This window comes from Manis javanica, chromosome 4 (genome assembly GCF_040802235.1).
Source record: "Manis javanica isolate MJ-LG chromosome 4, MJ_LKY, whole genome shotgun sequence".
NCBI classification, from domain to species: Eukaryota; Metazoa; Chordata; class Mammalia; order Pholidota; family Manidae; genus Manis; species Manis javanica.
In genome coordinates, this window is record NC_133159.1 from 16,283,029 (window position 1) to 16,425,747 (window position 142,719).

General features: G+C 51.2%; 2 long non-coding RNA genes across 2 annotated transcripts; one reads left to right on the forward strand and one right to left on the reverse strand.

Moving 5' to 3' along the window:
* Positions 1-1,170: 1,170 nt before the first annotated feature.
* LOC140848839 (uncharacterized) lies at positions 1,171-108,619 on the forward strand. Its single transcript, XR_012130047.1, has 5 exons — positions 1,171-2,888; positions 4,011-4,066; positions 14,820-14,877; positions 107,279-107,372; positions 107,925-108,619. It is a non-coding gene; the product is annotated as an uncharacterized lncRNA (long non-coding RNA).
* Positions 108,620-109,715: 1,096 nt separating this feature from the next.
* On the reverse strand, positions 109,716-111,100 carry LOC140848650 (uncharacterized). Its single transcript, XR_012129745.1, has 3 exons — positions 110,439-111,100; positions 110,279-110,353; positions 109,716-110,096 (listed from the first exon to the last, which is right to left on the reverse strand). It is a non-coding gene; the product is annotated as an uncharacterized lncRNA (long non-coding RNA).
* Between the last annotated feature and the right edge of the window lie 31,619 nt (positions 111,101-142,719).

Here is a 142,719-nt window from a genome sequence, read left to right on the forward strand (position 1 = left end):
GGACCTCAGGACTTTTGCTGGAATTTGCAAAGATGCTTCTCAGATGCCTTACTGGGTATGAATGAGGTGATCTTTGTCTTAGGAACTGCTGGCAGGTGTCTTGGGACTATAGGGAGAGTGGTCTTGAAAAAAGGCAAGTTGAAAGAGAGAAAGAGACTGGGTCCTTACTGGCACTGTTAAGCTGCTGGATCAAGCCTTTCCTGAAGTACTTTAAAAAAAAACAGTAAGCCAATAAATCGCCTTTCTTATTTATGGCTGGTTTGAATTGGGTTTTCTGTTCCTAGTAACCAAAATCATCTGTACAGATACAACCTATACATTTCTCCATCTTGTGTAGCTGTCACTTCCTTTCCGTGGGTGGGGTGACATCGGCTCAGGCCACATTTCCTCCATGAGCACATGGACTCTGTGAGAACCAGCTGACGTTGCTGCCTGTCGGAAACCAGACCACCCAGGAGCTGAAAGATTATGGAAACATAAAGAAAACCAGAGCAGGGAAAAATCCAAGTGAATGCTTCCAGAATAACCAAAAAAAAAAAAAAAAAAGTGTGGCAACTCTAATAGGAAAATAATTGACCACCACACTCCTGACTGAGGAGCGTGTGTCCCATCTAAACCACCTGGAAGGTGTGTCATCCCTGTAGAGGATGTATGGTGCTTCTGGCTGCCTGCATCTGCTTCCCTGCAGAACAGCACTCTGGTTTTCTTCCCTGGAATTATCTCAGGGGTCCCATCTTCTCAAGTTAAATGTGAGTTAAACAGAAGCTCCCTTACTGGAATTGAATCTTCAGCTGAAGAGGCTGACCCATCCATCCCTAAGTCAGGATCCTTACTGTGCTCTTCTGGTTATGAACCCAATTTTGCTAACTGACCTCTGCAGCACCCTTGGTTCCCAAGCTGGGTTCTCCAGCCCCCTAGAGATCCTGTGAGCTCTCAGTAGCCTTCTGACATATTTGGGAAAAAATGCTGGCAAGGTTCATTTCTGTTGCTTGCAACCAAAAAGTCCTCTGTGATGCAGCTGCTGAAGGGGCTGTGACAGGGTGCGAGAGGGGTCTGTGATGCATGAGCAGCCTTATTAAACGCAGGCTGGGTTCTCTCCCACACAGCTGTGGCTATGTGAACGATGGGTCTGTTCCTGGGAAGGCAGACTGGGGTAATTGGGAAGGGTCCTCAGAGCCATAGTACACTGCCAGGTATCAGGTGCTGCCTGCAGGCTGGATACATACATGTGCATTGATGCTGAAGTGATGAATGAATCAGTTTCAAGGAATTCCTGAATTCACGTTTTAAAAAAGGTAGTTTATCATCCAACCAACACCAGATGTAAAATTTGGGAAAATGTTTACATTGAAAAGGGATGCTCCTCTTTTCACCCCTTTTCGGACATTCTGAAAATGCCAGAATCACAGCCAAGGGGGTGTGATGAGCAGAAGGTGTGCCCTGCAGGACCACAGCGGTCATCTTTCCTTCCCTCCCAGCACCCACTTTCCCTCTCTCCTGGACTGCACCCTGATAGAGAACTTTCAGGTCCTGGCTCCGCCCACTGGCTCCAGATGTGGTATGTGCATCAGATCTGACCAATCAGAACACTGGATTCCGCTGGTCACAGTGATTGGTTCAAGGATGGGGAAAAGAGCCAATCAGAGCCAAAGAGATGTCAAGAGAGTTTTGCTGGAGCTGCTGGGGAGGAGCCACCCACCATGGCTTAGAGGATTTAAATGTGAAGAGGTGCCCAGGTCTGGAGCAGATTAAGGTGACACTCTGGTGGGGAACTTGTCAGTGAATGGAGCCAGCACAGAGGAGAGGACAGCTGAGGTGGAGAGAGACGAGCTGGGTCCTGGTAACACGGATGGGCTCTCAGACCTCGTGTGAACCAGCCCCCCTTGGACTCCTCATTGCAGGGCCCAAAGGACCCCCTTTTCCTTAAGGCACTCCAGGCTCCAACTTGGGAGAGGTGGTGCTGGAATTCTGACTCCTTCAGACAGTCATCCGGTTGCCATTACTCCAGAGAGACTTGCTTCTCAGTAGAGGCATATTCAGTGTGATTCAACCATGTGTATCAGGGAGCTGGTTTTCTGTAGGCTGTGAATTCCACTGGCACCCGCCTCACGGAGGGGATTCATTTTAGAGTTGCCAGGTTTAACAAATAAAAATACAAGGCATCTCACTGAACTTGAATTGCAGATAAACACTGAGTGATTTTTTTTAGTATAAGTACATCACATGCAGTATTTGGGATACACTTATATTAAATAATGATTCATTGTATATTTGAACTTCAAATTTAACTGAGCATTCTGTGTTTTATCTGGCAACCCGGAGAGCCTCTAAAGTCCATGGACAGGTTTGTTTGCAAGAGGAGGAGGAGGAAGGGGGGAAGCAGGCATGGGGCACGTGAGCAGATGGAGTGGGAGCCTGGAGGGGTTAGAGGCTCAGGGGAGTTGCTGAGGAAAGAGAGAGAAGAGAGCAGAGAGGAGTGGGGTCATTGAGGGTGTCCACAAGTGGGGACCCCGAGGCCCAGCAGGGGAAGTGTACCGGGTGTGGTGATCACTGTGCTTGCAGTTGCCACAACCCCCTTGGAGAGGAAGCTTCCCAGCCTCATCCCTGCTTGAGGAGTCCATGCTTGCCCCTCAGGACCTCCCAGCAATGGCTGATTGGACAAGGATGAGTCCCTGACGTAAGGGCAAGAATCCAGGGCCAGGCTTTCACCATGACTCAGTGAGAAGAGCTGAAGTGGCCTGATCAGATCCCATGCCTGAGCTTAGAGATGAGGAGAGGCCGAGCAGCCAGCTATAGGAACGGGCTGGCTAGAGACACGGAGAGAGGCTGGGAGGCCAGCAAAGGAGCGTCATAAGGGAGAGAAGCTGAGTGAACACAGAGGCTGTGAGGTAAGGAGGCTGGTCCTAAACCAGGTCTTGGGGCTCCAGGTAGGACCTTGCTTTTGAGAAATTCCCAGTCCAATGGGGAACCACCCCTAAGGAATGAATACTGGGTCTCAGTGTTCAGATAGGAGGCGAAAATGTGCCCCTGGGACATATAGAAGGAAGACTTCAACCCTGCCTGACAAATTGAGGAGGGCTTTCTGAAGGAGGTGGTCCTCAGAAGGACCGTGAAGAGAATGGGAGTTTGCTGGGAAGAGGGCAGGGAAGACATTGGAGTGAAGGCACTGAGAAGCAGGGGTTCCTGATGTGTTCAGAAAGACAGGAGATTGGATTACAGATGAAGATCTGGAAGTTGCTTGTCTTGAGGTGACATGTGGATAAAGCTGGCCCAAGAGAGGGCAGAGACCAGGGTCATGAGCTGCTGTTTTGGGGGTCAGGCAGGCACATGAATGAGCTAAGTTGGCCAGGTGTGTGAGAAATCCCATGGCCTTCTGGGTCTACTTCTATTTCCCACGTGTAAAAGGTCAGAGATCCAATTATTCTCTAATTAAAATAAACTACAAATACAGAGCAAAAGTCATCATGGCCAACTGGAAAGTCCACAGTCTGCCTAAAGCAGGGGTCCTCACCCCTGGCTACCTAAGAATCACAGGGGGAATTTTACAACATGAAGTTCCTGGGCCCCAGCCCTGGAGAACTTAATTGGTTCAGGGTGGGGCCCAGGCAGCAAAATATTTCAGTAGCTGTGCAGGTGATTCTATTTTGATTTTAAAGTACAGCTGGGCTGAGAATAGCTGTGCAAAAAGGCCAGTTGGTACCTTGCAGGAATGTGTCTTCCCAAATCTTTTGATTTTTTTCAGGAAAGCCAGAAATTACTCTGTGAGCTCTTATTTTTAAATATTGGCTCAACTTTGAAAAAAAGGCAAAATTGGGGTGTACTTATTATGGGCCGTTTGAAGCTCCTCATCCTCACAGCTCTGGGAGGTATTTATCTCTATTTTGCAGGTGAGAAAACAGAGGCTTGGGGAGGCTTTGTAACCCGCTAGACCAAGGGCATGTAGCCAGAAAGTGGCACACCAAGGTGCACAGCAGGCAGTCTGGCTCCAGAGCCCATGCTTTTATCCACAGAGCCCATCTGCAGCCTGGATCTGGCCCCTGGCCCAGCAGTTTGTGACCTCTGTCGGGTGAGTAAGAGAACAGGAGCCTGGGGCAGGTCCTGGCCATGATGAGAAAGGTGGAAGGGGGGGCAGAGGGTGGGTGAGCTACCAGACCACTGCCATCAGACACTTCAAAAAATGGAAGAACAGAGCCCTTTGCCATCTGCAGTGGCCTCCAGCCTCTCTGAAGCCCCACGTGGCCCAGGGGCTAGCGCCCAGCAGTCCTGCTTCCTAGGAGGCCTGGCAGGTTCCGACTTGGGTCCTTCATCAAGGGCCCTGCCAGCCTGGCGGTGCTAGTGGCACTGGCTCAGCTGAGATGCTGCAGATAAATGGGCTCACCCGGTGAGCCTCCGCGGGGCGTGGGTGGGGGTGGGAAGCTGCCGTGTCTGCTGCTCTGACTTAAGGCAGGTCATCATCACCTGGCGCAGCCATCACCGCCTGCCGTGGGCTCCAGGTCCTGGAGGTGTCTCCACCTGGGGCTGCTGGGACCCACCTGGTGAGCCTTCTCTGGTTTACCTTGTAAGGGGATGTTACCTTCCGGCAGACTTTGAGGAGGGCATTCTGGGTAAGGATTCAATCAACCGGTGGGACTGATTAAGGAGAGGAAAGTGGCCATTTTCTGTCAGCCTATGATGTGTACTAACGCCCCATACTAGGTGCTTTGTATCCAATTTCTTAATTTTCACAACGATTCCAAGGGGGTCAGTGTTGTTATCTCCATTTTACAGATGAAGAAGTCAAGGTTCAGAGAGGTGAAGTCACTTGGCCAAGGTTTCATGGTTTGTAAATGGAGCTGTGATTTGAGTCTGGGTTGTTCCCTGGCCGTTTACCTTCTCTAGCTCTGTCCTGAGGCCCCTGCTCGAGGCCCGCCCAAATCCCACTCACTCTGGACCCCAAGGCCTTACCGCTCTGTCCTAACAGGTCAGGGCTGTGTATCTCTTAGTAGCATATTCACAGTTCACAGCTTAGACAGACCTGACCAGGAGTTGACAAGTCTACAGAGATAGGTGAGTGTTTATCCTAATCAATTGCAGAGACATTTGTTAGCGCTCAAATCATACAATGAATCTGTGGCTACCAGGCTAAGAATTATTGTAGTTGAGCTGAAAATAAGAACAGTTATATGTTTTTATCTAGCTAAAAAACAGTGACTGTTTTGTTTTCCAGCTCATTTTAAGCTTCATAAAGCTAGTTAAAAAATCCACACTTGTCTTTTCATCTCTGCTAAGAACTCTCCTTCCTGCTCTGCAGACAGGCTGCCCAGGTGGCACGTGGGCCGGAGTCTTTGTTAATCGGCTCTCTCGGCTTGTCTCTTTGGCCTTGCTGGGGATGGACCTAGGCTGTGTCCTGATGAAGGCCCCACCAAGTGTGAGGTGTGAACCTGGCTGTGGGGAGTTTCCTGGAAGAGCCCCCTGGGGCATTTCCCAGGAGGGTCCTATTTTGTGAGGTGGGCTGGGTGCTAAGTGGCTGCTTGGTCTTGATTGAGAGGCCATCTTTTCAGCCCAGTGTTGCAGACCCTTGGCAGTCAGGCCCTGCCTGGTCTAACCCTCCAGCCTCCTTCCCTGCACTGCCTCCCTTGTCTGCAGACCTGAGCCTGAGCCTACTCGTTAGGTCACACTCCATGCCTTTGCAAGGGCTGCTCACTCTGCTAGGATATCCTTTCCTTGCAGGATAATCTGTGTGAAAGGGCCCAGCACTGGGTCACACACGTAATCAGTGCTTAAAAAGCACACCTTCCTTCCTCCCCCGCTGTCTCCCTCTCTGTCCGTGGCCCTCCCTGCTCTATGGGGACTCTTGTATGTTGCAAGAGGCACAGTGCCAAGCCAGAGACACCTCCAGGCTACATGCATGGGAGAAACAGAGTCTGAGGCCCATTGCGGAGCCAGCTGGTTGGGCTTTGATTCAGCACCCAGGACCCCTGGGGGCCCTGCCCTGCCCACTTTTAGTCCACTATGTGGCATGAAGTTCCTCCTGCTTGGAGGTGGAACATGGCACTTGCCTAGGCGAACCTGGTCATTCTTTCCACCCAGCGAAAGGATTGGTTTGGTCAGAGCTACTGGGACAGCTGACATGTTGCTGGGCTGCTGAGAGGCTCAAACCCTCCTTCTTCTGGGCCTGACGCTGGACCTGGTCCTCTAGCCTGCCCTCCATTCTGTGGGCTCTCTGCAGCCTCCCAGTGAATGCCTCTCAATCCTAAGGAAGCCTGTTGCTGGCAATCAAGGAGCTCTAGGGTGGCAAAGACCCACACATGTCCCCGCCTACCTCCTGGGTGAGTTCCCCATTGCCTCTTGAGTTGCAGTTGAGTGGAGCTGAGAGCCAGGGCCCCAGTGGGGGAGGTAGGGGAGGAGAGAGCTGTGGTGCAGGTGCCAGGAGAATGGCCCCCCTTGGCCCTGGATGGGACCCCAGGGGTCAGCTGGTTCAGCCCGTGAGTGAACTCCCAGTGAGGAGCTCCCTGCACCTGGAGCCAGAGCTTTTCCCAGAGGGGCTTTGTAGCCCCAGACCTAATCTTTTCTGTTGAGACCTGGGAATGGGAATGACAGGGCACAGGGGAGAGGAAGGAGGGACCGCTCCTAGGCTGGCACCATGATCAGAATCATATTCCAGGTGCCCGGAGGCTAATCTACAAATGGGGAAAAAGTGAGATCCTAAAGGTGGTGGGAGGTAGAGGAGAGAGGCAGGTAGAGGCTTGGTAGCCACACCTGTCCTCCCCCAGCAGAAGCGGTGGGAAGGCTCTTGGGGGAAGGGAGTGGGAAGATCATTGGCCTGGAGACAGATGGATTTAGGTTTGAATCATCTCTCCGAGGCTCAGTTTCCTTGTCTGTAAAATAAGAATAATCCTACATGCTTCCTAGGATTACTGTGAAGATTAAAGAAGTGGAATCATGTAAAATGTTCATACTGCTGCCTGGCACATGCAGAGCCCACCAGTGTTTACTTTTATTGTTGTGAAGAATAAGAACCCTCAGCTGGGTAAATTCCTTAAAGAGCTGGCCTTGGTTGTAATTCCAGTTCTCAGCTGACAGACCTTGGGCCACTGACTGTGGGCTTCCTTCGTAGGTGTCGCTTTGCTTATCTGTACAATGGAATAATAGCAGTTCCTATTTCAGGAGGAGACATGAGGATTAAATGACATAATGCACAGGAAGTGCTTAGCACCACACCTGGCACATAGTAGGTGCTCAGTAGATATCAGCTCCTTCCTGACTGCCTCTCCCCTTTGCACTGGATATGGAAGAGCAGGTGGAGGGGGGAGTAGAGAGCCCCAGAGCTGGTGTCAGAGAACTAGGTTCTGCCCAGGCGTGGCACTATATTGCTGGGTTTTCTTTGGGGGGATCCTGATCTCTGCGTCTGAGGGGACCTCTCATCTATTAAATGACCTTGGACTTGATGGGTCCACCTGACACTAAAATTCCATTCTGTGAAAACAAAAACACTGCTACTTAAATACAGAACAGGAGGTAGCTGTTCCCTGCTTGAGAAAGGGCTGGGATGGGAGGCGCCTGTACCCTTGCCTTGGAAAACCACCTGAGAGGCCCTTCTTGTCTATGAAAGTGCAGGGTCTCCCCACCTCCCCTCACCAGGCCTGTTCTGGAAGGACAAGGTCATCCCAAAGTGAAGGACGGGGCTCTGAATAATGAGGAGCAGGAGTTTGGGAGTTACCTCTCGGCCGCTGGAGAGAGATTCTGGGAAAGTCCAGGACTCACAGCCCAGCAGAGCAGAGCAGGGGTTCCTTGGTACAGAGGGGCGTGGGAACATGGGGGCAGGCTGGCAGGGAGGGCCCGGAATGTTCTGAACAGCAGGTGAAACATTGACTTGCTGGTGCTGCTGGCTAGGTCCCGAAATCTCTTCCCTTTGCCTGAGCCTGCAGTAAGGTCTCTTGCATACCTGGCCTGGTGTCTGTGCGGGTTTGGGGATGAGGCAGGCAGGGGAAAGGTTGCACACAGGAGCAGAGAGGGGCTGGCAGACAGCAGGGTGCAGCAGACACATGGCACGGGCCAAGAACAGAACTAGGAGAAAAAGGAGTAGGAACCACAAACCCCCTTAGGAAGTCTCAGAAATATCTAGAAGGGCACTGAACTTCCTGCAGTTTGGGGCATGGGGTTTGAATGATTTTATTTGAAATGAAGGCCACAGTGAACTTCAAGGCCATGGAGACACTGGGGCCATGGTTTTATGTTTGTATGATTTGGATCAGCAGAGAGGGAAGGGCAGGCCCACTGGGGATGGCATGACCCAGGCCTGGACTTGCAGATGGTGTCACTGCAGAGGGCACTGGGTTTGGGTCACAAGGGGCCTGTGCTGCTAGGCAAGAAATTGGTCTTAAAATTAAAAAAATTTTTTTTACATTACATCTCCTTGACTTAATTTATTTTATAACTGGAAGTTTGTACCTTTTGACTCCCTTCACCTTTACCCATTTCACCCACCCACCACCCTCTGCCTCTGACAACCACCAATCTATTCTCTGTATCTATAAGCATATTTTTTTGTGTGTGTAACATTCCACATGTAAGTGAAATCATATCTTTCTCTATCTTATTTCACTAATCATAATGCCTTCAAGTTCCATCCAGGTTGTTGCAAATGGAAATATTTTGTTCTTTTTTATGTCTGAGTAATATTCCATTGTGCATATATGTACCACTTCTTTTTATTCATTCATCCTTCTTGTACACTTAGGTTGTTTTCCATGTCTTGGTTATTTTAAATTATGCTGCAGTGAACATGGGGGTGCACATACCTTTTTGAGTTAATGTTTTTGTTTTCTTTGGATACATACCCAGAAGTGGAATTGCTAGGTCATATGGTAGTTCTATTTTTACTTTTTTGAAGAACCTCCATACTGTTTTCCATAGTGGCTACACTAGTTTACATTCTCACCAACAATGCACGAGGGTTCTCTTCACATCCTCGGCCAACTTTTTCCTTTTTTTAAGACATTTTAACAGGTGTGAGGTGGTAGCTCATTGTGGTTTTGATTTGTGTTTCCCTGTTGAATAGTGATGCCGAGCATCTTTTCATGCGCCTGTTGGCCATCTGTATGTCTTCTTTGGAAACATGTCTATTCAGATACTCTTCACATTTTAAAATTGGATTGTTAGGTTTTTTTTTTTTGCTATTGAGTTGTATGATTTCTTTGTGTATTTTGGAGGTTAACCCCTTTTCAGATACATGATTTGAAAATATTTCCTCTCATTCAATAGGTTACCTTCAAGAACTTGACTTTTTCTATAGGCAATAGGGAGCCACAGAAGACTTCAGAGCAGGAGAGGGAGAAGGAGCAGGCTGGCTGTGGGAAGAGGGCTTCAGTGGGGTTGTAGTGCATGGGCTGGAGAGGGGTGGAGTCAGCAGGAGGTGGGGACTGAGTATTTGGTGTTGAGGACAAATCACTCTAGAGGGTGTGTTGGGCGAAATCAACATGGTGGGTTACCAAGGCTGGGTGTGCAAGGTGATGCAGCCTCTTGTGAACAAAGGCGCTCGTGCTATGGTCCTAGAGGCAGCCCCATCTCACCTGCATCCAGCACCAGTTTCCTCCCACTGTTCCTGTGACTCAGCCCTTCTGAGGGCCCAGCAGAGTTGGGGAACTTTTTAAAGTTCTACCATGTTGGTGGTGACTCAGTTAAAAGGGCAGGGCCAGGGGAAGGGGAGCTCTCACCTCAAGAACTCTTGTGAGGTCCCCGATCTTCATGGGTCATGGCTAAGGCCCAGCCCCACACTTGCTGCTCTCACTCTGTGGGTAGGGAAATTGACATCTAGAGGGGGGAAGGGACCCGTGGAGGCTTAGAGTGGCTGGGTGAAGTTCAAGTTCAGTCCCCTGGGTGGCCCTGGGTGAGTCTCTTCTCTCTGTACCTCTGTTTTCTCATCTGTAAAATGGGATAACCAGGCCATAACAGCTCAGTTTTCTCTCACTCTCTCACTTGCTTGCCTTCTTTTTTACCCACCCTAGATACCGTCCTTGCCCAGGCCTTTGGTCCCACTTAGAGGCTCTGGATGTCTGCACAGCTCCGGGCTGCTCCACCACCTCATCTGCCTGACACCAGCTTGGCGACCTTCCTAGGACCCTGTTTCCCTGGGGGACGCCCTTTCCTAGCCCCACCATGCTCTGCCAGGCTGGTGTCCCCCCCACTGCTGTCTCCCACTGGCCTCCCTGCCATCCTTTCCTCCACCCGGACCCACCGTGGTCCAGCGCAACCTTATTGACCTTGTGGATTACCTGCTTAGCATCCTGGAACTTTCTATCTCCACTGATGCTATTCCCTTCAATTGCCCAGCCACCCTGGGCCTGGTCATCCCCCAGGACTGCCCTTCCAACGCCCTGACTCCAAGCCCTACTCTGGGGCAGTGACCACCTCTGCCCTCCCACACCCTCTACGCCTGCATTGGGACCTCTGGGCAGCTTTCCTGAGCACCCCTGTTCCCTCCCCAGGGCTCCACCTATCCCCCCAGCCCCCAGCCCTGATCATCCCACCTTCCTCTCGCTGCTGCTGCCTCATTGGAGTGTCACTGAAGAAAATCACTGCCCAGTGGGTCATGGTCACTACATACCATGGCTTCCAGTGTCAGCCAGGCCCTCCACACCTCCTTTCAGGCCCTTGTCACATGGCCTGGCCTTCACCCCCGCCCCCCCACCTCGGGACCCCTGGATGGGAAAAGGTGACCTCGTCTGCTGCCTCATCAGGACCCCCAGGCCTTGGTGGGAATATCCTTGGGTTCCCACCTGCACCCCCCGTCCCCTGCCATGCCACCTCCTTCTGTCCTCTTGTCCTCCGTCAAGGCCTCCTGCACGGTGCACAGCTGCTCCCTCCAGTCTCTCTGGACCTCATTCTCTCCCCTCTCCCCTAGGGCCTAGCACCTTCAGTAATCCCCATATTCTCTCCAATTCTGGCTCAGCCCTTGCAGCCTATTTTGTCTGAGTCCTCAAAGCTCAAAATAAAGGACCCCAAATCTCCTCAATCCAGCTTCTAAGAGCCAAGCTTGTCCCTTGGTGGGGACCCCAGTGTGCTCAGCTAACATGCCTTCATTTCCCCCCTTCATGCGTCCAACCGCTGGGGTCCCCCATCATCCTGCAGAAGGATGCCAGTGATGCAAATGACCTACCTCAGTGTCAAGTCCAATGGTTAACCATTCATACCTTAGCTAATGCATCCTACCATTTTTTTTTCTTCTGGAAAGTTCTTCTCCCTTCTGTGTTAGAGCTTGCCAGTGGCCTCCTCTCTGGTCATTCTCTCCTGGTTCCATACTGACAGAACCCAGATTTTCAGGGAAGCATGTACTCTGCTAAAAGGCCATTTTCCCAATATCCCTTGCACCTGAGGGTGGCTAATGAGGTATAAATCAAAGCCATGGGGAAAGGTGGAAACGAGCTTCCAGAAAAGCTCTCTAAAAGTATCTGGGCAGCCTCAGTGAGGAGGCAAAACTGCTTTTGCTGCTTCCTTCTTCTTGCTGCTGGAACATGAGTGTGATGGCTAGAGTTGTAGCAGCAGTCTTGTGACCATGAAGTGAACTTGAATGTGGAAATCAGGGCTATGAATAACCGAGTCTCTGGTGATGATGGACTGCCTCTCTCCTTACTTTCTTTACATAGAAGGAAACAGAAACTTTGTATAGGTTAAGCCACTGATTTGGGTTTTTGGTTGCTTACGGCAGAATCCAGTCTTAGGCTGTGCAGCTTCAGGACGGCTTTCTGGCTTTCCTCCTGTCTCTCAGGCTGCTTCTCCTCTATTTCCATTTGTGGGCACCTTCACTGTCTTTTTCCTAAAATGTGGGGACCCCCTGGGCTCCCCTTTTTCTCTGCACCCCATGCATCCTGTGTAATCTTATTATTTCTTGTGGCTTCACGTCCCATGCTTGTGACTTCCGATCTGCAGCACAGACTCTCCCAGACCCACAGACTCCGATGTTCCATTAGGGTGTCCCACAGAACCCTCTAGCTCAGTGGCCCGACAAGTTTCTCCTCAAGCTCGTTTCCGATCCCAGAGCCCCAGCTCAGTGGGGGAATCTTCAGGCACTTAGTTGGCCAAGCTGCAAACCCAAGAGTCATTCCCCTCTTTATCCTTACTCTGCTACCCCCTCTACTCATAGGCCATCATTCATCAAGATCTAGCAGTTTACCACTTCATACCCATTAGGATGACTGTCACCAAAAACCAGAAATAATGAGTGTTGTCAAGGATGTGGAGAAATGGTGCAGCCTCTGTGGAAAACAGTAGGGCAATTCCTCAAAAAGTTAAATAGAATTACCATGGGATCCAGCGATTCTGCTTCTGAGTATATTCCCCAAATAATTGAAAGCGGGGTCTCCAGGAGATATTGTGCACCCGTGTTCATAGTCGCATTATTCGCCTTAGCCAAGGAGTGGAAGCAACCCAAACATCCACTGTCAGGCGAATGGATGAACGAAATGTGCCGCATCCACTTAAAGGAATACTATTCAGCCTTAAGAAGGAAGGAAATTCTGACACAGGCTACAGCATGGATGAACCTTGAGGCATTATGCTGAGTGAAGTAAGCCAGTCACCAAAGGACAAGTGGAATTGTAGGAATAGTCAAATTCATAGAGACAGAAAGTAGAATGGTGGCTCCCGGGGATTGGGAGGGTGGGGGAATAGGGAGTTAGCATTTAATAGGACAGAGTTTCAGTTGTGGGAGAAGAAAAAGTTCCGGAGACGGAGGGTGGTGATGGCTGCACAACACTATGAATGTACTTAATGCCACTGAACTACACACTTAAAATGGGTAAAAGCTAAATTTTATGTTATGTGTATTCTACCAACATAAATAAAAAAAAGACCTAGCAATTTTATTCCCTGAATTGTCTCAAATCCATTCCTTGTCTCCTTCATAGCTTTTGTTTCTTGGTGGGACCACTACAGGACCGTCTCTCTGGACCCCCTGCCTCCAGATCCACTCGCAGCCCAACCCCTCTTGGAGTGTTTCTCCCAAACCTCAAATCTGTTCATGGCAGTTTCTTCCATAGAACCCTGCATGGCTCCCCATGACTTATGGGAGTGACTCTAAACCTCTTAGCCTGGCCTTCAGGGCCCTGCCTGAGCTGCCCCATCTATCTTCCCAGCCAACACCTTTCTTTTTGCCCAGTAATGCCTCAGGTGCTCTGGGCTGTCTCATGCCTCAGTGCCTTGGCACGTGCTGGCCCATCTGCCCAACGACACCTCTCCCTTCTCTCCTCTGCATTCGTCCTTCGAATGCTGCTCCAGAGTCCCCTTGTCTGAGATGTGGTTGCTACGCTGTCTCTTCTGGCCTCCGTGTTACCCCTTTGCCTCCCTGTCTGTTGCCATGCACATCATACTGCCCTGTGATTATTTGCTTGCATGTCTATCTTCAGGCGATCCTTCAGCTTCCCTCCCCTTCCTCCAGGAAGTCTTTCCTGACTTGCAGCCCACAGTGGCATCCACCTTCTTGGAGCTCTTAACCTCTCAGCAGTGCTGTTTCAGCATTTGATTGACACTATCTTGTTTTCAGTTTTCTCATGAAGATTAGTCTGGCCTCAGATAATCTCTTCACTTGCAGGGACTGTGGCCTCAGTTCTCCTGTTACCTCGCCCCCAGTACGGGGCTGGCTGCTTGGAGGGAAGGCAGGAGTTGATATTTGGTGAGCAGTTTTGTGCCAGGCCCTCTCGAGCCTGCTATGTCATTTCATCCTCTGGAGGACTTTGAAATGGACTTTATCATTCCCATTTTACAGATGAGGAGGCTGCAGCTCTGAAGGTCAAGGGGCTAGGATCACGCAGTGTGACAGTGGGGAGTCAGGATTTAAACCCAGGCTAGTCATACTCCTAAACCTGTGTTCTGCCCCTGACCAAAACCTGGGCTGCAGGAGACTCACTGGACTGGACCGGCCTGAATGGGCAGGTTCCCAGAATTGTCTCCTGCACACGTGGTTGTATTTGATTTTTTCTAGCAAACTTGAGTACATGCAAGTTGGAGGCACAATGGGAGAGAAACAACTTAGGTTGGTCCTGGCTCCAGGTCTGGGGAAGTGTCCAGGGCTGTGGAGGCTGGTGGGAAGTGTACAGCATTGGGGGACAGGAGGCAGGTTTCCCTGGTTGCCCCAGGAAGCCCAGTGATGTGTGTGCTGCCCCAAGGACATGGACCTCTGCAGTAACAACTTCTTTTCCCTCCTAAGATCTGGGGTAGCTCCTGTCACCTCTCTGGCTCTCATTTTCATCATCTAGAAAAATGGAAATTTAAATAGTTGTCTCTTGGGGTTTTGGGGACAGGTCTTTTGCAAGGTTGGCTGTGACAGTGCCTTGATGATGAAAAAGTTCTGTGGCCTTTGAGAGGCTTTGCATCTTCTCTGGGGGCCACCAGCAGAGGTGAGGAAAGGATCATTAGTTTCAGTTTACAGAGAAGAAAGATGGGCGCCTCTGGCCATGGATGGATTTGCTGCCTTCCCACGGCTTGTGAGAGGGTCGCTGGGTCCTGTACTAAGGTTTGAACTAAATCCAGCAGCCTCCCATTTACCCAAAAGATGGAAGCCCACAGATAAGAGGCTAAAAAATTGGAATTTAGGGATAACTGATGGAGAGTTTAACAGTGATGGAGTGCACATTAGAGAAAGAGCATCACATTATTAGCTAGGGGACCAGAGAGGGGAAGTCAGTTGCCCAAGGTCACAGAGCAGGTTGGTGACAGAGCTGAATTAGGAAATTAGCTACAATGACAGGGCAATGATGAGAGAGAGAGAGAGAGAGAGAGAGAGAGAGAGAGAGAGAGAGAGAGAGAAAAGAAACTCCAACTAACACTATTATTGCATCTATTAGGTAATGGGCATGCTGTATGTGCTGACAGTGTGAATTCTCCCAGCAGCAGCCTGAAGGGGTAAGTACCTCTATGATCATTTTCAGATGTAGAACTAGAAGCTCAGGGAGGTAGCCCCTCTTGTCCAGAGTTCAGGCTTGGTTAGTGGGAAGCCAACATTTGAACTCAGGTCCGACACCAAAGCTGGTGTTCCCAGCCACACTGTCTCTCCTCCACACTTGCCCATGTGTGAGTGTGTACATGTAGCGTACAGACCAGGGGCTCTGGAGTCTCAGAGACCCAGGGCAGGGCAGATGGCCAGGCTGGTTGCTGGGTGCCAGCTGTTAGGCCCCCAGTCTGTCGGCAGACAAGTGTGCAGAGACCCCATCAGGAGGCGTCGTGGGTGTGGGGAGCATGCCTGCTGGAAGGGGAGTTGTCAGGAGGTGTACACTCACCACCCAGACTTTGGTTTCCCTACCACAAAATGTAGATGTTAACCAATCCCTAAGGTGCTTCTCAAACCCACATTCCTGGCCTCCCCGATCAAGGGGATTCTGGGTTGAGGTTTGGTTGAGGGGAGCCAGCTGGGCCCCTCCCCCTCCCCTTCCCCCAAGGTGTGAGCCACCCGGGAACATGGGGCGGCTGTCATGGCAACTCTCTGTTGCGAAATGACGTAATTGGAGTTCCAAATGTGTGAAATCAAATACAACATCCGCAAACACAGCCTGGGGGTCGGCATGGCAACCGTGGGCACCAGGATGGGCAGGCACTGCATGGTCATGGCAGCCAGCCTGGCTTGGCCACCTGGGCAGGCACAGAAGGCACACTACCGCCTTTCCACACAGGCCCAGCGTTCTGCCTCTTCTGGGGCCTCTGCAAGACCCTCTGCTGCCCCATCCTCTTCTCTTCTTTCCGCCTTCTTCTTGCTTCTCTGGGTGGCAGTGTTTCCAGGTGGTTAGGAAGTCAGCTCTAGCATCCGACAGATTTGGGTTCCCGTCCTGACCCTAAGCAGCTGGGAGGACTCAGTTTACCCCTTGGACCTGAATTGCCGTAGATGTGAGCAAGCTCCGGTGCTTTCTCTTCCTTCTTCCCCTCCATTGCCCCTTTCCCTGCCTTCCACTCTGCCCTCCTGGGCATCTGCAGGCACCAGGAGCGACAGTGGCCTGGAGCCTGGACATGCGGGTTGTCAGTCAGCCCTGTATGGCTTTTTCTGTGATTCCATTCTTAGGTCTTCCCTCCCTTTGGACCTGTCTTCTCTATAAAAAAAGGGCACGGCCCATCCGATTCTTTCAAAATGTGGCCCACGGGCTGGCTGTCTGCATCCGCATCGCCCGGGTGCCAGGTTAGCAGTGCAAATTCCTAGGCTCTTCCCTTTGATATTTGGATTCAGGAGGCCTGCGGTGGGGTCCAGAAATGTGAGTTCTAACAGGCTGTCCATGTGAACCCGAGGGACACCCCACTGTGAGAAACCCTGCACTGGAGGGACCCCGTGGCAACTATGCCTGCACCGCTTGGCTACCTCCCGGGGTCCCTCTTTATTTGACAGCACTGCTGACACCAGGAGGGGAGCCTTCCTCTGCTTTCTGTCCCGGGCTCTCCCATTCATTCAGTCAACAGATGTTTCTCATGTCGGGCTCTGGGCCAGAGACTTACCTTTCCCACGCCAGTGAGGAATGGGCACTGCCCTGTGCGTTTCCGGGGCAGGACTGGGAAAGCAGAGACTGACAAGCTACTTATCTCTGTGACTCAGTTTTGTTGTGTGTAAACATGCAAAATGATTTGATAATGAGTGTCCTGCCGCTCCTGAGCTGGTGTCGGGCTCAGGCGAGAAGATCACAAAGACGCCTTCTCTGGGGACCGCCTGGCCTTATGCTGGCTGCTTTGCACGGTTCATTCATCTGATGCTCCCAATAACAAGGTCGGGGCTATTTCCTTCCATTTTATAATTGAGGAAACTGAGGCTCCGAGAGGTGACGTGACTCACCTGGGATCACTCAGCAAGTGCCCAATTTGGGATTCAGACCCTCCCTAGGCTCCATACTTCCCTGCAGCTGCTGCTGTCCTCTCCTCCTCCGCACCCCCTCCTTTAGTGCCCCTCCACTCCCTCTCCCCTTCCTTGTCTAGTTTCCATCAAAAGGTCTAGAAAGGGTTTTCTATACTCCTTGTCTCCATCCTCACCTGCCCGTCACCCTTCACCCTCACCCCCCATCCTGCCAAGCTCACCAAGGGCCTTCCTGGGACGGAGCCCCATGGTCTTGATCTTGCAGAGCACCGAGTCTGGAGGGTGTTCTCTCCTCCTGGTGGCCCGTTCTGCCCCACCTCTCCTAGGTTTCCTTAGTCTCTTTATTTGAAGGATTTTAAAAACCCCAAACATTTGTTGAGCATCTGCCACATGTCTGCCCTGTGCCAAACAGAGGAGATACATGGGAACAGACCTTTGAGGTCCTTGTGTTCCAGAGCAGGGAGCCCCGGCCCCACCTGCCCCCTCTCTTCCTGCTCTTGGCCAGGGCATGCCGGTGCTCTCCCACCTCACTCTTTTGATGGCTGCTGCTCTCTGCACCCTCTTTCTTGACAATTTTGTCATCTCCTATGGTCCTGGCCCTTGCTGCAGCCTTTGGAGTCCTCAGCCCCGAGTCCAGAACATTCTGTAATGAGCTCCAGCCCAGGAGGCCACCTGGACCCCAGCACATGTCCCTAACTGTTCTCTGGACTCTAAGCATCCCTTCAGTCCTTCCTCTACAGAGCTGTCGCAGTGTTTTCTCTAAACCAAATGTGACTGCTCAGTTCCTCAAGGTGGAATCCTTGCTCTTTCACCTGTGCAACTCCTACGTGTCCCGTAAGACTCAGCCCAGGCATCATGTCCCCCAGGAAGCCCTCCAGGATTGATCGACTGACTGCTCTGTGTACTCCCAGCACAGGGGCTATCCTGCAGCATTGTAAGACCTTGAGCCAGAGCCTGGCACAGTGAATGAGCTTCAAATAGAGGCTAGGTGGCTGTAATTGTGCATAAGCACCTTATCTGAACCCCTTGTTTTGACAATGGGGATACAGAGATCCAAAGTCTCAAACAGAACTAGCAGCAGAGCTAGAACCCAGCTTCAAGTTCCTGGATCTCATTTCAAAGTCTGTCACCTCATAGCACAAGGCCAGGATGGTGAGGGGCCACTGATGGGACAGAGCTTGGGCATGCTGAATTATCCTGTGACCCCCACGTATTCGTGCCTCATTTCCCTCTGGGTGGGATCAGTTAGTTCTTTGCACTTGTCAGTGAAGTGTTCTGCATAGGAAACATGAGTATTCACAAAGTGCCTGCTGTCCATCAAGCGCCTAGCCTGGCGCTTTCATGCACATTATTTCACTTCTGTTGTCTTGGAGGAGGAGCCAGAAGGATGCAGAGGGCAGAGGATTTCCTCAAGGTGGGATCGTGCACACAGCACCCTGGCCTCCTTTCTGAGTGCTGGGTGCACACCAGGTGTTGGTGAGGTTTGCACACTGCATAGAGAACATGCTGGCTGGAGCCCAGGGTGCAGAGCTGAGCCTGGCTAGAGGGTAACAGCCCCACGAGGGTACAGAGCTGAGTGATTGGGGCACCCAGAGTGCCTGACCCCAGATTACAGCTTCCTTCATTGCCAGGCCGGCTGGACGGGTGGCCCCAACTTCCCCAAAGGCTCAGGGGACTGGGTTGTCCTCCTTAGTCCCACCTAGGTGTGTGCCTCAAGAATGGGGTCTGATGTGGCAAAGTACTCCAGTGCCCAGCACAGGCCCTGGTGCCCAGGAGTCCCTTGGACATAGATATTGAGTGGCTTCAACTTCCTGTGTGGCCTTGGAGGCAGCCATGTCACTCTGGCCTCAGTTTCCTAGTGGCAAAATTGGGGTCCTTGCTCTTTCCAGTGGGCATGGCTCAAAGACTTTAAGGGTGAGCACTTATTGAGCACTTACTGTGTGCCAGCCTCTGTTCTAACACTTCACCTGGGCAAACTCATTTGGTGCTTACAGCTACCCTTGAGGTTGGTATTATTTCAAGCCCCATTTTACAGATGAGGCAGTTGAGGCCCAGAGGTGTTGTGTAGCTCACCCAAGGTCCTGCAGCTGGTGATTCGAAGAGGCAGGATTTCAGCCTGGGCCATGTGGCTCTAGAGCCCGTGTGCCTAACCACTAGGCAGTGTGGCCTTTTTGATGAGCTTCCCTCTGCCGTGAGATAAAGCCCAGCCTCCTTACTGTGGCCCATGCAGTGCTGTGCAGTCTGGCCCATCTGTACCGGGTCTACCAGGGCTGCTCCCTACAAGCCTTGCTACCAGATGCTGTTGGTTGGATGAGTTAATTGTGTGCAAATGATTTGAAGAAATTAGTTTCAAAAATCATTTAGGATTTATCCCACACCTATGTCTTAAAGTTTCTGGGGTTTCTTGCCAAACAGGTAAGGATGAAAGTGGGCAAAGATAAAAATGCAAAACAACAGCCTGAAGTCACCGAGGCCAATACGTCAACCTGTCGCACAGGCTTCTCGGCAGTCAGAGGCGGCACGGACAGAGATCACGGCAGGGAAGTGAGAGTTTTCAAAGGCATTATGGTTCACACTCGTGTGTCTCAGGTTCCTCATCTGTAAAATGGGGATGTAATGCTTGCCTTAGCTACTTGTTCAGAGGATTAACTGAATTATTATATATTAGGGCTTAGAACAGTGCCTGGCACGGAGCTGATGCCATATAATAGGAAGCCATAGTTATTATCATCACTGCTAAGGGCAAACCCACATGTACGGTTGGAGCTAGAACCTCATTTCTTGGACTTGATTCAAGGAGGAATGTCGAAAGGGGGCATGGGGAATATCTTAGTCTGACCAAGGATTTGCAAAGGGCAAATGTGTTTAAGACACGAATCTAATCTAACCGTGATATTTGTTTCTGTTTTATGCTTTGATTGGCAATGGGCTCAACAACTTCTCCACTCTTCTATGGCAGTGGTGGGAACTAGCCTACTGCCCAGGGCAGCCAGGACCCGCCCTCCCAGGGGGACTGGCCATTGCTCGGAGTGAGGAGTCGGAGTCCCTCATCTGCCCGGTGAGGGCTCATTGCAGCCCCTCCGCCACCTTGGCAGCTGGCCCTGGGAAGGTGGGGGCAGGAGCACTGGTGTGGGAAATGGTCCAGGCTGATCCACAGGGACTGCTCCTGACAGCCTCCTTCTGCTTGTTTGAGCAGGAGACATGATGGGCATCTGGCAGGAGATGATGGGCATCTCCATTCCTAGAATGTAGCCAATGCATCTAATGCAATGGCTTGGTGCTCTGCAAGCTGGCCTTGCCTGAAGCCAGGATGTGCCCTTTCTCATCTGGCAGAGTTTACTGTAGGGCTCTCCTAGTGTCTGGGAGGTGCTAAGTCCTGGGCCAGAGCAAGACCAGTGTGGCTGGCCAGGGGTTGGGAGAGGGGAGGTTGGGATCAGTGAGGCAGGGAGAGGTTGGCCCGGCCAAAGCTGTGGACTTGAGAGTGGGGTTCTCATCGTGCTTCTGGCACTGACCTTGAGAAAGTCACTTCCCTGCCCAGAGCTCGGTTTCTTTAAGATGGAGATCATAATTCTGTCCTTGCAGGATCCTTGTGAGGATCAAACAGGATGTTTGTAGGATGGGGTGGCTGTCCAGACCTTATGAAACCTGGAGTAAATGGTGGCTGCTGTATAATTCATACACGGGGCTCTTAGCAACTGATCCAACATGCTGGGTCCATAGCCCCAAGAAAAGGACACATGACTAGGCCTGGCCAATCAGAGCATTCCATCCCTTGGGCCACAAAGATTGGTTCAGGGATAGACATGGAACCCAAGCCTGTCCATTGAAACTAAGTTCTGGGACTTTTGTTGGACTCATTGGGAAAGAGAGGCTGTGTTTGAGCTGGGCTTGCTGAGAGGGTAGGCCAGCCGTTGGCTGCTGGTGGCCATCATGCCTCCATGAGGGGACAGACTGTCCTGAGGACCAGGGTGTCCGGGAGGGGAGAGAGGGAGAGCGAGTCTAATGCAATGGCTTGGGCTCTGCAGGCCAGCCTTGCCTGAAGCCAAAGCAGAACTCCTGTGTGAGTCAGTAGTCTTTCCTTTCGAATACTTGTTTCTGTTGCTTGTGATCAAAATGGTTCTGAGTAATGAAGCTCAATTCAAGGCCATCACAAGTTTGGTAGATTTTGTTCTGAAATGTCTGGTTTGTGGGGAGTGAAGCAGATACAGTCAGCAGATGATTAAAAAAAAAAAATGCTTCCTAGAATGTAGTTTAGCAAAAGGGGAGGCTTGCCAAACGAATGAGGGTCATATGACAGAGGAGCTGGTAATAACTCTGGACATAGCTATGTAGTTCATCCATTCATCCATTTGACCATTCTAAAGTCCTTTTGAGCACCTACTGTGGGCCAAACAGTGGGCACCACATGGTCCCATCCTCACGGAATTTAGTGGGAAAATGCATGAACATCAAGTGGTAACAAGTGTCCTGGGTGGCTCTGGGGAAGGGCAGGGAGCTGTGGGTGGCTGGAATAGGGGTTGAGGAAGGCTTTTTTGATGAAATGATATTTAAACTGAATCTGATGGAGGGGCAGAGTTGTTTGGTGGGGCCGGGGGAGAAGGGTGTGCTAAACGGAGGGCTGAAGTGTTTGAGGACCTGGAAGAAAGGAAATGCCTCTCTCTGTCTGCGTTGGGGAGAGTGGGTGGAAGGGAGGAAGACAGAGGGGGCTGGGACACCATTGGGAGGCTTTAAAGACCATTCGTGGCGAAGATGGAGGAGAGCAGTGGGTCGGTGTGAGCTGGGAAGTTCAGGGAAGATGGAGGGAAGGAAGGAGAGGAGTGGAGGGAGCAGGAGGGGTGAGGTGAAGGCACTGCTGAGTGTCAGAGGGGTGTCTGAGGTGGTCCTCAACAGGAGAAAGTTATTTAAGTTCCTCAGTGTGGAGTCTGGAGGCTGGGGTTGGAATGTTCCAGAAGGAGAGTCTTCCCAGGGAGAGGGTTCTGGCTCAGGGGTGGGAAGGAGCATGGGGAAGAAGACCAGGAAAGAGTGAGCATTCTCTCCTGAACATCCTCCTTGAACCCAGGTCAAAGACATGACTGGCACCCCAGAAGCCTCCTGGACCCCATTCCATTCTCTAGGCATCCCTTGAAGGAAATCCCCCTCCTGACTTCTGTCAGCACAGATTAGTCCTGCCTATTTTTGTCTTTTTTATAAATGTAATCTCAAGGTGCACATTCCTGTGTCTGGCTTCTTTTTCTCAACCTCATGTCCATGACAGTCATCCGTATTGTAATGAACATTTGTAGATCGCCCATTCTCATTGCTGAGTAGAGTTCATTGTGTGACTACCCCACAGGTTATTTATCTATTGTACTATTAACAGACGTTTGCATTCTTTCTAGTTTTTGGCTGTTAGTGCTGCTAAGAACATCCTTGTATATATGCCTTTTGGGGCGCATGGTCACTCATTTCTGTTGGATTTATTCCTATAGCTCAGATAACTGGGTCATGGATGATGTATATTTTTGCCATAGTAGACTTTGCCAAACAGTTTAATGGAGTGGGGATATACTTTTACACCCCGCCAGCAGTGACTGAGAGTTTCAGTTGCTCCATATCCTTGCCAGTACTGTAGGTCAGTCTTTTCACTTGAGCTATTCTTATAGGCATGAAAATATCCTATTGTGATATCCATATGGCCATTGGAAAGCCTCTGTGGTGAAGGATTTGTCTGTTTCTTCTGCCCATTTTTATGTTGGGTTGTTCTTTATGTATCAATTTGTAGAATTCTTTATATACTTTGGATTTAAGTCTTTTGTCAGATTACACGTATTGCAGAAATTTTCACCACTCTTTAGTGTGTCTTTCCACTCTGTTAGTGGTAGCTTTTAAGCTAGAAGTTCTTAATCTTACTGTACCCAGATTTTTGGGGTATCAATAATTTTACTTTATGGTTAGTGCTCTCTGAGTCCTGTTTAAGAAATTTTTGTCAGCTCAAAGGTCTTGAAGGTACTCTTTTATATTCAGAAGCTTTGTTCTCTTTTTCACATTTAGATCTATACTTTATCTGGAATAATTTTGTTTAGTATGTCAAGATTTTTTCCTCATAGAAATACCCAGTTGATCCATTTATTGAAAAGACCTTCCTTTCCGCATGGCCCTGCACTTCACCTATGTTGTACAAGTGCCACATGTGTGGGTCTGTTTCTGGGCTCTTTAGTCTATTCTGTTGGTTTGTCTCTGCTGGTATCCTGGTAGCAATACCACCCTGTCTTAATTGCCATTGCTTTAGAATAGTCTTGCTCTATTGTGGTGTCAGTCCTTTCAGGCTGATCAAGATCAAGATGTTGGCTGGTTTGCTGGCTGGTGAGAGCCCGCTTTCTGGTGCACAGATGGGCATGTTCTCACTGTGTCCTCACCTGGTGGGAGGGTTGAGGGAGGTCTCTGGGGTCTCTTTTGTAAGGTGCTAATCCCAATCATAAGGGCTCCGCTGTCATGACCTAAGTGTCCCCCTAAGGTCCCTTCTCCTAATACCATCACACTGAAGTTTAGAATTTCAGCCTATGAATTTTGGGGGGCATAGCCATGCAGTCTGCAGTAAGTAGTCTAAGTCCTCTGGCTTGTTCTTCACATTTGATTTGGCTATTCTTGGTTCTTTGCATTTCCAAACAGATTTTATAATCAGGTCGTCACCTTTTGTTTCTATATAGACACACAAAATACCTGCTGATATTTTTATTGTGATTTCTTTGAATTTCCACATCAATTTGAGGAGAATTGACATCTCTTTGACATTGAAACTTCAATATCCATTCAAATATAATTGATCCATTATATTTTATTTTAAAAATAAAGTTGATTGTTGGGGAAGGCAGTATAGCACAGAGAAGACAAGTAGTGACTCTACAGCATCTTACTACACTGATGGACAGGGACTGCAATGGGGTGTGTGGGGGGGGACTTGATAATATGGGTGAATGTTTTAACCACAATGTTGCTCATGTGAAACCTTCCTAAGATTGTATATCAGTGATACCTTAAAAAAAATAAAATAAAATAAAGTTGATTTTATATTTTCCTTTATGAAAGCTATAAGGTAGAAAAGTTGGAAATGTAGACAGAAGTCTTTTTCTTTTGTATTTATTTAATGCCCATGCCTATCCGTGCTGACCTCATGGTGTGGCTCTTTCTGGTCTTCTTTTCTACACATTTTATTGCACATGGTTGAGATTATACTTAGTGGAGAATTATGTATTCCATTTTATACTTAACATTAGAGTAAGTTTTCATGTTACTTCAAAATCTTTATAGACATAAATTTTAGTTACTAAGAAAGTCATTTATGAGTTGATATTCCATAATCTATCTAATCCATAGTTCAGAAATGGAATTATAGGGTCAAAGGCATGAACATTTTATGGCTCTTGATGCTTATAATGGAGCCAGCCAGAGGCAGAGCTGGGACCCTAAGCCACAGCCCTGACCCCATGCAGTCCTTTCCTTCAAATGCCAAGTCCACTGACCTTAGGGCCTCTAGGCCTGTGAGGAGACACAACCTCCTTCCTTCTGGTATGGGGTCATTCTCAGTGGCCCCACCCCAGGATTGCCTGGGCTGTTTTGCTGAAGGTAAGGTTGACCCAGGGTGGTGGATGGAGCTGCCTTTCCTCACCGATTGGGGTCACGGTGGGAAACGATAGCCCTTTGCTGGGCCCCTGTGGGAGTGGGGTTGAAGGACAACAGTCCTTTTGGTAAAACTATGCCAAGGTTTCCTGTACACTTTCTATGTGCTGGGCAGTGTGGGGGTAGTGGAAGAAGTGGGGTGTGGGGTCAGAAGGTCTGAGGAGGGATTTTGGTCATCAGCTCCTGTGTGACTGTGAGCATGAGGTGATTTCAGTTCTCTGAGCCTCAGTTACCTCATCTGTCGAATGGGGACAAAGACACCCACCTCCCAGCACTGTTGGGAACTTAAACAAGGTTATGTGGAAGGAAGACCTTTGTAAATGGCTCAGTCCAGGAGCTCGAATGCAGGTATTCGGGGTGAAAAACCCTCTTACAGCCAAAGAGAGTGTTTTACCACGTTCTCATTCTTCCCTGTTTCTCCCTCCCAGCCAGAAGGCCTCCTGGGCTAGCCCGGGGCTCTGTGGCCATGGTGCTTCCTGCTTCCAGGCTGCCCTGGGGTCCCTGACCAGGCGTCTGGTAGATGTGTTTCCCCCATCTCTGATGGCTCTCAGACTTTTGGCAAGAATCTTGAAGCCCCTCTTAGTTGGTTCAGGCTGCTGTCACAAAAACACCATCAACCAGGTGGTTTAAACTACAGAAACTGATTTCTGCAGTCCTGGGGGATGGGAAATCTGAGATCAGGTGGTTAGGTTCTGGTGAAGGCCCTCTAAAGCGTCCTCATGTGGAGGAGAGAGATCATCTCTTGTGGCGCTTCTTCTAAGCGCGCTAATCCCGTTTGTGAGGTTCCGCCCTCGTGACCTAACTGTCTCCCAAAGGCTCCACCTCCAAATGCCATACACTGGGAGCAAGGCTTCGACGTGAATTCTGGGGGGACACAGGCATCCAGTCCCTAGCAGGAGCCCAGGTCTGCAGCCCAGTGGGGTTTGCCAGTTGTCTGGGGCATTTGCCACTTCTCTGAGGTTAGTTGCACCGTCAGCACTCAGGACAGCTGCCACCTGCTCCATCCCTGATTCCTGTCCAAGGGTAGTCTTGGCAGTTCTCATGGCAGGTATCGCCTCTCCATGAACTGGGGCCCCTTCAGTCCTGGTCTTGATGAGAGTTGATCATTGGACCTGATGCCATTGGAGGGCCCATTCAGTAGGGACTTCCCATGCTGGAGGAAGTGGTGGAGGCAGGAGAAGCTCATGCTAACACCTTGTATTTCTAGTCTTTTTGGTGCCTTGGCAACTGGGGCAAAGGTCAAATCTCCACTCTAAGTTATCTTTCTGTTCTGCACATCAACTCACCTCTTGGTGCTGGGCCAACCCAACAGGGAAAGACTTACACAGACACCCCCTGGATGAGGGATGGTGAGCAGGGAGAGCCCAGTAATACAAGTGCACACATAGCAGCCTCCGTGTGTGGGCTGCAGTCTGAGCTCTGATCCTCTGGAAAGGCCATGGTGCAGGGACTCAAATGTCTGTGCGTCTGTTCCAAGTCTTGGTAGGTTCTGGACACTACACCCTGAGGGTTTTCTGGCCACCAGTTCACTAATCAAAGCTTGACCTTGCCCCTTTCCACCTGTGTGACTGCGAAGGATGCATGCAACTTCCTTAGGCTTTCATGTCCTCTTCTGCAAAGGAGGCTAAATAACATATCCCTCCTTAAATAAGGGTGATAATAATCTCTATAAAATAGGAGTAATAATAACCTAACCATAAATGGCTTTTCTTTTTAATTAATAAACTTAATTTTTTTTAGAACGGTTTTAGGTTACCGAAAAATTGAACAATAGTAGAGAGAGTTCCCATACATGATTCCCAAAGCGCGCGCGCGCACACACACACACACACACACACACACACACACACACACACACTCTCTCTCTCTCTCTCTCTCTCTCTCTCTCTCTCTCTCTCTCTCTCTCTCTCTCTCTCTCCCCGAGTTCCCTCTTTATTATCATCTTGCTTTAGGGTGGTACTTTTGTTGCAATTGGTGAGCCAATATTGATACATTATTGTTAACTAAGATGTATAGTTTACATTACGGGACACTCTGTGTTGACAGTTCTATAGGTTTTGACAAAGGCATATCATGTGTCTGCCATTAGAGAATCACACAGAAGTGTCAGCTCCCTAAAAACCCTCCATGCTCCACCTCTTCCCCCCCTCCTCCCCTCCTACCACCATAAGAACTCCTTGAAACCGTGGATGTTTTGCTGTCTCTGTAACGTTGCCTTTTTCCAGAATGTCGTATAGTTGGAATCATAGAATATGTAGCTTTTTTGGCCTGGTTCCTTTCACTTAACAATATGAATTTAGACTCCTTCTTGTATCTTCATGGCTTAATGCTCATTTCTTTTTATTGCTGAATGACATTCCCTGATGTGGAGGTACCTCAGTTTGTTCATCCATCCACCTTTTGAGGACCTTCTTGGTTACTTCCAGTTTTTGGCAATTATGAATAAAGCTGCTATAAATATTCATGTACAGGTTTTTGTGTGGATGAAAGTTTTCAGCTGGTTTGGGTAAATGCCTAGGAGCGTGCTTGCTAGATCATATGACAGACCAAGTTTAGCTTTGTAAGAAACGGCCGGACTGTGTCCAAAGTGGCTGTACCATTTTACATCGCCACCAGCATCGAATGAGCATTCCGGAGGCTCCACATCCTCACCAGAATCTAGTGGTGTCAGGTTTTTGGATTTCAGCCATTCTGGTGGGTGTCTAGTGGCACCTCATTGTTATTTTAATTTGCACTTCCCTAGTGACATATGATGTTGAGCATCCTTTCATTTGTATATGGTCTTTGGTGACGTGTGTGTTCAGAGCCTTTGCTCACGTTCTAAACTGGATTTTTTGTTCTCTTATTATTGAGCTTAAGAGTTCTTTGTATGGTTTGGATACAAGTCCATTGTCAGATAAGTGTTTGCAAATACTTTCTCCCAGTCTGTGGCTTATCTTTTCATTCTCTTACTGTCTTTCACAGAGCAGAAGTTTTTAATTTTAATGAAGTCCAACTTCTCAAATTTTTCATTCAGGGATTGTGTTTTTGGTGTTGTATCTAAAAACTCATCGCCAAACCCAAGGTCACCTAGATTTTCTCCTGTGTTATTTTCTAGAAGCATTTTAGTTTTGTATTTTATGGTTAGGTCTATAATCCATTTTGAGTTAGTCTTTTTAGGGTTAGGTTTGTGTCTAGGTCTTTTTTTTTGGGTGTGTGGATGTCTAGTTTTCCAGCACCATTTGTTGAAAAGACTATCCTTTCTCCATTGAATTACCTTTGCTCCTTTGTCAGAGACTGGTCAGCTACATTTCTGTGGGTTCATTGTTTCTTTGGCTCTCCTTTCTGTCCCGTTGACCTATTTTCTTATTATTTTGCCAGTATCACACTGTTTTGAGTGCTGTAGCTTTATGATAAGCCTTGAAGTCAGGTAGTGTCAGGCCTCTGACTTTATTCTTCTCTTCAGTATGGTGTCAGCTCTTCTGGCTGTCTCACCTTCATATAAATTTTAGCATCATTTTGTTGACATCCACAAGTGACTTGTCTGGATTTTAACTGGATTGTATCGAATCTATAAATGAAGCTGGAAAAAAACCACAATATTAGTATTTCTATTCATGCATATGGACTATCTGTCCATTTATTTAGATCTTCTTTGATTTCCTTCATCAGGATCTTATAGTTTTCCTCATACAGGTAGTGTGTATTTTTTGTTAGAGTTATACCAAATTCTTCATTTTTGGCACTAATTAAATGGTATTGTTTTAAATTTCAAATTCCAATCATTCATTGCTGGTGTATAGGAGAGGAATGGACTTTTGTGTATTAGCCTTGAATCCTGAAGCCTTGCTGTAATCCTTGATATAATAGCTCCAGGAGTATTTTTGTTGATTCTTTGAATGGGATTTTCAACATAGACAACATAGACATACCACCTATGACCTAAGACAGGTTTATTTCCTCCTTCCCAATCTCAGTACCTTTTATTTCCTTCTCTCATCTTGTTATATTAGCTAGGATTTCCAGTATGATGTTGAAAAGGAGTGGTGAGAAAGAACATCCTTGCCTTATTCCCCCCGTTGAGGGGAAAGCATATAATTTCTCACTATTAAGTATGAGGTGAATTGTAGGTTTTTTTCTGGAAGTTCTTGATCAAATTGAGGAAGTTTCCCTCTTTTCCTAGTTTGCTGAGAGTTTTTTTTTTTTTAACCATGATTGGTGCTGGGTTTCACCAAATGCTTTTTCTGCCCAAGTAGGGTTGTGAGAAGGGTAAATGAGCACTGCATCTGGAGCACCCAGTACAGGGGCTAACATATGACAAATGCTCAACATCTGTTATAGTTGAAGGGTAATATTGTGCATGAAACACACAGACTCCAGAACCAAATTGCGTGGGTTCAAGTCCTGAGTGCACCACTTATTAGCTGTGTGGCCTTCAATAAGTTACTTAACCTCTTTGTGCCTCAGTTTCCTCATCTGTCAGATGGGGGTGATAATAGCATCTCCTTCATAGAGTTGTTTAAAGATTAGATTAGTGAGTATATATAAAATGCTTATTATAAAAGTGCCTGGCATATAGTAAGTTCTATGCAAGTATCAAATCTTATCAATGGCACTATTACTATTCTTAATGATATTAATCACCATGGTCCTCTCCTTTTTATTGAAGCCAGATTTCTACACATCAGGGAAGCAGTTGTGAACAGATGGTCAGACAGTCTGGATTTGAGTCTCAGCTTTGTCACTTGATGGCTGTATGACATTGGATAAATGCATAAACTCCTTATGCTTCGGATTTTTCATTTGTAAAGTAATAATAGGGCCCACTTCATGCAGTTACTGTGGATTAAATGTGCGATATACATAAAGTGCTTAGAAAAATATCTGGCCACAATCTGTTAGTGATTGCTGTTCTTTCCAGAGGCCGGCTTCCCAAGGCCTGGTCTCTAGCTGGGTTGCTCAGACTGTGTGAATGAGGCCCTTAGACTCAGGTTGCACAGTCTAGGGAGGTAGACTGCAGCTGGGGGATCATGTCACTGTTAGGGTTGCCTTAAGGGCTGCCCTGGAGGTAGGGAGCTCTCCATCACTGGAGGTGCTTGAGAAGGATCTGGACCTTTAGCTAGATGACCTGGAAGCTTCTGTCTAGTAGAGAGTATGGGAAGTCTGGTGGAGAGAGGGTGGAGCTCAAGGTTCTGAGAAGGTGCCTCAAGACATTGGTTGGGGTTGGCTCTGACACCCATCCCCAGCTTTAATTAGAGCCATTCTGCTTAAATCTGTTTTATACTTTGACACTCCAGAGACAATTTCTTTTTGTGTGTGTGTGTGGTGGGGTGGTGCAGGGAATGAGGGTCCTGTCACTAAGAACTGTTTGAAAAGCTTATATCTGAAGCCCTCTATGCCCCATTTTTTTTTTAAAGCAGGAGGAAACTGAGGCCCTGAGAGAGGACATTATTTACCAGTCATACAGTGAGTCAGAGGGAAGAACTGGTCCCAGAGTCTGGGAATCCTGACTCCTGGTCCACCACTTGCTCTGTCCACCCTGCTGACTCTTGTTACTACCTCTCCCAGCCTCTGATGGATGCCCTGCCTTGGCTCCCATGGCTGATGACATTGTCCTGACTGTGCCTGAGCTCAGCTCCCTGCACAGGCTGCGCTCTCAGGCCAGGCTTTGAACTAAGCCTCCCCCTGAATCTGGCTTGCCTGAGCTCTGGGTTGCTGTGTCCCCATGCTGATGAGAATAGCCTCCCCAACCCATTAATGTTGTATTCATTCATTTATTCATCCAATAGAACCAACAGTTATTGAGTTCATAGTGCTAAATTCTGGGAATATGATGTTATATAAGGTAATCAGGTTTCTGCCTTCATGCATCTTATAGTCTTAATGGGGAAGGAAGTAAAAAAAACCCGTTAATTCCATTAGTTTAGTGAGGGTAGGCCAGTTGTTGTAACAACCCTAAAATGTCAGTGGCTTAATACAACATGGAATTTCTTCAGCTGTTCCCATCCAAGCAGTGACTCAGGGACCCAGGCTCCTTTCATCTTGTGGCTCTTGAAGGTCCTCACCCTCCTCTCCTGGAAGATGGAGAAAGAGTGAGTGAGCAGGATCATGTGGGAGGATCAAGGCCAGGCCTCCTTCCGTCTCTCCATTGGCCAGAACTCAGTCACGTGGCTCACTTAACTCCCAAGGAGGCTGGGAAATGTGGTAGCTGTGTGCCCAGGAAAAAAGAGAAATGGGTTTTGTTGAACCCATGTTAGTCTATGCCACAAAAGTGATCACTTCTATGTTAGGGGTAAGGTGGAGCACCTCAGGAAAGCTGCTCAGGGTAGATGATATCTGACCTGAGACCTGGAGGATAAACAAGAGTTGGCCAGGGAAGAGGAGGGAGAAAAGTTGTCCTTGCGTAGGGAAACCTGAGCATGGTGTGTTTGGAGGACTAAAGGATAGTCAGTCTGGCTAGAGCTGAGAACTGGAGTTGAGGAAGGCAGTGAGCGATTAGGCTGGACGTCAGGGCCCAGGGCATGAATGATGCAGTCAGATTGGCTATTTAGATATATCTCTCTTGCTTCTGAGTAAAAGATGCCCTGAAGGGGCAGGAGGCTGCAGATGGGCAGCTGTTGGAGTGTCTAGGTGGTGGGTGATGGGGCTGGGCCAGGGCAAGAGCTGAGGTGTGGGAAGGAGGGGAGGCTAAATACTTAGAAGGAGGAATCAATAGGTCACGTCATGTGAAGCCCAGATGAGGAAGAATCAAGGATGCTGCTGGGGTAACTTAGTAACTATTTGGCTAATTCAACCAGAGGGGGGTTCCCAAATCTGGTCAGTTACTTGTTTTATAAATACGTTTTATTGGAACACAGTTCTGCCGATTCATTTATATATGTGGCTGGTTTTACACTATAATAGCAGTTGAGTAGTTATGACAGAAGAAACTCTATGGCACTCAAAGCCTAAAATGTTTATTATCCAGCCCTTTCTTAATAGTTGTTTGCTGACCCCTGAGCCAAACAGTTGCTCAGTTCAACAAACAGACAAAAATCAATGAAAATAGTATTATGACTTAGGCCATTGTTGCTTTTGACCATCCATCCATTTATTCATTCAGCTTCTATTCCCTGGCCCCTCCTTAATGGTGCTGCCTGACTGTGTCCAAATAATCAGTTTGCAAGGTTGATCTGGTGGCTGTTGGCAACAGCGTCAGAGCAGATGCCTGCTTCCGCGCGTCAGCACATGAAGACCATGGTGGAATCCTTAGCACATCTGGAGGGTGCCTCTGCTGGGCCAGATGTGGCGCCTGCCTGAGCCCAGCTGGCCCCTGGGGCAGGGCTGCTCAGGCTGATGGGTCTCCCAGGGGTAATCACATTTACATGAAACTTTTCTCAGACACGATGTCATTTACCTCAAATGACAGTCCCTTGAGCTCCACGTTACTATACCTCCAATGTATAGATCAAGAAACTAAGACCTAGAGGAGTGATTAGCTCAAGGTCAAGGGGAGAAGCAGGCGGACCTCTTGGGCAGAGCTGAAGATCCCGTAGGGTGACTCATGATGTCAGTTCCCTGTCCCCTGAAGACCTCGGGTCAGGGCAGGAGTGTCCACCAGGTCAGTGCCCCCAGACCTCCCAGCCATCTGGCACCTCCTCTGCTTTGGTCTCAACCAGGGGTTGCAGATGTGAGCTGGACAGTGTGGGAATGCAGCTTGCAGCAGTAATTAGTTTATTCCTGAGGTCAGCAGTATAAATAGTAGAAAAATGTATTTCCTGTTCCAAGCCAAATAAGCAAGTGGCAGCCAGTTGGCTAGATGCCACTGATGGGATTTCAGCCATGCGTGTGCCATGCCTTTAGCCACGAGTTTGGGCGGGAGAGCAGAGGAGGAATGTTCCTCCGCAGGCCCAGTCCTGCCCTTGACTGGTGACTTACTGGGAAGGCTCCGATAGCCCAGCTTCCACCCAGGTAGTTCCAGGCTCCTGCTGGGATCATGGAGACCAGCAAAGGTGGGTGGACAGATCAAGGGTGCGACACCGAGCCTGGCTTTTACCCTTGGTGATCATTCCATGTGCCCGGCATGGGGTAGATAATCAGGAGCTGTTGTTGAATAGGCAGATGAATGGATGGTGCCCAGCTTTTGAATGGGAAGAAATTGGATGTGGGAGCAGAGATGTCATCAGTAGATGAGGAGACAGAAACATTATCTTCTTCCTGGGGTTTGTTGAAGAAACCAGAGGGCAGAGTCCTGGGCCATTCCATTTGGTGCTAAGATAGCCAGATGGTTGACTCCACCTTATGGAAGGTGCTCACTGTCCATGTGGATTTATTTTAGATATTTGGGTGCTTTTTCTGTAATATGTATGTCTATATCCCCTCCACTTTTTATTCACTTACTTGTTTCATATAAGTGAATATATGAATAATTCATATATTCATTCATTCATTTTTGCAGAGATAGTGCCTGGTGGTGGTTAAGAAGTGCGAGAGGAAGGAGGAAGATGCCCCCCTTTTGTTTTTGCAAATGTCAGGCCCCACCTTGATGCCTCTGGCCACCTCACTTTGCTTGGCCGCCTCATCCTCATCCTTCGAGCTGCTGCCTAGAGGTCCCTTCCACCGCAAGGCTCCTTGACCCGCTCCCTGTCCTGTACCTCCCAGCCTCCTGTGTGACCTCTGGCGGAGCCTCCGTGACCCTGATAGGCTTCTGTTTATGTGTCTGGATCCTTGAGAGAAGGGTCTGTTTCTGGTTTTCCACTGTGTCCCTGGAATGGGGTCAGACTTAAGGTAGGAGCTCAATAAATAGCTGTTACATGAATGAATGAATGGATGGATGGCAGACTTCACGCTCCCAATCCTCAGCTTCCATCTCTTCTTAAAACCTTTGCTAATGAAATAAGTGCCACCGTTTTGTCATTCCAGGGGGTAGACTGCTCTCTTCATCCTGAATGCGGCGTACCAAGCTTTTTTCTAAAGGGCATTCACCTTCTTTAGAGCAGGAGGACCCTTCTTTATTCTCCTTCTCCTTCACATTTATCATGCAGCGAGCTAAGAGCGCAGAGTGTGAGCAGCTCACCTCGGGCCCCACAGCCAGACTGGAGTGCGGCTGGAAGTTGGGTGGAGCCTGGGGGTCATTCTAGATGCGAGAGCCTGCAGAGCCCTGCAGAGGAGTGGGAGGCACTCTGAATGCTGCCTCAGGGGGACTTGTGCCTCCAGGGACTTGTGCATGTGATGACACCATCCCTCTCCTGCCTGGGCACATGCTGCCACTAGCTCCCTGGGGCCCCACCTCCTGCTTGCGAGCAGAGCTGGACACTCACAGCATGACCCAAGGATGTGGAGGTTGTGATTCAGGACCTGCAAAGATGTTATTAAAAGGCTGTGGGCCCCAGTGGCCCACGGGTGCAGAGTCCTTCCTCTGCCTTGCTTGTCAACCACGTGGGCAGGGTGTGGCTCTCCCTGTAGGAGGGAGGCTGCCTCCCTTTCCCAGCCCCTTCCAGAATCGCATCTGGAAACCATGGTGAAGTCCCACAGTGTACACCGGGGCACTCAGACAGCGTTCCCTTCTAGAAACGTCCCTGGCTTCCAGCCAGTGTTCTGACCTGGGCCTGAGAACCCACAGAAGTTTACCCCACCATCTGTGGGCTCATTGCGCTGGTTGGGAGAAGGCTTGCTTCAGTTCCCGTGTGTGGGGTCCCCATCAAGCTTTCTCCCGTGACCATTAAAATGAGGGTGAACACCAGTTTGCTTCTTCCATGTCTTTTATACACAAGACATCCAGTTCTCTTTGCTCCTGAGTTGCTGGGTGGTGGCTGAAATTCAGAGTAATTGAAACTACCCTCGATTTTGTCTCCCTTCTGTCTCCTTCCCATCTTGGTCTGGTTTGGGGTCATGTGATGCTGGGGAATTGGGGCCTGGGTGGAGGCAGAGCCAGTGGGGCCCGCAGGGAGTGCTGAAGCCCCTGGCCCCAGGCCGGTGCAGGCGGGGATGAGGGCTTTGCTAGGGAAGCAGCTGTCCGGAGCCAGCCTTGGGGGTGCACTCCTGACTTCTGCCTTCCCACCTCCCTCTCCTGAGCGGTGACGGCAGCAGCAAGGAGCCCACGGTGTGTGGCTCTGAGCCAGGTGTGGGGCCTGGCCAGGTATGCTGTCTGCTGGCTCCGGGCGCCCTGGAGGCAGTACTTTCACTGTGCCCATCTTAATCTCCCATCAGCAGCAGGAATAGACATGTCTGCCCCAGTCCTTGGACCCCTCCCCATGCCAGGGTGCCCCTCATTTTCAGACCGTGGGGAAGTGCTGAGCTGAGCCCATGGCTGAGGGAGGCACAGACAGGGTCCCTGTGGCCTGGCATCTCCTGACCCAGGAGGAATTTGCCTCGAGAACCGGGCTTGGGCAGCTGGTGTGGTGTGTTCTTAGCTGTAACTGAGACGCAGCTGGTTGGCACAGGCTGGGGCCTTCCAATTGGGCCGCTGTGCTTGGAAGCTCCAAATCCTCGGATCTCCTTGAACAACAAGGAATCCAGGACTCTGATCCCACAGAGGATGAAAAGGCCATGGTCTCCCAGACACCCCCACCCCGGGGGTTTGGCTGGAACCCTCATCAGACCTGGAGGCCCAGTGGCTGGGGGCAGGTGGGGAGGCGGGCGGGGGGCAGATCTCCAGCCTGTTCAGCCAGCGCTACCTGGGGCAGATTTAGGAGAGAGGCTGAGACAGGAGGGGGTAATAGTTACAGAGTACCAACCATGGGCCAGGCAGTATTTACTGGATATTATTCCTTCATAATCTCATATAATCTCTAGAGCTTCCTTTTGAAGTAGGTCTTATTAACTTTCTTTCTGTTGAGGAAACTGAGGCCAGGAGGGGCTGAGGCTTGCCTTAAGGCCCTAGAGTGGAGGGAACTGTCTAGGGTCCAGGCCAGTCTTTCTGCAGAGATTTCCTTTAACATAACACAGATCCGATATAAATCCCACACTACCCCTCCCCACCTCCCCAGGATCTCCGAGGATTGTGACAAATTGAAAATCCTATTAGTGTTAAATTAATGGGCTTTTCTTGTGGGGCAGTGGGCCGGAACGGCGGCAGAGGGCTGCAAGCATTCACTGGCCGAGGGTGTGGGCAGACAGCAGTGGTGGCCTGCCTGTCCAGAGGCCCCCTCCCCTCCTTTATTAACCAGCTCATCTCTCCGGCTGAGTGGCCTTTTATCTGGGAAGGGGCAAAGGCTCTTTGAACCTTGGAATTAAATTCTGTTGGGGCCTGGGACAAAGGACGGAGCCCAGAGACCACCCCCACCCCCTCCTCCACTGCCCTGACCTGGAACCATCTGAGGGCTCGGGGGCCAGGGGGTGGTCGTCTTAGGTCCATGATCCCAAGGGCAGGGGGGCATGTGCCCGGCAGGGATGGAGGACTGCTCTGTGCTTTTGCAGGCAGTGAGATGCTCAGCAGGTGTCTCAGGGCAGCAGGGCTGCTGGGAGCTGGCATCCAGGGGATTCTGGAGATTTCTCTCCCCCTCCTCCCCACCATTCACTGCTTCTCCTAGTCCTCATTCATGTACTGAGTGCTGCCTGTCAGTGGGCACTGTGTAGGGTCTTGGGGTACAGCTGAAGCAAACAGACAGACCCCAGCCTGTCTCACAGAGTTGGCATTCTCGGGAGGGGGATGGGAGGTTGACGAATCACGCATAACATACCTGGTTTTGAGAAGTGCTGTGAAGATAAATGAAGCAAGTTAAGGAGAAAGGGCAATGAGGGTGTCCAGGAAAGGCCCCTCTGAGGAGGTAAAATCTGCCAGAGGGAGAGAGCCATGCAGATACGGTAGGCAGGCAGGAGTAGATTCCCGGCAGAGGGGGCAGCGCGGGCAAGAGGGCAAGAGCCTCCAGCTTGGGGCGCTAGGGAGCTGGAGGAAGATCAAGGAGGTCGGTGTGGCCAGAGGGAGGGGCAAGGGGCCGGCCTTCCCTTCAAACCTTAGGGGGCCGGGCAGGAAGGAAGCTTTCCCTGAACTCCCGGTTTCATAGGAAACCGTGCCAGGGTGAGGAAGGGCATTGCTCAGGACCACAGAGCCAGTGGTGGCGAGACAGGGACCAGAGATGGGTGTCTTAGCATTCAGCCGAGTTCTCTTGCTATTACTCCACAGCTGAAAGGGAATACTAATAATTAGAACTGGGCTAAGTATGATGTATTGAACATGAACTCCACACCTGGCTCTTTGCTAAGCCACTTTTATGTACATTGGCTTCTGTATTGTATAGTTTACATTTATAACCTCAAGGGAACTCTGACACACCCATTATACAGATGCTGAAGCTGAGGACCAGAGAATGGGGCAACTTGCCAAGGCCAGCTTGGTGGACGGAGCCCAGCCCGCCTGATCCCAGAGCACCTGCCGTATCAATCCGGGCTCCTGTGGTCCCCATGTGAGATGGCACTTCAGAGCTTGGGGTGAGCATTAGCTCAGCCCTGATGCAGACAGGCCACCCAGTTTCCTTTGGGTGACTTTATCTGCCCATCTGCCCCAACTAGGCAGTGAACTCCTGGAGGGCAGGGAGCAAGTTGCTTTCCTTTCTTACCCTTGTTCCTAGTGCCAAGCCCTTTGCTGGATGCTGGCATGAAGTGGTGGGGCTCAGATATGATCTCCACCTCTCAGAGCCCAGTGGGCACCCTCCCACCTCTCTGATTTCTCTTCTAATGCTGCTCTGGCTCATGCTGCCCCACCTTGTCTGCTGGTGCATGGGCTGCTGGGAAAGATGAGAGGACTGGAGCTGCATTCCCATTTCCATTTCTGTGGCCCCCAGGGCCAAGCCTGGGACCTGGCACAGACTCAGTGCCCAGTGTTGGTTTGAATGAACAGATTGTGGGTTGTATGAGTTCCAGGGAGGGATTAGGAACAGAGTGAGAAAGGGGAGGTGGGGAGAGATATACGCAGAGAAGCCGAGAAGATCAGAGAGAGGGAGGGATCCAGGCTGAAGCGGAGGCTCATTGAGGTGGAGGGAAGGCAGAGGACAGCCCAGACGCTGATGGAGGCAGGAAGAGACGGTGGACACAGGGAGGCAGATGCGAGGCTGTTGTGGGCTGGGGGCTGGGCTTCGGCAGTGGGGGGTCTGCGAGACTTGGGAGAGGATAGGACATGGGCCGGGATGGGCTGGTTGGGGAGAATACTGAGGAAGCTGGGAGTGGGGCTATTTGTGGTGGAGGCGTGTGTGTCGGGTGGGGAGACAGTAGGCCGTGGGCTGGGAAGGCCAGAGGTCTCTAGTCTCAATGCTTCATTTGTGAGGGCCTCTGGGTGGGGAGTGTGGCCCTGGGTCCCCAGGCTCCCCAAAGATCTAGCACCAGGCTGAACAGAGGGTGGCAGTGACAGGGAACAGGGGCACAAATGGCCTGGGGACCATTCTGCTTTCTTGTCTGGCCATGTGTCCCAGTGGACAGCATGGCGCCTAGAGACAGAGGGATCGTGGTACTCCTGCCTGGTGTCCTGCTTTGCCTCCCTTCTCTGTCCCTGTGGTCACGGCTCAGCTTCCAAACTCTGCATTTCTCACCTGGGCCCTGACAAGTGTCCCCAGCTACTCCCTGCCTCTAGCAGCTTCCCCCAATCCAGTCTCTACCCTGTAGCCAGAAGGATCTTCCTAAAGGACAATCTGACCATGTTAGCTTCTTGCTTAAAACTGTCAAGTGACTCCCTAGTACCCACAAATCCTATGTGGCTTGTCCCTGTCCGCCTCTGGCTTCAACCAAATCCCTCCCCATCTCAAACCTGTGCTCCAGCCACACTGAATTGCAGTTCAACTTTGTCTTAGCACATCCTTCCTCCTGCAGAATGGCCTTTCCTTACGTTGTCCACGGGGGACCTTTACGGCGGGGTTCCAAATCTCTCCTTCTGGGAAGGCCTCTCCCACAACCCCCATTCCTGAGGCTGGCCTGGGGACCCCCTCTGCCCTGCAGCCACCTATCCTCCCCAGTGTGGCATTTAGCAGTCTGTATAGTAATCACTGGGGTACCTGTCCCCTTCCTTTATAGATGCTGAACCCCAGAGAGGGCAGGGCCATGGGTTATTTACTTGTACAATATGCAAAGCCTGGTAGAACTGCACTCTTAGGAGATGTTCTAATGAATGTGGACTGGTGGGCCAGGGAGTCAGGCAGAGATTTCTGGGCCTGCCTGGGGGACGCACGGGTCCCAGGCTCCCAGGCTGGGCACTGACTGGGCTGGGGCAGAATAGGAACTCAGCTTTCTCCTAGGGAGGTTATTTTGGTCGTGGCAAATAAACCCCTTTGGAAAATGTGAAGAGCTTTTGATCCTTGTGTCTTCACTCCTGACACCTTCCTTTCAGCGTGTAACGAAGGCAGCCTCCGTTAATAAAGAATAATTATGGGCTGGATTAGAGAGATTATCAGGAACAGGTGGAGCCCCTCCCCCCACTCGTTGTGCCGGCGGGACATCAAGATGAGCTCACTCTTTCTCCCTGTTGTCGGCGGTTGTGCCGCCGGGTCCAGCCCGGGCTGCTAATCCTTTGGAGAGGGGAGCGAGTTCCCTGCCGGGCAGTCCCAGGTGAGATTCCAGGGGATCAGTGGGAAAGGGTCTCTCCAACACAGCAGGAGACCCCACGCTACCTTTCCAGCCCCTAATCAGGAAAGCAGGACGGCAGAGAGTGAGAGCAGGTTGGAGGGGAAAGCCCCTGCCAGGGCGGCAGACCGTGTGGGCTCTTGTGCTGGCCCCGTCCCTGGCACAGGCCTGGGGGACCGGGGCCACTGCTCCTATGTGGGCCTCGGCTTCCCCATCTGTGAGGCAGTCGGACTCAGCAGCCTTTCCCAAGCTGGGGTCTGTAGGAACCAGCCCTAGTTTGAGAACTCAGGGTGTGAGAGCCCGTGATCTCTTGGTGAGCATGAATGTGGGAAGAAAGCGTATGGCAAAGGTGTGTGGACCGAGGGGAAGTGAGTCATTTGTCTCTAGAACCAAGGTGAGGGTCGTGACTACGGAATAGAACGAAGCTTGTAGAAACAAATGAGATTGTGTAGAAATCATATAACTGACAAATATTGGAAGGGAAAGGGGCAAAGAAGGTGCAGAGTCATGTAAATACCCAGATTTCCTCATCTCTCAGAGATTGGGCAAAAGACATGGTTTAAATATGGAAAACAAAGTGGTAGAGACAACCATATTACAGATATGAAGGTAAACATTAAGAAATATAAAATAATAAGTTTGGGTCATGGAGGGGAGAAGGAAAGAAGAAAAAAACCCCAAATTTTACCATTGCCTCTAATAATGGTCACTGTTCACAATTCACAACAACAAAGTAACAATGATAAATTTTACCATTCTCTCTTGAACATCTCTTGTATAAAAAGGAAATCAAAATAGATGGTAGAAATCCAGGAAACTAAGCTAATAATAGCAGCCCATGTCAGAACCATAAAATATTGCTGAAGCAGAGCTCAAAGGGAAGTTCATAGCTCTAAATACTTTTATTAATGAATAATAAAGATTAAGAGTTCATAAATTAAGAATCCAATCTAAGAAGTTAGAAACATGGCAATAAAATAAACCTTAAGAAATCACAAGGAAAAATTTATAAAGGTAAAAGTAGATATTAATGAATTAGAAGTCAGAAAAATTCTAGAACTAATAAAGATTATTTCTAAAAAGCCAAGTCAAATAGATAAGATGTTATGTAAACTAATCCAGAAAAAACAGAAAAAGCACAAATTCATAAGAAACTGTTATAGGAAAGTAACCCTAGTTTCAAAAGAAATCAAAGGAGTATGCAAATATTCTTGATAATTTAGATGACATGGATATTCTTAAAGAAAATATAACTCACAAAAAATGTATCTAGCTGTACATCTAGGTATTAAATTTGAACAGAACAATAATCATAGAAGTAGAAATAGTCACCCCTAAAAAAAAAATCACTAGGCCAGATGATTTCATGACAGCCAACATTTAAGGAATTATTCACATGATTTAAGTTGTTTAAATTGGTCAAGGGCTAATTTCCTTCATACATAAAGAGTTCTTGTGAATCTATAATAAGGGCTGGCAACTTAATAGAAAATAGGCAAAGTACATGAGCCAACCATTGACAGAGAAGCGAAATAATAGCTCTTAGAGAAGACTATGAGAAGGTGATCAACCCCACTCCATATAAGAAAACTGCATATCACAACTACAGTGTAATGTCATTGTTTTACTTATCAGATAAAAATGAAACTGGATAAATCACTTGGTTAGTGAATATATAGGGAGACAGGAATGCTTATAAAATGCTAGTAGAAATGCAAATTGTTACAACCTCCATGGAAAGCAACTTGATGATATCTTTACCTTTGACCCAATAATCTTACTTCTAGGAGTTTTTCTCAGAAATAAACTCATATGTGTGTGAAATGACATTTCGGTGACATACTGTTTGTGATGGTGAGAGAAATAGTCTAAGAGTCCAGCAGGAGGAGGGGGGTTATTTATTTCTGCTCCAGTGGAATATTGACAGCCATTTGCAAGAAAGGAGACAACTCTACCGATACAGACAAATGCCAAGATACATTGTTAGCTGAAAAAATGCAGGTATGATATGCTATTATTTGCATAAAGAAGGACATGTATGCATATTTGCTAGTATTTGCTTAGAATAAATCTTGGTGCGTACAGCAAAAGCTATTAAGAATGGTTTTCTTTGGAGTGGTGAACGGGATGGCTGGGGGCAGTGGCTGGAGGGGAGCTGAACTTCCAGTGTCTGCCTATTTATGCCTTTGAATTTGGCTCCATGTGTCCGTGGTACCTTTTTAAAGCTTGAAAAGTTAAGAAATTTAAAGATGAGTACGAATTAGCTGGCTAAGAAGGAAATTGGGGAATAAACATATGCAAAGCTGCTCCAATTTACCAGAAACAAAAATAAAAGTATTTTTTCTTGTTTTGGCAAAAGAGAAAATGATTCTTAATCTTCAGAGCAGAGTTTAGACTTTACTGCAAGAACAACAGGAACCTGGGTGGGCTGAGAGCAGGGGAGTGGTGGTTGGGTTGTAGGCGGCTGGGGCCGGAGGGGCCATGCCAGGAGGCTGTATGGTCACCATGCGAGATGCAGGCTCTGGACTGCAGGCAGGGGCAGTGACGAGGAGGTGGAATTGCCACCCATGGAGCTGAGCAGATGAGGGGAGTCAGGGAGGGGGAGCTGATGGGTGCCCTGGTGTAGGCTGAGGCCGGCCAGCAGGCCTGAGGCTGAGTGCTTACTCAGGGGATGGGCCACCCCCTCTCCGACTGGGGACAGCTCTTCTAACCCACCAGGTGGCTTTGCACTCTCCATTTGTTCAGCCAAGTTGCCCTTGTGATGAAGGTGGTGCTGACGCTGGTATCCTGTAGTTCACATGAGCAAACTGAGGCTCAGAGCAGGTAAATAACGTGCTAGAGTCCCCTGAGCAGATCTTGCCCAGACTGTTCCAGGGTGCCTCTCAGCCTGCTTTATAACTCATTTTTGTCGCCTCTGTCCATGACAACTTTGGACTGGAGATTAGACCAGGTGTTCCCACATCCCAAAGAAGATGTGTGTGTCACTGTGAGTGACCAGGGCCTCTCAGAGTCTCCCCGATGTCAGAGCTGGCAAAATCCTACTTGTGGACCGACCTGAGGTTGAGACGGGCTCAGCTGGCTTCTCTGCTCAAGTCTTGTAAGGATGACATCAAGGGTGTCAGCTGGACTGGGCTTCTATCTACATGCTCTTGAGAAATCCACTTCCGTGCTCATTTAGGTTGTGGGCTGAATTCAGTGCCTTGCAGCTGTAGGTCTGAGATCCCCATCTTCCTGCTGGTTGTTGGCAGGGGTAAATCTTAGCACCCACCCGCGGCCCCCTCCATCTGAGCAGTGGAGAGGCTTGCTCCTTGCTGTCAATCCCTCTTCCACCTCAGGTTGCTCTGACTTCTGTCCAGCATCTGGAGAAAACTGCTTTTAAAGGCTCATGTGATTAGATTTGGCCATCTGGATAATCTTTTGCCATATGATAGAACACGATCACAGGCGCGATACCTTATCATATTCACAGGCTCTACCCACATGCAAAGCAGGGTTTATTATACAAGGATTGCAGGGCTTTGTTCTTAGAATTCTGTCTACCTCTTGCTGAATACACTGATCCACATGTAATAGGAATAAGAATGTATGCTTATTAAACACACACTGGGTTCCAGACACTTCTATATGAATAGCATTGCTTGATCCCTACAAGTATACAGAGTAGTTACTACCACAATTATTATCCTCACTTTATACACAGAAGCTCATAGAGGTTAACTAACTTGCTTAGGGTGACCCAGCTGGAAGGAGGTGGGGCCTGAACTTGAACCCTGTGTATGTCAATACACCTGTACACATGCATTTGTGCACACTCAGAAGCTCCATGCACAGATACACAGGCACCCCTCCACCCTGTCCTCCCCTGTCTGGCTCCCTGGGCCCCAGAGTTAATGAAGATGCACGGAGAGCCCACGCAGAATAGCCACGGGCAGAGATGAAAGGCAGGGTGTGCCTGATGACTCTCCAGGGATCTGGTTACCCATGGCTGTGGCTTCTCAACCGGGTGATTAATTGCCCGGCACTGCCTCCACCCAGGCAGCTCCCAAGGCCTCCTGCCCTCTTATTAAAAACCTCCCTTGATGTCATCCCACCAGGGAGATCAATGGCAGCTGAGGGGGGATAGGGCTGCCAGGGTACGAGGGTCTCAGTGGCCCTTCCCCTGAGCCACCTGACTCCCTTGGTGCTCAGCCCCCTGGGAGCTGGTGGGGGCTGATATTCTCAAAGAGGCCTGGGTCTGGCCCGGCCGTGGGTCACGGTCGGTGTGACTGGGCAGCTGGGCTTGTAGCTGAGGTCAGAGGAGGCCAGAAGGCTTGGGCTTATGGTTTGGAACTTTGAGAAGCTAACAGGAAGGGTCTGGAGTCCTCCTCCTTGCCCCGGCCCTCTTCTGGGTGTCCTGGCATCAGACTTGGGCTTGAATCCGGACTAGCTGTGTGGCACTGCCTTCTGGCAGTCTCTGGGTCCTCTAGTGTAAAATGGGGGGAAAGGACCTTTCTTGCAGGTCTTAAAGGTCATTGGCTTCTTAAAACTTTTTCTCCTCTTGGCTTGGCTGGCCCAAGCTCCCTTTCCCTCCTTTCTCTCTAGCCATGTCTTCTGTGTGTTCTTTACTGACTTCTAGCCAGCATAGTTATGAACGGGGCCTCTGGAGCCAGACCACTGGGGTTCAGGACCCAGAGCCACCCTTTACAACCAAGTGGCCCTGTCAGTTTGGTTTGAGAGTGCTCAGTATTGACAGATGATCGTGGTAATTTTCATGTTTGGGAGTTAAAGTGTTTTTCTTTGACAGTTGTTTTTAGTTTTGGAGAATTTTACAAATCGTCCTTGGGATAGGGGTCCATCTGCTAGAGTGTTGCAAAGCATATGTCTTTCAAGCTTCCCCAATCCACCTCTTTCTCCCTCTTCTCAGAATCTGTTTGCTAATCTTGTGTGCTGACCCCATACAACTTAGGAGCCACTTTGGGGTACATAGGAGCACCCCCCACAAAATGCTCATTCATGTACAAGAATATCAGCATACCTGAGCTTGGGCTTCTGTTAGCTTGGGGATGGACTGTTTTTTTTAGTGGTGTACTGGTAAGTGTTTAACAATAGGCTATCATGATAAAGAAAGGCCTGCTTTGACATTTGCCAATTTCCATGGTGTAAATATTTCCACCATGGTCAATTTCAAGCTACCAACATGAAGTTGCTGAATGTGGAGTTGGGAAGAGATGTACAGTCAGCCCTGTGGATGGGTTCAAACGGGCTCCAGGGCACCACACCCTTATTCACTGCTGTCTCCCCATTTCCTGACACAGTGGCTAGTGCCCAAGTTATGTCTGTCAAAATGCATTGTGTGCATCTGTGAATGGCATCAACTCCTGACCTGGTCACTACTTTACCCATGCTTGTGCACACTCACTGAGTCAGATGTGCCCAGCTCATGTTGACTGATGTGCTCCAGTAAACACACTCTTGCATGCGTCTTGTTCACGACAGTGTGTGCCCACAGAAATCACGCATACACCTAAAGTGTGGCACACACAATTCTACTCACGGACATAATTGCCTTTTTCCTGTCCATGTGTTCCTTAGTGGTATATATACACCCATGCTCACCCTTGACTCATGCTCATGCACATACAGGTGCACACTTTCAATTGCAAGTGCACGCTCCCGCACAGGTATCTCAGTCACTGGTGAGCATGTCCTGGTGCATACGTACATGGGTGCTGTTCTGTGAGCAAGCAGACATGGGGGTGTGAAGGTAGCTGCTCTCTCATAGAATAGCAATGGCTGAAACTTAGCCTCTTACCTTCATGCGTACACACCTTGGCACACCCATGGCTCACTCGCTACCCCACCCTTCCTATGTCCCCCCATGTTCCCTGAAGGCATCTCACCCACCCTGCCATAACCAGGGAAGCTGACTGGGCTGGGTTGGTGGGTGTGGTGTTTGGGAGTTAGAGAGGAATTCCAGGCGGGCCCCTTCTGCTCTCCTGGCCAACGTTAAGTGCCTTCAGACTGAAAAGAACCGTCCAGAGAGGCTTTTCCGGCTAGAGATTAATGTCACTGAAAAATGTGGGTCCTGGGCGATTAATGCAGCCTTCTTTGCCACACATTATGTGAGTGCACTAAAGCGAGAGGGGGCTCATTTTTGGCATGTTTTTAACCTGGTTGGTTCAGAGTGAAAGAAGAAAAGGAGAAGAGACTGGAGCCTGAGAACCCGAGGGGGTAAATGGGGCAAAGAGAGCCCCAGAGGCCAGCTAGGGTAAGGCTGTGTCAACCAGGTCAGGGCCTTGGGGTCCCAGCCGAGTCACCACAGGACTCGGACAGGAGGTAGTAATGGCCTCATGCTCAGTCTCCAAGCTCCAGGCAGTGTGGCCGTGGAGACGGGTGAAGGTTCCTGCTGTGCGTTATCAGTACATGGGGAATGGTCCTCGCAAGCAGTCTCCCAGCACAATCAGAAGGATCTGACCCAGTCACTGGCTCTGCTGAATGACCTTGGACACATGACCCCACCTCTCGGGGGTCTCATTTTCTCCATCTGCAAATAGCAGTGATGCAGGATCTCCTTATGGGTTGCATTAAGGCTTCCGTGAGGTCGGGCACACAGTAAGCGTTTGATGAAACAGCGGCCTCCTGAAGTGCTGGTGGCAGTGATGTATGTGGCTGTGTGAATGAGCACACGTGTGTGTGTCTGTGACAGATGGGTGAACCTGGGCTTGAGTCCTATTATATGACCTGGAGCAAATGACTGGTCTCCCTGAGTCTTGGTTTCTTCGCCAGGAAGATGGAGTTAAATAGCACCTCTGTCTCCAGGTTATTGTGAGGACTAAAGGTGATCAGATATATACATGCGAAGTGCCTGGCACAGTGCCCGGCACTGACTAGGGGCCCTCACACATGACAGCAATACTGAGTGGGCCAGGAATGGGCCAGGGTGAGAATTCTCTTTAGTTACGACCTCCCTCCAGTGCCTGGTGGATGGGCTTGGAGTCAAACTGGCTGACAGTCACATTCTGTCCCCTCACTGTCAGTCCCTGAGAGTTGGGTGGAGAGGATACAGCAGGAGCAATAGGTAGGTGGTGAAGAAGGGCACAGGAGCCTCCTTGCCAAGGATCTGACGGGGTGGGAGAAGGGTGGCCCATTCTGATGCTCTGGGAGCCTCTAAGGATGGGCCGGGGGGCCACTGCTGGGCCCTGCATTCGGGCCTCAAGCATCATGGCATGTATACACAGCATCCCGCCCTCATCAGTTACACCCAAGAACCCTTCAGGCCTGCTCTTATCTACTGGGGAAACTGAGGCACAGAGCAGGTAAGCAGTCTGGCTTGGTCACACAGCCAGGAAATGGGCACGAAACAGGCTCCTTTGCAGCAGATGGCTCCCTGACTCGGCAGGGATGGCCAGGATTCTGAGGGTGATCAGGAACACACTGAAGAATGTGTTCCTCACGTATTTAAAAACACAAAATGGGTCATGTTACTTCTTGACTCAAAGCTCATCAGCAGCCTCTGCTGCTCTCAGGATAGGGCCTGAGCGCCAGACCTGACAGCTGTGGGGCTCAGGACCTGCCACCCCTCCAGCTCCAGGGGGCACTGCAATGACTCTTTAGTCTCCATTCCAACTGCGAGCCTGCTTCTCGGTGCCAGGTTCCCTGTCTGCCTGGACTTCACCCCTCAGAGCCCAGCTTCAGGGAGACTTCCCCCTCCCTTTGCCCTCCTCTTTCCCTCTTGGCAAGAGCAGGTGCCCAGGTTTAAGCTCTCACTGCCCTTGCAGCAATTTTCACAACACGAAGTGCTAACTGAGTTGTTCACGGTTTGTCTTCTCAGTCAACAGGTAAGCGGTGAGGATGGAAGCTCTTTGGTGCTTTTGTTCCACGTCACCAGCATCGGCAATGCCGGGCGTGGATGGGTGAGTGGATGGGTGGTGGATGGCCAGGATGGCGTCTGGGAATGAACAGGGTCCCAAGGGAGTTTGGGTCCCACATACCCGGGGTCTCAGCTCCACAGCAGGCAAGTTGACAGGAAGCACAGTGACGGGGGGTTGTGTCTCAGCGTGCACGCCTACTGCTGGGCAGAAGAGAAGATGATGGGTTTTCTCTGCCTGGCTTACTCTGAACTTTCTATAAGTCTTTGGCTCGATTTCACACCATAATTATAAGTGCCACAAGGGATGGGAATTCAGGGATAAGGGACTTGTGTGGATGGAATTCAGTTCTCAGAACAGCCCTGAAGTGGGCACTATTGTTATCCCTATTTTTCACAGGAGGAAATTGTTTGGGCTCAGAGAGGCTGAGTCCGAACCCCGAATCTGACTGTGTCTGCTCAGTGCTGGCAGGGCAGGGAGAGTGGGCAGACAGTAGGGAGGGGGTACGTTGGTCTCATTACCTGGGACCAAGGAGACTGAACTTGATGCAAAAAGGAATTGTTGCTAGATGTGGCAACTTTAAGGTACATACATAAGTTCTTTGACATTTCTCCTTTCAAGAGATGGTTTAATTCTCCTCTCTTTGAATATGGACATAGTGACTCGCTTCTAATGAGTCCAGGATGACAGAAGCGTGTGACTTCCAAGATGGGGTCATAGAAGGCATTGCAGCTTCCTCCTCCCTGTCCTACATCACTCACTGTGGAGGAAGCCAGCTGCCATGCTGTGAGGCTGTCCAAGCCTTCCTGTGGGGACTGAAGCCTAGCACCTGTCAAGGAACTGAGGTCTCCTGCCAACAGCCAGGTGAGTGAGCCATTTTGGAAGCAGGTCTCCCAGCCCCAGTCAAGTCTTCAAATGACAGCAGCCCTGCTTGACGTCTCAACTATGACCTCATGAGACTCTAAACCCAAGTCACTCAGCTAAGCTGCTTTCAAATTCCTGACCCACAGGGATTATGAGATGATCATGTGTTTATTGTTATTTTGAGCTGCTGAGTTTTGGGATGATTTGTTGTGTAACAGTAGATAATTAATACACTCGTGGTGGTGGAAACAGGTCCAGTGCCCACAAGCAGTAGATTATGGCATGTTCACGTGACAGAATACTACAGAGCAATGAGAAGGCAGGAACTATCCCTACAGACAACAGTGTGGGTGAATCTCACAGACGTGGTGAGTAGAAGAAGCCAGAGCCAGAGACGCCTCCTGTGTGACCCTGTTCATACAAAGTTCGAAAACAGGCAAAATTCATCTACAGTGCTAGAAGTCAGGATCCTGATTGTTCTTGGGCCGGGCTGGGTGGAGTGACCAGGAAGAGGTCTCAGGGGGGTTTCTTGGATGCTGCTTAGATTTCTCCATCTGGTTGCTGCTTACAGGGGTGTGTTCCATTTTTGAAACCTCATTGAACTGTGTACCTTTATGACTTGTACATATTTTTGTATATTAGACCTCAATAAAAAGAAGAAAAAAATCCTGCCTATTTGGACTGGGACATGTGCAGGGTGAACTGGGCATGTCACGAATCACATCTGGCTGTAGGATATACACTGGTTGGGGGCTATAGGCCCAGAAACCTCTGAGCTTGCCAGAGCAGAGAGGGTCAGCATTTGGGTCATTGGGTGGGGGTGAAAGAAGTTGGGGTGGCTGCATTAGAACCCCCCATTCCTAGGGCTTCAGCCTATGGTCTCCCTCCCACAGCCCCTTGAGCTGATGGACAGGAAGGGACAAAGGCTCAGCCCCCGACTGGGATGGGGTCAGTGGAGGGGGCTTTCTGGGGCAGCGGCGAGGGCAGAGGGAGCCCAGCCTGGCTTCGTGCCTGGGGGATTTGCCGTAACTCCAGCCTTCCCCTCTAGCCCGCTTAATCCTCACCCGTAGGGCTGAGCCTTTTCAAGATCTGACTTTGGCCTGAGAGACTCCAAGGGGGCCTGTGTTCCTGCCTACAACACCCCTTTCCTAGGACCAAGCTCAGGGCCTTCACCTCCACAGACGGTGCTCCTCACCCTTGGAAAAAAAGACTTGACAGTTTTCATAGGTTTGGGCGAAGTTAAAATGGCCATGAGAAGGCAGGAACTGGGAATCTATAGTGTCTGGCCTGCTTCCCTGGAAGGAGTCTGAGGTCTCTTCCCATTGGGCCATGTTGCACCGCCACATTATGGGTGAAGGGATGCTGGAAAGAATGGAGACCTGCCTGGGGGTTTAATGGCCTCCACCGCCCCATGTGAACTTCTTCATTAATGCTGCTCACTCACCACACTCTGCCACCTGGGCCTTTCCGCTCTTTAAAGCTCAGCAAGCTGATCTCTGCCTCAGGGCCTTTGTACATACTTTCCCACTGCTTGGAAAGGTTTCTCCCTGATTGTGCATGGCCGCTCTTGCTTGTAATTCAGATTTCAGCTCGAATGTCACCTCCCCCAAGAGACCTTCCCAGAGGCCCCGTGGTCACACTCCCTTGTGTCACCCTGTGTCTTGGTCTTGTTTGTTGACTTTCCTTGGTCTGTCTCCTCCCACTGGAATGTGAGACCCTTGAGAGTAGGGGCCTGGTCTGTTGTATCACTGGCCATACCCCACCTCCTAGAATAACGCCTAGGGTATAGTGGGTTCTCAGTGCATGCATGCATGTGTGCTGAGTCAGGGAATGAATGAATGCGAAAGGGCAGGGTTATTGAGGAAGAGCTACAAAAAAAACCGGGAGAGGGAGGATCCCAAGTGATTTGAGTATCATATGTATCTCCCTTAACACTTAAAGCTATGCCATGAAGTCAGTACCATCACCCCATTTTTATAGATAAGGAGATTAGGGGTTATAGAGGTTTAATACCTTGACCAAGGCCCCCGCAGCCAGTGAGAGGTAAAGTACCCCAGCAGGTCACGATGGCTTCTGTGACCCAGGCTGGGCATGCAGGAAGAGAATCCTTGCTGGACTTCACTGTTAGTCATGCACTGAAATTCTTAGTGCCTGAAATTTCACTCTTAGAAATGCATTCCTTTTGGAACTCCTCTCGAAAGACCTTTGCTCTTAGGAGTAAGAGAATTTTGCATGAATGATTGTCATAGATGCAAAGCATGGTGGCAGTGGAAGGAATGTCAGAGGCTGTGTTTTAACCTGCCCATTTTTTAAGTGGAGATACTGAGGCCCAGAAAGCAGGAGTAACTTCCTCAAAGTTGTCCTATCCGTACTCACCAAGTGCTTATTGATCGAATCAACACATATATTCTGGACAGAGGGAACGTGGCTTATTTGCTGAATCCCAGACAATACTGCTTTGACTGCCAACATGCACACACCTCATGGCATCTGAAAGCATGTTCATATACATGATTGCCAACAGGTACTTTTATTATTCCCATTTTACAAGTGGGGAAAGTGAGGCCAGGACAGGTGAAGTGTCTTGTCGAATGTCACACACGGCAAGTTAAGAGGCAGTGTTGGGATTTGAACTGAGCTCTTATATAACCTCTGGGCTTTTTCTGGAACTCTGGCCATGGATTTGACAGCTTCTGCTCTGCTCCTCTGCTGTGGCCCCTGGGCTGGTCCATGGGGACACTGGTCCCAGGCTGTCCCTGGGCTTGTTCAGCCAGGGTGTGTGTGCACACGCATGGGGGAGAAGGCAGCGGCCTCGCCCCTGCTGCTCTGGAGAAGGTTTCTGGCAGCTGCAACTGGTGATTTGTGTGGGGCACAGGCTGCCCGAGGTGCATCTGGGATCCCCACCCGCCCAGCTGCCACCTGCCTCCCCTCCCTGTCCAGGCAGATCCTGTGCTGGGACTTGCCAGAGTGTTCGCATCAGGCGCGGCTGCAGGTATTTCTCCTTGGAATCCTCCTGCGGCAGCTGGGAGGGGGGCCAGGCACTGACTAATTCTATACAAATTGGCTAATATTCCAAAGAATGCCATTCTGTAGGAAAGCAAATATTTAAATACTAAGGGCTGGGCCCTCTCCGCCCCCACACTCCAGCCCTGCCACCTGCCAGATGCTGGCAGAGCCTCTAGAAGATGTCTTGGGACTGCACATCTGGTGGGACCTCACAGAGCTCTGCGTCCCTCCAGACGGGGGTAGGGGGCCTCCTGAAGCTGGACTCCAGAGGGGCTGTGCTGATGCCCCTCCAGGCAGATGTTGCCCAGAAGGAGAGGGGAAGCTTGGTGAGCACAGGCCTGGGAATTAGGAACCCTAGTCTGGGCACTTGGCTTGTCACCTTGAGCCCCAGGTGTCAGCAAATTGGGTCTCAGTCTCTCCATATATAATAAAAGGTGTGCAATGGACCAAGTAAGTGGTTCCCCAACCTGGCTGTGTTCCACCTCAGACCTATTAAAGCAGAGTATGAGGGGACTGGGCCTGGGAGCCTGCATTTTTACCAAGCCCACAGAGAGCATGACACAGCTGGTCCAGCATCCTCTGCTCTTCATGGATCACAGTGCATGGAACTCATGGAGGCTTCTTTCAGCTCTTGGTGGAGGGAAGGGCAAGCTTGCCAAGGGAACAGCATGCACAAGGCCAGGGAATCTGAGGGGCCCTTTAGGAAAGTGGTGGGAGTGTGGGCTGCGGGGTGGGGCCGGTGGAAGGCAGCGGGGACAGGGGTATGAAGGGCCTGACCCTGTCTTCCTCTGGGCCCCTGATGCCCTCTTGGAAGTTTAGCTCAAGGCCTCCGAGGTTTTCCTCATCTCAGCCTCAGTCTTGGGCTACCTGATTCCTTTCTTCCTTGCAACCGCCTGCCTGTTTTACAGCTGAACTGTCAGTAACACAGTCTTACTCTTTGCACTGCTTTATACATTTCTGTCATGACAATGACCATGGCCTGCTACCCTCTGCTGAGCACTGGGTGTCAGGCCCTGTGCTGGCCAATTCTCTTATATGGTCTTACTTTCTTCCCACAAGAGCCCTGTGAGATGGGTTCTGTTGTGATTGCCACATGACAGAAAGGTAAACTGAGGCACAGAGTGATTATGTGGCTCTCTCAGGAGCACACAGTGAGGATATGGGGAGCTAGGATTCCACTGTGCATCTTCCAGTCCCATGGCCTGGACTCTTGCCCACCACTCCTGTCCTCCAGGGAAGGGTTGTCGCTGCTCTTCTCTCTGTGCCCTTAGCACCTAGCATGAGGTGGGTCACATGGTGGCCCCCATCCAGTGCCATCCACGTGGATCAGTCATGAATGTTAAGTATCCCCACTCTACAGATAAGGAAACTGAGGCACAGGAAATTAAATGGCTTGTCTAAGGTCCTACAACAGGCAAGCAGCAGCAGTGGTTGTCTTATGTTGGGTCCCCCAAAAGCAGACCCTGAGTCAAAGATTCTAGTGTAAATAGTTAATCTGGGAAGTGACTTCTGGAACTACAGGTAGGCAAATGGGGAAGTGAGAGAGGAAAGGAGAGAAACTGATAGAGGGTGCCGAAAAGCAGGTGGGTACTGTGGACGACCGGGGCTCAGGCCCACTGGGCATCCTCGGAGAGGGCAGAGTCGTGCCTCCAAGTGGCAAGGCAGCACAGGGCCTGGGGTATTTGTCCTCCCACTCCTGTCTGTCTGCTGAAGCCTACTGTCCTGGGGCTGGGCAGGCAGAGTCACAGGGGTGTACGTGAGAAAAGCACGGGACAGTGAATGCCAGGGAGCACAGACAGGCCCGGCCAGCCTCTCCTCGAGTATTCCTAACTTGGCTTTTCAGAATCTAAATCCATCTGTCTGTCTGTCCATGCATGGATGTACCCATCCATCATCCACCCCTCCCTCCCTCCATCCACCCATCCATCCATCCATCTGTCATCCCCTGAGCCCTCCTGTGTGCTGGCCACAGTCCCAGGCCCCGGAGGTCCTGATATGACTGCCCAGGCTCATTCCAGTCACTCCCTCTCCCCAAAGGGGCTGCATCTCTGGTGGCTGCTTTGAGGTGACCAGACAGAGCGTGAGTGGGCAGGCTGCCTCCTGTGGCCAGCAGGCCCCCCCTCCCACCCCAGGATGTCTGGGCGCATGGCCCTCCAGCTCTTTGGACTCTCCCAGAGATAGCCAGCACCCCCGTGGATCCCAGGCACCCTACAGAGGAAACGCAGCCCCCATTCATGGATCTGCTTCTTCCCTCCTGTCCCAGTGCTGTGGGGACATCCACTTGGGTCTTAGTCGCGCAGCCCTGAGAGGATGAGCAGTGCCATGGATCCTACTGGTCCCAGTATCTCAGTGCCCAGAGAGGCTACTTGCTTGGACAAAGGTTGCCCTGGGATCACGTCCTGGAAAGGAAGCCAGGAAGGAAAGCCGTCACTGGGCAGCCACCCAGTGTCAGGTCCTCTTCATCATGGGACTCCCTGAACCCTCATGTCACTGTTAAGAGATAGGCAGACATTCTCACCCCACTATACACTCAAGGAAACAGCCTCAGAGAAGGGAAGTATCCTGCCTGAGGCCACACAGCTGGTGAATGTCAGTACAGGATGCATCCAGGTCCCCTTGACTGGAGTCCCAGTTCCTTTCCCTGATACTGCTTACCTGGCACAGCTATTCCAGGCCCTGGCTTCACTGAGAACAGCCCCCCACCCCACCTCATCACTGTCACCCAGACCCAATGGGCTGAACGGGTCTTACCCTCCCAGGGGGCCACTGTTCTAGAGCCCAGGCCATATGCAGGGGGCGTGTGTACTCCAAAGTCCACAGACTGCCACCTGGTAGATGGGGCGCAGGTTTGGAGTAGGACAGACCTGGGCTCTGATCTGGGCTTTGCTCCTTCCTTGCTGTGTGACCCTGGAGAAGTTACCTCACCTTTCTGAGCTGTTCAGTTCCTCTTCTAGATAGGGAGAAACATACACCTGTCCTGCAGGGAGGATGGGACAAAATGGGAAATGAGACAAAATGTACAAAGAGCCACGTGCTTTGTGCCTGACTCATAGATGCTCCATGAGTAAGTGGAGAGGAATAAAATGACTTAAATTCTGTGCATATATTTTAAAATGTGGAGGTGCTAATTATAAACCAGTGTTACTTAATCACTGAAGTGGTCTCTTCCCTTCCTAGAGAGACTCTTAGGAGCCTGGCCTGGTGGTTTTCACAGAATATAGGGCATAGATTTCTTCCTCCAGATGAAACCGTACCTCAGATTTCAGCATAGAAAGCAGGTGATGGTGACTTGGTCCCAAAGAAGCTGGGAGGCTGTTCTGTCTCTTGGAACTCTCCCACCTGTCCCTTCTTGGCAGCCCTTAGGGCATTTGGGAGGATCCCCCCAAGGCCCCAAGAAGCACAGTGTGAGAGCTCCTGGGTCCCAGCCCTTGGGAAGGAATACGGGAGAGGGCTGGCTTAGCGGGCATTCCAAAGCCTTCCAGGCCTGCCTCTGCGTGAGTGAGTGTGTTCTGTGTGTGTGGGGCTGGGGCCTGTGACAGGAGCAGCCCTGTCACTCCCTGTGCATGCCTGCTCCTGCAGTCTTTTTCCCTTCCCCACCCCGTGCACCCCCCTCCCCGCCCCCATGGGCTGTCTTTACTCAGCCAGCTTCCCACTGTCCCCCAAGGGCTGGGGCATGGGGGCACTCTTGGGTCATCTCTGGATTTTGTGAGGAACGTGCAGAGACCGCCAGGTGGTGGGGAGCGATGCATCGCCCAGGCTGAGTCTGTGCTAGGCAGAAAGTCCCTTCACCCACCTCTGGCTTTCCTCCCAACTACTGCTGACGGGAGCTCTTACTCCATCTGAACTCCCCACCCCATCACCCACTGCTGAGGCCCAGAGAGAGATGAGACCTACCTGGGGTAGCACAGCACCTCAGTGCCAGGGCTGGGCTTGGGGCAAGAGGCTGGGTCCATTTTGACAAAGGGAGGCCTGGCTGCTGGGTGGGAGTCCCAAACTAACTCCATCCTGAGTTGTGGGGACTGCTAGGGCAGGAGCCTGCAAGTGTGGGGCACCAGGGATCGCACTGGAGGGCCCCTCTGTTCACTCCACAGTCACTGAGCCCTGCTGTCTGCCAACCCCTGAACTGGGGTTGAGGACTCAGAAATGGGACATATCTCTGTCCCTGGGGAGCCTGCTCTGTGGAGGCAGCTCAGAGCCAAGTTCAGGGGGTCTCCAGCTACTCAGCGGCTGGGCTGTGTGACTCTGGGAACATGGATTAACCCTTTTGCTGCCGCTTCTCTCAACCGTACCGGCGTATCACCTCACAGGGGCACCTGCAGCACAGCGCCGCGCTGGTCAGCTCTCTGTGGACCCCGTGGCTGTGGTTATCACTGCGGGGGCAGTTTGGGTTGGCTGCGTGCCGGACACTTTGGACCTTACCTGCGTGTTCCACCCTGGCTCCGAGAGGTAGGGCTATAGAAGGGGAAGCTGAGGCTGGGAGGTGCCATGTTCAGGGTCACACATCTGGGAAATGATTGGGCTGGGTTTGAATCCAGTTCAGTCTGCTATGCCCTGCTGGCTTCCCGGTGCCACCTTCTCCTCAGCAGAGCTTGGAGAGGGTGGATCTACCTTCAGCGGGCAGCCCTGGGTGCACTACATGTACTTTTGCCGCAGCACCCACCAGGGTCCCCACCCTGTGATGGATGGGTCTGCAATGTTTTCCTCCAGGGTGCTGCCGCAGCCAGGGTGCTGCCGCAGCCAAGGTGCTGCCAGGGTCTTCTCTTGCTCTTGCCCTCCCTCCCCTCCACGTTCCCCAGGGGGCCATCCATGCTGCAACTGCCCGGGCCTGCCTTCTCCCTCCTCCCTCATAGCTTACATTCCTCCAGAAGCTTCTCCCAGCAGCTGGGAGGTGGGTCAGCGCCTCTCTGAGCACAGCCCTCCCCTCTTGTTCTGCCCCCCGGTTTTGGCAGTGGGTTCCAGGGCCCTGCTGGTTTCTTCAGCCCATCCAGTGCCTGCCTGGCACTCCTGGCCCATCCCAGGGGCCTCCCCCAGCTTCCTGCACTCAAGCTAACCTTGCATGTCTTTGCCCAGACAGGGCAATGCCTGACCCAGGAGAAGGGAGGCCCAATGCTTGAGTCAAGGGCATAGGAGGGGGAAATGTACGAGGGCAAACAGAGTGTTCTTCAGACCATGCCAAGAGGGCATCAGCTCACCTGGTCTTTGTGGAAGGCAGTCCCGAGTCATGGCCTGTCACCAGGAAGGTCACCGTTCAAGCGGTGGACCCTGCCAAGCCTCAGTTTTCTCATGTGAATAATGGGTGCACAAACATCTACCTCACAGATTCACGAGGACTCAGTGAGGTTCCAGTGGACCTTACATGGTGAAGGGATTTAAAAAATGATATTGAAAGGAATGAAGAGAGAGTGGAAGTTTGCCACAGAGAAAGGGATCCCAGAAAGGACATTCCAAGCAGAGACAATGACTTGTGCAAAGGCAAAGAGGTGTGACACAATAGTACAGTAAACTTAGTGATGAGCTGGAGGTGGCTTGCGCTGGCTTGCAAGAACTGACAGCTAAGTGCTCAGGAATTTGCACACTGGTTGCTAGGCCTAACATCACTGAAAAGGAAATTATATAACTTACTAGTAAGCAAATCACATTATGAAGAATAGTAATATTCACAGCTTATTACTACCCAATTACTTTTCTATTGTCTATTCTCTGAAGGTTGTTTACTTCTGTCTGTCTGGTGGAAATACTACATAAGGGCGTGCTACTTCCCATCTCACTCCAACTTTGTGTTTTCAGGGTGTCATGTTGGTAGCTTGGGCAGTACTTATACCGTGGAACCCAGCCAGTGCTACCACCCAGGGCCTCTTGCTCAGAGCCTGCTGTTAGCCAGTTGCCCACACAAGGCCACGTAACATTTAGCAGGAGCATCCTGTGTGCCGGGCATCCTGGGGTCAGGCTCTGCGTGCATCATGCCACCTCATCCTCCATAGCTCTGTGAGGTGTCATGTAACAGCCATGCAAACTGAGGCACAGGGAGGTCAGTCATTTGCTCAGTCACATGGTAAGCAGCCGAGCCGGAAGGGTCCCAGTGTAAGGGGTGTCTGGTGAGGGTGGTTAGAAATATCTAAGTCCTGGCCTTTCCCTTGTCGTCTTCTCCCCACAAAGGAGGCCGGACTTGACATTGGAAGAGATGGAGGTAAAAGGAGCCTCAAAAATGGCCTAAAGGGTTCCCTCTGACCCAGCTCTGCCAAGGACCCTGAGAGTATGGGGACGGCTCTGCCTGGCCTTCCCTGTGGGTCTGCCCTCTGAGTGTCACCTGCCTGTTTGTGGTGGCCCTGCTCAGCTCTTGGCCTCCAGTGCCTGCCTGGGAGCCACCTCTGAGGACCACCTGCCAGGCTGCGTTTTGCAACCGTCCTGGGCTGCAGCTGGGCTGGGTGGCAGCCGGTTTGTAAATACATGTGTTTTTGGCACCTTCCTCCCATTAGGCTATGTAATTGCTTTGTGCCATGAGTGGCCTATAGGGCCCCATGATGTGGTGCCCTGCCCAGCAGCTCCCAGGGTGTGACCCAAACCATCTGTGGCCAATGCCCCCCTTCCTGAGGTTCTAAGAGGTTGGGACCCAGAGATCTCTGACCCTTAGGGAGTCCATACTATGCACAGGAGACTTCCCACTCTGAGAAGTGGTATAGGGTAGTGGGGATGTAGTGCGGTGGGCTGTCAATTCCCTCAGACTAGGAGCTGTGTGTCCTGGGAAAGTGGCTTCACCTCTCTGAGCTTCAGGGTGCTCATCTGTTAGAAATGGGCACAGCAATAATTCCTTCTGTTTGGGGGAGGCTGGAATGAGGGTCATCTATGCAAAGTTTGGGAAGGAGAGTGCATACACATACATTCACTGTTCTTCCCATTTTCAGATGAGAACATTGAGGCACAGAGAGGGGAAGCCACAGCCCAAGGTCGTGTGGCCCTTACCTAGGGCTCTTTCCATGCTAGGTTTCAGACACCTTCACAGATGTGGAGACAACTGTTTGGGAAGGGAACTAGAGGGAGGGGATAGTCATTGTTTAAAAATCAACCAGCATTTAACAAGCTCCTTTTCTGAGCTCTTTAAATGGCTTTCAGTCTGTGGAAGCCAGCTTAGAGCAGGGGGGATCTGGGCCAGGTAACATCTCCTCTCTAGGCCTTGGTTTCCTTTGGGGCTGGCAGTGTGCCAGCAGACATTAGCAAGAGGGTCCACTAGAGGGATGGTGAGAGACCACGAGGGAGGAAGGGCCTGGGTGGGTCAGGGTATGTGTCCCTTGACCCTGACAGACCCAGAGACACTGTTGCACATGCATGTTCATGGGCCCTAGGCAGCCCTCTTGTGCAAAGGTGCACAGCCACTTGAGTATACACACACACACACCATCAAGCAGAGACATGTACATCAATTTCACTAGGATCCCTACATGCTCACATGAATTGGTCATACATGTACCTGGGCATACATACACTATTCCCTGACCCCAACAAATGTGTGGGTGACAGGTGACCCTTTCTTTATTACCCCCTTATTCACCAAAATATTTCCAGGGAAATAAAGTACAAGAGAGAAAGGAGACATTAGAGAGGGTATAGAAGGAGAAACTTTTGCAATGTCTGTATTGCGAACAATGCTCAATTGAACTTCTGAGTGTCCTAGCGGCCAAGGTAAAAAGGGATGAGTGGGCTTTTTATCCCACTTCCATCATAGGATTTCTGCAAGGACCAAGATCTTGGATATGAGAGCACTTTGTAAATGCTGAGACCCCTGTTGAGAAGCATGAAAGTGGTAATTATTAAGGGTCAGATTTCATGCTGGGATCTAATCTCAGGCCTTAAATCCATATGCCAAACCTAAAGGCTTCTCCAGTCTTATCTCCTGTCATTACTCACCCCATGATAAATGCTCAGGAAGCACCAGGACTTTGTTCAAGCTGTTGCATCAGCCTGGAACACCTGGCTTACCACTACTCAGCAGTCCTGTCTCCTCTAAGAACTCTTCCCCAGACCACTCCAGGCTGTGCCTGGGCCCTCCTGCAGGCTTCTGCAATTCCATCACACACCCCACTGGATTAAAACCTCCATTTACATGAACCCTCCCTTGCCAGACCCCTTGAGGCCAGGGATAGGGGCCATGTTGATTTTGGCACCCCCAGTGCCCAGTACAGGCCCTGGCACAGAGTTGGTGCCTAGAAGGGGTTTGCTGAATGAATACATGTTGGTAATAAGCCCACACCTATCCTCTGATCTCCATCTGTGTTGGGGCAGAGCACCTGGGGTTCTGGCTTTCCAGGGCCTGCCCTTGCACATCCAGGAGGGTGGATCCTGATACCAGGTGTCTCCTCCCTGTCTGAGCTGCCTAGGCAGGGATAGGGCCAGAGCCCTGATCTCTCTGGAGCTTTGGCTGGAGGTGGGTGGTCAGAGCAAAATCAGGGCCAGGAGAAAGCTGCCAGCCAGCCCCTCTTTTCATTCATTTGGCTGCTGAATTCTTCTCCCGCATTTTACGATTTACTCTTGTCAATGTCTGACAACCCCCTCCCGGGGCAGGAGCTATTTCATCCCCATTGTAAGTTGTGTAAACTGAGGCCCAAAGGGCAAGTACTCCCATAGTTTGGAAGAGGTGGCTGTTGGGCCTGGAGGGATGTGCCTGTCCTCTGACTGCTTATGGCCTAAGGGGTGGCAAGAGGGAGAGGAAAACAGATGGAGAAGACAGCTGGACAGGCCCTACAGGACGACAGCCATTTGCAGAGGAGGGGACACTAGTGAAAGTGCAGGCCCCAATGCATCCATGAGGGCACAGCTAACTCTCACACCCTCGACACAGCACATGGCCACACTCACACCCACTCACCTGCTCACTCGCCCCTGGTCTGCGTCACCCCCCTGTGCAGGGTGCCCTCTGGGCTCCCAGGCACACCAGTCTCAGCCTCACGGGTTCCCACCTCGGTGTCCCTGAGCTCGCACCTTACACACCTGCAGGTGCTCACTCCTGTCCACTCCTCTCAAGGCCCAGGACACACCCAGACACACTCCTACCCTCAAGCTGGCACACCTGTCCCCACCCGTCCCTGCGTCCCTCCCACACACATTCACACACACTCCTGTGCCTGCACCTGAGTAACGTGGGGGAGCTCTCGCAGAAACACCCACCCGCCCCTCACACTCCAGGCCTGTGTCCCCTGCTGGACACACACCTGGGACCCCTCTCAGTGACAGCCACCACCTCAGCTCCAGACACCGCCTGAGGGGCCCTGGGCTCCTCGGGCACCAGGCTGCTGCCTGTCAGGTGGAGCAGGTGTCTCCGGCTGCTTGTGCTTGCCCCGGGGTGGGGACGTGGCCCTGCCCTGGGGTGCGGGACTTGGCGGCAGTGGCCCACGCCTGTGCATCTGCCTGGGGCTGGTGCCAGCACAGTGGCTGCTCCTTCTGCCCTCCAGCCTATTGGAGGGCAGCTCTTGCCAGGCTGGGAACACCAGCCGCACATTCCTGGAGTGTCGGGGAAGCACGAGCAGGAGCGAGGCGGGCAGGCCCGGGCCAGGCCCATCTCTGATCTCAGATCCCAGTTTCCTGGCTGAGTGATCTTAGGTGGCATGCTCTGAACCTCAGCTTTCTCCTCTATGAAATGGGTATGATGGCAGCCTTCCTCTCATCGTTGGCGAGGGAACAAAATAAGATATTGTGAAATTAGGGCTTGGCTTTCTTTCCAAGTCCCCCACCAGGTCCCTTCCACTCCAGCTGAAAGCTTGTTCCCTTACCTATTCTTTTTAGAAACAGCTTTATTGAGCTATAATCTACATACCACACACTTCACTTATTTAAAGTATATGATGTAATGGCTTTCAGTGTATTCCCAGACAGCGCAGCCATGACCAAGTCAATTTTAGAGCATTTTCATCCCCATGAAGAGAAACCCCATGCCCTGCGCTCTCCCATCCCCCTCCCTTGAGCTGCAAAGCAACTATACATTTACTTTCTGTCTCTCTAGACTTGCCTCTTCTGGACATTTTGTATGAATGGAATCATATAACATGACTGTCCTCTCTGATGTGATAGATGTGATGTGACTGCTTCTTGTACTGACCATAATGTTTTTAAGGTCCATCCATGTTGTAGTGGGTGTTCGTACTCCATCCCTTCTTACGGCCGCTCTGTGGATGGACCACATTTTGTTCAGCTGTTCATCCATTAACGGGCACTTGGGTTGTTACACGTTTTGGCTCTCGTGACTAGTGCTGCTGTAAAAGCATTTTTGCCTGAATTTCTTTGCATGTGATTCTACCTGACTTCCAAGTCAGGAGGTAGGAAGGCCAGTGTTGGAAGACAGACAAGCAGGGCCCCGATATCTGAATGGGATTCTGGAGGCTTGCAGGAGGAGGTGGCTGGACCTGCAGGGTGGGGACCACCCTGTCTTCCCCATCTGTTACCATTTGCATACCTACCTCTCCTCCCTCCTGCCCTGCCCCCCTGATAGTGCCAATCAGAGGCAACATTATGCCAAGACCTTTACATGCAGAATGTCAGTGAACCTAAAACAAACTCAAAAACCCAAACAGTGAAGTGATACTGTGTGCATGCCCAGTTTACAGAGGAGAAAACTGAAGCTCAGGGAGTTGAAGTAACTACCAAGCCATGTGACTGCCGGGGCGGGATTTGAACCCAGAGCTGCCGGTCCTGGAGGACAGGTCATGACCCCTCCTTCCCACCCATCCCACCGCCTTGGGTTTCAGCGGTGCCTAAGTGCCACACAGTTGATTCAGTTTGGTTCAGTCTGATTTCTTGTGCCCAGGTATGTGCCAGGCCAGAGCTGGGGAGCGTAGGGGAGATGTGGTGGCAGGACTCTGCTAAGCTTTATTATGTGGCTTGGGCTCTGGCTTGGGCCCCAGGACTCGGATCTGAATGAGACAGTGCCCCTGGCAGCTGAAAGTCAGGGCGGGGCGGGGTGCAGGCCACGGCGAGGTTGTCAGGGAAGGCTTGGTGATGGGGCTGGGGTTCGGGGGGAACCTGACCCCGGTGAGGCAAGGTCAGGCAGGCTTCCTGGGATGGTAGCATTTCAGCTGCATCTGGTTGGCCCCTGAGGGAGGGTGTTCCTGACAGAGGAACAGCATGAGAAGAGGCAATGAAGCAAGGAGGAGGGAGAAACAGCGGAGTCTGGGCCGCCTGTGAATGGGAGCCCAGAGGGTGAAGGGAGATGCTGCCAGGTGAGATCCAGAGTCTGGAAGGGGCTGGACCCCGAGGGACTAGAATACCAGGCAAAGAAGCTCCATCTCCTCCTATGGGCAGTGGGGAGACACTGAGGAGTCTAGGAGAGTGACTTACCCATCTGCTCTGGCGTGGAACACCAGGGTGAGGCTTGGTGAGCGGTGGAGGGCGTGCTCCTGGTGGGGTGGGGTGGGCCACAGGTGGCTATGGAAGGAGGAGGGGTTGATGTGGGACTGGAGTGGGCCCAGAAGGAAGGTTGAAGATTTGGAACAATCCAGGAGGTGAATCCACAGGATAGGACATGTAGAAGCCTGGAGTCCTCGGGCCTGGGAAGATCCCTGTGTTTGCAAACCAATTTTAAAGGGGAGCCCTCTGCTCAGGTGAACACAAACCCAGTATCTCAGGCAGCCACGTGGGTGAACCTACACACAGTCCCCTGAGCACAAACAGCAGAGCGTGAACTGTGGCGTTTGAAGATGAAGCTCCTCTGTGCAGACAAGAAGCTGATGAGTGGTTGCCCGGGTAGGGGGTCATGGTGGGGAGGCCCGAGGAAAACCTGGCGGGGGTAAAGTGCTCCATTCCTTCCTCACGGCGGCCAGCTGGGTATAGACGCTTGCTGAGACTCATCAAACTGTACATTTCAGACCTGCTTGTTTTACTGCATGTAAATTATAGCTCACAAAGATGGGAAAACAAATTTCACAGCTCGGAACTGGTCTCCAGGGTGGGATAGGGGTGAGGGGGTGGCCTCTGCTCCCTTGCGCAGCCTGGGGCCTGGCTCTTGACCTACTAGCCCAGGAAACCTTAGCTGTGCCGGGAAGCCCTGAAAATTCAGGTGGGGTATGTTTCCCCATGGCTCCCACACCGGCACCTGCCTGCCCGCTCAGCCTGCCGCCTGCAGGAGGACCCATGGGCAGTCCTCCTGCAAATCCCGAATTAATGAATCCCAGGAATCTGCTGCCCATGAACAGCCTCTTCTTTGGGGTTTTAGTGAGAACGACGAAGGATTAGAGCCTGGCAGGCAGGGCGCCTCCTCCCGGGGGGCTCATTTTTCACCCTAGGAGAAATCTGAACTGGCCCCCCAGTTGCCCGCTCTTCTTTCCCCTTTGCAACAATCCCTTGTTCTTACAAGAGGCATTATCTGTCTAATCCCCGCCTGCCCTGGCTGGCTCCCGGGGGCCAGGAGAGGGTGAGGCCCCTGCTGTCCTCTCCTGGCTGCTCCCTGCCCTGGGTGCCCAGGGGTGCCCCCTCCTCATTCCTTCTGGCCAAGGGGACCAGACCATGGGGAGAGGTGGAAATGCCGGAGTGCGGCTGGGCCCTGTGTCCCAGGCCTGGCCAGCACCTACCTCCCTGAACACACATTTGTACACACACATGTACACACACTCACAGTCACTCTTACATGTACACACACTTGGGGTTCTTGGAGTGGGCTGATATGAAAAGAACGGGTGGGTGACTGTACCCTGCCAGCCACACTTAGTTCTGAAGGGGTCAGCAGTACAAATGGTAGGACTGAACTCACCAGCCTGTATCAGATGGGCTGATTGTCAAATGTTTCGTACACTCCTTGGTAGGGAGTGGTAGTGGTTAGACAGACTTGGCTTCGAATCCAACCTCTATCTCTCACTGGACATGTGACCTTGAGCAGTTTCCTTTTCTGTAAAATGGGAATAATTATAGAACATTTCCCCCCAAAGGATGGGAGGCTTAAATGCAAAATAGGCAGAGCTCTTGGAGTAAATGTTCAATAAATAGTGGTGGTTTATTTTTATTAATTAAACAATTATCCCAGACACAGGCCTGCCTCTCTGAACACTCACAGGTGCCCAGATCTTAAGCAGACAGTCATCCAGATGTCTTCATATGTGCATGATGGTGGTACACCAGCCATCAGACATCCCCTAGCATCACCACTGCGGAGGGGCCCAGGCCCTGGTTGCTTGAAGGCTTGTGGTGTCTCCTGGAGCCCGTCTGAGCCTTTGCTGGCTGTAGTCACCTGCGTGCGGCTCCCTGACAGCCCGGGGAGAATGTGAGTGTGGGTGTTAGGGGTGGTGCTTAGGAGGGTGAGGCACACTGGGGCCAGGGTGGGGGGGTGGGCAGGATGCCAAACAAGCTCAGCCAGTACCGCAGTTCTGCCCTGGGTTGTTTCCGGCTGCAGCCCCATGGATGACAGGGAGGACCCCTTTGGATAAGGCCACAGGGCCAGCTGCCTCTGGCCTTTACATCTGAGGCCACTCAGATGGCCAAGGGGACTGGGGTTGGCAGATTTGGGAGAAGATGCTGAGCTGGGCCTTGTGGGGCTCCCGAGCCTCTGGAAGTTCAGATGGGATGACACATGATCGTCCTCCCTGAAAGCTGGCTGTCAAGCCTTCGCTGCTGTTGGGGTGGAGAGGCCTGTCCTGTGGCTCCGGAAGCCCCCGGAAGTTCTTGTACCCTCTATGGGAGTCTCACTCCAGCTACAGGAGGAGGGCTGGAGGCTCCTCCTCTCTCAGCCTCTCCTCCAGCCACAGACCTGATACCGGCGCATGGAGCTGGGCTCGCCCCTGCCTCTGCGCTCAGTTCCAGCTGGCCCGGCCACTCCATGCAGGGAGTTTCATGCTGAGCCAGGAGACCTGACATTTGGTCCCAGGTCATCTCCCTGCTGTGTGATCTTGGGCAAGTTGAACTTCTCTGGGCCTCAGCATCCTGTGGCTCAGTGGGTGGCTGGTACTCAGTTGCTGGGGCCCCCTTCAGCTTGGCTGCCTGAGAAGGGCTCCCTGATTCTAGCTCTTGATTGTCTGCCTGGGTCGCCTGCTCTGGGATGTGGAGCCCAGGAGGAAGGACACTCACTGGGCAGACTCTGGGCTCGGGGTCAGGAGGCCTGGGTTCAGGCTTTGCCTCATAGGGCCCCAGTTTCCTATCCATGAAAACAAGGCTGGGGTCCCTCAGCCAAGAAGCTAGGGCCACTGGGGTGCGTGGGAAGGGAGGAGAGGGAGGCAGCGGCTGGGTGGGGCAGGTCCGAGTGGCCCTCGCCTGAGGCTCACAAAAGGGCCATGTGTCCTCCATGAGCAGTGCGGGCTGGGGTTGGGCATCCGCTCCGGGGGGGTGGGGATTTGGCTTCAGAGTGAGGCTTTATTATGTTTCCTTTTTAATTATGATGGTCCTGGCTCCTACAAGGGCAGCTTTTGTTGGGGCAGCTTAGGAAAGGGAGGGAGGCAGGGTTAGCCAGTCTGGAGCTTGAGGGGCTCCCCGGGGGGCGGGGGTGCAGCACTCAGACCCCCTCCCCATTCCTGGGAAGGGAGTGCTGTGGCATGAGGGACACACAGCTTTGGTGTGCACGGTGGGAGAGCATCTGAGTTTGAGCCAAACAGACACTTCTCACTGCTCCATTTCTTTGCCCAGCTCCGGATACTAACGTGACTCTGAAGATACGTGACCACCCCCTCCCTTAGTAGCCCGTGGGTATCTCAGGTTCAGCATCAACTCTCCCTAAACTGGCTCCATACTCTGGGTTCTCCATCTCAGCGGATTCATTCATTCAACAAATATTTATTGGCCACCGACTAGGCGGCAGGTCCTACTCACCGTGCTTGGGGTATATCAGTGAACAACCAGACCTGAATTTCCTGTCCCCATGGGACTCACCTGCTAGGGCTTTTTTATTCATGTGTTTGTCCTCACGCTCTCTGGGAGGGTAGGATTTTGCCGTGAGCCTGCTCAGCACTTACAACAAATCCTGGCACAAAGTAGGCTCTTAGGAAATGTTTCCTTACTGAAGAAGAATCATCAGGAAGGCAGGTGGCACCTGAGGGTGTGGAGGGTGCTTGGGCCTAGAGAAGGACATAGAAGGAGAATCACAGGCTGCCGACACCAGGGGTGGCGACGAGGTTGACTAACCTGTCTTCATGCATCTTGTATGACACTGGTCACTTGTTCCAAAAGGCATCTGTTATTTTACGTTTTGAAAAAGTAAGAAAATCTTCAAATAAAAAAGGTTAAGTAAGCAACTGCTTTAAGAACAATAAGAAAAAAATCCCAAGTCTATGATTTTTAAAAATTGCATTCATCTTTTTTCCCCCTGAAAAATAAGGCATGTAAAGTTCAGACTCAGCCACCTCTACTATGTCCTGGATATGTGACCTTGGGCAGGTCCCTTTGCCTCCAAGTGTGAATCTCCCCATTCATAACCTTGCCTGGTTGCTGAGAAGGCTGAGTGGAGCAATGACTGTCAAGTTCATGAGTGCTGCAAGCCCTGGCATAGTGGGGGCACCGCCCGCAGTATGGGACCTTCACCAGGGGACCTCCGGAGCTCCCACCACAGGCACCTGCACACCTGAGCTCCAGGGTCCCGACCCTGTTTTGTCCTGGAGGCTGGTGGCCTTCATACGTGATCTCCTGCTCACTCCACAGGCCACAGGTGAGAAGTTGCCTAGGACTCCAAGTACTTCCTGTTGCCTGAGGGCCAGACTGGAGACCCCTGGTCTGTCTAGGTCCTTGGGCCTCTACCTCTCCAGCCTCTCCTAGCTGGGTTCACCTGAACTGCAGGGATCGGGCCCTGCCGAGTCCCGGGGGGAATTGCGACTGCCAGGCTGAGTCCAGTTGGGGGCTTGTAGCAGAAAACTGTTCCACTCCTGCAGCCTTGGTTTGGGTGTGTGTGTGGTTCCTCCGGTCCCACTCACAGCCCCCGCCTCTCTTTTGGACCACCCTAAATAACATCGCATGACTCCTCCTCCTCCTGACTCCTCAGTACCCCCTGGCAGAGAGCACGCAGACACAAACATGGGCTGTGAAACCCGACTGCCTGGACCAGGGTTTGCTGACCATGGACTGTGGTCCCCTTGAAGATGGGGCCTTTTGTCTGTTCACTGCTACATCACAGCCCATGGATGGGCCTGAGCACTTTCCCCATGTTACAGATGGGAAAACCAAGGTTCAGAGAGGGCAGTCGACTCTCCCAAGACCACACAGCAGGTCCCTGGCACCTAAAGAACTCTCAAATCACTCTTCTCCCTGGAACCCTCCTAAATTTCTTCCATTACTAATAACCAAACATCCCTTCCCCACCCCTCCCCAACCCTCAGCACCACTCCTGTCACTCCTGTCCCCACAGCCTCCAGAAAAGGCTTGTCCTCCAGAGGGAGGCTGTGATTTAAGACTTGGCCCAAGCGCTGACGTGTCAGGCAGGGAGCAGGTGGAGGCAATTCAAGGGGGAAGCGTTTCCCACCCTGCCAGGCGCCCCATCTGGACAGGGAGGCTGCAATCTGATCTGTGGGCCAGAGAGCTGGGCTATTTCGGGGGTGGCACTGGAGGCCCAGGCACCCTGACTGGGGGAAGGGGTGTCTCCTGCCCTTGCTGCAGGCTTGAGAGTTAGACCCTGGCTCACGGGCTATTCCAGAGGGTTGAGGCACGGGCAGGGGTGGGGAACCTCCTCCTGGGACTCAGTGGGAAGCTTTGGTAGGCAGGACTGGGGTCCCAGAGGAAGTCTTCCTTGGTCGAGGGGCTGGGGGCCCCAGGGCCACAGGTGTGGACAGAGGAGCCACACACCTGGATCCCTGTCCTAGCTCTGCTGCTATCTTGCTGTGTGACCTTGGGTAGGTCACTCTGTCTCTCCGGGCCTCAGTTTCCTCCTTTGTGCCGTTTGGAGACCTCTGGCCCTACTCAGCTCTGGGCTCCCATCATCTTGGCAGCAAGGGATGAAAACCACATGCTCTAAGGTGGTAGGGACAAAGGGGATGATACAAATATTCTAAGATTAGGGAAGAATTCTAATTTTCTAGGATTCTAAGGATAAGAAGAGTGATTCAAATGTTCTGGGTTTTAGGCAGGGATGATTAGGTAGCTAAGATTTGGGAAAGGAAGCTCCCTGGGTGCCTGGCAGTACAGGTGTTGAGGTTATATTGTCCAGAAGGCATATTTATCCCCAGAGCACAGCCCATGGGAGTTGAGACCCTAGGGCAAGTGGGCACAGGAGAGTCACCAGAGGCTGGCTGGTCCCTGGAAATCATGAATGGCACAGGTAGGTCCTAAGGGCTGCCTGTTGTGGTCTTGAGCCAAGGCCAGAAGGACAGCTGACACCCCTTCCTGCTCTGGCTTTTCTGCCAAGACCCATCCAACTGCTGTTGTCTTCTGTTTTGGGGGAGCACCTGGAGAGGCACAGAGTGAGAGAGCCCCTGAGCCGGCTGGGCTCCTGCCCCTCCCTGCAGCCTCCTGGGTGGGTGCTGCCAACCTTCCTGGCATGGCCTGGGCCCTGAGGGAAGCTTCCTTAGGCACACGCTGTCACTGAGCCCTGATGAGCCAAGGCTTCTGGGAAGAAGGTGACACTGGATCCAGCCTGGGCAAGGTCTGGGGTGGGTTCAGAAGGGAGAAGCACCAGGCTGTCCGCCCCACCCACATCCCACACTCCAGACATGGAGCCCCTGCTTCTTCATCTGTGAAATGGGGACAGCACTCCTGTAGTAAGTGAGAGAACAGTGCACAGGGCTTTGCAGACCCAGTGTTGATGAGAGTGCGGGGCAGAGACGGAGTCGCTGACCGGGGGAGGGATGCAAGCTCTGTGGGAAGAAGGGGCTTCCCGGCCCCCGCTCCCGTTGCTACCCTGTGGCCTGGCACTCAGTCCAGAGCCCCCACAGCTGCCTTTCCCTCTACTCCAGAGTCGTTTAAAGTGAAAAAGCCTCACTTACCAGCCATGAAAAGCTGGCTCTGGGGCCAGGCGTGAGAAGGAGACCGAAGCTAGAGTTCTAGTCCCAGAGGTGCGGGGAAGACAGCATCAAGGCAAGGACGTGCCTTTCATCAGGCTGCCCTGGAGCCCAGGCAGTGGGGGCAGTGGAGGCGAGCCTCTGCACTGTCCTGGGGCCACGTTATTTCAGGGGTGTGTGTGTGTGTGTGCACGTGCGCGCAGGAGTGCTCATCTTAAGTGACTTCATATCAGTCCTCTCCCATCATCTATCTATAGTTTCTTTATATCTAATCTACTTTGCTTTACAAAGGATTTGATGCAGGTGTAAAAAATATTTATAATCAATACAAATAATAATATAGTATTATAATATATAATGAATTATATAATGTATATAATAATATATCTTATGTAATATATATTACATAATATGATATCATATATAAAGAATAATATAAAAAGAATTACACATTTCTGTAGTGCATGTGAATGTGAAACACCTTGTGCTGTGGGAAATGCATGAACTGTGAGCAAGTCACTCAACCTTTTTGAGCCTCAGTTTCCACACCTGGAAGTTGGGGAGAGTGGCTTCTGACTCATGGCTGTGATGCGGGGATTAAAGGTTGTGGTGTTTGCAAAGGGCTTGGCCTGGCACTTGGAATGTGGACAATGTCCCGGCTGAGAACAAGGGTCCACAGAGATGCTTTTTGCAGTTCCTGCTTGATTTGTCTTGGAAGTGAGCCATCCAGACAGGCTTCCTGGAAGAGGTGCAGCCTTTGAAGCCATTCTAAGTTAGAGTCCAGGTAGGAGTCTGCGGAAACAGGACAGGACGAGGAGCAGCTCGGGGCGTGGGCTCCAGAGTCCCCTGGGGAGCTCAAGTTGTTGGCTGAGCCCTGAGGATGAGAGAGAAGTGATGTGGGGGCTGGGAGGGTGGGCTTGCTGGATCGGACCAAAACCAGGGAGCAGGATGGAGGGGGAGGGGGGCAAGAAGCGAACATGCAGTCTCAGCACACCCACTTCTCCTAAATCCCCCCAGGCCCCTGTGGGGAAGAACATGGGTGATCCTCACTTTAACAGATGTGGAAACTGAGGCCCCCAGGGAGTGCTCAGGCAGCTTTCACCCCAGTCACCCACAGTGAGGGAGGGGGCAGGGGTGAGTCACTCTGCTTTACAGGTTTAGCTTTTGCTGTGTTGGGCTTCATTACAAGCAAAATTTAAAGAAGCCTCAATCAAATAAAGATAAAAAGCAATAATTTAAAAAAGGAGGAAATGCAGGTCAGGGAGCCCCAGCAGTCAGCCTGATGGGGCACAGCCAGGACCAGGGGGGATGGAGCTGGAGCTGAAAGCCCACGGCTGGCCAGGCAGGGGGCTCTTCAGGGTGCCCCCCATGCCCCGTGTGCCCTCCCCAGTGCTCCCGACTTTACTGGGTCCCTAACAGGCTCTCAGAGACCTCGCACCTGCTGCTTTTTCTGTTCTAATAAAAGGCGATGCTCTGGGGGATGGATGGGGGTGGCGTGTGGGGGTCTCTGGCTCGTGGCCATTCTGGGTGACACATTCCTGGCTCCTGACTCACAGAGAAATGTCCTCGCGGCTCCTCAGCATTTTTGGACCCGCAGCTGTGGTCACACTGCCCTCCCCCTCCTCCCCCTCTAGTCTGAGCTGCGGCTGATTACATGCGCCCATCCTGGGCTGTGGAGACTGAGGCCTGAGGGGTGGCTGCAGGTTTCCCAGCTGAGCCAGGGAAGCAGAGGGGGAAGAGAACCTTCTCATGCAGGGTCTGCTTTCACCCTCAGCTCGGCTTAGGGGGGCGATTCCCAGCCTGGGGCTGTGGGGTGATTTTGCTTCCCAGGGGACGTTTGTCAAAGTTTGTAGACATTTTTGGTTGTCACAATTGGTGGTGGTGGTGTGTGTGTGTGCGCACATGTGTGTGTGTACACGATTTTGTTGGCACCAGGAGGTAGAGGCCACCGATGGTGCTAAACATCCTGCCTTGAGCAGGGTAGCCCCTAGAACAGAGAGTTCTCTGGCCCCACATGCCAGTAGCCCCAAAGCTGAGAAAGCAGGCATAGGGCTGGAACAGGGGTTGGGTGCCCCCACCCTGCATTTCCTCACTAAGCCTCTCATGGTGGTGGGCCCCGGACTGGACGCTGGAACCCTGAGATGGTCCGGTGTCAACTTCTGGTGCTCAGTGAACCCCTGGTCCTGGTCCTTGACAGACAGACACCCAAGTGCATCCTCAGCCCCAGAGCAGGGAACCGAGAAAAGCAAGCAAGAGGCCCCAAGTCTTGGGCTTGGACGAGAGATCCGTGAGGCTGAGGAAGGTGCCAGGAGGCTGGCTCTGACTGGCTGGGGAAATTGGGCAGCCGTTTCTGCTTTGGGGCTGAGTTTCCTCCTTTGGCCAGTGCTGGGCTGACCTCCACCTCTCAGGCCCTCCAGGCTCTCACAAGCTAGGAGTCACCACAGTGCGGTGCGGGCCTGGTGCACCCATGAAGGGTGGGCAAAACAGGCTAATCTGGCTGGTTGCCTTATTTTGTAGAAACGTGTCCCTGGCACACGCCCATGTCCCCTCATCTGTGTACTCTGTGTGCCTACACTGGTGGAGTTGAGTAGCTGCAAAACAGTCTGGCCCTCAACTCCTAACACATTTTCTTTCTGGCCCTTTACAGGAAAAGTATGCACCAATGGATGGATTTCAGGTGTAAGTCATTGGCCAGTAGGGACTGACGGAAGGACATTTATTAGGGGGCAGGGGCCGGGCGGGGGCCGGGCAGGGGTGGGAAGGGCATATCTTAAAGGAGGTTCTTCCTAGTGCATAGGTCAGGATCTCAAACTCAAGATTCTTCACTATGGCCTCAGCTTCCCCGTGTGTAAGTGGAGATCGCTGTGCCTGCCTCGCAGCGCTGTGCTGAGGCCCAGCGTGATGCTAGCGAGGAGAGAAAGTCTTGTGCCCAGCCAGGCAGCCGAGCTGGGTTATTTATGGGTGTCCGCTGGGAGGGGGGCTGCGGGCCGCAGGCTGTGTCTGACCTGAATTGTCACACTTACAGGAAATTAGAGCCCTTGGAAGCAGGTGTGCTGGTGGCCAACGGGGTGATGTGGCTGAGGCAGCAGGGAGGAGGGGCTGGCTGGAGCGAGGGCTGGAGGAGGGGCCGGGCCCACAGGGCTCCCACCTGCCTTCCTGCAGTCACGCAGAGGAAAACAGAATGACCACCACCATGTTCTGGGGTCGTGCTCTGTGCTTGGCTTGTGTTTGCTCAGTTGATCCTCACAACATGACTATGAGGTAGGATTATTACCCCCACTTTCAGATGGGGAAACTGAGGCTCTGGGAGATATCCTCACTTGCCTGTGAGCGTAGAGCAGGCATTAGTCAGGATTTGAACCCAGAAAGGACTGTATAATTCCAATCTCGTGTCTTCTTATCAATGCCAGTGCCTTTGGGCAATGAGGTCTCCAAGGAAATTCCAGAATGTTCTGTGGTTTTGGCGGTTTCCTGCTGAGGTAGCAGTGGGCAAGTAGAATAGTGGGGCAGAGTCCAGGCGTGGGGATGGTCCAGTTCCTGGGATGGAATGGGAGGGTCGGTGGCCGGCATCTTGGGGAACAGTGTGCTTTTGGGAGCGCTGGGAGTGGGCCAGGGAGTGCCACGTGCCTGAAGGGCGGCAGAGGGCAGAAGCCTGGGAGGATGGAGTAACGGGGTCTGCCCTGAGACCGGGTTGGCTGGAGTGCCCACCTGTCTAAGTGAGAAGGTGGGGGGCAGGCGTGAGACTGTGTGTCCAGCGCCTGTGCGGCACCGTCTTTGCCTCCTAAGAGTAAGCGGGAACAGGAACGCATGTGCAACAGTGTGAGTGTGAGAGAGGAAAGGTGTGACTGACTGAGCGTCTGGCTGTTTGCAGGGGCAGGTTCAGGCTTGGAGAGGCCAAAAATGTGTTCAATTTTGGGGACCTTCTTTATGAACAAATAATGAAAAATCACAAATATGAGTCTTTGAAATGAGAAAAGAAGCCACAACAAATCACACACTTTTAAAATGACAAATACCACAAACATTACCAAATCCAGAAAAATATCACAATATTTTTATTAATTAACTTGCTGGAACACTTCTAGACTGCCGATTTCTCACCTCTTTCTGGCTTTGACTACCATGGGAACATGTCGCCAGGCGCTCGTGGGGCCTTGAAAGGAGCCTGCAGCTTAAGCCCTGGGAAGTGTGAGTTTGTGTGGGCAGCTGGGGGGTGTGTGTGAGGATGGGACCCGGTGTGAGGCTGTGCTCACAGAAGACTGAGGGAGGAGGGAGAGGCCTGTGGAGCTCACTGGCCCCAAGGGTGTTTGTTGACTGAGTAAGAGAGAGTATCACATATGTGTACAAATGTGTGTGAAGGACACATGCATGTGTGTTTAAGTGTGCATGTGCATCTGTGTGAACATGTGAGTGTCTGTGAGGCAAGAGTATGCGTGTGAGTCTGTGTGAGTTTCCTTGGGTGCCTTTTCTTTGGCATTCTGGATTTGGGGAACCCCTCCTTGCCTTTACTTCCACCCCCCAACCCAGAGGCAGATGGGCACAGACACGCTGTGGCATTTGGTCCAGGCCTTGGAGGGACAGGCTTGGGGTGCGGAATTCACAGCTCCTTCCCCTGCCCCACCTCCCTTCCTCCCACTGATGAAATGTGGGTAATATAATCCACGGAGAAGCTCAGTGTCCTGCGGAGAGGCTGGCATGTTCCAGGAGCGCGCGTGTGCATGTGTGAGTGTGTGTAAGAGTGCCCCACAGTGTCTGAGTCCCCCAGAGAGCATCTCCCAAGTGGGGAAACTGAGGCTCAGGGATAGGTATGGGATCGGTCTGAACAAATTAGTGAGACCAGGTTGGGACCAGAAGTCAGATCTCCTAGGGCAGTGGTTCAGATTCAGCAACTGTTGAACACTTGCTGTGGGTCAGACAGAGTCAGGTGAAGAGGAGGGGGTGGTGTTTGGATGGAAAGAACCATTCCTAATCTGGAGATACTTCTAGAAAAGTAGGGAAGCATGTGAGGGTGTCCCGGGAAAGGGGAGGTATTTGTGTGCAGGGCAGCACCAGTGAGAGGCAGATGGGGGGTGCTCCACCGTGGGGCTCCGGGAGGCCAGGCTAGGGGGACTGGCCTACTCCTAGGAGGACCGGCAGGGGTTGGAGGGCTTGGGCCGCTGGGGCAGGGCAGGTGCACACTGGGGTTTCAGAAGGAGAGCCCGGCTTTCCTGGGGTGAGGAGGTGGCCTCCCAGTCAGGAGGCCAGAGTGGTGGGTCTGGTGGAGGGGGCAGGGCCACCCCCATCGGCTTTCCCATAACAAGCAGGCCTTAACCCAACCATATCCAAGAGAGGCCCTGCACTTGAGCTTGGAGGAAGAGAGGTGACGTCCAGCCGGCCCTGGCCCCAGGTCTTCCTGCCTGGTGGAGAATGTGTCAGAGCAAACCCAAAAAGGAGGCAGGGCTGGGCTGAGGACAAAAACAAAGACTCTGGGGAGCCAAGCTGCCTGGGTCCAAGTGCTGATCCACACGGCCATACTACTTAACTTCTCTGGGTCCCAGGGTCCTCATCAGTGGGATGGCACAGGAACGCCCTCAGCGAGTTGTTATGAGGATAGATGAGTTCAAGCGCGGGTGACTAGCAGAGGAAGGCGATGTGTGTGGTAGCTGTTTCTCTAATGATAGGAATCACATCCAAGATGGGACATTTCATCTCGCCTGCACAACTTAGGAAGGCTTCCTGCAGAAGGCGGCAGCCTGGTGCAATGAGAAGGCTGGCTTTGGGGTGAGACCAGGTTGAGGTCCCAGCTTGGTCCCTTGGTCTGTGTGCCCTGGATGAGACATGGCCCTCTCTGAGCCCCAGTTTTCTCCCTGTGAGGCCGTCGAGCACAGTACCAGCAGGCATTCAGTCCCGAGTACTCTGAACACGGGGCTGGTGCTCAGGGCCTTATTCACCCCTCATATCCACTGAGGGAGGTGGGACTATTTCAGATCAAGAAGCGGAGGCTCAGGAGATGAGGTCATGCACCTGAACTTCTCCAGTTCAGAAGGGCAGAGCCAGCGCTGACTTCAGGTGATCTTGGCCATTAATTGGTTCCTGGCACACACGAGTTGTGAGTAAATAGTTATTCAGAATGAACAGTGAGTGGTATTGGAGCCAGTTTGTACAAGACCAGGCTTTCCGTGGGAGCAGAGGGCAAAGGGGACACCCAGTGGAGGGCACTAGAAAGCAGGGTGCAGGGAAAGGCCTTCTTCCCTCGGTGCCTGTGCTTTTGAGCCACTGCAAGGGAGGCCCTGGAGGGCTCTTATTTATTCTCCAGAGAATAGCTTTGCATGGCCAGGAGGTTTTCAGAAAGGCCTAGAACTGTGGCTCAAAACTGAGTAGAAGTTTCAAACCCATGGTAGGGCCTGCTCAAGTTCTACCCTCCAGAAGGAGAAGCCCCAGGGCCTGTGAAAGCTGCCTCCCCACCTATGCCCCTCCTGGACTTGCTCTGGGCTCTGGGACCTGCAAGCTCCATTCTGCTGAGTCACCAAACCGGCCTTATTCCAGTACAGCTCTTGATGTGGCTGCCTGTTTGGGTCCCAGTAGCTGCCCCCTTCTCCCTTCAGGTATGGGGGTGCTAACAGCTCCCCACTGTTACTGGCCCTTCGTGCAGCACGCCCCTCACTGGTTTCCCTTCAGGCCATCCACTTCTCTGAGAATCCTTTTCTGGCATCCCTCTGCTGTGCATCTGTTTCCCACTGGGTCCCTGTCTGCAGCTGCCCTTCCCTTCCCCTCACTCTCTCCTCCAGCTTGGGCTCCTGCCTTCCCTTTAGCTGGGCTGAGGAATGTCCCAAGTTCTCAGTGGGGCCTGGGGCTCATGGAAGGAGAGTCCCAGAGGCATTTCAACAAACACCAAACTCAATAACCATAACTTTACATAAATAAGGTCTGGCTGGAAGGCAGCTGCTCAGCCCCAGGAGCTTTGGGGAAGGCCTGAGGTCCTGTCTAACCAGTCTGGTCTGGTCACACCATCAGCTTGCCAGCATTCTGGTGTCTGCAAGGCTCTGGGGTCTTCTGACCTTACCCTATGCCTCAGCTGCAAGGAGAAGCTAACTGACTCCCCTTCATAGCAGGACTGGAAGGTTAGACCCTCTGCAGCTTCTCCCAAGGGCACATTGAAGATGCTTCTTTCCTGTAGCTGGGGAGTCCTTCCCACATCCAAGCACCTCCTGCTTTGTGTCCATTTCTCCTAGTTCAGTCCTTTCATGGACTTCCTCTTAGCCACCCGCAACCACTTCGCAGGTACAAGAACACACTGGCTGCTGTGAAACAACTACAGGGGGCAAGGACAGAGGCAGGGGACCAGCCAAGATGCTACAAAAATAGATCAGTGGCAGAGGATGGCTGGCTGGACAAGGGTGGTAGCTGTGCTTGGTGGAGAGAACCAGCTGGCTTCCAGAAAATCTCCCATTTTAGCAACCAGACTCCAGGTAGGAAACACCATACAATTCTTTGGTCAAACTAAGGCTCTTGACTTTGGGTTCTGAACAATTGCATCCTGTTCCTGTGAAGCAGCCCATCTACTATTCCCTTTGGGAAGGTGGGCCAATTGAAAGCCAGGAGAGGGCTGCAGTGTTGGAAGTTAGTTGTCTTGTGCATGTTTATTAATTTTAAAAATCTTTGTGCTGGCCTTGTGCTGATGGCCCCATCCCCCTGGTGCTGCCAGCTCCTTAGAGTGTTGTAGGTCACTGTGCGAGACCTTTCCCCCCTCCCATCCCATTTTTCCTAAGAAAATACCTGCTGCTCATTTGTCGTCTTTCCCAGAGGACCTTGAGAGCTCTGGCAGTGCCTAGCACAGAGTCAGTAATAACCGAACACCTTCCCTACTTCAGGCACACATGGCCTCGCTGACACTTCCACCCATCCTGAGCAATTGCAGTGTTCTTGGAGCCAAGCTTCCTGGGAGGACGGGGGCTCAGAGGCATCAGGGTCACGACACTGGGTGGTGGCAGAACTGGGATGTGAAACCAGCCTTGCCTGACCCCCAGTCTTGCCTCGGTTCCCGAACCCTCCCTTGCTCTGGCTTTCTTCCCGCCTTCCCCCCACCTGGTCCCTTCCTGTCCAGCATGGCTGAGCCAGATACGAGATGGGGTTCCAAAGACCTTCCTCCTCCTTTGTCCAGAGATAAATATTTGTTTCTCCCAGTGTAAATACCCCTCCGTGTTTAATGAGGCAATCCCAGGGCCATTTCCTGGTACTGCTGTCTCTGGAAGTCCCGTTCATTCTGGGAGGAACAGGCCTAGCAGGAGAGCCACTAATGAGGGACTCAGGACCTCTCCGTGATTCCTCCTATTTACAGATGAGGCAACTGCAGCTCAGAGAGGGCAACTGACCCGTTCAAGGTCGTACAGCCAGAATTCAAGCCCAGGCATCCTGGCTCTTGTCTCCAGGCTGCACTGCCTCTGTTTCCCACTGCTCCTGGACGCAACGCCGGCCCTCCAGCCTGCTGCACAGTGAGCCCTGAGGGTTAGGCAGGTGGGTGAGCCTGAGACTGCCCTCCCCTCCCTTGGCATCTCTGGTCAGTATGGCACTCATGACCCCCTGGGCATGGAGACCCTCCTGCCATCTCCACTTAAAGTGATACTTTAATAAATTATGCTTTTATGTTATTACACGTGGAGCTATAAAAGCAGAGCGTGTGCAGTGGGGCTGAGGTAAGGCGCCTGCGACTGTAATTTCCTGGTCTGGCTCTGCTCTGTGCTGTGAATTTTTCATTAATGTGCTCAGGTGATGCCATGGGGGCAGATGCAGGCCAGGTATGCTCTCATGGTGGCATGGCCCTCTCCTGGACCTCACTGGGTTGGACTGGTGATGGCCGAGGATTCACACCACAGTGATGAGACATTATCTCACTCTGGGTCTCAAGATAAGCTCTAGATTCAAATGGCACTTGGTAAGAAGCCAGCTGTGGCCATGCAGAAGGAAAGGTTCATCCAATGGCCAAGCACCTAGGCTATGCCAGACCTCGGGCCTGGCATTTGACACACATTCTTACATTTTACCATCCAGCAGCTGTGAGCTCAGCATTATGAGCCCCATTGGACAGATGAGGAAAGAGGGGCTCTGCTAAAAAGTGGCAGTCCCAGGCCTGTACCCAGTCAGCCTGACCCCATAGCCTGAGTTCATGACCACCGTGATTTCCTCGTTTATCTCTCTCTCACCCTCTTCTCCCCCAGATGGGTGGTTCCTTTCCAAGCAATCATGGTTAGTTACAGAGACAATGGGCACATTAAACAGAGAAAATAAAACCACTTACAGTCTGTGGGGAGGGAAGCCTTCTAGGCTCCATGCCTGGGCTCACTCTGTTCCTTCCCTCCCACTGGGCTTAGGCACTCAGGCTTCCTGCTCCATAACCCCCAGCCTGCCCCTCAGGACCCACTTCTCTGCCTAGGTGAGGATGAATGACTGATCACTGATCAATAACACTGATAAATGACTCACTCACTGAAATATGAGTCCTGAGTCCCAGCACAGTGAGGGAGTGTCAGTCTTCCTATTGTGAAATAGGGCTAAGGCATCATTGGAGCACACTGGAATTAGGTCTAAAGCAACCCAGTGAGGCTTGTGTGCTTCTTAAATGATTCTAGAAGGTTCCAGAATGAGAGAGGCAACAGGAAAGCAGGTGCTCTGGCCTGGAAACTGGACAACTTGGGTGTGCTCTTCTGTAAAGTGAGCGCAGGAATCTGCGTCGGGGTCAAATGAGAACAGCTCCGTGTCTGTGTGCGCAGGCCCAGTGGAGGCCAGATTTCCCCAGCTCTTTCGGGAAAACATCCCAGGAGCTGAACACAAAACCAAACTTGAAATAAACACTTGGGGTCCAAACACCCCACAATTCTGGGCAAGTGAATCTCCTCTCAAGCCTGCTGGCTTCCACGCCAGGCCAGAGTGCAAACAAGAAGCAGCAGGGGTGACTTGGGCCTCTCTGGCAGAACTAGTGAGATTAGCTGAGGGCCGGAGCCCAGCAGATGTCCCCTCTCTGGACTCGGTGACTCACTTGCCTCCCTGGCTGAGAAATGGATCCAGCCAGGCCTGAGCCTTCCTGGCTGGTGGGGAACGAAACACAGGGCAGAGGTCAAGGTAAACACTGGTGGTCAGAGCGGGAGGTCGGGATGAGAGTGGGGACAAGGAGGGGGACAGAACGTTTCCACTCGGCAGAAGGAAGAGCTCTTGAAGGCCCGAGCTGCCCTGGGGCAGGAGGGGCTCTTGCAGAGGGGGTGAGGGCCCAGAGGTGTGCCAGTGAGGTCCTCAGTCCTTTCTGAAGGTGGGGAGGATTCCAGTCAGCACTGGAAGGGCCCCAGGCAGGATGCCAGTCAGGTCCCTCCAGCAAGAGGCTCTACTGGAGCGGTGGTCAAACTCTTCCTGTAAACTGCCAGGTAGAAAATATTTTAGGCTTTGTGGGTCATATGGTCCCAGCTACAACTGCTAAACTCTACTGCCGTAGCCCGAGAGCAACCATAGACAGCACGTAAATGAGGGACTGTAGCTGGGTTCCAGGAAAACTATTTGCATCGACAGGTTGTGAATCAGATTTGACCCATGAGCCCAGTGTGCCAGATGCTATCGAGTCTATGGTTCTGGGGCCTGTGGGCAGGGGCTGGGGCATCCCTCTGGGAAGCTTGTGGGTTGGCAGCAGTGCTCATGACCTTGACCCTGCTGGAGGTGCCCCTCTCCCTGGATGGGTTGGTTCTTTCATCTCCTGTTCTTCTCATCTGCTCACGCCCTCATCTTTGTATTCGCCCATTTACTTTATTGTTTCAACAAGTCTCAATTCACGTTCTAGCTCACTAGCTTGTTTGCTCACTAACATACTCACTTAGGAACCCATCCAGTTACTTATTCATTCACTCATTCATTTATTCCACTGGAAACTCAGGGTCTTAAATGTTATAATATGGAAATGCTAAAGGGACTGAGATTGTTTTTTTCTGGAGAAAATCTGGAAAATACAGGAGCTTGATTATTGTCTGTTCGGCTCTGTCAGGCTTATATGAATGAGAATCTGAACAGCTATCCCTTATTGATTGGGTTGTGCTTTGTGTTTGTACTCAAAGCCTCCTCTATTTGAGGTTCTGCACTAGGAATTCAGCAGCAAAGACCTTGTCCTTGCCCTCCGGGAGCCCAGACACAGCCTAGACACAGGCCAAGTTGATGGGTTGGTCCAGGTGTGGAGAAGAGCATGACGGGCATCAAGTAGTGAGATTGATAAAGTAAGTTCCAGAACTGGAAGTTCAGTCCATTTGGAGCAGTATGTGTGTGTGTGTGTGTGTGTGTGTACGTATGTACGTGCATGTCCCTCTTGGGCTTCCGTCTCCTCTTTCCTATTGCAGTTCTGACCTCATAGGGCTTTCACAGAGACTAGAGGGCCCTTGGCTTAGTGCTTGAGCTCAGCACTTGCTAGTTATTATCAAGGGCTAATAAATATTAGTCATTAATAATTATATTAGGTGAATTTAAAAAATGAACAAATGGATGAAGATCATGCTTTGTCCTGGCAGGGTGGACTGTTGGGAGAGAACGGAGTTGGAGACCAGCCCAATATAATAGGAGGAAAACAGCAGTATTAGCAGCTAACATGTACGAGCTACTTGGAAGCAGTGCTCTTTGGGGCAATTTCCTCACCTCTTTGAACATCAGTGTTTTCTTCTGTAAAATGTGAATGATAGTCAGGCTCACCTCTCAGGTTGCTTGTGTATTAAATGAGAATAAAACACTCTAAGGGCTTGTCCTCAATAAATGGTAACTAACATCTTTATTAGTACAGTCGAGTGCCCACCAAAGTCCTATGGGCCTTGCACATTTGAATCTTCACAACTATTGCTTTGATTGCACTTGGCAGCAGAGAAGCAAGGCTCAGAGAAGTGGAGTACATTGCTGGGGCTTGGGCGAGTGGGGACAGAACGGTAGGGGCAGTTCACTGACCCCTCCTGCCTGTCTGTAGTCTGAGGCCTCGTTCCTGGCAAGTTTTAAATCGTTCCTGCCACTCCCAGGGGGTGTCTGTTCCCACGCCCTCTGGCTTGCCTCTCCTGCCCCCTGGGCTCCTGGTGTCCCGAGTCTGGAAAGTTCCGGGCCTGGGAGAGATAAGGGGTGCCTTGCCCAGGTCCCTGGGCAGCGCCTGCCTGCGGTCCCTTTGATCACAGACCAGATGGTTCTGCCAGCCCAGCTGCTGGAGAAGTCGCTGCACTGATAGGGGAAGGCCTGGTATCAGCCACCTGGAGGGGTACCTCCTGCTGTCAGTGTAGCAACAGGAGCCCATTCCTGCAAACAGGAAGCTGCTTCTGCCCTGATGGGGGGACAGGCCAGAGTGGTGGAGACCCAGCCCCTTTAATCTCCTAGAGGAAGTGGTCCAGGGGAACAGAGCCTGGCTTGGGCCACCAACCTCCTGTCTCCCTGCCGAGCATGGGGGTGGCCAGAGTAGGGATACCCCCCCACCCGGGATACCCCAACCCCCCACCCCCACCACAGTTCCCTGAGTCCTGACTGAGGACAGATGGTGAGAAGAATTTCCCCAGGCAGCCCAGGCTCACCAATCCAAGGAGCTTTGCAGACCCTTTTCCTAGCAGGCATTCAAGCCGGAGGATACTAGTGGGCTCTGCCCCCCTGCTGCCCAGGAGGGGGGCAGCACTGGGTCTAGGCCCCTGGGCTCATCTGGCACTCAGGGCTTCATAAAACCCCTTCAAGCCCCCTGGCTGCTGAAGGGGCTATGGGAGCCAGCCATCTCAGGGTATTTGCTCCTAGCTGGATAACCTTGAGCAAGTCCCCATTTACTTATCTGTAAAGTGGGGATACAGACTTCCTCAAAGGGCTGATGTCATGGGCCATTGAGATAATCCAGAGAACATGTCTAGGTCAAGAGTAACGTGGTTTAAGGGTTAGCACCCCTGCCTCCAGAGCCCAACCCTAGAGAAACACCGGCACCCACCATGGCAGCAGCTGCGCAGTGCTGGGGAGGAGGGGCTGGCAGGCTTGAGGGGTACTCCCTGCCAGATGCCAGGCCCAGAGCTTGTCTCCTTCCCTGCTGTCACTCACTTTGTCCTTACAAAAGTGCTGAAAGGCAGGAACATGATTCCCATTTTATAGACAGGGAACCTGAAGCTGGAAGCTTCACTCTCAAGTTCTCTCTGTGATCTGGGCTTTCTGATATGCTCTGTGAGTCATGGATAGGCTGGAGGCTCAGCTCTGCTCCCACAGAACAGTGGGGGCTCGGGGAAATCATTCAGTCTTTGGCCCTGTTGGTCCTGGGTGACCGGATCGAGACAGTGATGCAGGAAGGTTGCTGGGATCACCCAGGACCTTGGGCCCTGCCCTCTGCCCGGTTTCTCTATCAGCTGCACCAGCTTGATGGACAGACTAAAGCATGGGCCACACCACCGTCATCCACTGAGCACTATCTTCCTTCAGTCCATGACATGGAGATTCTAAAATGTGCCAGGTTCTCTGCTGGATGACAGGGATCCAGAGAGGAACAAGAGACAGTTTGGTTTTGGAAGAGAACAAAATTATGTGTGTGTTCGTGTGCTTGCGTGTGTGCATACGGGATGCTGTAAGAGTGTGTAGGTGATGGGGAAGGTAGGTGCCAGGGGGGCCGGGGCAATAATGCGGGAACGGTGGTGTCTGTGAGTGTGGTAGTCTTGGAGAGGGTGGCTACGGTCTCGGAGAGGGTGCTAGTGGCAGTGGTGCTGGTGACAGTGAAGCTGTGTGCGAGGCAGCACCAGCCTCAGCCTCCTGCCCTCCTGCTCCCCTCTGGCTGCTCCCTCACCCAAGGGCAGCACCTGGTTTTTGTCTGGCCATGACAGCTGCCTCAAGGCACCACCTTGTCCCCTGGGGCCAGGTCACCTCACAGCCCTTCACAGGCCCCGGTGAGCCCAGGCTCTCACCGACAGAATACCAGAGAGGGCAGATGAGTTGCTCAAGGTCACAGGCAAGGTCGTGAGTGATCCGGGCCTCTGGCACCTAGTTCAGGCCTCTGCCTACCCTTCCCATCCATTCCTCACATTCCACAAGCATATTCCTGGGCTGTGCTCTGTGCTAGGCACTGAGCTGGGACCTGCAGTGGGTACAGATAGGTCATTGTGCTTTCTGCCCTCAAAGACCTCCATCCAGTCAGGGTGGCAGACACCTAAACAGACAAGGCTAGCAGAGATATGAGGACAGGCAGGGAGAAGGGGTGCCCCAGCCAGGAGGTGTGAGGGGCATCTGACTGAGGCCTTGAAGGATGTGGAAGGGTTCAGTTGCTGGGGAAGTGAGCGGGGCACTTGTAGGAGGCACTGCAGGCATGAAGGCCTGAAGGTCTGAGCACTTGCCATGCTTCCAGAAAACGGAGGCTGGCCATGGGGTGGGCCTGGGACTCTTGGTAGCAGAACAAGCAACTTAGAGGTTGCCCCATCCTGAAGGGGGTCTCTTCTGCTCCCTCCCCACCTCTAGTCCCTCCCAGGAGCATCATCTCATCCCTCCCCTCAAATAACTGGAATTGTTTGAAAATGCCCAGCAAGAATTTAGCTCAGCAGGTTATACTGGTCAGGGGAGGGAGCCACAGCTGAGCGGGGAAATGGGGTGGGCTGCTCGGTGGGACTTCCTGGGAGAGGGTGAGAGGTCCCGACCTCAGGCCAGGGCCAGCGCCCCTGTGCGCACTGATCTGAGAGCAGATTACAAGGGAGACTGGAGCCAAATCAGCTTTTAAAAAGAGCTGATGGGGTTTCACTCTCTGCTGTGATGTCGCCTGGAAGAGCTTCTCTCCCTGTCTGGGGAGGGCTGTAGAGTGTGGGGTACAGGGCCAGAGCAGGGTGCTGATAAGGGGCTCCACATGGGAGGCATGTGTGCAAGGGTACACATGCATGTGTGTATTGTGGGATGCATTTGTGGGTGAACATGTGTGTTAGTGCATACAGATTGGGTGCATTTGTCTTTGCTTATTGGTCTCTCTGTTGAGCCATGTTTGCTGCGTGGACCCAGGTGCTTGGGCTTCCACGTGTGTGTGTGGTCTGCTCACCCATCTCTGTGTGCATGAACACGTCTGTGTCTCTCTTTCATGCCTGTTCCTATGCATGTCCCTTCCCTCCTCTTTTCCCTTCCTAATCCTCCACTCCACCACTATGTTACCATTCACTCATTCATTCCTTCAAAAAAATATTTACTAAGGTACCGTGTGGCAGGCACTATTCTAGGCTCTAAACACGAATATGAGATAAATAAGACAGAAAAGAGACCTGATCTCGCAAGAAAGCATATCCTCCTGGGATGAGATAGACATTAAACAAACAAGCAAATTAGTGACATTCCAGATGGTGAAAAGTGCTGGCGAAACAGTGAAATGGGGCCAGGGAGGAGGAACCACGAGGCTGGGAGGGGTGTTTTACTTGGGCAGGGCAACCCTTTCTGACAGGATTTTTGAGCAAAGACCTGAAGGATGAGAGGCAGACAGACAGGGGACTATTTGGGGGGGCAGATGGCCCAGACGGAGGGCACAGCAAGTGCAAAGGCCATGAGGTGGGAGCATGCTTAGGGTGTTCTAGGGGCAGCAAAGAGGCCAGTATGGCAGGAGTAGAGGGCATGGGAGGAGAAGAGCCAGAAAAGCCACAGGGGCCACAGGATCATACGTAGGGGTCTGTGGCTTTTGCTCTGAGTGACAGGGGAGTCACTGCAGGACTTTAAGGAGGATCACTTGGGAGTAAGGGGGCAGCAGTGAGGACACTGCTAGCAAGACTGTTGAGAGGTGATGGTGCCTTGGAAGAGGGCAGAACTGGGGGTTGGGAGGGCCCCATTTCAGAGATGTTGTCTTTGACATAATACTGGACTTTGGGGGACTTGATAACTGAAGCCTGGAGCTGGAGATGCAGATGGAGGAGCCACTGGCACTGGGAGAGTATTCAGAGCCACACTCGCCTGGGAGCCTCATCATGCGTTTGCTCGGGTGCGTCTGTGTGTGCGCACACACGCTGATATGGCAGGAGACCAGAGCAAAGGGGCCTCAGTCACAGGCCATGTCCCCGGGAGGCCTGAAGGGTGAGGTGAAAGCAGCAGACAGGAGCTAAGGGGGCAGTTTGGGGCGTTGATTAAGGGCACATGGGTGTTGGTGTCAGGCAGACCTGGGTTTGCATCTTGGTGTGACTTTGGACAACCAAGGTCAACCTTGACCACTCGGAGGAGTGCCTTCCTATCTGCAGAGTGGAGACAGTGAGAGCACCTCCCTCTCGGGGTAGCTGTGAGAACTGAATGACACGGCACATGTGCAGACTTAGACTAGGCAGGGTCCCTATTTTCAGTATTCTGTTATCAACCCTAAGATGGGGGGGTGCCTTTTGGAGCACTCTGGGTGGGGCTTAGGAAAGTGGCGTTTTCTGTGTGCCTGGTTCCTCTACATTTATAAATGAGGCATCTGAGGCTCAGAGAGGCTCAGCGACTTGCCCTAGGCCACACCAGAAATGGTGAAGCTGGCATTAGAACCAACTCCACAGTGTCCTGCCATGGCATCAGGCTGCTCCTGCACAGGAAGCTTCAGGCAGTTAGAAGGGATTGAGGTCCGCACACTGGCCCCCATGCCCAGGAAGCTGTGCCCCATGGGGGCTGACCGTGGCCAGTGTAGCCTCATGACGTCTCCCCACTCCCCTTCAGCAGAGCCCTGGTGCTTATGTCGATGCAGTTTCCCTACAGCAAATGTTGGCTGCCAAGGAGAAGGTGTGGGGAGACCAATGCACAGAGTCCCCTAGGCACACCGTCTGCTGAGATGGTTGGGAGGCTGGCAGTGGTGGGTGGGGGCAACTGCTTGCCCCGTGCATGTCACCTGTGAGTGGCTGTGTGTGCACATGTGTGTGTTGGCAGGGCAGGAGGGGTAGGCAGGGGTAGATTGGACCTGTGCAGATGAAAGTGTGAGTCTGGGGGCTGGGCTGTGGCTGGAAGAGCCTCACTGGGCTGGGAGCTCCCAGGAGTCCTTGAACCACATCGTACCTGCTATGAGAAGGCTCCTTGGTGCATGGAGAGCAGAGAGGGAGGCCCAGGCTGGTGATTTATCAGCTTCTTCTCCTTTTGATGTCCTTGCTTCCCTGGAGAGACTCCCTCCTCCACACCTGGGGGCTGCAGCGGGAGGCCTGGCTGGGGGGCTCCCAGCTGGCCTGGGGCGGCAGGGCTTGGTAACCCTGGGACACAGGGAGTCTTCTTTCTCCTGCAGAGCCTGTTGCCCTGGGCATGTCCCTGAGCACAGGTGTTGCGGGGGCCTCCTGTGTGGTTGGGCAGGATCCAGGGCACCCTGCTGGAGCTCTGGGCCCAGACTCGCCTCCCTGCACCTGGTTTTGCCTCCATTTTCCTGTGCAAACTCTGCTGCTTCTCTTTCCTTCTCGTTATGCCTCCACCCACAGGCTTCTTCCTCCTTCCTCCCTGCCTGACCCCACTGCAGGTGTTTTGAGGACCTGTGTGCCCCAACAATTTCAACTTTTTCTTTGGTTCCAGGGGGTAAAGAGGCCCAGCTTTCAGGCAGGGTCTATCCGTGGCTTGTAGGCTGGTCACCAGTGGACTGGTGCAGAGGCTAGAGCCAGCCAGAGACGAGTTCGCATCCTGCCTCTGCCGGCTCCCAGCTGTGCAGCCACGGATGAGCTTCCGGCCTTCTGGCAGCTCTGGAAGAACACCCCGGCATGTCTGCAAGGAGGTGGGCAGCTCTGGGGCAGGGGAGGGGCAGCCCTCGATGTCCAGGTGGGGATGGGGCCTCAGAAGCTCGCCAGGGAGAGGAACAGGTGGAGTCCTTGGTACAGTGAGCAATGGTCCAGGCAGACCTGGGGCAGGACAGGGACGGGTGCCTTCCGCAGGGCCCAGGTAACACGTTCCATCTCCTCTCTCAGTGGGGGACTGAGTGGGGGTGCTGGGTGGTTGCCAAGACCAGGCCAGGGGCACCCAGAACCCAGAGCCAGAGCTGGAGGCTTCAGCCGCAGCCCCTGAGCTGTCTCTCGGGGGGCCTGGGGCATGAACAGGACAGGTTACTCCTGGGAGGTGGGAGTGGCGGGAGGGCGACAGGGTGTGGCTGAGTGCAGGGGCCCCTGTCTGTCCACCCCCAGTCCAGGGGCGGTGTGGGCCCAGGGGCACCACCGGACTGTGGTCCTGGTGGCCATGGCTTTCACCCCTCCATGCCCTTCACCCCTTCTCAAGGCCTTCCTGCTCTTCAAGGCTTCATTAATGTTCATGTATTCAAATTCACCCATTTTTACCTTTCTGGCTTCAGGTTTTGTAACTTGCTGAGAAAGGGTTTCTTTACCCAAGATCAGGAAAACATTTCCTCTGGGTTCTCGCAGCCTCTTCTCTAGGAGTAGCCTCCCTCCCCTCATTCTGTCCCGTTGGTCTGTTTGGTCTTTTCCTGACCCGGTTCTCCAAGGCTATTACATGTTTATTTTTTGTCCGTCACCACCCACTAGAGCAGAAGCTCGTGAGGACAGGGATTCTTGTCTGCTCTGTTCCAGGCTGTGGGCCCAGTGCTTAGCAGGTGCTGGGCGGGGGAGGTACGCTGGGCAGGTATGTTGAACAAGGCACCGGCCCTGTGCCCAGAGCTCCCAAGATGGAGTGGTTATGCAGCAGAGAAACTCTCGCCCCATCCACCCCCACCCCCATCTCCTCTCCCTCCTGCCCCCGCGCCTCTGTGCCTGGGCGAAGGGCCTTCTCCTGCCTGGAATCCCTTCTCCCACCTCTGCCCACAGCCCATACTCCCCTAACCTTTCTCCTTCCTAACTAGGGACTGGATGGAATAATGCTGACAGAATCTATTCAACAAAGGCTTGTTGGGTGCCAGCGGTGCTCAGAGCTGGGGTGTAGGGTTGGGGAGCTAGAAGGACAACACTGCACCCTCAATACCTTTGTAACTTTGATGCAACCCACGGAAGACCTTAACAAGGGCAAGTGCCTGCTGGCTGGGGGGCTGGCTGGCCACCCTGTCTGAAGACATAATAGGTTTATTCCTCACGATTCACATGTAATTGCCCCAAATTATTGCTCATGAGCTCGATCACTTGTAAGTAGTCATTAATTTCCATTATAATTCCTGGAGAGGAGTGGCAGGGTTTCTATTAAAGGATAAGGAAATTCCAGCCTCAAGCTGCTAATCAATAAAATGAGTGTGTAATTATACACCAGAGCACCCCATAAACTTACCCACCATCCCAACAAAATGACACAGTTGCTGAGGCAGCATCAGAGAGCAGTTTTGTCCATGTTGTTCTGTGGCTGGGCAAGCGAAAGCTGATGACCACAATCCCAGGACACATTGCTGAGCTTGAGGAGCCAGCAGACAGAACAGGTATGGTGCCCCAGGTGGGGGCAGAGCCCACAACTTGGGGCTGTGTGGATTTGAGGGGTGTGGGGCATAAAGAATAACCCCCAAGTGTCTGGCCTGCACATCTAGGGGCAGGTGGACAACAGTGGTGATCACGAATCAAAGCAGAAGAGGATTGGCAACTGTGCAGAGGTGAAGATGAGATCGGCTGGATGGCTTTGTGCAAATCCCATCACCTCTCTGAGCCTCAGTTTCCTCGTATGTCAAATGGAATTCAAAATCTCTGCCCTGGCAGAGATTGAGCGTGCACTGACAAGTTCTCAACAACATCAGTTTAAGATGCATGATTTTAATAAACTCTGTCTGACTTGAGTTAGTGCAGCCTAACCCTAGGCACTGGGCACACAAGTGGGCTCTGATTCTTGAGCTGTGACCGTGTGGTTTTGCTTTTATATGAGACATTCTTGGTGATGCAGTCAGGTTCCAAGAGAACCTAGACCCTCCCTGCTGGGGACAGAGACCCACAGTGAACTGGTGGACCCTGGATACCATGAGACTAGCACCGTTATATTCCCTTCTAAAGCAGCCAGGGGAAGATGAGCCCTCACACTAGGCAGCCACAGAGAGCCCAGGCTTAATAGCCACGTGAGAATCGGAAAGTTGGTCCAGGACCTCATTCATTCATTCAGTCATTCATTTGCTCTAGCTGGATAAGACCATCAAAAAACAAGAATATAGACAAATAAAAGTAGAGTAAGTTGCCTAAGTGATATGAAGAAAACCAACAAGGGGCTGAGATGGCAAATAACAAGGTCCCTGCTTCGGCTGAGGTCACTGGGATAACCTTTCTGAGGCAACAATATAGCTGAGATTTGGATCATAACCAGGAGGGTGCCACAGGAAGAGTGGCGGGGCCAGAAGTCTGGAAGCAGAGAAGAGCGCAGGCCGGGCCCTGAGGGGGGAGAAGCTTGGTGTGTCTGAGAAATGATGTGGCCAGAGCAGACCGACGGGGCAGCGTGGCGGGAGGAGGCTGGGGAGGGGCCTGGGCAGGGCTGGACCACCTGGGAACCTCTGCCCTGGCCTCCAGGCCTGCAGACAGGACCCTCCAGCAGGAGAACTGCAGGGCCTGGGCAAGGTGAGACCCACCAGTCCTGGCTCCAGCCTCCCTTTCCCAAACGCCACTCCGAGTCACTTGGTGAAATGAATCACTTGGTGAAATGAGAACCTCGCAGTCCCCGTTGGGCAGCTGGAGGTAACCACACAGGTGGGAGGACTGCGGGCAGGTGCAGTCTGCTCACGCGCGCGCGCGGAGGTGAGCGTGAGCCCGCCCTCCCAGGCGGAGTGCAGTCAGGAAAACGAAGAAATCCCACCTCAAACCCACAACCAAAATATTTCATAAGAGCCCTCCCTCCCCGCCCGCCTTCTTGTCAAATAAAGATACACACAGCCTTTCGACTTGTAACCTGGCCAAGAATAATTAGTGGCAGGAAAGTTTGAGCATTTGTAAAAATAAAATAAAAATGTAAGAAAAGAGAGCGAGCGAGCACTTGAGTGTATATGCATGTGAAACTAAACAGAGGGAAAGTTATTTAGGTGGTAAAATGTCTCTAAGTTTTCCCCCGCCCCCTGGGCCCTGACACTCGGCCCCCCTCCCCAAGTGTTGAAATCAAGATTGCTCAGTTATTTGTTTTGTTAATCTCCTGCCAGGGCCAAGGGGCTGCAGGCTGGGTTTCTTCTTGTTCATGCAGGGCTGCGGCTGCCAAACGAGTTCGCTCCTCACCTAGCCAGGCCAGGATCTGTGCACCTGTTCCCTGCCCCTCGGCTGTGGTGGGGCTGGGGGAAGATGCTTGCTGCTGAGAGAGTGTGGCTCTGCCCTACCCGAGACCTCCCAGCTCCTTGGGACTCACCTCCCTATCACCTCCTGGGCTGTGGAGGTCTGGCCTGTACCCCTGGGTGTTGCTGCGGTCTCATGGGAGTGCCAGACTCCAGGTGGGGTGCGGTGCAGTGGCTACAAGAACAAGGGAAGGGAGTTACCCAGACCTGGGTTCGAATCCTGACTCAGACGTTTGTTTACCAGCTGAATGGTTTCACTGCTCTGTGCCTCAGTTTCTCATCTGTAAGGTGAGAACAGTGGTAGTTGCTACTGTGTGGTGTTGCGGAAGGAGCTGGCACAGGGAAGGGCTGAGAACACTGCCTGGCACGCAGCAGCTACCCAGTAAACATGAGTGCTACGCGGGGGAGCATCCTAGAGGCTTTGAGAAACAGTATTGTGTTTCTCTGTGGCTCACTTTCCTTCTCTGTAAAATGGGCATAATGTCTCTGTCCTCACAGTGTTGTTTATGAGGAGTGAGTTGAAGAAACAAAATCCTTAGGCCTGTGTCGTGCACCTGGTAAGCGAGCCTTGAATATCAGCTGTAGTGTTATTGTGTATCTGTTCTGCTCTGTCGTAAATTTCATTTTGATTCAACAAAGAGGGAAGAGAAAAGTGCTCATCAGACACTTTCCGTTGGCCATGCCCTGTACCAGGTACTTTCCCATGAGTGATCTTTCTGCATGTGCATAATACTTTTCCACACAGTTCTTATCGGTCCCATTTTGCAGGTGAAAAAACTGGGCTCGGGTGACTCAGTAGGTTAATGGCAGAGCTGGAAGTAGAGCCCAAGCTTTTGTGATGCCGGTCAGGAACTTCCTTTTGAGGCTGAGCCTTGTAGGGGCTGGCCCAGAACAGAAGACAGGGCTGGATGATGGGGATGGCAGCGACGATGAGGTGGCGATGGCCGTGGTGACAACAGCACCTTTGGGTGCTTCTGCGGCGGGTGCTGTGGAAGCATGTATGCAGTATTACTCTGGGCTCTTCCTACAACCGTCTGAGTAGGTGTATTGTCCCCACTAGACAGGTAGGAAACAGAGGCACAGGAAGGTGGCAAGAGAGTGTCTTCTGGCCCTGAACCTCCTGGGCAGCCTCTGCTTTTGGCTGCTCTGCGCCCCCAGCAAAGAAGCCAGTGCATGGTGCCTGACACTTGGCAGACGTGCTGTACGTCGCAGTTTCCGTTCCTTTTGTTGATCTTGTCCTCACCCGTTTCCCCGGAGAGGTCAGAGCATGAGAGCCAGAAGACAAATCCCAAAGCCCAGCTCATTCATTATACAGATGGGGAAACTGAGTCCCAGATATGGAAGGGATTTGCCTCAGGGCGGGCAGAGGAAACCAGGCCTGGTGGCTGGTGGAGGTCCAGGTGGCTCCGGGGGCCACAGCTGGGGAGGGCGGGGGGCCGGGGGAGGCAGCCCACCTGGGGCAGAGCTGGCTGCTGCTTTGAAGCTGGGGTGGTGGTGGGGGACAGTCTGGAAGGGGAGGGAACGCTTCACAATGTGAAGCTCTCTGCTTCACAACCCGGCTGCCCCACCCCTGTGAGAACTCAGCCTTCCTCACCTCTCACCCCATTCCTGCCTCTCCACACCCCCATCCTTTCTTGGGTGAGACTCCAGGCCTGTGTCCCACCTGGGGTAAGCCTCTTCCCCCCAGGCATCCATAAAATGGGGGACAGTGGCACCCACCTCCTGGCAGGTGTGAGGACAAATGAGGTAATGCAGGTGAAAGGCTGAAAACTAGACAGAAAGAGGAGTTGTTGTTATTTTTATTATTACTATACCAGATAACTGGTTGGACTGCATTTTTCTCTGGTTGCCCTCAGGGCCCTGGAGAGACAGCTTCAAACTGCTGGAAATTGCTGAGGATGCAAATCGGGAAATCTAGGTTCTGTTCCAGCTCCGGTCTGATTCGCAGGGCACGTTGGGCAAAGTCCTGTCCCTGTGCTCCTCTTGGTCTGTCTCCCATCTGGATGGTGCCGAGTGGCTCAGACGCTTTGTCTCCAGAGCTTTCGAGAAGTCTTCTTGCCCTTATGGAGTGTGAGGAGGCCTCCCCAGGAGCAACAAGGAAGGGGGCCTTGGAGGGACAGGTCCCTGGCAGACTCCCAGGCACCTGAGCCAGTGGGCTCCTGGGTCTGACTGTGGATGTGACTGAGTCCCCTCCTCCCCTTGGCAACATTTTTGGGGAAGGAACATTGGCCCATCCCAAGGCCCCACCGTGGTACTGTCATGAGGGGTGGCCCCAGTCAGCAGGGACAAAGGGTGAACTGGTCCAAGAGGCTGCCAGGCCGAGAAAGGTGGAAGTCCCTTCCAGGCCATGGATCCGGTTGCTGAGGGTGGACGCCTGCAGGGGCTGGGGAGACGGAGGGTGCACATCGCCACCTAGGCCTTGAGGAGGGCAACGCAGCCCCAACCGGGCTCCAGGGCGGCTCCCGCTGGCTCCCTCCACACCTGGGCTGCGCACTGGGCACCCTGCCTGTGCTTTGGGCCCGCGGACAGAGTGTTATGTGACATGACCCACTGCCCCTTTAGGGGTCTCACAGCACAGAACCGGCCAGCCCTGCAGGGCGACTCCTTTGGTTCCCTGTTCCTGCTTTCTCACTTAGAGCTGACTGTGTGACCTCAGGTAAGAGAGTTGACCTCTCTGAGCCCACTTTCTCATCTGTTCCCTCCCTTGCAGAGGTGATGAGAGTCTGAAGTGGGATATTGCCTGTGAAGTACCCAGAATGGGGTTTGATGCACAGACAGTTTTCAGGGGCCAGTAGTTCCCTTTCTCCCTTCTCTATAGCTAATATTTTAGATGCTGAGAGGGTACTAGAAAAGACGCACTAACATATGGGGGAGTCAGGGAAGGCTTCACCCTGAGGAGAGGACTTTGGAGGAGGGCTTTAAGGAGTGGACCCGTGTTTCCTAGGCATACCAGCGCTCTGTGACAGCAGGAGCCATATCTGTCTTGGAGAATCCCTGTTGTCCCAGTGCCTGGTATACAGCAGGAGCTCAATAAGTATTTGCTGGATGGGTGGATGGCAGGGAGAGCATGAGCAGAGGTGTGGAGACATGCCCGGGTCTGGCATCCCTGGTGGTGAGGCACTTGGTCTGTGGAGTCACTGCTCATGTGAGTTCACCTGTCTGTGTCCCCTGGAGGGTTGTGGGCGCCCCAAGGGCAGGCCTCTGTTACTAGCCCTTTACTGTCCCTGTGGCCCAGCCACGGACTAGCCTAGAGGACTGGGCCCTGGATTCAATGCTGAATGAACTGAAGGCTGCCCTTAGATGGTGGTCAAGACCTTGTTCGGGGTAAGGGGCGTGTGCGTGTGTTTGTGTGTGGTGGGGCTGCCTTCCCATCTTCCCCTCTCTTCTCAGAGATCCAAGGATGAAATCCCAACTTTATATCCCACCTTCCTAATTGGCCTCTGTCCATTTCTATGGCCCATAAATCTTTGTCAGATGATGTTATGTACTATGAGGAAAATAAAGCCAGGCAAAGCCAGGTGGGGGACGCTGGAGGTGGGGGATAGCTGTTTTAGGTGGGATGGCCAGTGAGGGGGCCTCCTTGGGAAGGTGACCCCTGAGCAGGTTCTGAGAGCACAGCCTGCCTGACCCTCCTGGCTGGGCTGGGCAGCCCCCTGGTACCCCATGGCCTTTGTGTGCCCCTTCTTTTTGGCTCTGGGCTGCCTGGCCCAATCACTTTTTAGCCATGTGACCTTGGACAATTTGAATAGCCTTTCTTTGCCTCAGTTTTCCTCATCTGTTAAATGGGGATAAAACAGTACCTGCTACCAGGCTGGCTGTGGCATTCTATCTGTGATCATTTGCAGAGGGCTCCAGATAGCCCCTTGCAGGTCATCCACGCTCCAGAAATGCTATATAAGTTATCAGCATTGTTTCATTTATGCCATTTTTATTTCTCGGTCCCTGTAGGTGCCCTGGCCTTTGAGTCTTGTCTAGTCCTCTGGGAATGGAAACGGGAGGAACTGCCAGGGGAGCTTGGGCAAGACTCAGGATGGAGGGCAGTGCCCTGCAGTCTCCCAGCTGCTGAAGGTGACAATCTAGCCATCGGCTAAGTGCCAGGATAGCAGAAAGGCTTTTGCATGTATCCTTATATCATACAATCCTCCAGAACCCCTTAATGAGGAACCCCTGACTCAGGAACCTGTAACCTGGTTCTGACTCCCAAGAGACTGAGCCAGGATCTGAACCCAGGTCAGCCTGACTCTGCGCTAAACTGCCTCACTGGAGAAATACCTCCCAGCTCATGCCAGCTTAACACTGGCGGAGAGCTCCCTCCACCAAGGATGCAGTATTCAGGTGCACTGGAATTGGAGCAGATCTCAAGAAGGCTATGTCTGGGCAGCTGTGGCCTTTCTCAAGAGAAGGAAGGCATATTGATTATGCTATTCACGCACCTACATTAAGCTGTACTCCTTTACAATGGAGAGACAGGAGAGGGAGAGGGATGGAGGGCTACCCCACTGGGGAGTGCTCTGCGGTGGTTCTGCAATCGGCTTTGTGAGCATCAGCGGGTCAGCAGGCAGCCTCAGTTCCACACGGCCCTCCCTCGTGGGCCTCGCACTGAGCTGAAGTGGTTCCGCATGTAAAGACTGGATCTTCATACTGCCCAGCCTCCAAACAAGCCATCTACTTCTTCTGGCCACCGACAAAAGAACAAACCACACGGGAAGGCCACCCACAGGTTGGAGCCCATGTGATGCCCCCATGTGGGTCAGCCATCTGTGATCCTACTGAGTTGGCGCCAGCCCCAGCATGGGGGTCCTCCAGGTGTGCGAGGTGGGGGAGAGAGCAACAGGCTGGGTTGGGAAACCAGAGACTGGCCCTGACTTGGACCTCGCATGACCTTGATCAAGTCCCTTCCCTTTTCGGGGCCTTGTAATCCCCCTCTGTGAACAGAGTGGTGGCAAGAGTGGGTGATCTCCCTTCCAGCTTTAACATTGAATATGACCAGTCATTCAGTCAGTCAACATTTACTGAGCACCTGCTGTGTGCCAGGCTTTGCTCTAGGGGTTGGGTTACACGTGAGAAAGATAAAGTCTGCTCTCAAGCACTTGTATTCTTGATAGAGAAACAGTGAACACCCAAAAACAAAGAAGGTAATTTCAGATGGTGTTAAGTGATGTGTAACAGGGTCACATGACAGAAAGCAAGGGGGCTTCTTTAGACAGAGTGGTCAGAGAAGGGTTCCCTGAGGAGGTAATATTTGACCTGAGCCCTGAAGAAGGAGGTTCGTCATGTGAGGTTCCAGCAGAAGAGCATGCAAGGCAGAAGGGATGGCAAGTGCAAAGGCCCTGGGGTGAGACTGAGGTGGGCATGACTGAGCAACAGTTAGAAGGCCAGAGTGGCTGGACTGGTGGGCAAGGGGAAATGTTGTATGAGATGAGGTAGGGGAGGCAGACAGGGCTCGTGGTTCTCAGCCAGGGGGTACTACCCTCTGCAGTGAGTGTTTTTTGGTTATCACAGGGACTGGGGGACATGCCCCTGGCATTTAGTGCTAAGAAGCATAACAAATTTCCTATAACACACAGGAGACCCACAGATCCCATCTCACCACCTATCAGGATGGCTATTATAAAGAAAAACACCCCAGAAATCAACAAGAGAGCTGGAAAGGATGTAGAGAAATAGAGCTCCTGTGCACTGTTAGTGGAAATGTAAAATGACATACCCGCTATGGAATACAGCACAGCAATTCCTAAAAAAATTATAAATAGAATTACCATATGATCATCAATTCCATTTCTGGGTATATATCCAAAAGAATCAAAAGCAGAACTCACAGAGATTCTTGAACACGCATGTTTACAGCATCATTATTCACAACAGTCCAAAGGTGGAAGCAACCCAGATGTTCACCGATGGATGAGTAAAAAAACAAAACATGGTCTAGCCATGCAGTGGAATATTATTCATACTTAAAAAGAAAGAAGATTCTGACACATGCTACAACAAGGTTGAGCCTTGAAGACATTATGCCAAGTGGAATAAACCAATCAAAAAATGACAGATGCTGGATAATTCAACTTAAAGGCGGTGCCTAGAGTAGTTAGATTCAGAGGGACAGAGTAGGGTGGTGGTGGTCAGGGGCTGAGGGTGGGCATAGGGTGTTGTTTAATGGGTATGGAGTTTCTGTTGTGGAATGATCTGAGGATCGGAGGCACGATAATCTGAATGTACTTAACACGACTGAGCTGTACACTGAAAAATGGTTAAGAGGGTATATTTTATGTTAGTGTATTTTACCACACTTAAAAAAAAAGAGAGAAACATTAGATCATCTTTTCTCCCTGGTCAAGAGTTTGGATATTTTTCTAAGAGTAATGGGAAGCCACTGGAAGGGATCGATATAATTATTATACATATGTATTTTGTTTAGTTGGTTCGGTTTTGTTTTAGGATGCTAGGGTGGCAGGAAGGGAGGCAGGCAGACCAGAGGAGGCTGAACGGCCATCCAAAAGAGAGAGGGTGGCTTGGAGCAGGTCAGTGGCCATAGGTATGAGGAGAAGTGGGTGTCAGCAGGGCCAGCGACGGAGCGAATGGGGAGGCAAGAGGGAGTGTGGTCCCCTGGGCACATGTTTTCTCAGCTCATATGCTCAGCGCACACTGGAGAGATGACCCGTCCAGTGGGCATTTACAGCCTGACCACATCATCTCCAGGCTGGGCCAGACAACTGAAGCCTTCAAAGGGTTTTGAGACACCATCTCGTCTGTCCTCCTGCCTCTAGACCAGACACAGATTCACCCCTCTCTCCGAACCCCAACTCCAAGAGAGGCACACAGGGGAATTCCAGACCTCCCACCCCAGTGTCCACGTGGGGGGTCAGTGTACTGTGCCCTGGTTAGAGGCTCTATCATGTCCAAAGCCTGGTCGCAGCTCCAGTCTATTCAGTTGTCTCAGCAGCCTGGGGGGCTGGCAGGGAAGGTTCCTCCTCTTTCGTACACTTGAGGAAACAGAGTCTCAGAGAAGCATGTGTCTCAGCCGTGAAGATGTGTGCGGTTCGCCTGATGGTGTGTCTATTCTTGGCTTTAAAGCTGACAGGAACAGGGGATGCACGGAGGTGGGGAGGCACCCTGCTGAGGGAGGCCAGGCTGGGGTGCCTCATGATGTGGGGGCTGAGGCAGGGTGGGCACTGCAAAGTATGGGGACCCTGGTAGCCCTGAAGTGACAGGAGAGCATTTCCTTGTTTTTCCCCAAGCACAGGGCAGGGGGTTTCTGAGCGCCCCCCCCTGCAGCCTCCTCCTGTGGGGGCCCTGAGACCAGCCCAGAGTCGTAGCCCTGGGGTGTTACCTTCTTCCAACAGTCTGGAAGAGACTGGCTCTCCCACAAATGCCAAACTCAGGTGTCCTGGGAAGAGAAAGATGCACCGTTTCTCTGGGAGCCCAGGGATTGGCCCGCTCACACATTTGGAGCACGCAGGCCCAGGAACTGGAGGTGCTTCTGGACGCTGACTCTCCTCTTGGCGCCTTCAGCCGGGTCCAGGAATGTGTCTGGCTGCAGACAATTGGCGTCACGGCTGTACACCAGAAACTTCCAGGGCTGGGAGTAGCCGAGAGGTCCTCCCATCCATCCTCTTGCCTTCAGGGGGATGTCCCCCCTCCTCCAAAGACCAACCCAGCCAAGGGGTTTGATATCTTTTCCCAAGAGTTCCTTTTCTCTCACTCAGACCTTCATTCCTGTGGGGAGCACCTTCCAGCCAAAGGCCTCGCTCGTCCTGCCCCGTGTATACACCCCCTTCTGAGAGCAGCACCTTCCCCTTCCATGTCGTTGGTTTGGGGGCGCCTAACTGCAGGGGTGGATCTGTGGCCCGGCCTGGCCAGTGACAGCACTGTACTGCCCTTGTCTCAGGGCTGTTTGGGGGTGAGTACAAGACTGAAAGAGGGTCAGTCAGAATTGATTCTGGGAGTTTTGCTGCAACATTGAGGAGGAAGGTGCTTTTGGTCGAGGTTGCTGTTAGGCTGGGCGCTGAAGGCGCTGCTGCTTGATGAGAGCCTGACCTGAGGACAGGCCCGACCAGAGGCCAGCAGAGCGGGAGCTGGCGAGAGGGGAGGCGGATTCCTGGCGACAGCAGCAGAGTGCCTGGATTCAGCCATGTCTGAAGCTAGGGACCCAAGGATATTTTAGTTCTGTGAGTTAATGAATTCCCCTTTCTGCTCAAGAAGCCAGGGCGAGTTTCTGTCATTTGCAGCTAAGTGCACTGAGCCCGCCCTGGTCCTTTCCCTCCTGCAAAGCCTTTGTCCTTTGGCCCTGCCCACAGCAGGCTGTGTGGTCTCCCCTACGTGCATAGCAGGAGGCCCTTGCATCTCCCTGGGTCTGCTGATCAGTCCCTGCTCAACATGCCCAACTCCTCTTGGCTCACCCCATTCCTCTCTGTTTCTCCTTGGTTTCATGTCGTTCAAAATTTGAGTGAAAAGGGGAACTTGATGGCCTGGGATGTAGCCTGGGGGAGGGGGCGGGGAGGTACAGGGGTCTTAGGGCCAGTGGGATCCTGTCCATCAAGGACCTCTGCTTATCCCTGGTCCCCTTTGGGTTGGCTTCCTTCTCTCCCTTCTATGGAGTAAGGAACTTGGTCAGCAGCAGCCCAGCTTGGCAACCCTAGTCCCAAAATCAGAGAGTTGCCTTCGCTTGGGACCCATGACTGGCCCAAGGAAGGACATTGACTGGCCTTGTTTGGGTCACTTGCCCACTCCTGGACCAGCCGCTGCTGCCAGGGCCATGGGGCTCAATCCTCGACCAAGCCTGGGTCATGTGGTGTTAAGGTTTAGTGATTGATGCAGTCATGTTGGGGAGGAAGGGCAATTTCCAAAGGGGATGGGACAGCTGGTATTGGATGAAGAATGGGATATGGAGGCTACTGGACAAAAAAGAGCAAGAGATAGCCCCCTCAGCCACCACGACCAGCATCACCTTCGCCACCTGCCAGCATTTACTAGGTCCCTGGCATGGGCCAGATTCCACGAGGAATCCATTCATTCATTCCTCACGCATCAACTCTGCTCCAGGCCCTGAGCTAGGAACACAGCGTTGACACAAGTGTCCGTGTCCCATGCACAGATGGGAACTCAAGTCCTAGTCTAGCCAAGAGGGGAAGAACGTTAACCAACCCATTACATGTTTCTGGGACAAGAGCATTGATAGGTGAGTATAAGGTACTCAAAGCAGGGCCAGCCATTGGGTAGTCAGGGAGGGCTTTCAGGAGAAAGTGAGAGCTAAATGTAGACCTAAAGGAAGACCAGGAGGTAGCCAGGTGAAGAATAAGAGGAGGTTCCGGGAGAGGTGATACTGGCAGGAGTGGAGTTACTGCCCTGCAGAGTTCCTGTGATACAGGAAGGCAGGACACAAACCCATTCATGAGTCTGTTCCTTTCTTCACTCAGCTGGTGCCAACTGAGTGCTGGGGGTGGCCTCAGTACTAGGCTGAGCCACAGGGTTTGGAGGTGAGACGGCCACGGCCCCTTTCCCTGTTCTTCTCCGGGAGGCTGATGTGGGTGTGGGAGCAGCAGAGAGGGAGCAGCTTGCTTGCCTGGTGGACAGTGAGGGGCTCCTGGAGGAGGTGCAGTTTGCGCCGAGTCCTGACATGATGCCCTCACTAGGGGATGTGAAGCCACAGGTCCCCTGTTCTCAGAGCTGGTCCCTCCAACCACTGTTTCCATGACTACCAGTCTGTGTGTGTCCTGAAAGGCATCCTCATGGCACCTCTCACCTGCAGAAGCCTCGCACCACATTCCCTGGCCTGTTAGTCCTGCCCTCTCGCCTGTGCTCACGCAGAGGTGTGGGAGGAATAAGTCAAGCACGCTGATGAGAAGGACAGGAAGACCAACTTGGGAAGGGAGGGTAGGAGATGGGGGGCTTGGTCTGGATTTGAAGTCAGGAGATAGGCCTCAGGTCCTACTTCAGCAACAGACTCACCGTGTGACCTTGGGCAAGCCCCGCCCCTTGCCAGGCACTTAGCCAATCCATTTGGATGGGAGGAGCATACAGGCCTCGGTAGGGCGCTATTCCAGTTCTGACATGCTGGGTTCCTGGGCCTCCAGCCCCGTGGTGGACAGCCTCTGTCTTCATGGATGGGGTGGGGATGGTGGAGGTGAGGCTGTGTTGGGCTCCTGGCTCTCGGCCGCACCGCCTGCAGCCTTTGGGTCCTGAGTCATCTTCCGGGCAGTGAGCGACCTCTCCGTACCCCTGTCTCCCCACAGCCCCGTGACCCTGGGCGGTGCGCCGGGCCAGGCCGTCCATGCTGGCGGCACGGTGGAAATCACAATATTGACCCAGCACGCAGGAAGTGGGGAGGACAGGCCGCCAGGGTTCCAGGCCCGGGGGAGACAGCTTGCTGAGTGATGAGCTCGGAGCCAAGCTCTCCTTCTCTCCTGGGTCACCGCTGCCCGCCCTCCAGAGCTGTTCCTCCCAGCTCTGGGGCCCCCTCCCTGGACATCCCTCCTACACATTCCCCCAGCCCAGGCCTGGGAGGGGAGCCGCTGGTGGGGGCCTCAGGCCCACTCAGGATCCGCCTCCCTCAGATGAGGTACAGGCCCCCTTGGGCTTTCCAGCTTCTGCAGCACCAAACTGGAGCTGCACCCTAACAGCCTGCTGGCCTTTGGAGTAGTCCTGCTTCATTTAGCAGATGGGGAAACTGAGGCTCAGACAGTTACTTAGCCAGTAGTTTGAGAGCCACGATTCACACTCAGATCTGTCCAGTCCAGGCCAGCACTGTGTCCCACTACCCATTAGTCTTTGGCAATAATATCAGTGTGAATTATAAACCCTTAACTTTGCAGAGCACTTAATCTCACTTGGTCCCCACAATAGCTCTATGAGGGAGTCAGTTATTAACCTGACTTTGCAGATGGGGAGGTTAACTAAGTTTCCCGAGGACACAGCTAGCAAGCAGCAGGGTGGGGATCTGAACGGAGATTTGCCTGATGCCAAAGCTTATGTGTTGTCTGTCCTGACAAGCTATGGGGCAGGAGGGGTCTGTCCTTGAAGGTCTGCTCAAGTACCCTCCCGGCGCCCCCAGCAAGCCTTAGCTGTGTTCCCGTGCTTCTTGCATTTGCAAAGAAGTTCCTTGGGGCAGCCGAAGTCTTGCCCTCCAATGTGGAATTCTTGGTGGGTGTTCCCTAGGGGGCTGGGCCATGGGACTTAGAGGCAACCAAGCTTGCTGATGGACCAAGCTGGACCAGGAGGCACTGCCAAGTGCCAGCAACCTAGGGAGAGGCAGGGGCGGAGCAGCGATACTCCTAGGTGTAGAGGTGGCGACCTGGGGGTCCTCCGCGCCTTCAGTCTTTGCCTCTTCCTCTAGAGAAGGGTTTGGGGACCATTTGAAGGTCTACTGCCGGACACCAGAAAGTGAGTAGGAGGTTTGGGTCCTGATGCTCCCAGCACCCTTCCCACGAGCTGGGTATGTAGGAGGAAAGGATTTACATGGGCATTCACTGGGCTCTGCTTGGATTTTGCACTCTCAGCTCTCTGTGTGGAGTCACCAATGAAAATCTGCTGATGTGTTTATGCTAGTCTGCCATTGAAGATGTAGTCTAGTCACCGCAGGGCCTCATTATGAGGAACCATGGGAAAAATTCACTCAGAATTCGGCGTAGGCAATTTGCGTGGAGTCTGAGAAACTGGTATAAGTTTGTATCATGGACACTAATTGTGCGTGCATGTGCATACCCAAGTGTTTATTTCTGTTTTGCCCACCATTTAACTCGGGACACAAATTGACACATAACAGTGTAGGACTTCCTGATCCAGCTTACTTCTCCTGCCCCCCTCACTGGCTCAAAATTACAATAATTATCATTTACTGAGCACCTACTAGGTGGCAGGTAAGATAAAACCCTGTGTCAGTTTTCTCATTTCCTTTGTACCAAGATGGACCCTGACTCTCAGGACATGGACAGTGTGCACACGGATCTCATTGATTAGTGATGTCTGCTGTAGGCACAGGAAGGGAAGTACTGATGTGATATGCCCCAATTTGCCTTCCCTCATTCACTCAATGTATAAAATTGTAATTATTCATACTTTCCAGTTAACCATATGGATTTCATAATCTGCCTTTAAATCTTTGTGGAACAAGACTTTGTATAAATAGTGATAATTCATTAAGAAAAATTGTTAGGTACACTCACATAGGTTATATGACTATGTCCTCACCATATTCCTGTAAGAGAAAAATGATGGGTTATTACACAGGCAGAAATTTAAGCTCAGAGTCAGGACCTCTGCTAACCCATAGAGCACCTTTGTGTGTATTACAAAAATGTGCCCCTCTGGGCAATCATGATGTAAGCAGAGCACATGATGGACTCCCCTCATCACCCCAGGTGCCCTTGTTCAGTGCACAGGCTGACCAACCATACAAAGCAGACCCATTTAGTGTTTTGCCAAATCCCATAGTTCTAGGCCCTACTTCAAATCCAGTGCTTGATTTACTGCACACGGCTTGCAGTTGACATTCTGGGTCTTGGACACCTGCTCAGGTTCCAGAACAAATGGTATTTGGTCTGAGGCTAAGTGAGGGGGTGAAGGAAGAGCAGCATTAGCAACTCAGCCTGTGCTGGTGCCACAAACACGTGGGATCGCTTCTGATGCCTGCCCTTGCCCACCAGGTTCCGGTGAGGATCCTGGGCTATGAATAGTCCCAGTGAGGCCCTCTCAAAGGGCCAACTGCACTCCCCTAGGGGCACGTCCTTGGCCTCCTCCCCAAGCTGGCTGCTGGAAAATCAGGAGAGAGGCCGCCTCCTCGTTGCCTCCATGTTGAACGTTTCTTCCCACTCACTTCCCACCCTGGATTACCGCTGGGGTTGGGTTTCTGCACACCGCTGTTGCTTGGGCCCCCACACGGGATGCTTGAAAAACATCTCTCTGAAAGCAGAGAAAGTGTGAGCCTTCGAGAAGGAGGGTGTGGAAGGAGAGAGGTCCTCGGAGGAGGGGAAATTTACAGCATTCATTTGGCCAGTTCTTAGGACATTGTGAAGCCGGCATGGAATGCCTTCCGGAGGTAAGCCCTGGTATTTTACTGCTTAAAATTGGATGTCAACACTTCAGTGCCCTTGGAGATGGCCTCCACCACCCCCTCTTTAGATGAGGAAACTGAGGCCTAGGGTGGAAAGTGGCACGCCTAAGTCCATACAGCGGAGTGAAGGGTCCCGGGCACTGGGGGACGGCACCAAGTGCATTATGTCAGGGGGCTTAGAAACGAGACAGGGGGGCTGCTCAGCTGGGCTCACTTAACCTTCAGCCTATCCTGGGCCAGGCTGTTTCCTTGACACTTCACAACCCTCCTGTGAGGGCAGAGGTGCTATCCATGCCTTGTAGATGAGAAAACTGAGGGTCATGGAGTCTGAATCACTTGCTGAAATTCACCCTGCACCACACAAAGGAGAAAGCAGTATGTCTGAGGGTGGGGAACACAGCCTCTGGAGTCTATTCTGGGTTCTGTTACCACCACTCACTGGCTGTGGGACCTTAGCCAGGTCACTTTGTCTCTCTGAGCCTCAGTTTCCTCATCTGTAAAATGGGTGTAATAGCTATAAGGCTGTTAGGACGATTCAGTACGGTAATGCGTGGTAGGTGCTTACCAAGGTCCTGGGATATATTTATGCTGAATAAATAGTGCCCATGTTAGTATGATTATTGCTATCGACATTATTAGGCAGTCACAGCAGACATTTGGTGGGTTGGCTGTGAGTCCAACCTCTGTATTCCTTGGGACAGATGGCCTCTGCCCTTTGTGGGTCACTGTGGTGATGATGTGGCAGGGGAGCCAGATGCTTCCCTCCCTCTACCCGGATAGAGGGAGCCACTGCCATCCTCTCCCACCTAGCAGAGCCCACAGCCCTGCTTGGGCAGTTGACCATGCTCTGCTAAATCTTTGAGTCTTGAGTGATGATTCATACCACTCAACAAAAGTTGGGGCCTTTTTCTTTTTTCTTTTTGTATCACAGTTGTAGCAATGTCCTGATCAGCCTGTTTATGCTAGTAGATGCTTATTCATTTATTCATTCATTCAGTGACTACCCCAGGGGCACTGCTCTGGGCAGAGCACTGGGCTGGGGGGCTGGGACACAGTGACACACGTGACGGGCAGAGTCCCTGCTTTCTTATCCCAGCCTTGCTGAGGCACTCTGAGCTCACTTCTCCAGCTTCCGGTTGGTTCTGGGGCCCCATCCTCTTAGTTTTCCCCTTTACTTCTGTCAGCCAGAGCTAATTAGGCAGAGCTTCATTAATCCTTAATGAAGTTGTAGGATGGTTTCCCTGTCTCCTGAGCCTGGGCTCTTCCCTGGCATCACCCTGCTTCCTGGTACCCAGAGTTAGTGTGATGCCCAAGCCCTGAGGACCTTAAGATTGGTCCTTACATAGGACCAACCAGGTGACGGGATTCAGCTGAGAAGAACAGGGTGTGACCAAGCCTTTGGGTTGCCACAGTGGTTTTCAAACTATGTCCCGTGGAGCTGTGGAGTTCTACAGGGGTACCTCAAGGTCTGTTGGGATTTGGGGATGGGTAAGGGGGCAGTTGGGCAGAAAAGTTCACCTCCTCTCTCTGCTACCATGGGTTTAACCAGAGAGTCTTTATTTAGTCTCTGAGTATTTAAGAATTTAAGAGTGGTATTTGAGAATCATGGGCTCGAGTCCTGCCTCTGCCACTTGTGAGCTGTGTGACTGTGTGGAAGTCATTTGGCCACCCTGGCCACTTTGTCCCATCTGTACAGTGGGGATGATAATATTCCAGAGGGCTGCTGTGAGGACTCAAGGAATGTATGCTGCAGAGTGTAGAGAAGCGCTGGCCTGTGGTGAGGCCACTGCTACTAGGCCAACACACCAGCTACTGTCACTATCTACTTTGCTACTGGGTTTCAGTGGAATATTCCATGGGGTGGAAGGGCCCTTCTGTGGTTAAGAAATGATTGAGAATACCTGCCACACATGCTCTCCTGGGTATGATTCCCCCATGCTTGCCTGGTTCTAGCATCTTCTCCATCTTCTTCATGCAACTTTCCAGCTCTCAGAACCCTCTCTGGATTGTGAGAGGAGTCACCCCTCACCAATGTTCTCAGCCTAGGACATTTCAGGGCATCTGGCCATATGGCAGCTGCCCTGCAGGGGGACTGAGGTTCCTGGGCAGCTGGGTTCTGGTCTCCCCTGCAAGGCAACCCTTCAGTGCAGGTGACTGGGAAGCTTGGGGCTTTGCCGGGCCCCAGGCTCTGCTCCCTCTGTCCATGTCAGGGACTCTGCCCTCAAACCTTAGAGGAAAGAAGGACATTGTCCCTGGCCCCTGCCAGGTGAACACATCCTTCCCAGCTGAGTCCTGGGGAGGGAAACTCAGACGCCAGCTTCCAGTTGATGGACAGCAATCCAGCACGTTTCCCTCAAAACTCCCCTTTGCCTTCTCTTTGGCCGGATAGTGTGGCCAGGAGGCTCTCGCCTTTGGGGTGGACAGCTGCTGCCTGTGTCTAGCCAGGCCGAGCCTCCCGCACTGACATAAGTGAGACTTTAGGACAACCAGAAGGTCACAGCCTAATTTGTTCCATGAAGTGAGTGGAAAGGTCTGGAAGTCTGAAGATCCTGTCCTTGTCCCAAGCACTTTCCATTGCTGAGCTTCCTTTCCCTCATCTGAAGTATTTATGTACTCAGGAGTAGAGCTGCCCCCTCAGCATGTGCCAGGTTCTGTGCCCGGCACTGGGGGTGCAAAGGGCCCCGCCCTCAAGGATCAAGTCAAGTGGACAATCTGATGTGTAAACATGTTCCTGCCAAAGGACAGTGACGTGGCATGGACAATGTGGACACCAAGTAGGCAAAGAAAATTATGTAACTGTCAAACATTGTGAGGAAGGGTGAGAAGATGGGGACAAATAAGAGAAATTCTGGCTTTTCATAAAGAGGAGTCCAGAGACATTGTCGAAAGCTGACCCACAAAAAAATAGAAGTGTGAGTGTGTTATATCAGGAGATAGAGGCAAAGATCAGCAGAAAGAACTAAGATAAAAATCATGCTAATCAATACTACTGAGCATTCATCATGTGCCTGCATGGTTCTAAGTGTGCATTGATTCACTGAATCCTTACAATAACCTTACAAGGTAGGTGCTATTATCATCATCCCCATTTTTATGGATGAGAAAACTGAGGTACGGAGACGTTAAGTAACTGGGTCAAGGTTGCACAGCTAGTAAGTGGTGGATATTGGATGTGAACCCTGGGACATCTAGTTCCCTGAAGCCTGCTTTTAACCATCAATCAGCTGCTTTCAACACTTAAAAAAAAATTTTCTGGCTGATGTAGCTGGTGCGGGGAAAGGGGTAAAGACCATTTCTTTCTTTACTCTTTGCTAAGGATATGTTTGTTACCATATGCATGAATGCTTTGCTTAAACACATACACAAGTAAATAATAAAGAGCATTGATTCCGGAGTCAGAGAAGGTATTCCTGTCCTGGCTTTGCTACTTACTGGCTATGTGTTCTAGAATAAAGCACTTAACCTCTCTATGCCTGCTCTTTCTTTTGGAAAATGGGGGTGGTAAAAAGCTGATTGAAGTCAGAGGACTTAGTGTGCTCATGCATGTGAGGCAGTGAGCACGGAGCCTAGCATGGAGTGAGTGCTCCACAAAGGTCAGCTTCCGTTAGGCCTGGGTGCAGTGTGCACAGAGGAGAGGCAGCAACTGCTGCTAAAGGAACCAGGGAAGGCTTCTCAGAGGAGGCAGAGTTTGAATTGGTTCTTAAAGAAGGTAGAAGGGCAGTTCAGGCAGAGGAAGTGTGGAGATGTGGAGTTGCACGGTGTGTTGGGAACACCAGGAAATATGAAAGATGGGATGAGAGCTGGGGTGGGGGGCTTGGCGGGGAAGAGAAGCAACTGGAGGTAAGACCCGGGGAAAAGCAGGGCTGCGTCATGGAGGAACTTGTACTGGAGTTAAATTTATCCTGAGAGCAATAGGGAGCCAGAGAGGGTTTGAGCAGGGGAGAGACTTGGTGGGCTAAAAGTTGTAGAAAGACAACTCAGCAGCCACGTGAAGAATGGGCAGGAGGGCAGACCCTGGAAGCTGCTGTGGTTGTCTGGGCGACTCATCCCCCAGAAGAGGGAGATAAGGTGACAGCAGTGCCCTCTGAACTGGGCCGCAGTCTCCACTCCAGTCACTCTGGCGAGGGTGGCCAAGCTGACCGCCACCCCACAGCTCAAGGCCACTGCTCTGAAGGCCCGTGGAGCTGGCTGGAAAAGAGGCTGATTCCAGCCTGCAAAGGGGAAGCAGAAATATTTGCTCAGCTGCAAAGTCAAGCCCATGAGTCTTTCCTTCCACGTGAAGGGGAAAGACGTTGGCCTGTGCGGGGGTGGGGGTGGGGGAGGTGTCCCACGTGGTCTTCCCTCTGCTCTGAGTTTGCCCTTCCCCCATCCAGAAAAAGGGTCCTTCCTCCTTGAGACAAGCCCTCTGAGATCTGAAGTCAGCAACCATGACCTCTTTTTCCTTTTCTTCTCTAATCAAACACACCCAATTCTTTCATCTTTTCTTCATGTGACAGGGACTGACCTTTATTTTTATTTTTAGAGAAATGTCTAAATTCAGCAGTCACTGATTCACATCTTTTTTTCAACTGACTTCCCCAGACAAGGCACCATGGGGCTTGGGAGCCAGGACTTTGATGAGAGGCAGCCTGAGCTGGAATCCCAGCTCGGCCACTGCCCTGCAGGGTGACCTGGGGTAAGTCACTTAATCTCTCTGAGCCTCACGGGGCCTCTTCTCTAAATAGGTGCTCAGAACCCCTATCTTAAAGGGTTGTTATAAAGATTAAATGAGCAAATATTTATAAAGCACTTAGGACAGTTCCTGCTGCAGAAGTTGCTCAAAAATGCTCATAAATAATGGTAGCTATTATTTTCTGTGTCTCTGGACATCTCAGTATGGCTTCAGCCTCCTCTAATGCCATGGTACCAGGCAGCTGTACATTCACCAATTGCTGCAACCAGATTAAATGTTTCTGGCTTGGCAGTTGCTTAGATGGCCCCCAGTGATCCTTGCTTCCTGCTATCATGTCTTGTGTAACCCCCTTCCCTCAAATATGACTTGCTTCCAACCAATAGAGCACAGCAAAGGTGTTGGGGTTTCACTTGCATGATTATGTTACAGAAGATCGTATCTTCCCCGTTGCTAAGCTCTCTCCCCTCCTGGCGTGGCGGAGGTGAGCTGCCTTGGTGTAAGCTGTCCAGGGAGAGGCCCGGGTGGCAGGGAACTGAGGGTAGTCTCCACACCCAGTCAGACAGCCTCAAGGGAGCTGAAGCCTGCCAAGTGCCACCTGAGCTTGGAAGCAGATCCTTTCCCCCGAGAATACTTCAGACGAGGAGCCCCTCCCGCCCTGCTCAACACCTTGACTGTCATCTTTCAGAAGACCCAGTGCATCTGTGCCCAGACTCCTGACCCATAGAAACTGTGCAATGATAAATGTGTGTTGTTTTAAGGGCACTACGTTTGCGGTTGTCTTGTCATGCGGCAATACACACCTAATACAATGTCTGAGGGTGCCTTAGGGCGAAACCACACTGGGCTGGCAGAATTCTAAATTCCTTCAAGCAGCTGATGTGGCAAGCAAGGGGGGTGCAGCAAGGTGGCTTCACTGGGAACAACGATAAGTAGCAGTTATTGAGTGTTTGCTATGTTCTTCATTCTGCACCGAGCCCTCTACGTGCTCTGTTTCATCTACTCCTCACGACGACCCTGTGAACAACTATTACCCCATGAAGCAGGGGGCAAAGCTGAGGTTTAGAGCAGTTCAGCCACTTGCTTGAGGCTGAGGGGTGGGGGCCTCAGAAGCTGGCAGATCTGGGGAGGCTGAGACAGGAGGCTCGCGGCTCCCCGCTCCAGCCCTGTCGTGGGATCTGAGTGCCAGGCAGAGAGCTGTGGCCAAGGCAGCAGGGTGCGGCTGTCACACAGATCTCTGCTTGTGTTCTCAGCTGGGTGAGCCTGGGCAAGTCACTGCCCTCTGTGAGCCCTTTTCTTCATCTGGAATATGAGATTAATAATGCAGTCCTGTTGATTAGATCGCACTGGAGACCACCAGCTGTCCCTCGCCTCTCCTCGTTTCCCGCATCTGGCTGAGCACACACACACATCCAGGGATTACATTTCCCAGTCTTGTTTGCAGCAAGGAGAGGCCAGTGGAATGTGAGTGGCATGCAGCCTCAGATCACCTTCAGATAAGGTGCCGCCTGCCTCCACACTCTTTCCCCTCCTGCAGCCGTGGGACCCTGGCACTTGTGAGGTGGCATCTACCATGTCGGTGAGGGTGACTCCCCAGGAAATTGCAGAGCAACAAGAGAGACAGCATCTGGGACCCTAGAGGACCATGGGGGAACTGGGCCCCATCCACCACCCCAGACCTTCTGTCTACCCACTGGGCATGAGAGGGAGTGAACCCCCTTCCTGTGAGCTGCTGTATTTGAGGGGCTTTTAGTTACAGCCTCAGAGGCTATGCTCTGACTGTCAGAGATGAGGGAAGCAAAGCCCTTTCTAACGGGCAACTGCCCCTATGCACACCTGAGGGGCGGAGGGGTGGGGAGTGAAGGTCAGGGACAGGGCAGAAGGGACTCCTGCCGACTGGTGGCCCTCCTCTGCCACCTCTGAGAGTGGGGAGTAGGGGCTATCTTCTCCAGAGCAAGGGGCACCCATGTCCCCAAATCAGATCCACACTGAATTCAGAGGGAAGTTTAAGCAGCAGTTTTCCTGAATTGCTTGAGCCTTACCCCAAAGTGGCGTAGAAGCAGAGGCCTGGCCTTCACAGCATGGGAGGCAGGGGCGGGGCGGGGCCCATGGGTGAGGCCTTCAGGGGAGTTTCTCGGGGACACTCCTCATCTCCCTGCTGCAAGTCCCTCCTTCCGTATTGCAAAGGCTGCTCTCTCAGGGGTCAGCAAATGAGGTGGCAGGTGGCAGAGGAGCCCCGGTCACTTGAAGATGGGAGGGCAAGAGTCCCTTGATTTTGGCATGACCTTCTCATCGAGGGATTCAGTCAACTCCCTTTGACCTATCTCAAGAAAAACACACCTCGCCATTGCAAGAGCTTCTTTAATAGAATTTTAGATTTACAGAAAAGTTGCAAAGATTGTACAAAGAGTTCTTGTGTACCTTTCACCCCCTTTCCTCTAATGTTGACATCTTACATTACCATAGTCCATTTCTCAAAACTAAGACATTAACATCAGTACATTATTACTAACTGAACTGTATGCTATTCAGGTTTCACCAGTTTTTCCACTAATGCCTTTTTACTATTCCAGGCTGTAGTCCACAGTCCCACACTGCATTTAGCAAGCACTGATTTTTCCTTCTCCACACAGCCTGGTCTTGAGCAAGCAGCACACAGCCCTCTGTCACCATGGTCTGCCTCCATTACTTCCACATTCCGCGCATTGTTGAATGAAGTCTGCCTTTTTCCTGAGTAAGGAAAGGGTCCCCACATTAGCTAAGAATACCTTGGTCTGAACTATTTGAGCACTGACATCATCCTCAAATAGTTTTTCTCTGGTGTCCAAATTTATTTTCAGAGATTGGGGAAGGAGAGTCGGTCTATCACCCAACACTGACAGTGCACAGGAAGGGCCCAGTGGCACACTCACAACAGTCTACAACCATCTCCAGTCAGTCTTTGTCAAGGACAGTCTTTGTCAAGGACAGCTACCAGCAGTGGGGTCCTGCAGAAACGGCACATTCAGGAAGCTGTGGTTTCAAGAAGAGATAGGAAAACCCCACAGTCATTTCCACAAACTGAGCACCTACTGTGTGCAAGGCCTTGTGACAGCTACTGAGTGAGGCACATTGATCAGCAAGATAAGTGGCTTTTGCCCCGAGATGACCACAGTCTTGTCGAGGATATAGGGGAAAGAAAGACAAGTGCACAGGGGCTACACAGCAGAAGACTTGACTCTGCTGTGTGGCCCTGGGAAAACCACACAACCTCTCTGGCCCATGTCTAATGGGGCTGCTGTGGAATCTAAGAAGAGCCCTGTATTAGTTTCCTGGGGTTACCACAGCAAAGTACCACAAGGTGTGTGGCTTAAACAACAGGTACTTATCAAGCAAACAGTGGATCTCCGGCTTGTGCTGTCTCACAGTTCTGTAGGCAAGAGGCCCAGATCAAGGTGTGTCAGCACAGCAGGTTCCTTCTGAGAACTGTGAGAGGTTCTGTCCCATGCCTCTGGCTTTGCTGGCGGTTTGCAGGTCATCTCTGATGTTCCTTGGCCTGGAGAAGCATCACCCTGATCTCTGCCTTCATCCTCACGTGGCCTTCTCCCTGTGTGTGCATCGCCAAATGTCCCCTTTTTATAAGGACACTCTTCGTATTGGATGAAGGCCACCCTACTTTGGTAGGACCTCATCTTAACCAATCACATCTGCAGTGACCCTGTTTCCAAACAAGGAGATTCTGAGGCATCAGAGGGTTAGGATTCCAGCACAGTTCCTCCCCAATGTGGAGGGACAAGCAACCCAACCCGCAGTACTGCTTGGGGCCTCTCCCTGGGGCCCAGGCTTCTCGGAGCATGGTGGCTGCCTTCCAAGAGGGAGCGCCTGAGAGGAAGAACTGAGGCATCATCTCTACCGCAATCTGCTGGTCAAAAGCAAGTCACAGAGCCAGTGCAGATTCACGGGAGGGGACTGCGCAAGGGTGTGAATACCAGGAGGTACACTGTGAACCGTTTCTGGAAACAAGCTACCCCAGTTGCATGGCAAGCTCCCACATCTCCTGAGCTCCAGACGGAAGCATTTTCTATTCCCTGGTTTTGTCCATCCTGGATGGCTCCCAGGGCTTGGCCTGCGGTAGTTGCTTAAACAATTGCTGTTGCATTGAACTGTCCTGTGAGGGGCGTACTCTGTCAGCAGGAAAGGGCCAGGCCCTCCCTAGGCAGCTCTTAGCTCCTCTGCAGGTCCTTTGCCCTGGGTGCTGGCTGGTGGCGGCCAAGTCCTAGGACCCGAAGGACCCAGAGCTGGACCACAACAGGCTGCTTTTTCCTGCCCATACACCTGGACCCAGCACTCAGGGGAAAAAGTCCCCCAGGCAGGGTGGGTTTGCCAAACTCAGAAAAAGGGAGACCTAATTTGAAATGTTTTCTACATCCTCCAAATAGAGGTCTGCAGCCCCCCACCTCCACCCCAGGGAGAGAGGAGAGGCAGTGAGAGGAGGAGGAGTGGGTTTCCAGTCTGTTTATATTCCAGGCTATTTTGGAATCCCCTGGAGGCACTCACACACAGGGGCGCATTTAAATGCACCAGGAAGTGCCCCTGGAATGGAAACTGGAGTCAGAGGCATGCTGGGGCGCTGCATTGCCCGCTCTGGTCTCCTGTCCCTCAAACAACTGCCAATTCAGCCCCTTCAATGCCCAAGTCAGAGCCTCTCCAGCCGGAAGGGCTCTTGAGGGTCATCTTGCTACGCCTCTCTCCTCCCTCCCCACCAAATATTTACTGAGCTGCTTCTCAGCATCTTTACCATGTCAGTTCTAGGAGTATTTTGACCACAAGGAATAGAAAAAAGTACCCACACTGATCTAGGTGAAAAATAAAGGGGGGATTTTATGGCTCAGTTCACCTCAAAGTCCAAGGAGAGTTTGGCTTCAGGTATGTCTGAACCTAATAGTCCCACCCACATCATGAAGCCCTGATCTCTGAATGTCCCTCAGCACTGCTCCCTCCACGGTGACCTCATTCTTAGCATTATAAAGAGGGGAGAGGGTGCCAGCGGCTCCAAACTCTCCTCTTCACGGCCTGCATATCTTAGTATGTGATGTTCCAATTGGGCTGTAGTGGCCACCTGCCAGCCCCCTAGCTGGAAGGGTCTCAACTCTACCTGAAGTTCAGAGTTATCACTCCCACCCAACCCTCATCCCCATATGCCAGGGAATAAAGCCATGCGTGCATTCTTATCCCAACAAAATAGTACTCATATTCTCCATTCACACCCCTCCAGTGATAGGGAACTTGCCAATGCAGCCCTGTCCTTTGATAACTTTATTCATATATTATCTCTTACTATGTTTCAAGCGTAATTTTTTGTTCACATGTCTCCTTTATTGAACCCCTTCCTCTATGTCTCTCCAGCACCTAGCACAGGGCCCAGCACAAAATAGGTATACTGTAAGCCCTAAAGAAATCATGACAATAACAAAACAGTTACAGCTAATAAGCCGAGAAGATAAAATGAAATCAATCAATCTAAAAAGAAGGCAGAAATGAAAAGAAAGAGACCAAAGAACAGATGAGACAATTGGAAAAGAAATTAAAATATGGTAGATTTAAGCCTAACCATAGCAATAATCACATTAAATATAAATGATCTGAATTCTTCAATTAAAAGACAGAGTTGTTATGTTGGACAGAAAAAGCAAGACCTAGCTCTAGGGTACCTAGATACCTACTCTAAATATAGAGACACAAATAGGTTATAGGTAAAATCATAGAACAAGATATGTCATGTAACATTAATCAAAGGAAAGCTGGAGTGGCTGTACTAATTTCAAAGTAGATTTTAAAGCAAAGAATTTGATCAGGATAAGGAAGGGCATTTCATAATTATAATGAGGTCAGTTCATCAATAGGACACAACAATCCTAAATGTTTATGCACCTAAGAGTTTCAATATACAAAAAAAAAAGTTCAAGAAACAAAAATTGATAGAAATAAGAGGAGAAACAGATAATTCCACAGTTATAATCAGAGATTTCAATGTCTTTCTTTTAATAATTGAAGAAGTGGATAGAAAATTAGTAAGGATACTTGAACATTATCAGCCAACTTGATTTAATTGACATTCCACCCCAAACAGCAGAATACACATTCTTTTCAAGTACACATGAAATGGTTACAAAATAGAGTATATTCTGGGCCATAACAAGTTTCAGTACATCTAAGAGTATTTAAGTCATGCAAAGTACAATTACAGATCACAATGGAATTAAGTGGAAATCAATAAGAAAAAGATCTCTGGAAAAATCTCTCTTATATTTGGAAACTAAATAACACTTCGAAATAACCAAAGTTCAAAGACAAAATTAAAAGGGAAGTTATAAAATATTTTTAATTGAGTGAAAGTGTAAACACAGCATATCAAAATTTGTGGGATGCTACAAGAGCAGTGCTTCGGTGGAAATTTGTGGCACTAACTGTTACGTATTAGAAAAAGAAAAAGGTCTGAAATTCATGACCTCAGCTTTCTTCAAAAGAAGCTAGAAAAAGAAGATAAAACTAAAGTTTTTAAGCAGAAGAAAGGAAATAAGAAAAATAAGAGAGAAAGTAAAATGAAATAGAAAACAGAAAATCAAGAGAAAGATTAATAAAACCACAAGGTTATTGAAAAGAGCAATACAACTGATAAACTTCCGTTCATCCTAGAAGACACAAATTACCAGTATCAAGAATGAGAAAGATGACCTTGCTACAAAATCTACAGATATTTAAAGGATAAGCAGAGAATATCATTAAAAGACACAAGCTACCAAAGGTCACTCAAAGAGAAACAGACCAGAGGAAAGAGATGTAGCCCGACATCTATTAAAGAAATTGAAGTATAGTTAGAAACCTTCCCACAAAGAAAACCTCACTGGTGAATTTTACTGAACATGGAAGAAAGAATAATATCAAATTTTCCAGAAACATGAACTCTTCCAGAAAACTGAACAGGGGGGAAGGTATGGATGGCTCTCCTTGGTGACACAAGCAACCAGAAAGACCGTCCCTCAAGGAGTGGTCCCTAGGGTCTGCTCACCCACCTACTCATGCTATGAGGCAAGCATTACCTTAATGCCCAAACCAGAAAATGACATTACAAGAAAAGAAAACTACAACTAATATCCCTCATGGGCAAAGATGCAAAAATTCTTAACAAAATTTTATCAAATTGGATCCAACAATACATAAAAATGATAATTACATGCATAAAAACAATACATAAAAAGTCATAATTAAGTGGGATTTATCCCAGGAATGCAAAGTTGGTTCAGCATTGGAAATTAATCAATGTAATTCATCATATTAAACAAACTGAAAAAGAGCTGGATGATCATCCCCATAGGTGCAGAAAAAACACTTGACAAAATTCAACATTTATTTCTTATAAAGGCTCGCCATGAACAAGGAATAGAAGGGAACTTCCTCAGCTTGGTAGAGGGCACTTAACAAAACTAATAACAAAACAAAATTACAGTTAACAATATACTTAATGGTGAAAGATTGAATGCTTTCTCCCTAAGATCAGGAACAAGACAAAGATGTCTGCTCTCACCATTTTTATTCAGTACTGTTCTGGAAGTTCTAGCCAGTTCAATAAGGGAAGATAGAGAAACAAAAAGCACCTGTGTTGGAATGGAAGAGGTAAAATTCTTGCAGATGACATGATATTGTATTTAGAAAATCCAATGCATATTAAAATTAATAATTGAGTTTAGCAAGATTGCAAGATATAAGCTCAATATGCAAAACAAGTTATCTTTCCATATATTGACAATGAACAATCAGAAATTGTGATTAAAAATCACCATTTACACTAGCATCAAAATATATAAAGAGATTCAAGATGGCGGCATGAGAGGTGAGACTGAGAACTCCTCCCAAAACCACAAATAGTATGAAAATGTAGTTAATTCATACAACTAACCCTACAACAGCAACAAGAAAGAAGGCTGAACCAGACTGCATACAGACCTCACGAACAGAGCGGACCTCACGAAAGAGGGTAACATAGGAAAGCCTTAATCTGGTGGGGCCCAGGCCCTTTCCCCACCCCAGCTCACCTGCGGGAGGAAGAGAAATGGAGCGGGGAGGGGGTGGAAGCCTAGGACTGCTGAACACCCAGCCCTGGAGATCTGCTTTGGGAGCAGAAACCTATACTGTGTGGTGGTCGGGACATTGGGGAGCTCAGAGTGGAGTGCTTGAGAGACTGAGATTTTGGCCATTTGTGGAGGAGGGGATCCACACCCGGCTGCTCTGGGACAAGGGAAAGGCAAGCAGTCTGAGAGGCTTGCTAGCAGCAAGAGGGCTGCTGAAGGAGCGGGGTTTGCACAGAGCTTGCTGTGCGGGGGAGGGGAGAGCTGGAGCCAGTTGTCTAGGCGTGCTCTGCCCCGCTGATTGGGAACTTTGAGGAACTTCAGGTGCCCCATCCCCCTGGCTGCATACTCAGCTCCCAGGGCCCCCACTGTGACACACATACAGCCTGCTGTGCCTTCCTCCTGGCCTGCCAGCACTGGTTTGCAAACCTGCAGTCACTGTGCTGGCATCAGGCCAGCCAGAAGGAGGCCCCACCTACAACAGCTAGAGACGCAGAGCACAGAGGTTTACACCTGTGTGCTTGACCAACTCGCTCTGACACTGGAGTCAGGCACTGCAGACGGGAATCAGGAAACAGATCTTTCCTCCCCCAGGCACCAGCTCCACTCCCCTACAACCCCCAACCTTACTCTAGGGGATGAGCAGCTCCAGAGACTGGAGCTTCTGGGCACTAGTGGGCATCACACAGAAATATGAAACGCTGAAAGAACATGGTTCAGACCAAAATCTCACAAACCCCAGAAAAAGGCCCAAGTGAAACTGAACTAACCAATTTGCCTGAAAGAGAGTTCAAAATAAAGATCAGAAACATGCTTACGGAGGTACAGAAAAATATTCAAGAACTCAGGAACAAATTTAAGTTAGAGATTTGGTCATTAACAAATTCCATATCTGAAATGAAACATACAATGGAGGGATTCAAAAGCAGATAGATGTAGTAGAAGAGATGATAAATGGAATAGAAATTAGAGAAAAGGAATACAAAGAAGCTGAGGCACTGAGAGAAAAAAGAATCTCTAAGAGTGAAAGAATATTGAGAGAACTGTGTGACCAATCCAAATGGAACAATATTCGCATGATAGGGGTACCAGAAGAAGAAGAGAGAGAAAAAGGGAGAGAAAGTGTCACTGAGGAGGTAATTGCTGAAAACTTCCCCAGTCTGGGGAAGGAGATAGTCTCTCAAGCCATGGAGGTGCACAGATCTCCCAACACAAGGGACCCAAGGAAGACAACATCAAGACATATAATAATTAAAATGGCAAAGATCAAGGATAAAGGCAGACTTTTAAAAGCAGCTAGAGAGAGAAAAAAAGATCACATACAAAGGAAAACCCATCAGGCTATCATCAGACTTCTCAACAGAAACTTTACAGAACAGAAGGGAGTGGCATGATATATTTAATGCAATGAAGCAGAAAGTCCTTGAACCAAGAATACTCTACCTGGCAAGGTTACCATTTAAATTTGAAGGAAGGATTAAACAATTTTCAGATAAGAAAAAGTTGAGAGAATTTACCTCCCACAAACCACCTCTACCATGCATTTTGGAGGGACTACTATAGGTGGAAGTATACCTAAGGCTAAATAGATGTCACCCAAGGGATAGACAAAGAGTACAGAATATGATTCATAACATACAAAGAATGGAGGAGGAAGAAAAAGGAGGAAAAAAAAAAAGAACCGTTAGGCTGTGTTTGTAATAGCACATGAAGTGAGTTAAATTAGACTGTTAGATAGTAAGGGAATTACCCTTGGACCTTTGGTAACCACAAATCTAAAGCCTGCAATGGTAATAAGTACATACCGATCGATAATCACCTTAAATGTAAATGATCTGAATGGACCAATCAAAAGACATAGAGTCACTGAATGGATAAAAAAACAAGACCTGTCTCTATGCTGCCTAGAAAAGACTCACTTCAAATCCAAAGACATACACAGACTGAAAGTCAAGGGATGGAAAAAGATATTTCATGCAACTAACAGGGAGAAAAAAGCAGAAGTTACAGTACTTGTATCAGACAAAATAGACTTCAAAACAAAGAAAGTAACAAGAGACAAAGAAGGACATTACATAATGATAAAGGGGTCAGTCCAACAAGAGGATATAGCTATTATAAATATCTATGCACCCAACACAGGATCACTTACATATGTGAAACAAATACTAACAGAATTAAAGGGGGAAATAGAAAGCAATGCATTCATCTTAGGAGACTTCAACACACCACTCACTCTAAAGAACAGATCAACCAGACAGAAAGTAAGTAAAGAGACAGAGGCACTGAACAGTGTATTAGAACAGATGGACCTAACGGGCATCTACAGAACACTCCATCCAAAAGCAACAGGATACACATTCTTCTCAAGTGCACATGGAACATTTTCAAGAATAGATAGGATACTAGGCCACAAAAAGAACCTCAGTAAATTCAAAAAGATTGAAATTGCACCAACCAGATTCTCAGATCACAAAGGTATTAAACTAGAAATAAATTACCCAAAGAAAATGAAAAAGCCCACAAACACATGGAGGCTTAATAACATGTTCCTAAATAATCAATGGATCAATGAACAAATAAAAACAGAGATCAAGCAATATATGGAGACAAATGACAACAATAATTCAACAACACAAACTCTGTGGGATGCAGCGAGGGCTGTGCTAAGAGGGAAATATATTGCAATACAGGTGTACCTTAGGAAAGAAGAACAATCCCATATAGGCAGACTAAACTCACAATTAATGAAACTAGAAAAGGAAGAACAAATGAGGCCCAAAGTCAGTAGAAGGAGGGACATAATAAAAATTAGAGCATAAATAAATAAAATCAAGAAGAATAAAACAATAGAAAGAATCAATGAAAGCAGGAGCTGGTTCTTTGAGAAATAAACAAAATAGATAAACCCCTAGCCAGACTTATTAAGAAAAAAAGAGAGTCTACACACAAAAACAGAATCAGAAATGAGAAAGGAAAAATCACTACAGACACCACAGAAATACAAAGAATTATGACAGAATACTATGAAAAATTGTATGCTAACAAACAGGATAACCTAGAAGAAATGGACAACTTTCTAGAAAAATACAACCTTCCGAGGCTGACCCAGGAAGAAACAGAAAATCTGAATAGACTAATTACCAGCAAAGAAATTGAATTGGTAATAAAAAAACTACCTAAGAACAAAACTCCTGGACCAGATGGTTTCACTGCTGAATTTTACCAAACTTTAGTGAAGACCTAATACCCATCCTCCTTAAAGTTTTTTAAAAAGTAGAAGAGGAAGGAATACTCCCAAACTCATTCTACAAGACCAACATCACTCTAGTACCAAAACCAGGCACAGAGACCATAAAAAAAGAAAATTACAGACCAATATCCCTGATGAACATAGATGCAAAAATACTCAACAAAATATTAGCAAACAGATCATCCATCATGATCAAGTGGGATTGATCCCAGGGATGCAAGGATGGTACAACATTCAAAAATCCATCAACATCATCCACTACATCAACAAAAAGAAGGACAAAAACCACATGATCATCTTCATAGATGCTGAAAAGCATTTGACAAAATTCAACACTCATTCATGATAAAAACTTTCAACCAAATGGTATAGAGGGCAACTATCTCAACATAATAAAGGCCATATATGACAAACCCAAAGCCACCATTATACTTAACAGCAAGAAGCTGAAAGCTTTTCCTCTAAGATCAGAAACAAGACAAGGATGCCCACTCTCCCTGCTTTTATTCAACATAGTTCTGCAAGTCCTAGCCATGGCATCAGAAAACACAAAGAAATAAAAGGTATCCAGATTGGCAAGGAAGAAGTCAAACTGTCCCTGTTTGCAGATGACATGATATTGTACATAAAAAACCCTAAAGAATCCACTCCCAAACTACTAGAACTAATATCTGAATTCAGCAAAGTTGCAGGATACAAAATTAATACACAGAAATCTGTTGCATTGCTATACACTAACAATGAACTAGCAGAAAGAGAAATCAGGAAAACAATTCTGTTCACAATTGCATCAAAAAGAATAAAATACCTAGGAATAAACCTAACCAAGGAAGTGAAAGACCTATACCCTGAAAACTACAAGACACTCTTAAGAGAAATTAAACAGGACACTAAAAAATGGAAATTCATTCCATGCTCTTGGCTAGGAAGAATTAGTATTGTCAAAATGGCCATCCTGCCTAAAGCAATCTACAGATTCAATGCAATCCCTATCAAAATACCTACAGCATTCTTCAATGAACTAGAGCAAATAGTTCTAAAATTCATATGGAATGACAAAAGACCCCGAATAGCCAAAGCTATTCAAATCCTGAGAAGGAAGAATAAAGCAGGGGAATTACGCTCCCTGACTTCAAGCTCTACTACAAAGCCACAGTAATCAAGACAGTTTGGTACTGGTACAAGAGCAGACCCACAAACCAGTGGAACAGAGTAGAGAGCCCTGATGTAAACCCAAGCATATATGGTCAATTAATATATGATAAAGGAGCCATGGATATACAATGGAGAAATGACAGCCTCTTCAACAGTGGTGTTGGCAAAACTGGACAGCTACATGTGTAGCTGAGAATGAAACTGGATTATTGTCTAACCCCATACACAAAAGTAAACTCAAAATGGATCAAAGACCTGAATGTAAGTCATGAAACCATAAAACTCTTAGAAAAAAATAAAGGCAAAAATATCTTGGACATAAACATGAGCAACTTCTTCATGAACATATCTCCATGGGCAAGGGAAACAAAAGCACAAATGAACAAGTGGGGCTATATCAAACTAAGAAGCTTCTGTACAGCAAAGGACACCATCAGTAGAACAAAAAGGCACCCTACAGTATGGGAGAATATATTCATAAATGACATATCCACTAAGGGGTTGACATCCAAATTATATAAAGAGCTCACACACCTCAATAAACAAAAAGCAAATAAGCCAATTAAAAAATGGGCAGAGGAACTGAACAGACACTTCTCCAAAGAAGAAATTCAGATGGCCAACAGGCACATGAAAAGATGCTCCACATCGCTAAACATCAGAGAAATGCAAATTAAAACCACAATGAGATGCCACCTTACACCAGTTAAGATGGCCAACATCCAAAAGACAAACAACGAAAAATGTTGGCGAGGTTGTGGAGAAAGGGGAACCCCTCCTACACTGCTGGTGGGAATGTAAACTAATTCAACCATTGTGGAAAGCAATATGGAGGTTCCTCAAAAAACTAAAAATAGAAATACCATTTGACCCAGGAATTCCACTCCTAGGAATTTACCCTAAGTATGCAGGAGCCCAGTTTAGAAAAGACATATGCACCCCTGTGTTTATCCCAGCACTATTTGCAATAGCCAAGAAATAGAAGCAACCTAAGTGTCCATCAGTAGATGAATGGATAAAGAAGGTGTGGTACATATACACAATGGGATATTATTCAGCCATAAGAAGAAAACAAATCGTACCATTTGCAACAAGATGGATGGAGCTAGGGGGTATTATGCTCAGTGAAATAAGCCAGGCAGAGAAAGACGAGTATCAAATGATTTCACTCATCTGTGGAGTATAAGAACAAAGCAAAAACTCAAGGAACAAAACAGCAACAGACTCACAGAACCCAAGAATGAACTAACAGTTACCAAAGGGAAAGGGACTGGGGAGGATGGATGGGAAGGGAGGGATAAGGGAGAAAATGGGGCATTACGATTAGCACACATAATGTTGCAGGGGCGGGGACACAGGAAAGGCAGTATACATAGAGAAGGCAAGTAGTGATTCTATAGCATCTTACTACGCTGATGGATAGTGACTTTAATGGGATATATGGGGGGGACTTGATAATAGGGGGAGTCTAGTAACCATAATGTTCAAGTAATTGTACATTAACAATATCAAAAAAATACATACATACATGTTTTATATATATATAAAATACTGAAAAATGATGCGTAAGACCTATGCACTGAAAACTACAAAACATTGCTGAGGGAAATTAAAGAAAACCTAAATAAATGGAGAGATCTGTCATATGGGTTAGAAGACTCAATATTGTTAAGATGTCAATTCTCCCCCAAATTGAGCTATAGAGTCAGTGCAATCCCAAATCAAAATCTCAGCAGGCTTTCATGTAAAAATTGACAAGCTGATTATAAGATTTACATAGAAATGCAAAGAACCTACAGTAATCAAGGCAACTTTGAACTTGATTTCCAGAACTGTCATGAAGTTACAGTAATCAACATTGAGTGGTATTGGGACAGAAGTAGACAAATGGATCCATGGAATAGAAAATAAAATCCAGAAATAGACCCACATATATATGGACAACTGATTTTTAATGAATGTGCAAAGGCAATTCAGTGGAGAAAGAATAGTCTTTTTATCAAAAGGCACTGAGAAAATTGAATATTGGCAAAAAACAAAAACAAAAACAAAAAAAGGAAGGGAAGGAGGGAAAGATAGGAAAATAGGAAACCTGAAGATGAAGAAGCAAGTCACCTTGGTATCTGGAGAAGAGACATCTGGATAGAAGGAAGGGTATGTGCAAGGGTCCTGAGGTGGATGTGCTTGGTGAATTGAGAAATGGCAAGGATCCCAGTGTGTCTGGGGCAGAGTGGATGAGGAGATTGAGGTTGTGGTTGAAGGTCAAGTTCAGTCACTGGAAGCACTTTGTTTTTTATAAACATGCAGAGGATCCTGCCCCTAAGAGAAGGGTCAGGAAATTAATTAGCACTTTTTGGTGGGCCTACCATGTGCCTCGTGCCCCAGAAGTCAAAAAGGCCAAGGCCTGCTGCACCCCACTGCACCAAGGGGCTAATACTAGGATGGCATCCAGCACCATTCCTGGTATATAGCTCATTATAAAATGTTACCTGTGATTATCTAATTGAGTAGATTGGGACAGGTTCCTAGAGAGATGCATTTGAGCTGGAAGGATTAATATATTCTGTAATTCTGGGGTTGAAAACCTTGTTTCTGGAGGAAGCCAGAAGGAACAGTAGACCGTGGGTCTCCTGAGTGCATAGATCCTGTGTCTCCATCAGCCCCTCTCCCCAGATGGGAGAGAGCATCTGGCAGGGAGCAGGGACTCAATACGTGGTTGTTTAAGGACGGAAAGGAGGAACAGAGGAAGGGAGGAAGGAGGGAAGGAAAGGAAAGGAAGGAAACAGTGGCACATCTGGAGCAGAGCCAGACAGAGACTGTCCTTTTCTGCCCAGGGACAGCCCAGAGCCCTGCAAGATTCCAGGTCCTGGAGTCAGAGAAGCCAGGGTTTAAATGCCAGCTCCACTCCTTTCCTGTGAGACTGTGCGGAGGCTGCCTGACTGCCTGAAATCTCAGTTTTGTCTTCAGCAAAATGGGGACAATGATAATACCTACTTCAGAAGGTGCTTGTAAGGATCAATGAGATAATCAATGTGAAGTGCCTTGTGTGGTACTGGCCGCGTACAGAGTACTCAGTGGGTATTAAACTTGGCTATTATTGAATACTATCAGGTGGCAAGCACTGTGCTAAGGAATTTTCATGGGTTAACTCTAAATTTAAGCATTGCAACAACCCTATGAAATAGGTGCCATTGTCATCAACCTGTCAAACACATGAGGATACTGAAGCTCAGAGAAGTTCAACAAATTGCCTGAAGTCACACAGCTAGTAAGTAGGGGAGCTGGAATTTGAACCAGAATCTGGATTCGGGCTTTGTTCACTGGGCAATAGGGAGCTATTGCAGCCCTTGATAGGGAGCATAAGGATCTGACCTTTCCCACTTCTGCTTCAGGCTGCAGGTGCACATGGAAACCAAAGCATCTAGGGGGAGATTTGTCCTTCCTCCATGTTCCCCCAGCTGGGTGTGCTGTCACCTGGCAGGAAGTCAGGAAACATGGCCCCCAGAGCCAGGCCACCCCTGGGCTTAGGCAAGAGTCAGCTGGGTGTGTTTGTCAAGTTCCTGGATGAACTTGGGGGTCCAGAGCCTGCCCATCATGAGGGACTCTCGCTGGCAGTGACCTGCCTGGACAGGGAGGAGACCAAAGAGGTGCCTCGGCTGGTTTTTGGGCGGGTCTCAGAGCAGCTGTAATTGCTGGGCACCAGAGCCCAGACTGGGCCCTTTCCTGGAGACATTTATAGCCAGCCTGTCTGGGGGACAATTTAAGTGGTTTTCTCTCCTTTGTGTCCCTTTAATAAACGAAAAGAAGAGACATCAAATTAAAGCTGATTCTGGAGACACTTGGCTTTGCTGTGAGTCTCTGGGGAGGTCAAGGGACGGTTATTCTGCTCTCTGACCCTGAGGCCTGGATTTTTTACCACATGCTTTTGAAATATACAGAATCAGATGTCAGGGCTAGCCGGGCCTTTGAGGTCACCCAAACCAACTCTCGACCTTGTGCAGTGATCCCTGCTGGCACATTTGCAGCCTTCCAGGGATGGGGAGCTCACTACCATTCAAGCAACCATGATGGTAATAGACAGCTCTCTCTAGAGAGTCTCTTTCCCTGGGGGCTGTGGACATAACAGGCCTGGGGTAAAGTCACAGCTCTGACGCTCACCAGCATGCATGTTAGCCCCTGAGCAAAGGTTCTCACTCTTTGGAGTCTCCTGCTCTATCAGATATCATTCATTCATTCACTCATTCAACAAGTATTTTGTCTTAGGCTGGACTTCCCCAGAAGTAGACTTAAGACAGCAATTTATTTGAGCACCGGTATTTGGGCGGTGATCCCGGGAAGAAACCACGGAGAAGGGGACACTGAGACAGAGAGCATGGTGGATTGAATTGTATTCTCTCAAGAAGATATGTTCAAGTCCTAAGCTCTGGTACCTGTGAACGTGACCGTGTTCAGAAATAAGTCTTTGCCAATGTCATCAAGTTAAGGTGAGGTCATATTAGAGTCTGCAGGATCCTAATTCACTGACTGGTCCTTAATAGGATGACGGCCATCTGGGCAGGAGGACCCACAGAGAGAAGACAGCTGGGTGGAGACCCGCAGATGCACAGGGAGAGTGCCGTGTGACAGCAGAGGCCGGAGTCACACTGCCACAGGCCAAGGAATGCCGAGGCTTGCTGGAGACCACCAGAAGCTGGGGGAGTGTCATGGGGCACATTCCTGCTTTGAGCCCCCAAGACGGAGTCAACCCTGAAGACATCTTGACTTCGGACTTCTAGCCTCCTGAACTGTGAAAGAATACATTTTTGTTGTTTTAAGCCACCCAGTTTGTGACATTTTGTCATGGCAGCTGCAGAAACCTCATACAGCCAGGAAGGAAGCAGTAAAGGCAGAAGGTGTGTTCAGCAGATCATGGGAAACTGAGGCAAGTGTCCCTGGGGAGCTCAAGGAGACAGCGTGTAACATGCCCCGAGTTCCCCCAGCCCAGGGTAAGGAGCCGGCATGTCTGTCCTCCAGCTTCCATCGTTCCTTGCCCGAGGGCTGCTCCTGGGGCACTGACTCCTGACACTCTGGCCTGTGTGGACAGGACGGGCTTGGGCGGTGAGAAAAGCCCTCAGAAGACAACTGAAGGTGCCGGCAGTTGGAAATGTCGGGCCTCAGGGTGACCAGGAGTTGCTGAGGCGATGTGTGTGGGGTACCAAAAGCATCTGCCAGATCCTCACTGAGCGCCTACTGTGTACACAAGGCCCCATTTTAAGTACATGGAGTGCAGCGCCACCGCCAGCCCACAGACCAGGCCCTGCCCCTGGGGAGACAGGCGATATAGCACTGTGCTCAGCAGGACAGGAAGGGGGCCGACGGTGACTGGCGGCTGGCCGGGCTCTATGTGCATCACAGGGGGTGGCCCTAGTTGAGCCACGATGGTCAGGATAGGCCTCTCTGGGGAGACCTGAATTTTGAGAAAATCCAAAATTCATACATCTTGGTGGAACAGCATTCCAGGCATAGGGAATAGTCAGTGTGGAGGCCCTGAGGAGATAGAAGGCTGCTGTGAGGATTAAATGAACTGAAGGACTCAGCTCAAGCTTGGGCGGCTGGCTATAACCAGGCCCCACTTCCCCCATTTCAGGCTTTTGTTCCTGGTCTGTCCTCGGATCCCCCAAGCCATAATCTAATCCTGTTCCAAGGGAAGTCCTGGAGAGGCTGTGGGCACAGGGGCCCCTCACAAGCCCTTGGACCTTGGCTCCAAACCTCACTTTCCTTCTCTGTGAAATGGCAGTGATAACACAGCACCTCAGAAGGTTGGTGTGAAGTTTAAAGGCTGCCTCTTCCCAGCCAGAGAAAGGGGGTCCTTCATTCTAGGGTCCGGCAATTCCCCATTCATTCCTGCCAGAGGCCGGATAACAGTCAGCAAATGTTCTTTGTGGTGAAGGAGAATCATCAGTTGTCTGATGGAATTATAATTAATTGGAATTTTCTCTCTCTGTATATATATATATAAAATGATGATATATATCAGGAATATAATGGGAATGAACAGGACCCCTGGAAGGAAAGAATGAATGAGAATTGAGGGGTGGGCACTGGGCTGAGCCTTCTCTACACATTTGCCCTTTTAATTCTACACCAATAATGTGGGGAGGGACAGCAGATTCTTAAAATTTCTATTGTTGTAAAATCAACACACAGTTATTGATTTAAAATTTTCTAATAATTTAGGAGTGTAGAGGATATAAAATGAAAACCATCCTCCTCTCCTCCTTCCAACACCCCTTCTACTACCTGTTTGGTGTGTATCCTTCCAAACTTTGCTATGCATAGCAAACACATAAATGCAGGTTTTATTGTTCTTGTTTTTAACAAACATGGAAACATAACTGCCCTTTTAACTTAATGACTGTGGATATCTTCCCCTACCAATAATCCCGAGGTAGAAATTATTGCCCCTTTTTATTGATGAAAGAACTAAGCTTAGAGAAGGGAACTGTTTTTACTCAAGTCAAGGTCGTGCGCTGGTAAGTGTCCGAGCTGGGACTGGGACCCCAGTCCCTCTGAATCTGGAGGACCAGGCGTCTTGGCTGCACTGAAATTCTGTCATTAGCCACTCTTAGCATCTCAGCAGGACCTGTACCAGGAACATCCTCTGGAGGCAGAGCTGGGAGGAGCGGACCTTTACAGTGGCAGGAGGTGGGTGGGCAGGTGACCATGGGGCTTCTTCAGGAGGAGAGTTCCAGCCAGGGAGGCACAAGCCACCTTTGGGTCTGGCAGGCGGGTGCAAAGGTGCCAGGAGGGAAGGCGCTGGGTGCCAGGGCCCCCTGCTTAGATGGGTCAGCTACCCCTCCTCTCTCTGCCAGGCCCCCACCAGGCACACTTAACTTCTTGATGACATCTTTGCTTCTCTGTCACGCTGAACCAGCCTGAAGCTCTGAGCCCCCCTCAGCTGGTGCAGGCTGGCATGCGGCTTCTTTCCCATTCCATCCATGGCTCAGGGCCCCCTTGGGCACAGTGGTCAGCATTTGTCTGCCTGCCATCCTGTATAAGCTCAGTGACATCAGGTCTGCCCCCTCTCTGATAGATGCTGGATCCCCGAAACACTGAAGCAGGTGGCTGTTCAACTTCTGCTTGGATGACTCCAACAATGGGCAGTTCATTACCTCACAGAGAAGCTGCTTCTGTCTTGGGCATCTGTATTGTTTGTTTGGATAGTGTAGCAAGCTTGGGTCATGGAGACAGACCCAGGTGTTTTGTGGGGAGACAGGGAAAGTCGATGAATGTGTATCTGTTCCAGCTGTGTGTGAAGGGAGGAGGGGGCTGAGTGACTCTCAGTTTCCCTTTCTGGTTTCCTTTGGCCCAGTGTCTATCTAGCTGTAGGTTGCAAACCATTAGTGAGTCACGACATTAATTTAGTGGGTTGCAACCAGCATTTTACAAAAGGAATAGAACAGAATAGGATAGAAAATATCAGTGTGCATTTCGAGCACCTAAGGATAAGACTTGTTTCTTGAAATGTTTGATGTCAGCATGGGGGCAGCTTGCTGGTGTGGTGGCACAGAGGGGCCGGTGCAGACCCGGTGGGGGCAGGGGCCTCCAGCAGCACTGAGGGTGGCCTGGAGGGGCTCCCAGACTCAGGCGCCTCTTCCTGCCCAACCCGCACACCAAGTGGGGCCCCAGGGGTGGTGGGAACAGGGAGATCCGCTCCTCTCTCCCCAGTGCATCCAGTGGGCCCTGAGCAGCCCCATAAATCGTCTGCCCGGAGTCAGGGGTATAGAAGCCCCTGATTTATGCCCCTCCGGGCCCACCCCCCTGCCTCCCTCCAGGGCTTTGTGGGGCCACGGCCTGGCAGGCTGCTGGCTCCAGACAGCCCCTGCGGTTGCCGTGGTGACCGGTTCAGGCTGGGCCATTATCCACGCTGTGGCTCTTACCTCCCTCACGCTCTCATCAGGGCTGGCTTTTTAACAGCGCCAATGGGGCTTCTGCTCCACGAGCCTGGCCCTTCCCAAGGAGTGTCCCGGGTGCCGTGGGACCCGTGCGTTGGGGTGACAAGTGAAGCACGTATGTAGAACATGCTAAGATGGGGCCGCATGGGGTGTGGGCTGGCAGCCTGGACTTGGAATCCTGCCCACCAGGGTTTGAATCCTGCTCCTCTGCTTCATGCTCTTGTCAAGAACCAGGGAGAGTCTTCAGAGAAAGGGCTGGGCCCTTTCTTTGGCACTTAAACCTAGGTCTCCATTGCCTCATCTGTGAAGTGGGTATAACAGCACCTCTGCTCGCTGCGCTCTCCCAGGGCCTGCAAACATGGATGGTTGGTGCTACACAATGTGAATGAAAAAACAAACCTCAGGTTGTTGTAACGATTCTTAAATGAAGGCATGGGGTGGTAGGTTAAAGATGGCCACCAATCCTCTGACACTCCTCCCAGTGGGACATGGGGGTTCAGTTCCCCTCCCCTGGAATCTGGACCGGCCTTAGTGCTTGCTTATAACCAAGAGGATGTGGCAGGAGTGGCACAGCTGGCCTCCCCAGGCCGGGTCAGAGGAGCCTTGCTTTGTGTTGGTCTCATGGACGCTCCAGCCACCCTGTAGGAATCTGACCACCCTGTGGTCGCTGGCTGGAGAGAACACGTGGAGAGGCGCTCACCTCTGGGAGGAGACAGGGGGCTGCCCAGGGTTGGTGTCGTCCCAGCTGAGGCAGAGATGAGCCAACCCTACCGAGCCCTGCCCAAATTGTAGATTCATGAGCAAAATAAACAACTCTCATTGCATTAAGTGTTGGGTTGATTTGTTGTGCAGCATGGATTCTTTAGAACAAAATGTAAAGCCTGGCCACATGCCTAGTGCATAAAAAGTGCTTAGTGAGGGGTATTAACAGTGAAAGCTGGTTGTCATTGTTACCAGGGAGCAAAATTCCCGAATTTTCAGACTGAGGCTCAGGTGGCAGGCTGCCTGGGTCTGAACCCCCTTGCTAACTCTGCAGCCTGGGGTAATTACCTTCCCTCGCCAGGCCTCCGTTTCTTCATCTGTATTACAGCAGTAATGACAGCTGACTGCCCTGCAGGGTCATTGTGAAGAGCTGAGACCATGTGTGTAAAGCCCTGTGCCCGGTGCCTGGCACAGAACAAGGGCTGCCATGGGACAGCCATCACCAGCAGCGCCGGCATTCACATCATTACCTTCAATTTAACAGAGTTCACTTGCTCACTTTATGATATCTAAAGGGTCAGAGCTGGAAGGAACTAAGCCATTGTGCGTGTGACCGTCCATCATACAGACGGGAATGGGTTGCTTGTGGGAGCTTGAGTTGTAACATTTTTATCTTTATAAAAACTCTGGGTGGCCCATCTGAAAGCCAAATAAATAATAAGCATGACAATGGAGGAGGAAGAGGAGGAGGAGACTTTGCCTCGAGGAGCTCCCCGACATCGCTGCTTCTAGAAACAACCCAAGGTACTCGTCCCTCGACTGCTAAATTCTGTGAGTTCCTTGGTGGGCGGTGGGGGTGGGGGGCAGGAAAGTGTCTCATGAGTTTTTGGATCAGTTGTCCCTGCTTGTTGAACACCATCAGGATCTTCCAGCTCATCTGGCCCATCCTCTCATTGTTCATATGAGGATCCAGAGAGGGACAGTGACTTGCCCAAAGTCACACAGTGATCACCAGAACCCAGGACTCCTGCCTCCCAGACTGTTTCCAGCCTCAGAAGCAATACATTTTGGAGGCAGCTTTACATACAAAACTTTCAGGGGTGGGTTTTGCTTCTCCCTGCCAGCCTACCATGGACTTGCTCACATTAAAATTCTCTTTGTGGGAGTCTCAGCTATTACTCATTTCTTTCCAAATGGAATGTTAGCATCGGACAAGGAGCCCTGGGGAAGACAGGAGATAGTATCTGTAAGCTCATCTCTGGCCTCAGCTTGAGCAGAACAAGGGCTGTTTTCTCATTCCCCTTCAGCAGATGGGGAAACAGAGGCCCAGAACCGGGAAATGAATCTTTATCTGCTCACCTCAAAAGGCGACCGTGGACTCTCCTTACAAAACAGCTCGCCCACATGTGTGCTTAGAAGAGCCCTAGGAATGCTGGAAGCCCATTTTCAACCATTTTTTAAACACCCCCTAAAACCTTTGGAGTTCACTGCTTTTGAATCAGGAGGGTGTTAATGGACATGCTCTGGTCCCTAGGCTGTTGAGCTGACAGTAGTGGTGCAGCAAGGAAAGATGCAGGATTTGAAGTCATTGAATCTGGCTTTGCCACGCATTATCTGTGTGACCTTGAACAAGTCATTTTATCTTTCTGTTTCTTCATCGATAAGACGGGGGTCATAATTGGATCTACCCCACCTGCTGAAGGTGAAATGGGATGTTGTAGTTGCTGCATAACACACCACTCTGAAACTTAATGGCTTAACATGCAACAATCCTTTGTTTTGCTCGTGGATTTGCCATTTGGGCAGGGCCCACAGGGAGAGCTGGTCCCTGCTCTGCGTGCTGTCACCTGGCGCTGGTTGGCTGGGGCTGGGAGGTCCGCCTCCAAGATGGAGCATTCACCAGACTGGCAGTTGGTTTCTCCCCATGCAGGCGCCTCTCCACGGGGCAGCTTGGGTTTCCTCATCCCACGGTGACTGGGTTCCAAAAGTGAGTGTCCTCGGAAAGTGTTACAGTAGCACTTCCATCGTATTCCACTGACCGAGCAGTCAGAGCTCAGATTCAGAGAGAAGGGGCAAGGGGAACAACATTTTCAACAATTGCAATGAAATGGTTATTTATGCCATGACTTACTGACATCTGCCTCCCTTCCTTTCCCACATTATAGTGTCCTGTTCATTTCTCTGTCCCCAGAGCCTAGAATAGTGCCCGGGAGATAGAAGGCCTTTAATAAATAGTACTGAATGTATAGATGATCGAATGAATAATGCCTCTTCCCCATCCCCCACCCTGGATCCTTGCTGCTCAGGCAGGGGTCGGGGGACAGCAGTTACAGAAGGAGCCCTGGCTCCAGCAGCTGAGGCCTGGGTTTGGGCCCCGACTCTGGCCCCAGGGTGCTAGATGACCTTGGGCAAGTCACAGACTCCTCTGCGGGTGTCAGCAAAAGCTAATAAAACCAGACCCTGGCTTTTTAACTTGTGTCATCAAAAACCCCGCATATGACTTGCTTTAATTAAGATAAGAGCATAGTGAAATGTTTGGACTTGCTGTTCACTCTTTGATGTTCGGCCTTTTCGGTTGTTGTTTTTGATGTCCGGGGGCTCGGAGAACTGGGCTTGAGTTCCTGGCCCTCGCTGGCGGGCTGCCTGCTGTCTGCTGTTTGCCTTGTTAAAAGCACTTAGGATATAATAAAGTGACATGGATGTAGCCTCTCTGGGGATGAAACACTTTCCTTTCCCCGTATTCATGGCTCCTCCCAGCTGCACTCATGACTGATATTTACTGAGCACCAACTAAATACTAGGCCCCGAGCTGAGTTTCATTTAATCCTCAAAACAGCTCCATGAGTGGGGTGCTCTATTGTCCCTGTTGTAGACGGGAGGAAATGGGTGCTGAGTAGTGCAGGGACTTGTTGAAGGCCACTGGGAAGTAAGCTGGTAATCAGAAGTGCCAAGGCTCAGACCGTCAGGCCTCCCGGGGCCCTGGTGGCCCTGGTGGGATGGCAAGCCGACAGGGAACCTGGCCCTGAAGAGGACAGGAAGCAGGTGACCCTGGGTCTCGAAGTTTGCTCAGTGCTGGTATCAGGTATTGGAGAGAGACTACAGGCCTATGAGGTGTTATCTCCCATTTTATAGGTGGGAAAACTGAGGCTCAGAGAAATTGCATGATGCGGATTGGCTCCAGGGAAGGATGATGTCCAGGAAAAGGAAGGTGGGGCCTTGGGACTCCTGCCCCCTGCTTGGCATCATTCAAGGTTACATCAGGCCAAGATGTGAGTCTTTGCCGGCCTGCTGTGTGAGATACTGGCTGAACCGACCCTGGCATCTTACTGCCCAGCAAAGACAGCAGGAGGGGGTGTGGCTGTGCCTCCCCGTGGGCAGCTGGTGCTGCATGGAGTGGTCCTCGGGAGGATGGAATGGTGGGGGAGGCCATCCCACATCCCTGGCTCCAAAGTGGCACCAGGAGGTGCAGACGGGTGTGTGGAAGTTGCCAGGGAAAGTGGTGCTCCTCCCTGGTCCTTGGCTGGGGCTGTGGGTGCCTCCAGAAGTGCAAATAGCCCAGCGATGACCCCCACTTCCAGTCTGCTGCAGGGCCAGAAAGTCTGCTGTTAACTGCTTCTCCTAGAAAAAGCACAGGCTGTGGAGAAGAAAGGAATGCCACTCTCGTGGGCACTACCCAGCCAGTTTAAGAGATTGGGTCTCTTTATGGGAAAATGGAACACAAGCCCACTGTGTCATGAGAGCTCTGGCAGAGTGTCAGGTGCCCCAGAAGGCAGAACAGGCTTATTCATTCTGAACTGAGGCTCCGCCCAACAGTCTCCAGCACCTGGGCCTGCTGCACCTGATGATGCTTCACTGGAACCCAGCTGTCCCCAGGCCTCACCAGCCTGCAGGCACCCGTGAGGTCACACGGGTGTTAATGTCCAGGTGAAGAGAGTTCTTTCACCTCATCTCCCCTCCGAATCCCCTCTCCGCCCCCATCCAGAAGGCCACAGACTTCCAGCACGTCCCTAGGTGCTTGCCCTGCCCAGCAGGCAGACTTTTCCAGGAACAAATCGGCTCATATTCTTATGTAGTGATAAGGTGTCTTACTCCTGCCTCAGCCACAGGTCCCCCCCGTGAGAAAGCCTCACCAGATGCCCACCCTCCACCTTGGTCACCCTGAGCTTCCAGGTGCCACGACTGCCATGGGGCCCACAGTGAGGTGGCACAATGTGGGCTTAGACTGACTCCAGTTTAGAACTGATCACCTGGGACATACAGCAGGGCCCTGCGCCTTCCACGATCCCTGTGACAATGGCTCGGGCCGCTTCCTCCCCAACCTTTTTCTTGATTGAGCGTCAAAACCAGGATACCTGTGCCCCTTTGCCCTCAGCTCCCCCATTCTGGTCTCAAGTACCCAATTCCTCCCCTTCTGTGAATTCATACCTGGAGAGGACTCAGCCAGCCACCACAGGCCAGACTCTGAATCCAAGCATGGGCTTAAGCCACACAGCCTGCTGCGGATGGAAAGGGGGTCCCACGCAGACCTCCCTCCGGAGCCCAGCACAGCGCCGCCCGAGGGCCGTGTGCCTTGTGCCGCGTGCCCCTGGCAAGTCTCTCCCCTCCCTGGGCCTCAGCACCATCTGTCGGGAAGATGCTGGCCAAGGCCCCACCCAGCTTCGACACGCGAGGGCTGGTGTGTTCTCCATGCCCGTGGCAGCCTGTGGAGCCAGGGCCACCTGGACCCCAGTCTGTCTTTTCCATTCAGGCCAGAACAACCAGAGGCCCTTATCGTGCACAGCTATCTTCATTGTTTGCATAGCACTCATTTCCCCTCAACTAAGAAAACATGTTTGCAAAATCAGATTTCCCTGGCAAGCCGGCAGGTTAAAAGGAAAGGAAACGGTTTGAATTCTGTGAAGCAGGGATCTGAAGGCTGGACTGACCTCTGGGATTGCCCTCACTCTTCTGGGTTCCCTTGATTAAGGGAAGCAGGGGCCAATCCCAAATTCCAACTCCTAAGTAGCCCCTTACATCTCCCCCAAGTCTATTCCAGAACCCACAAGCAGCTGAGGCTTCAAGCCTTCCTCAGGGTGGAGACACCCCCTTCTCCAGAACCTTCAGTAGCTCCCCATTGCTGGCTGGGCAAGCCCACATGCAGACTTGTATTCAAGGTTTTCCTCTTCTCTTGGGTGGCCTGTTAGTTCTAGACACCCTAAACTCATCATCAGTCCAAATGGGCTCATCTCTGCCATGAGTATGCCTCCTCCAAACTGATCTCTATCTGTCCAGTTCCCTTACTCCTCAAGACCCTGCTCAGATCTCGCCTCCTCCAGGAAGCCTTCTTGTCTGACTAGCCCTGCCCACAGGATGTCACTCTCTGAGTGGCCCTAGTTGCACCTCATCATTGTTGGGTCACTTCTCATCTGCACCCACTCTTTCCCAACCACCACCACCATGGGCTAAGTCCTGCTTGTGTCCAGCTGCCTCCTTGGTCAGAGCCTGATTCCTTCTCCCAGAGCTGGCCTGGCCTTCTCAGGGCCACTGTGGGCCACCAAGGAGAGAACCAAAGGATTTCCTTTGGGAAAAAAATGATAACAGCAGCGGCACTAGACTGCCTAAGGGCCTTACCCTGGGGCTTTTCTCAGAAAGTGACCTTTCCTGGTATTAAACGTGGGCAAACCACGAGTGCAGTCACAGAGCATGACACCCGGCGGCTGTTAACGAGATGAGGTCGCCCTGCTCGTGCCCACGCAGAAAGCTGTCCCTGATGAAGAATGTAAACAGCAGAAAGAAGTGTGCATAGGATCCCATTTGTTTCTAATTTGAAAAGCCAAACACCTGTGGTTGCTCGCATGCCCTTGGCCCTGGTCTAAGCAGCCTGTGTGCATTGACTCAGTCCTTACAGTGACCCTGTGCAGTGGGCACTGTGATTGCCCTCCTTCGCAGACGAGCACACGGAGGTGAACAGGTGGGACTCAAGCCCAGGCTGCAGGTGAGGTCGGCCCATCCACTGTGCAGCCCGCTCTGCGTGCTCTACGCTATTCTGTGTTTATGTAGACACGTAACTAAAGATACAGAGCAGTTAGGAAGGATGTTCCTCTGGGCCTTGGGTAGAGCGGAGTTTGGAGGAAGAAGAAGGAGGAGACTTTCATTCGTCTTCTTATGCTTGGTTATCACAAGTAATATTATTTAAAATGAATTTTAAAAATAGAAAAACAGCACATACTCAATGTAGAAAACTCAAGAAAAGAGAAGAGGAAGCCCTGGGAACCAGAGTCAGCCCGGCCTCTTGCAGCTGGCAGGGAAGCATACTCAGGGCCATGGGGTTCCAGAAGGATCCCTAGAGAAATGGGTGAGTAAAGGGATCATTCCAGGTCCCATGGCATCCGCATGAGGAGCAGACTGCAGCTCAGTGTAAGGGGCACTTTATACCCACTCAGAGCTGCCCCACCATGGGACAGGCAGCCTCGTTCGGTAGTCAGCTGCCTGTCAAGTTGATGCCTGATGCCTGGCAAGTCCCCGCTCCTCTGGTGCTGAGTTTGATGGGTCCAGTTCTCCTCCAGCTCCAATGGGTCTGCCACTGGCCAGGTTCCTCCGTTTTCTTAGCTTGTCCCCAGAGGGCAGGCCCCAAGGGGTCTGCAGTGGGACAGGGGAAGGGAGGGCCCATGGGGGCTTAGGCCCTTCCTTTATCCTGCACAGATTTATAGGGGTGTGTTCCTGAACTTTCCTTCACTGTCCACAGACCAGCACATAGTCTAAAAACAACACATCCGATGAAAGAGATCTTGCCTGCAGATGAAAGCGGGAGGGAGAAGGGCCTCCCACGGCCTGGGCCTGGCCCAGGGCCCGCTGCACTCTCTGGTCAAGGCCAAGTCAGGGCTGCAAAGGCTCAGAGGCCTAGAGAAGGCACCTCCCCATCCAGGGGTCTGGGCCTTCGAGGGGCCCTGGGTGCTAAGCTTCCATGAGGTACTGGGGTGGGGGGCAAAGGAGTGGAGATCCAAGCCCTGTGCAGAGCCAAGTGGACGCTCATGCCAGGAGGAGGGCGCTGGCAAAGCCTAAAGTCAGACAGGATGAGGACAAGGAGCTCCGGTGCCGTCACCCCTGCGCTCCCTGCCCACTCTCCACTCGCTCTCTCTGCTCCAGCCTCTCTGGCCTCCTTTCTGGTCCCTAAAACTGAGCAAGCTTGTCTCCCTGCTCAAGCTTGACTCCTCACCTTGCACATGCTGCTGCCTCTGTCTGGAACACCCTTCTTCCCACCCTCTCATTTTTCAGGTGTCGGATGACATGTTACCTCCTCCTGGAGGCCCTCAACCCAGTCTCTTCTCCAGTCCAGGGCTCCGTTTTCCTAATGTTACTTGGCACCACTTGTAATCATTTGTTTAACGATTTGTCTGCAAGCTCCCTCTCTCCTTCTCCTCTGGGTGCAGGGGGCCAACTTGCTGCTTCGGGCTCAGGCACAGCTTGCTTGGTAATATCAGCAAGGGGTATTTAGCTCGTGTCGCATGGAAAGCTCTTCCCACAGGTGACCTCCCTTAGTACCTGCAGCAACCCAGTGAGGCAGGTGCAGTACTGCCCCCGGTTTGCGGACGAGAAGACTGTGAGTGAGACTAATGTGGCCCGGGTCACACTCCGCTGTGTGCACAAGGCCCCCTGCTGCCCGAGCCCCCTTGGGGCCTTGCTTCACGTGTGAGCAGGGTGGTGGAGGAAGTCAAACTGGTCAGCAGGCAGTAATGCCTTAGCGTGACCACGCCTGTTCGCTCCTGAGTGGATTTTCCTCTGGAGTGAGAAGAGAGGGATCCCAGAGGGGGCGAGGCCGGAGCTGGCTGTCAGGCCAGTGTGGGCAACGGCAGGGTAAGGGATGCTGGGGGAGGAGGCCCTGGCTTTCTCTGCCGTGCCCGCCCCACAAAGAAACCCCACAAACCCCTCTGGGCTGCAGAGCAGGGCCCTTGGTATTTCCAAAAGGGAGTGGCTGGGACCCTCTGCTGTGTGGCAGGTGGGAGGAGAGTGGTGGGCAGCGGCGGCTACCCTGCTCGTGGGGCAGCAGCGAGGCACCCCTCGGTCAGCAGGATTCTCTGAGGGATGCATCCTGAGAGAATAGTCAGGGGCAGGGACAGTGAGTGACTCCTGGACAAGCTGTTCACCCGACCTCCTACCCTGAGCCCTGTGCCTGGCCCCGCGTGCTGGCAGTTGTTCATGCTATTCTCTCTACTTCTGTATACATAGAATTTTTCTATAACAAAAAGTGAAAAAGATAGAAAGGAAGGAAGGGAAAAGGAAAGGAAGAAGTATGCATAATACAATTCTACTTTTTAATTAAGCTTTTAATTAAGTGATGTGTGTGTGAGTGTGTATATATATATATGTATACATATCAAACAAAATGTTGTCTATATATGTAAATGGTTCTCTCAGGTAGAATTATGGATTCTTTTATTTTTCTTCATTATGCTTTTTATGTTTCTAATTAGAGGGAAAGCCCCATAGCTATTGAAAGGGAAAAAAAGGAATGCCTTGGTTGTAGACACCCCCAACCCATGCAGCCACTCTCTGACTCTGCTCTGTTCATCTCACCTGGTTAAGCCTCAACAGCCCCCCTGCAAAACGGGAGTGGTCCTGGACGTGGTGAGGCCAGAAAGAGCCGGTACCTGAGGATGCACCTGGTGGGACGCAGTCCCTCAAGTGCTTGCCCCAGGGGGACACACACGCACAGGCACCCAGAGTGCACCAAGCCCACACACTCCTGCAGACCTGCTCAGGCAACGTGCAGACCCAGCAGAACAGTCAGGCTCCCTGGACCCTGCACACACCACCTGGTACACCAAGGCTCTCATGCCCGTAGGCACACACATGCACACACACACACACACACTCACACACGTGGTTTGCCCATAAGCACACTGTAACCTGCGTGGAGCGGCCCTGTCAGGCGACCAACCGACCAGGGTGGTGAGAGGAGAGAGCCCCATCCCTCTGCAAGATAAACACAGGAAGTGAGGATCCCACAGTGTCAGGGGAGGCTGGGAGCCATCCATAAACTCCAGGCGAGGTGGTGGGTGGGGAGGAGGAGGGAGAGGGGCCCAGAGAAGGGAGAGAGGGTGTGGGAGTCTGGGCAGGGGCCTGAGTTTGACATCCGCTGTCTTGGGTTCAAATGTGAAAAGTTGAAACAGTGACTAAGCTTAGGGGCTGTCTCGGCTCTGTCTGTCCCCCGGGGATACCACCTCCTTCTCCCACCCTGCCTCTAAATCCCCTGTCCAGGTCTCAGTGAACCATATGTCCAGGCCAGTCAGAGTCCCAAGGGCCCCCAGCTGGGCGCCCCCCAACACTCAGGGAAGCCAGAACCTTTGCTCAGCAGAAGTGGGTTAAATGAATGAGTGCATGGAAAGAAACGGTCATTACAGATTCCGGGAAGCTCCCTAATCCGACGCATGCTTCACCGCCCATCTTGTATCTCTGAGAGATTATCCCAGGGGCAGCTGCCAGGGCCCACGTGCCCCCTGCCTTCTCCTCCGGAGCTGCGGCTCCCACTTTCCCTGAAGCACACCAGCCGCAGGAGAGAGGTGGGATGGGGTCGCTGCCTGAGCCAGGGGGCCAAGGGGCGCAGGGCTGGCCACCAAGGGGCCACTCCAAGATGGGTTTTGGGTGAGTGAGCACTCACTGTGTGCCAGGTACTTTGCATCAGCCTTAAATTCTTTTCTGGAACAAAGCAAGGACAGAGGGGCAGAGAAGGGCACGTTTTCTCATTTACTCTCAACCACCCAACCATCCTCTTCCCCATGGGGTTACCAAGCTGTTCAAAGTCACGTGGCTTGTGCTCCTCCCCCTGGCCCCCTGCCTTCATGCTCCCCGACAGTGGGTACCAGTGAGGAGGGGCCAGGGTGGCAGCTCCCACCTGTGAGGGCAGAGGGGCGGATGGAAACCTGTTTTGAAACATCCTGTTATGAAATTCCCCATTCAGTCCGTTGGCCAAGTGGGGTTGATTCTATCCCTTCTGGATGTAATTGCCCGCCTGCCTCTTGCTGTCATCAGCCTCCAGCCCCACAGCCAGAACCCTCAGACCACCCGGAGCCAACCCCACCCTGCACCTGCTGTGCCAGCCGGTGGGGGGGGGCAAGTCCCCCGAGCTCTCTGCACCCCTCCCGGCTCCGGCTCCTTCAGGCCCACCTGGATTTCCTCGGCTGGTAGCCTCACCTGTGCACAGCTCTTTGCAGCCATCATTTGCTTCTCTGGCGATCCAGGAGATAGAAGGATTATGTCCGGCTTGCTGCTGAGGAAACTAAGGCCCTGGCAGGTCACATAGACAATGAGGAGCAGAGCCCAACACAGCCCCAGGCCTGCTGCCTCCTAGTGCCGGCTCCTGTCTCTGCCAAGGCTGCTGCTACTGGTAGTGGTGGCACCAGGGCTGCGGCAGAGGGACCCCAGGGCCTGGGGTTCCTGTTGGCCTCTGCCTTCCCTGCCACCTCTATCCCACTACCAGCGTGGCCTCAGGCCCCAAGCGCACGCCTGACTGCGGCCACGGGGACCAGCATGGCCCGGCCTGCCTAGCTTCTCACGCACCTCTCTCGTTACCCTTTTATTGGTCACCTTGAGCAGCACGGTTCTTCCTTCATGTCCTCATGTACCGAGTTCTCTCCTACTCCTGGGAGCTTACTGTTACTTCTATTTTTCTCTTTCTAAAAATTTATTCACAGGAAAGGTGGATGGGTAGGTAGTTGGAGGGGTATATGGATGACTGGATGGCTGGATGGGGAGAGAGAGAGAGATGGGGGAATTAACGGGTGATGAGGTGGTAGGTAAATGGATAGATGTAAAGTGGGTGATGAATAGGTGGTGGATGGGGAGGTGATGGATGGATGGGTGGCCAGGGGTTGTGTGGATGGATGGAAGGGTAGGTGGGTGAATGGATTCTGACAGGTAGGGAGGTGAATGGATGGATGGACAGACAGGATGGAGGGATGATATGGGGGGTTCTGCTTCAGCTGAGCTGGGATGTGGCCCTCTCTGTGCCACCAGGTGCCCTGGATGGCTTGTTTTCACCCCCAGTGCCAATTTGCCTCCCTCTCAAGGGTCAGAGAAAACTGCAGCAGCCTGTCCCTGGACTCTAGGCTTCATTCTCCCCAGGAGGTCTTGACAGCTCCCTTCAGGAGCGCAGCAGCACCCCCAGCTCAGGCCCTGGGGTGGGCGTCAGCCTCTGTCCCCTGTGCAAATGCCTGAACAGCTCGAGCACCTCGCCTGTTGCAGCTGCTCTCGCTGTCTTCTCTTCAGTTGTCCTGAAACGAAACACAAACCTGATCTCAAATAACATGCAACTCAAATTTAATTAACTAAAATTCCATTTTGATAACTAGATCTTAAACTTTTAAAAGCTAGAAACATTGCATTGAAGAGTTCCAAAGTAATTTAAATACATTTTAAAAGGATACCCACCCCCAGCCGTCTCTTTACCATAGTTAAGAGATATTTTTTGATCATCCCTAAATTCAGCCAGAATGTCTTTAGACTAATTAGCTAAGCAATGATCAATATACAAAAGAAGATACACTAAAGAGTGGTGCAAATGTGAGGGAACAGGTCACCAGCTCACTAGGGCCTCAAGGGGAAGTGTCAGGCCCTACCACCCTCTCCCTCCTGAGTCCCCTACCCTGATTCAGGGGGATGGGAGCAGGGCCCTGAGCCTTGAGCCCCTGCCTGGGGGCTGTGCTGGGGCTGCCTCTGTGAGCCCCTGTGCTTACCTAACCATGAAGAGGTAACTAATTGCTAACACTCATGAAGCACTCCCATCTGTGCCCTGGGCAAAGCCCTTTACACCAATGCCTCACTTTATTCTCACACAGTGTGAGGTGAGCATTACAGTGATCCCCATTTTCCAGATGCAGAAATTGAGGCTCAAAGCCAGGAGGTGGCAGATGCAGGATCAAAATCTGCCTTGCAGAATAGCTATCTCATATGCCCATGAAGTAGATGAAATAACTGCAGTTCAGAGTGGCCCAGGCCACACAGCCAGCGTGGGCAGAACTGAACTTCAGTTGTACAAACACTAGAGCAAGTGTCAAGTGAATAGGACAGGCTGTAGATGCTGAGCCCTTCAATGGGGGGATCATTTCTAGAAGGGAGATAAAGGTGGCTGGTCAGGGAGGGCTTCCTGGAGGAGGGGGTGGGGGCATTGGCCAACACACCAATATCCTTCTCAATTCCCACAGAGACAGAGAGAGAGAGAGAGCAAGGGCCTCTTTTCACTCTCTCCCTGAGATTTCTTCTATAGCTGAGTCACTGGAGTAGCTCCTGGCCCCCCAACTTTGGGAAAAACTCTCAACCCCTAGCAGGGCCAAGGGGGCAGAAGCAGCCAGCAGCCTCTCATCAAGTCTTGACTGGAGTTGTCACCAGTACAGAGCCAGCAGGGGGGTTGGGGGCACTGTCTGGCCCCAGCCCCACTGTTTACCTGTCTAGGCTGTTGCTGGAACCATCCATCTGGGTGAAGGATCACACAGCCTCCCTCCTTCCTCCTCCCCCTAAGCTCCCCCACCCACATCCGCAGAGCTTCACACCAACCACTCCAGACCCCTTCAGTGCTGTCCTGTTCCTTCCTGGCCCTTGCAGCCAGCCGGCCCTTGCCCTGCTCACCCAGGCCCTCTCCCCTGCCCCAGGGCACATGCTTCTTCCTCTTCTCATTTATCCATTAATTCCACTTAATTGAAAGAATTACTGATGGCCCATCAACAATATCAGCAGCAATAATAGTTATTATAGTGCTGCTGTGTGCCGGGCCCTGTGCTAAGCAGCCATTTTGCCTCCAGTATTTACTGACTCCTCACCTACAGCACGTCCCAGAAGACAGAGAGAGACCATCGCATTTCTGACTGATCCGTGAGGTGGGGGAGTTCACATAAGCTGTAGCCATGATATCTAGGATGATGCAGCCACTAATTCTGCCAGAGAACGTTGGGAGGGAAGGGGAAAGCTATGGGAAGGGGCCATCTCTGATGCCCTTGCAGGGAAGGTAGGTGTTTCCAGGTTGGTCAGGGAGAAAACATACTGTGAACATCCACATGCAAGTGCCCAGGGAAGGATATGCAGTCAGGAGCAGCTGGGTGTCCGTGTGCAGGGAGAGACTAGAAGCTTCCGTAAGGTCTTTCCTGAGCACCCCTGCCAGGATCCCCTGGTCACTGAGCCCTAAAACCCTCCGGACTCCTGTAGCATTTGCAGATCATACTTATAAGACACTAAAGAAAATTCACCTTCCAGCGTAACTTTCTGAGCACATGCTGTCTGAGCCCAAAGATCACAGGCCCCTTGGAGGCAGGGGTCGTGCCTTACATTTCCCTGCATTTACTATTTTCCACCCACCCAGCCTGGCCCCCTGTGCTCAGTCCAATTGTGAACGCATAACAAACGTTTAATGAAGATCCGTTACCTGGTGGCTGTTGATGTGGGTGGGTTGACCGTGTCTCTGGAGGTGTGAGGATAGCATGAGATCAGGCGTGGCGAATGCCCAGAAGACAGCAAGTCTTCAGAAAGTGATGGTGCAGAGAACTATGCTCCCTCCCCATCACATCTCTGAGAGTTTTTAGGGCCCAGCCTGCCCCCAGAGCCCACAGGGGACAGAGGGAGATAGAGGTGGGAAGCCCCAGTCCCTCTGCTTTCCCATTGGTGATGTGTGTAATAAGGTCCCTTTCCAGCTTGAGTGGTCCTGGACCCTCATGTCCTCTGTCTCCCATGTGCCAAGACTCAGGACTCTTCATGGTAAGTCCCTGGACCGTGAGAGGGACACACCTGGGTTTGAATCCCAGCTCTGGCCCCACCTGCCTGAATGAGCTTCAGGGTGCCCATCTGTAGTCAGAGGCTCTGGGGGTGCTTGTCTCCTGAACTTGGTACATGGACTAGATGGGATGCCATGGGCTCCAGGCTCTGCTCAGTGGCCAGATAGTGTACTGTCAATAAACGTTACTCATCATAACCATCTTTTATAATCTTCTTTATAGTTTTGTGTTTTTTATATTTATATTATTGATAATATTTATATTAATTGTATTATGGTGTAATGTAGTATTATAAGCCTCCTCTGACAGCCTAAAGGAGGTGAGCATTTTCCCCTCTTCTCCTCTGTGCAGCTGCCTCCAGTTCATGGCCCTTAATCCCTCAGTGCAGATCAGAATAGCAGAACTGCCCTGGGGTCCAGAGAGGTCTGACTTGTACAGCTTAATTCCTATAGCTGGAGGGTCATTTTT